Raw genomic sequence first — 138,293 nt, forward strand, 5'->3', positions numbered from 1 at the left:
AAAAAATATGGAATATGACAAATTTGCAGATGTATACACAAAGGCAACAAGACGAAATTAAAATAGACAAACGCACGCTTTCAAAGAGTCGTAGGCTAAAAAATAGCGAAGTGAATATGCTTCAATCCGAAAACAATTTAGGGATGTTTTCTGTGACGTTGTTTGTGGTTTTTATAGGGTTTGTTATTTTAACGGACATTTCTCGATTTTTATCCCATTTCTTGACGAAATATTGCAAGAAGCAAAGACTAGTCACGGCGAATGATGTCTAAGTATACCTATTTTTTTTTATCATGAACTGTTATCGTGTGCACTGTTCCCTTTAAGCAATGTACACATGCGTTTTGCAACTAGCGATCAAATTTACAGTGTTATGTACAGTAGTACAGCCTTATCAAATTTTTTTCCATGGACCTAACAACACCACCGCACAAACGAGTGACTAGAATTTCCAGAAATATAACGTCCCTAGACATTGACACTTTAAAGCACTACTGGTCAGAGAACCCTATTCCATCGTTTGAAAACAAAGATACCCACCAGCAAGCTAGCCTTTACTGTTCTTATCTAAGAAATATGCTTGATACACTTGCACCTGAGCGTAAGGTAAATTTCCCGGACAAACCTCGCGCCCCATGGTTCGAAGATGAACATCGCATAAAACGCAAAGAGCTCCGTCAATCCGAACGCAAATGGACAGCAACAAAATTGGAAGTTCACAAACGGATCCTTCTTGATACACGAGCCCAATACAACCAACAACTGGACACAGTGAGAACTAATTATCATCAAAATCGCATATTACAAGCTAACAACAGTAAGAAATTATTTGCATTAGTGGATGAAATTACGGGTGATTGGCCAATAACTTTGTTTATTTCTTTGAAAATAAGGTTTCAAAAATTAGACAACGTTTCATTGTTTCAAATAGTGATGTCATAAATTTAACTAACAATCAAGATAACTCTTTAACGGAATTCGACAGTGCAAGTGAAGAATATATAATGAAACTTTGCAAACTATGAAATCAAAATCTTGTGAACTTGACCCCATTCCAACCTCGCTCTTAAAAATGTGTATTGACTTCCTTATTCCCTGTGTGACCTCTCTTGTTAATTCATCTCTTCAGTCTGGTATTTTCCCAGATATTTTTAAAGTTGCGATAGTTCGTCCACTTCTGAAGAAATCAGGTCTCGACCCTAACGAACTATCTAATTACAGACCTGTATCGAACATTCATTTTATGAGTAAAGTTATAGAAAAAGTTGTTTTTAATCAGATAAATAAGTATTTATCTTGTTTTAACTTGTATTCAAATTTTCAGTCAGCATACAGAGAATTTCATAGTGTAGAAACGGCCTTAGTAAGAGTTTACAATGACATTTTAATTTCTATTGGGAAGGGGTGGTTTTAGTTCTTTTAGATTTGTCAGCAGCTTTCGACACGATCGATCATAATATTTTATTGTCACGTCTTAAATATCGTTTTAATATTTCTAATACTGTTTTAAATTGGTTAGAATCAAATATGAAAGGTAGAAGCCAAAAAGTATGTATAAATGGTAAATATTCAAATTCAATAGAACTTAAATATGGTGTACCCCAAGGAAGTGTTTAGGTCCAATTTTATTTACCCTATATTGCTCCCCACTAGAGGACATCATTATACACCATTGCCTAGATCTCATGCTCTATGCAGATGGCATCCAGTGGCAAATAGCATATGTAGAATAGAGCAATGTATTACTGAAATTAGGACGTAGATGATGGAGAACAAATTAGCTCTAAATGATAAAAAAAACAGAAGTTCTACACTTTCATCCTAAATTTCCAAGAAAAGAAAGCCTTAATATTATAGAGACACTTATAGTTGGTGATTCACGTGTTAATTCCTGCACAACTGTTCGTAATTTGGGTTTTAATTTCGACTCTGTTTTATCTTTGCAAAATCATATTTCTATAGTTTGTAAATCTGTATCATACTCGTTATTCCATATTGGGAGTATAAGAAAGTTTTTAAATCGAAAATGCACCGAGTCACTAGTTCACGCTTTAATCACCTCTCGTCTCGACTTCTGTAACAGCCTTCTCTATAATCTTAAGCCTAAGCACAGCACTATGGATCGTCTTCAACTTCTTCAAAACTCTGCCGCCCGTTTAGTCACTCGCACTAGATTGCATGAACATGTCACTCCTATCTTACACGAACTCCATTGGCTTCCTGTCTGTCAACGCATAAAATTCAAAATTCTCATCTTAAAGTAGCTAAGTCTCTAACCCAATATCATCCAAAATCTTCAACATTGAAAACACAAATTATTTGTCAATTTAAATCAACATTGATGCTGTGATCTTACCGGGAAAAGATGGACTTCTGATATCCAATATTTAAGACAAAATAAACATTTTGCCATTGGTACACGAATCGTGTACCATAATGCGTTTCAGTCCCAGTTCTAGCAAGAGACTCGAGGAACGAGGCTAGACATATTGCACAAAACCAAACGGCGTATGTAGACTGGAATAACCAGGCGCTAGAAATTTGCATTCGATTGAGACTGCGGGCTTATTTCGCGGAACATAACTGATTTGAAATTGGAGTAAAAACGGAAACCATTGAATGTATATCAGTTTATATACATTCATATTACAGTATAATATGAGTTGCGACCCACTTGTGTCAATTTCTAGGTCCCAAATGTTAGCGATTTAGCTCCTTTAACTTTTAAATGTCTCCACGACCAAGCACCTCTTTATATTTCAGAACAACTAAAACATGGGTTCCACAGAGGTCCACTCGTCAGGCTACGTTTGAAGGGGGAGTGGTTAGACTATACCTACCAGAGTATAACGGGTGTGACTTCTATGGATCCCGTGCTTTCTCTATTGCTGCACCCACTCTTTGTAATGACCTGCCACCCAACATTCGCACAATAGACACTTTTTAAACTTCTTTTAAAAGTGCCCTAAAGACCTTACTTTTTATAGAATATTACTCAGTAAATTTTTAACTTTTAAGTATTTTATTCAATATTGTAAATCATTTTATTTAAATCTCTTATATTGTAGTACTTTTACATACTTATTATACCTTTCTTAACTTTTGTAATGTTATTTATATGTCTTATCTTGTATATTTTTGCATTTTATTTGTATTTTACTCTGTAAAGTCCATCGAGATGTATATGTGATTGACTATAATCAATAAATTATTATTATATAGTATCCCGATTTACGTCAATACATAGATGCCCGGATACAAAGAGAAAGATGAGGCTGAACGTCCACTCCACACAATTTTAACTAGGGCATTTCGTAACTAACAAGTGGTTCAATTTGTATTTCAACAATTCGCTTGCGCGTAGGGGTCTTTGGCAGTGGGGGGGAAACCAGAGGAGGTTGGATAGGCGACCCAACTCCTTGTCACGTACAAGCTGGGAATCGAAACCACGCCACTTGACTCAATGACAGACCTTATGATGCAACGCGCACTCGTTAAACATTAGATATATCCAATAAAATATTAACCCCAAAAATATTAGTCCAGATACCAAATTTCATATATTTGAAGCAGGAATTGCGCCTTTTCGTAATTTAGTTTATCTGTCGCAGATTGTGGGGGTAGGGGTACGCTCAAAAATGGCACAATTAAGGGACCAGTTAACACCAGAGGGCATATATATATATATATATATATATATATATATATATATATATATATATATATATATATCTTTAAATGAAAGAACTACAGTGATAAAACAGTGCAGTGTTTTTCTTGGTGTAAGGATACCCCCGAAAATGGTACAAGAGAGTATTGGACATCTATGAAAATCATCTCATATGAAAGCTTGACCCTGGCAACCCAAAAGAAAGGCGTCAGTTTCGTGTGGTGTTTCTTTTAAAAATTATCCCCGGTTGTACGTGACAAGGAGTAGGGTCGCCTGTCCAACCTCGTGGGTTTTCTCTTGGTCCTCTGGTTTCCTCCCACTGCTAAAGACCCCTATGCGCAAGCGAATTATTGAAATAAAATTAAACCATATGTTAGTCCCGAAATGACCTAGTTGTGTCGAGTGGACGTTAAACGTTTTATGCTTGTTGGAAGTTGTACCTTTGTAACGGAAAATTAACTGAAAAAACTTGATATTTACCATCAAAATTTGGGACTTTCCGGTACTCCCATTTTGGTAAACTTTTGTCATGTTATTCAGTACACCCAACGCTACCTGTAACCATCCAAAACCCCTTTCTTGTCGTTTTGTAGGGATTGACCCCTTCCACAAATTGACTGGTTTAGTGTGTTACTGATATGCCGTGTTTTAAGTACTGAGTGTGTGCAATTACTACCGAATATGCCCCGTTTTACATACTACACAACAGACTTTCTACTTGTAATTAGTTTTTCATTGTATTTGTCTTTTCTTACTGTTATCTGCTTTTTGACGAATGCATATTTATTTTGTGGTTTATAATGGTTTATATAAAAATATATAGGGTTATCAATTTCTTTAAAGTACCAATGGCCTCTAATAATGATAATAATAACAATGATAATAATATTAATATAATAATAATGACTTTATTTAAAAAGGGTTGAAGATTGGGCTATATAGCCTTTCCAACATCCTGCCCTTAATCCGGCCCTGCCTGTTTTACGATCAGTAACAGACACCTTCTGCGTTTTACATTCAGTACATTCAGTGAAAAGTAATGTAAAATTGAATTAGTTGATCATATTTAATCGATTTTAATAATTGACTAGTATGCCTTTTGGTAAAACTAATTGTAATAGTATATGTTCTGAAAGTCAATAAATACCTTTCCATCAGAATTATTGTGCCGTACAGTATTCATTGTTCTGTTTCTCAGTAAGTTACAAAAAGTAAATATTTAGACGTTTGTGAATTGGCTCCACTGCACTGTGCACGTTGTCATTTTTTATTATTCTGAGCATCGACGTCTTTGAACTTAGATTTCTGTATAACAAATAAGGGCTAATTGGTTAAGATTAAAAACTACATCGATTTTGCTTCTGTGTCCAGAAAAGTAATGAAACAATTAATTATATTTTTAAGTGCAATTCGCCGAGAATCGATTAGTTTAAATAACATTGAATGCCCATGGCTTTATATAGATAAAGTTTTGTTCTAAGTACGACACATTAACAACATCAACAGTCTCCATCAACAAGCAGCAGCATTTAGTAAAATAAAAAACATACAATATCGAAACATACAATATTATTTTTAATAAATTCCTTCAATTTCTCCAAAATGTCAATGTTTACGTGTCTACTTGCAAAACACTGCGTTTTCTTTTCATTGTGATACATACCAAGAAAGGTTAGACTCTGTACAGGATCATAGCATGATTTACCGACTTTTTGGACAAATCATGAAGAACATATCTGATCATTCGTTTACATCTGTAGCTTGAGCAATCAAGTATGATCTCCTAAAGTATATTAAAATTTGCTTTCCCTCGAATTATTTAAGTAAATAAATCAAAGTGTCGCTGCTGAGGCCAAATGGTAACACTGTAAATTGAAAATATCTCATTTTATTATCCAAATAGCATGTAAACCCTAAATATTTTGCATAATGATATTTAAGATCAATTTTACACCCAGTTCCAACGAAAACATCTATTTGATACATTCATCAAACTAAAATTTTAAAACAATTTCAAGGTTATATAATTCATTTTGACTTTAATGGAGTCACCACGTTCAATCACGGTGCTAAAATTCCTGGTCAAAATGAAGGGGGCGCAATGACACGCTTTGCGTCATCGGGGGGGGGGGGGGGGGGTGTCTGACCAGGAATCAGACAACTGCGCATGTCAAACGGAAGTGACGGCTAAATAGTAAATAAAGTAAAGAACCGTCGGACGGCTTAATATCCACTGCGTTTAGTTTAACCCCGTAAAATATGCCAAAACAGTGTTTACAGAAGACTGAAACTTTAAAAAACATTTAGGGGGGTGGCACGCCTCTGAATATCAAAATGGAATATTTCGGCTTTCATCACTACAATTATAGACATAAACACTTAAAACAGTGGACACGCCAGACGAATCATTCGGCCGAATAAATTTTATTCGACTGAATGAGTGGATACACTAGGCGAATTCTCCGCCCAATTCACCAGCCGATTGCATCACCTGTCACGTCACATGATTAAACATGGCAGTGACCATGTCTTCGAACAGCATGTGACTTCTCGACATCAGTGGAAATTCGGCTAGTGTGTCCACCGCTGAACCGATGTCAAAAATATGCCATGGCTCAGATATGCTACAACTCAACCCTCGCATGTTCCGCACAGCGTAATAGTTCTCTCGCATGCTCTTATCGGGGCAGTCAATTGTTTTATGAATAGTTCGTTTCGAACAGATATCCGTTCACGGTCTGATATTACAAATTCTCAACTCCAACGGAATAATCAGTAAGCTGAAAATCGACTGTTATGTGTTATTGCTCTCTTCAATAGTAAAGATAACTCGTTTTTTCCTTTTCTTGCGCCACTTCCTGAGTCTTCCAATGTCTGTGACGAATCAATCGTAGCAAAGATCTCTGTATTAGAATTAGATTTATTCAAATGCGTTTTACCAGTTCTATCACATACGTAATTTTGGCTCACATCAACATTATCAATTAAGATGTAAACAATAAATTGTGAGGTTACTACGTACTTAACCTATTCTACTGTATAATTGAATGTGATCGATAAACAAGCTTCTGAGAGTATATTATTAAAACAATATATGACCCCACCGACCCAACAATCTTTGAAATGTTTGCATTTATAAGAGGTAGATACTGCAAATACATGAACGACAAAATTTATTGTTTTCGTAAAGATTTGGACGAAAAAAGCCATTAGAGAAATGGTATATATAGATATATGAAATGGGGTTTAATTTAAGAGACAAAAACATTGCCGCAATAATAAAAACAGAAAAGTAGTGTCAGGGGAGGGAATGAGAGAATTCAACGATTGTACCAGGCGCATTATCTACGTCATGGATATAAATCTTTTCTTTTTTTTTATCTAAATTCCAGCTTGTCACAATAAAGCTACTTAAGACCATACAAAATGGAACAGTTTGATCCCAAATCTATTCTCATCATCAATTAAATGACCATTGAAAGTTGGCGTTGGTTATCTATGTGTCTTACGATAAATAAAGTACTAATAATTATGTTGCCTTTTTCGTACACGCCAGTCCTGCTTTCTCTTCAAGTTTTTTTTTACACTCAATTGCGCCTAATTGCAAAATAATGGCAGCTGGAGGAAAAAAATGAAATGGGGTTTAACGTCCAACGTTTCTGCGCTGACTGGACCAATGAAGACGGGCTCACGCCATACAGTGTGCTATGGGGGAAATTTACAAGGACAACGGTGCTACTGTCTACTCTAATTCTAATTCTTGTCAAGGGTTTCTTTACACGTACGCATACACCAATGTGTACGTGTGACCCGGGTTTCGTTCCACCCGAACGACTAGACACTGCCCTTGTAAAGCACTCCGCCCTAAACTATCTTGCTGTTTTTGTCTTTAAGATAAAAAAACCCACAATGTACTATTTTAGAGTAATGGATATTATTTTAATCGAATTTGGCTTTGTTAGAAAGTTCTGGTTTCGATTTTCCGATTGGCTAATTATAGTTAATGTTATCGAGTGTTAATATGCTGGGCTGTAAAGATAAAAGTAATAATATGTTTGTAGAGCTCCAGAATCAAACACGATATCGACGCTGATACATTTAGAATTTTGTATATAACACTAATGTCCGGCTTTCACGTGGGCTACGAATGCTACGAATCGCCCCGAATAGTAGCAAATCGAAATTAATTGCAATTCGTAGAGATTCGGCAAGAAAATAAAAAAAATGTGGAGAATCTGGAGGTGCTACGAAGCAGTTATAGGGATAGTTTACGAAAGAGCTACGGTAATTCGTAGGTCATCGGGTGAAAAATATGCCAGATTTCAAGGTAGGGTTACGATAAATGTACGAATGAAAGAACAGTCTATACAAATTGAAGCGATTCGAATACGAATGAGTAACGGATATGCCAAATTTCTTACGAATATGCCGAATTGAGATACGAATACACCACGCTCTCCACGAATGTCGATAAGGCGACGGAAAGTTTGCGACATTTGGCACTATTCGTCAAAGAATCGAATAGGAAGCTGTTACGGATAGAACTATGAACTATACGAATGTGTCAGAACCAAATATGATTCACCCGCGAACTTCAAAAACCGTCTATGATTTATCTACGAATTGGAAAAAAGTTTTGATTCGAAACGATTCGTGGCAATCGTAGCCCACGTGAAAACCGGACATAAGATTTGAGAAAACAATCACGTCACTACACGGAGTGTCAGTCAAATACAAATATCTTATATAGCCTTAAGGAAGTTATGTTAGTATAAGATTAATTTTGACAGCATACTGTCTTAAACTCTATGTTGTCCCTTTGATACACTTATGATTACAAGTCGAAATTCAATTTGTACTCCTGGTTTACGTGACAAGGAGTAGGGTCGCCTGTCCAACCTCGTGGGTTTTCTCTGGATCCTCCAGTTTCCTCCCACTGCTAAAGACCTTTTCCTCCCACTGCTAAAGACCTCTACGCGCAAGCGAATTATTGAAAAATAAAAAAAAAATAAACCATATGTTAGTCCGAAATGACCTACTTTGTGTCGAGTGGACGTTAAAAGCCCCATCGCTCTGTCTGTAGTGAAAAGCATTCAGCCCAACGAAAATTTTGGGAGAAGTTGGAGGTGGGCAAAGAGGCCAGAATTAACATTGAAGTCAATGGGGAAATTGATGGTGGTCTGCCTCCCTTTCACAAATCCTGTTTACCTCCCCTGTTACTTCTTTTGTGAAGAAGATAATCGTCGTCCCTAAGTCATGTAAATAATGGAAAACCAACCGATAAATACAAATGTAAAAATAGATCTAAGGTAGGAAAACTAAAGTAATATTTTTTCTTTCATTTGTATACAATGTAATACTTATACATAGTGGAGCATACGATGGAATAAACTTTGTTATAAAGAATGGTATTTGCTTTAGACATTTATTGTGTATCGGTTAGTGCCCACTATTTACAACACGTGGGGATAAACATGGCTGCTGTGACTACAAAACGGAAAATTTCTCCTGTTGAAGACATTGATATAAATGTATGTTATGTTAAGATTATATTATAAAAATTTAACAGATGAGCCCAATCTTTATAGTGACCATCTCTGTCTAGCACAATACTTACTGTTCCTCTGTCATCCAGTCTATAGTTGCAAAAAAGTTTTCCTGAAGTTTTGAAAAAGTAAAAAAAAGAGAGCCTTCCCGGACTGCTCTGCTCTGGTCTTGACTTTTGTATGATGATATAAGAATGGATTGGGGATTAATGTTTCCTCCACTGTCAACATGATACGTCGGTGGTTTGAGACAAACATCTGATAAATCGTATTTTTGCGGCTACGTGTGTAACACGAAGAAGTAAAATTTGATCTGGACAGCGGCACCCGCTGACCCTTTGGGCCTTTGCCTTAGCCATATTATTAGACATTACTTAACTTGTTAGACATTACTAAAATCTTCGTCTTCCATTTCTTTGATTTCTGAATGTTCCATCAGAATGACTGGTTATATTTTCCCTTTTCGCCCTTGTCAAACATGACCTGAAAGTGTGTCTACCTACTTGGGCACTATTTCAGTAACGTACCTCTACCAGTTTCCATGATCGTAGCGACTTGAAATTTTCAGGGGGTATTCATGGGGTTAGCCATGACCTCACACCAAATTTCAGCTGAATCCGTCAATAACTTTTTATTTTACCGTAGTTTAGCTTATAACGAGAAAGTTTATCCGATTTTGACGCCATTTTGTTTGTTGGCTATTTAGACTCGAATAACAAGACAGGGTTGGGGTTAGGGCTAGCCTCGTCTACATCTTGAGACTATGACGAAATCTACAGGTCCTAGCCCTTACCCTAACCCTTATCCTAACCCACAATCCACGTATGACGTCATTCGAGCCTTAATAGTCAACAAACAAAATGGCGTCAAACTCCGATAAATTTATCTCTTATAGAAGCTAAACTACGGTAAAATAAAAAGTTATTGACCGATTCGGCTGAAATTTCATGTGAGGTCATGGCTAGTCCCCGTGAACACCCCCTGAAAATTTCAAGTCTCTGCGATCACAGGAACTGGTAGAGGTACGTTACTGAAATACATGTACATGTAGTACCCCAACTTGTTGGTGGTGCTGGACGGGAGGACTTGACAAGGACAGCTGTCTAGTCTTTCAGATGGAAAAAAAACCCCACTGAGGTCCTGTGTAAACAAAGATCCCTTGGTAGTTGGAATTTGATATAAATGTAGGTCGTGGCACCGCACATAGCCCAATGTATGGTGTATGCCAGTCATCATTTGCCCAGTAGGAGCAGAACAGTTGGACATTAAATATAAACCCAATTTCATTTCAAATGCAATATTGAACTTTATAATTTAAATATTTCTGGTTATTTTTCGACAGAATGGAGTGAATCTATTTGTGGATGAACCTCCAGATTCTGAAGATGATGATGACACAACTGACTCAGACTCTAGTGAATATTCTGGTTTAGAAGATGAACCAGACACTGAGGATGAAGGAGATGATGAAGAAGAGGATGATGAAGATGATGAAGATGAGGTACATGTTTTATGGATACACAAGTTGTTTGCACATGGTTTGAGCTTAAGTTACATGTACATATATGTAGCTCAATCTTAGTTACTTGCCTAGAATTTGCATGCCCATGCGTACTACATGTACAGTACTGTAGTTGGGTGGTGTGTCATCAATTAAGGTTATCATGGTTGTGCCCCTCCAACTCCAGTTTCCTCCCACTGCTGCAGACTACATTGCATAAGTGAATACCTGAAAAAAAGACATTAAACCCCATTTTCTCTCTATGATAAACAATTTTCACTAATTTTGACTTATTTAATTTAGGAGGAAGATGAAGAAGATGATGATGCAGAGAATGATGAAGATGGAGAGGATGAGGATGAATCAGATGTAGAAGACTCTGCTGAAGAAGCTTCAAGCCATTCCAAACCAACAAGTCAAGAAATTGTAACAGCAGGACCTGATGTTAAAGAAGGGAAGATAACTCAATTACCTGATGAATATGAATATGATTCTTCAGATGAAGAGGTAAGCTTTCATTTAAGATACTTTTATTTGCTGACAATAGATCAATATTGAGAATAATGTACAAATTTGAATGATTAAATATAACTTAGAAGTCCATTAAATGTTGGGTGTCTAACCCATTGCTCAGTTTTTGATACTGATGCTGATAAAACTGGATCATTTTTACTGTGGATTTTAAGAGAAAGAACCTGAGGCCAACTAGTTATGTGCTTGGATATCTTTAAGTGGCAGTCAGCTTATTCCTACCAGAATAGTTTTCTATTATCAAACATACATTATGCAAGAGCTAAATCTGCCTATTTCAGGTCTTTCTTTAGGCCTGAAATGTTATCTAAATTATTAATTTGACATTAATTAACCCATCCAGGCCATAATCAACTCTAGATGGCAGCGCTAGCCTGCGATCTTAGTGGATTGTAAGCCGATTTACTGCATAACTTTCCTTCTCTATTAAACGATTAAATGGATAATCGACACTATGCTGTTTATCGTACTGACTTTAGTAATGATGACCAAGGCCTATGGGAATTTGAGTCGCTTAGTTTTCGGTTCATAGTGGATCAATTTGAATGAAATTTTCAGCAAATTGCCTTTACATTATCTAGTTTTTAACTATTATAGTGAAAACTGCCAACTCGTTACCGAATCTCCCATGATGTACCTTTAATCAGTCTTAAATCATACTAATTGCTGAATATGCTTATTGATTTTTTGATTTCGGATTTGTACCTGTTTTGAGCTGCGTTATATATACTTTTTTACATAATACCTATTGTTTGCCTCTCAAGAACGTTGTTAAATATAAACAGATATTATTTTGGTAACTAACTAATTTAAGAAATGGGTATGTCAAATGTTTATTAGTTGTTTTCAGATGCAGTAAATTGTAAATGACCATGATATATTGTGTTTTTACACAGTGGAAAGATTGGACATGATTTGGTTATATGCATTGAAAACATTATTTCTACTTTAATGATTAGATTGCATATTGTCATTTATTGTAATAGGGGGGTCACGGTGGCTAAGTGGGTAAGACGCTGACTTGCTAGCCTTAAGATTGGGTGTTTGATCCCTGCATTGGCCGAGAAAGTTCATCCAGATTTTCCGGCGTGGTTCCCGCTTGTCAGTGATGCAGGACAGAGAGGGTCTGACAAGGACAGCTGTCTAGCCGTTTGGAAGGGACGAAAAACCGAGGTCCCATGTACACATTGGCGTGCACGTAAAAGATCCCTTGTCAGTTGGAATTCGATATAAGAGTAGGCCGTAGTGCTGCTGTCCGGGCAAAATTTCCCTTAGCCCAGTTCGGAGTAGAACAGTACATGTAGGAAGTTAAACCCCATTTCATTTCATTTTATATGATTTATTGTAACAGCATCTGCACTCTAACATCAGGAACGGTCGAAACGTCACTGTCGGGGCTAAATAATAACACACTGCATGAGGTATACCCGTCTTCTTTCGCCAAGTCGGTGTCGAAAAGTAGGATGTTAATCCCCAGTTGATTTCTAACATCAGGATACTGTTTAGTGGCACTATTAAATGTCTTTTTGTTTGACCTTTTGTGATTTATATTTTCAGGATATACGTAACACTGTTGGTAATATACCCATGGAATGGTACAGAGATTATCCTCATCTAGGATATGATGTGGAGGGAAAAAAATTATTGAAACCTGAAAAAGGAGATGAACTTGATGAATTCTTAGACAAAATGGAAAATCCAGATTATTGGTTTGTGGAATTGATTTCCTTCATTTGTTTATCACTTCTGAAATTTACTGTGGTTCCTCTCGTTTGTCACCAAATAACCTTATTAGTCTCAAAATAACAAAAGACTTCACAAGGACGCTCGATTGTTAGGTTGAAATGTTCTGAATTGACAGAATTGCATTCGAGTGAGAGGGAATGAAGTCCTGTCACATTTCTGTCAGTCCTGACAACTCGCGTAGTGTGAGTAAAATTATGACGTTATTTAGAGCATATATTGTGTTTCAGCAGTCACGATTGGTTGAATTTTTGTCTTATTCAGTCAGTGCATGCGTTGTAGCTCGAAATCCCACTTTTCACTTGATGTTCGCTATTCATGGGATTGAGAGATTTCAATTCCAGAACATTCAAATAGTAATCCCCATATCTTTCTTTGCGAATGTTCATGAAAAAGAGATATGAATTGTATAATAATCTTTTGTAACCTTAGTAATCTGCACCTCACACCTAATGCTAGGTTATTACTGTCGTGCGATGCATTACGATAGGATACGTTCTGATATGATCAACGCGATTGCTATGACTGACCTCAATATATGATAAGACCTGATGGGATCACCCTGTTCACTCTACGATTAAAACTACAATTCAATCGTAGCACGAACCCAGCATTAAACAAAAACTATTACATTTGTATATGTTTATTGTAGGAGGACAGTGAGTAACAAGTTAACAGGACAGAAAGTTTTACTCAGTAAAGAGGATGTTAAAATAATTCAGAATATGCAGAAGTTTAAGAATCCAGTCGGATCTGACATGTATGAGGTAAATACAGGAATATATATATTCTATGAAACAGAATATTGAAAAGACTTTCCACAATGCTGGGTAACGAAGTCAGGAATGACTTGGATTAGAATCCTGGCATGTACCAAAAAGAAACATCAGTATATTATACACAAGATGTTTGGATGGATTTAAATAAGATCCTATTGTTTACGTGTTGTGTACATAAAGAGGAAGAGTAGGCGTTGTTTGGGGGAGGGGGCCGAATGGTTAATGCATGAATGTTGGATCATAAGGTCTGTCATTGAGTCAAGTGCCAAGGTTTCCATTCCCAGCTTGTACGTCACAAGGAGTAGAGTCGCCTGTCCAACCCCGTGGGTTTTCTCCGGGTCCTCCGGTTTTCTCCCACTGCTAAAGACCCCTACGCACAAGCGAATCATTGAAATAAAATTGAACCATATGTTAGTCCTGAAATGACCTAGTTTGTGTCAAGTGGACGTTAAACCCCATTTTTCTCTCTCCATAGCATTGCCAATGTGACCATTATAAATGAAATTGCCCATATATATATATATATATATATATGTTTTAATTTAAGTTTATCATTTGTTAGTCTCAAATAGTAAATGCAGGTAGACCACACCACACATAAATAATTACACCATAAATAAAAACGACGAAAGATGTTAAACTCAATTCGATTCCTTTTCCCTTTTTTCTGGCAGCTCGCTGTAGATATTAGGTCTGTCACTTCTGTATGTGTGATTTCGATTCCACATTTATTTGGGACAAGAAGGAACACTACCTTCAATATAGTTTTTTTTTATTGAGTTCTTTAGTGTCCTGCTTATGTAGAATGGAAGAAAGACTCAATTTAAATCCTGTCTTTTTTCAAGTAGACTGTGATACCACCAGAATTAAAAGAATAATTGATGCGATAACAAATAATATATTATGAAATATGTTTGTATGATATGATATATATATCTTGTCAAGTATTCTATAAGATATCTGTGAAATCATATAGAATCATTGTTTTATTTTTTCAGCCATGGATTGATTTCTTCACCAATGAGAAAATGATACATCCTGTTTCAAATCGACCAGAAACGAAAGCTTCTTTTATTCCATCTCGTTGGGAAATGTTGAAGGTATGCCTAATATTTACGACTATTCCATTTAAAATAACCTAGGTGTGTGGAAATACGACTTTTTATGAATCAGAATATGTGTATTCACGTTAACCAGTAGAATTGTTTTCTAAAAAATTGCTTTAATTTCAAGTTTTTCTGTGTTACAATATCAGTAGTATGTGGTATAGGATAGATTCTAATGTTGCAGAGTGTCCCCAGAAATCCTGACAATTACAAACAAATATGCTTTAGTCTCATAAATTTATTTTGATATAATTTCAGAATCATCAATTGCTTTTAATAACTTTATTTATATTGTTGTAATAGGTATCTCAAATGGTACATGCTTTAAAGATGGGGTGGATGAAACCGACACCAATTAGAAAACCAGATGAAGAAGACGAGAATAATTTTTATATGTTGTGGAAAGATGATGAAGAGGTAAATATGTGACCCGCTGCTTCCAAACCAGATGCTTGTTGCACAACTTCATTTTGTACTACAGCCACAAAAGCATCAATTGTAGGCCTTCTTGTTGCTGTGAATGAGCTGAACTCAACTCCAGATGATACAACAAATTTAAAAAGAATGGCATTTTTGGAAAGCTTATTCAGTATTGTTCTGTTTATGCAATGAAACAATTGGAATTCGACCTTTCTGAATAGTCCATCTCCAAAGAATGTAGTATGAAGGATTACAGTTATGAAAAATGAGCAATTCATTTGTTTTCAAAATATTATGAAAAATGAGCAATTCATTTGTTTTCAAAATATTGATCCAAACTATTTGAAAATATTGATCCAAACTATTTGAAAATATTGATCCAAACTATTTGAAAATATTGATCCAAACTATTTGAAAATGGGACTGAATGTTTATCGCTTTTTACAGCCAGAAATTACCAGACAGTATCGTCAGTATATTCCTGCACCTAAAGTCCGACTTCCGGGTCATGCAGAATCATATAATCCACCAGAAGAATATCTACCTTCAGAAAAAACTGTAAGTTTATGTATCAGTATTCATACTCCTTAATGTGGTTATATATTTCCATTACTCTTTTCTGTCCACTTGCCTGTCTGTCATTCACATTTTGTTGGCCTGCACAATAGAGGCTATGAGAATCTTTTTGAAATGGATATAATGTTGTCTGCTCATTAAAATTTTATATTGGCTCTGTCAGTTACCTCATGAACAGTGTGACAATTGACAGGTGTCTCAATGACAGACCTTGTGATGTTAACCATTCAGCCACCAAACCCCCTTGAATGGAGGCACATTGAAAGTTTTTTTCAAAAGTTAATTCTAGTGACTGTCTATTAATTGAATATAGTAATAGGTTGACCATCACCTTTAAGTAGGACTGAAAGATCTCTCTCCTTCCTTACATTAAATAACTTTGATGCCAGACTCATCATATAATTTTAAGCCTAAAACAAGTGAGTCGCTTTGATTCCCTCGACTAATGGATATATGTAATATATTCTGCTAAAACTATCATTAGATTTATTAAGATGACTGGTTGACAAATGATGACGGAGCCACGGTGGCTCTGTGAGTAAGGTACTGGTTCTCTAAAGAGGAGGGCCTTAGTTCGATCCCGGTGTTGACTGAGAAAGTTTCCCTCCCATCGTCAGTCGTGCAAGATGGAAGGCTAGCGTCCAGTGGTTCGTATGCAAAAACAAACCAAGGATCAGTGTACATGTTGGCACATATTTAAAAGAAGCAATGAAAGTTAGAATCGAAAATAAGAGTGGCATGTAGTGCAGCTGTCTGGGCAAAATGTCCTCCATAGCACACTGTATGCCAAATACCCATCTTCATTAGACCAGTTAGTGCAAAACAGTAGGACGTTAAACCCCATTTCATTTTATTTCATGTAATAATAAATTGCTTGGTGTGTTTAGGTGGAGAGGTTAAAGAAAGAAATAGCCAGGGGAAAAACCAGAACAATTCCACAGAAGTTCTCCTCCCTCCGTCTGGTTCCTGGGTTTAAAAATTTTATCAGAGAAAGATTTGAGAGATGTCTTGATTTATACCTCTGTCCACGACAACGTAAAGTTCGAGTATGTATATATATGTTTATTTATTGTTTGACCACCTAAGAGTGTGCAAAAAAATGTTTGTGACTATACTGGTATAAACTCTATTCTATTATATATAGGTTGAAAGAAAGTCTTTCAGAAATTTTAAAAAAAATCTTTTTTAATAGATATTAGATTATATAACAGTGTTTTTTTATGCCTGAATTATCTCCCCATTGCCCATAAAATACTTCGATTTCAAAAAGTTATTTCCCTTATCATCATACATGGACCTATATGTGTTATATGCATGTATAAAACACTGAAAAAAACTCCTCTATCAAATTTATTTTACATAAGTTGAATTTGAGTAACATTCCAATTCACAGGAACCGAACTGTTAAAGTCGCTGATTGGAATTTGTATTTTTCGAACAATATCTAATCCATGGTTAAATTCACCTAAATAGATTATTTAACAACATTTTGTAGGAAAACAAAATCAAAGTAATCTCCCAGCTTGGATTCAATTGGATTAAAAGAGGCTTATCAAAATATATTACCCCAACATGGATTGGGGCCACTCTTGCTGGTTTATTTTGTCTTCAGAGGATGCCGAATGTTGTGAAATTTCCAATCTTTCATCTCTTTGTAAATACTGATATTCGAGTTTCAACTTTAATAATATTGTTGTTGGCAAAGGATTCAAAATCCCTCAAATGCTTAACCTTGGTTTTAAATTACTTTTTGATTCATTTCTCAATGACCAACATTATTTTATCTCCAAGTTTTGTAACAATCTACCACATTTGTTTTTGTAGATGAATGTGAATCCAGATGATCTGATACCAAAATTACCTAAACCACGAGATCTTCAGCCCTTCCCAACTACAGAATATCTTGTATTTAAAGGTCATAAAGGAATTATACGTACTATTTCACCCGATCCTAAAGGACAGTGGATTGCTTCAGGTTAGTATAGATTCATTTATCCTCTTTATTATTAAACAGTTATACCTTCAACTGAGTCATTTGAGTCAGCAATTCAATGATTTTTAGAGAGTGCAGTAGGGTCGACTGTCCAACCTCCTGCATCCACTCACTGCTACCGATCCCTACGTGCAAACCAATTATTGAAATAAAATCAAACCATATGTTATTCCGAAAATGACGAGTGGACGTTAAACCCCATTTCTCAGTGAGTGTTGTGCTGGCTCATGAACCAAGTGGTCCCTGGTTTGATCCATGTCTTGATCACCAAAGTATAAAATAATTTGTTAGCTATGTGAAATTAATGGTATAAGGTGTTCTAGAAACATTAAAGTTACTATTCCCCATGCACAGCACAAATCACTTACATATTTTGGACTGATACATTTGACTACCATTTCACAGGCTATCAACACTATCACCAGTAAATATTTTTTAAATATCAAATTATGTTTGAGTGAAAATATTTGTCGAAACTTGAATAAATTAAATTATTGGGGATTTTCACGTGTTAAATATTTTGAAATGATATTGAATTGTATACACTGTCAAATTATATTGGAGTGAAACTATATCTTGAAAATGAAATAAGTAGTGTTTCTTCCACTTGTTTGAATATTTAGAAATGAAAGAGATTAAAGATACGTTATGGGAGATTAGATAACGAGTTGGCAGTTTTCACTATCATAGTTAAAAACTAGATAATGTAAAGGCAATTTGCTGAAAATTTCAGTCAAATTGATCCACTATGAACTGAGAATTGAGAGATTGAAATTTCCGCCTAGCTTCGATCATCATTACTAAAGTCAGTACGATAAAAAGCATAGTCTCGATTATCCATTTATTGATTAAACCGTGAAGGGAAGTTATGCAGTAAATCGGGTCAGAATCCACTAAAGATCACAGGCTAGCGATGCCGTTGAGAGTTGATTATGGTACGGATAAGTTAATTAATGTCTAATTAATAATTTAGATAACATTTCAGGCCTAAAGAAAGACCTGCAATAGGCAGATTTAGCTCTTGCATAATGTATGTTTAACCTTGGTGTTGTTTTATTTTAGGCTGTGATGATAAAACAGTAAAGATATGGGAAGTAGCAACAGGAAGATGTATAAAGACGTTTAATGTAGAAGCTAAAGTTAAAGGAGTTGCCTGGAATCCCAACCCATCATTATCTATTATAGTTGTAGCTGTGTATGTATCATACTTACTTAAGAGTTTAAATATATTTCCTGTACTTTGTCCCATCCACTCTGGTCAGACTTAATGCAGGTGGACTACATTCAGATGGAACTGTGTGAAGTTTGGTACGTGTCTGTAGAGTAGGCAAACTTTTTCTCCCCCACATTGCCAAGTAAAGATAGAAATAAAGATATATTTTCTGTACTTAGCCCAGGTCTTCCGACAAGAACAGTGTGTCTGGTCTTTCAGGTGGCACGTCAATCAAGATTGCTGTGTAAAAATTTCCAGCATACATAAAATATACCTTGAAGATAGAAATAGGTATATGTTAGTCTTAGTATGACCACATACTGTGTTGATAGGACATTAAACTCTATTGCTTTTAATGTACTCCAGATAGACAAAAACTGCTAAAATTTTCTGACTGTTATTTTCGATCTGTGGTAACAAAAGGAACATTAGGTGTATTACTTTGTACTGTTCTTCATATTGCTTCCACTTTGTTTACTGTTTTTCAAGTTTCCCCAATAATTTTAAACCGTTCAAGTACCTGCGGAAGAGAAAATTCCCTCGAATTTTCAAGCATGGTTTCCACTTATCAGTTGGGTGCAGGACAGAGGGTGTGGCAAGGACAGTGTCTAGAAAACCCTTGTAAAAGATCCCTTGACAGTTGGTATTTAAAATAAGTGTAGCAAGTTGTTGCCGCTGTCCAGACAAAATTTCCCTCATAGCACACTTGTCTGCTGATCGCCTGTCTTATTACACTAATCACAGTAGGACATTAAACCCCATTTCATTTCATTACTCTAATCAAGTTTCATTCACATTGTTATACTGTTCTTCAATTTCCACAGAAATATCTTATTAAATGATACTATGTTATATAGATTTATGCATGTTATTATTTTATAATGGATATTTATGTTTGTGTAATTTCAGTGAAACTAGTTTAATTATAATAAATCCACAGGTTGGAGATAAACTGATCTGTTCAAAGACTGATTTACTTATAAATAGTTTTGAAGATGTTGAGTTACCCCCGGGACCAACTGGTAAGATATAAATATAAGATATGCCATGTGTATTGTATTTGGTCTCATTACAAGAAAAAATAGAAAATGTTTAAAGATATATTCCCTTCAGCATAATTAGGTCAAGAAATGATATTTCTAATGACCAGGATATATAGAATTATAGACTAAAATTGCATTAAAATTTGCAACGGATAAACCAAGGCTTAATTGTACAGATTTAAATCCCTGGTACTGTTGGTTGGTTTATAATATGACAAATATGAAAGAGTATATGTGTGAAATTGTCTGAATAACAAGTCTGTTTACACATAAACCAAGGGGGCAGCACGTCAAAGATCCACTGGCAGCTGGATATCTAAATAAGAAATAAAAAATACCAAGAGGTCCTATTTATACCTACTGAATACAAAAGATCTCTGTCGGTTGGAATTCTATTGGTACACTGGCAAAATTACACACGAAATAGGATATAAATTATTCTATGATATTCTTTCAATAATTGCAATGCTGTGTTGTTGGGACATTGGTTATGTTAACACTAATACAATGTTGTCTATGATACACAGATTTCAATTGCTCTTGTCAGTAATGATAGCAAATTTATTAATTACCATTGTAGATAAACCTAAAGTAACAGAATGGGAATTATACGAAGATGAGGAATATGAATTGGGATTCCGTTTAAAAATAAAACATCAGCGAGAAATATCACAGGTTACGTGGCATGGAAAGGGAGATTATTTTGCTTCCACCATGCCTAAAGGAGAAAGTAAATCAGTTTTAATTCATCAACTGATGAAACGTAGATCACAGGTAGGTGTTACAATCGGCACTCCCTGGGCTTGCTAAAATCCTACTGACGGGTTTTGGGGTCTTCTATTAAGATTATCATTCTTAAATCCCACTGATGTTTTGGGGGTGGTTTAGGTGTATCTTTGGTTGAGGTTGGAGGGTGGATGGGTGGGGGTAGGTGTTGATTCTTTTAAAATGCAACAAAGAAGAGTTGGGATAAGTTGAGATAGTAAACTGGTTGGGGAAATAGACACATGGCTTGATTGTAGAGATTTGAATCCCTTTTTTTCTAAACCCATGTTACTACTACTGGTCAGTTATAATGTGATCAAGATGAAAGCGTATATGTGCGAAATTGTCTGAATGGCAGGTCTGTGTAAACTTTGACAATGCAGCCACATAGTCATCGCTGTATCATTGATCTTCTCAAATTAATTATAATGAATAATGTGATAATAATAAATTAAAGTTCTGTCATTTACAAACTACTCTATTTTATTTTTTCAGAATCCATTCTCTAAACCGAAAGGTTTAGTACAGTGTGTACTATTTCATCCAATTAGACCCTTCCTGTTTGTAGCTGTAAGTAATATATATATCTCTATTATTTATCTCTTGTAACATATTAAGTTCAAAAGCTATGTTTTTTGTATGCAAGTACTACATAGGTTTAAAAGACAAACTGATCTAGATGCATAATAATTGTCTATGACATATCAGCTTATTAATGCCTCTTGAGTCTTCAATTGATTTTAATTTGAAAATTCTGGGTATGCACAACATTCATTGAGTTTATTCACTTGATTTGATATTTGTTGTTAATTTTTTTGCAATGTTGGTGTGGTTTGTCGGTTCTCCGGCACTTACTATAAGTGTATTTCAAAGAAAAATATAAATAGCATAGACTAACTCTTTCTTCATTCTGTCTCAGCAAGGCAATTGTTACTCTGTTAAATTAAACACTGACATATCGTTAGGATAGTGCAATATAAATTTTATAGCATGAAAAATTTTGTTTGTTGAAGAGAAATGGCTTCTCGAAACCGGTAAGAACATCATAGTATGTTCTGTGTCTGTACCACGGGGAAAAGATAGTCACAGAATGACTCCCAGGGCTGGATGATAGGTGTTGAAATTACATAACATCTAGGTGCAACTTATGCATCGAAAAACATAGTACCTTAATTACTATTTGTTCACATTGTATTTTTTCAGACTCAAAGATATGTTCGTATTTATAATTTAATGAAACAAAGTTTATCAAAGAAGTTGTTAAGTAATTGTCAATGGATATCAAGTATGGCTGTTCATCCTGGCGGTAAGTGTTACTATATATATCATTGTTTTAATCAAAGAAAGCTTTGAGGGGTAGCGTGGCTTTAGATCATAAGATCTGTCATTGCCTCAAGTGGCATGGTCTCGATTTTCAGCTTGTACTTGACAAGGACTAGGGCTACCTGTCCAACTGTGTTCTCCTGTTTCCCCCACTGCTAATAAAAACCCAATGAACAAGTGATTATTGAAATAAAATGGAACCTTATGTTAGTCCTGAAATGACCTAGTTTGTGTTGCATGGACGTTAAACCCTATCTCTTTCTCTCTTGAACTTGAATATAACCGTAAGGCATTTATTTCTTGTTGAAAGAGCTCATGCCATTAACACAAGTATTATAACCATTCAAACTACTATCAATAATGTATGTATTGAGTAATTAACTGATGTATATGTTGTATTACAGGTGATAATGTTATAATAGGAAGTTATGATTCTAAGTTAGCTTGGTTTGATTTAGATCTATCAACAAAACCTTATCATACCCTCAGGTAAGTTGAACGTAATCCTATAACCTAAAATTATTTATAACTTAATATTTTAACAATAAAAAGATTTTGTGCTCTTTCATAGGGATTTAAGAACATACACGATCATAGTTAAATTATTATTCAAATCGATCAATACAAATTTGAGTTATGGCCATTTGAAGTTTACATTGATAATCCCTTGTAAACTACAATATTGTGAAAGTTGCATTTCCGATTTTACACATATCTTTATATATGTCCTAAAAAAATAAAGCAATGGTAATGGAGCTATCATTTTTGTACACGCTTGCTAATTCTTTTTGTAAATGTATAGTCTGTTAATCTTAGAATGGACGAGGAATTATGTTAACGAAGTGTTGTATAGCAAGTGTTGTATAGCATGACGTTTATAAATATTTTACATTTATAGTATCTTTATATACATGTATGTCTTAAACAAATGTAGTAAAATTTTTTTGTACAAGCTAGGGGGTTTGGATGACCAAATTCTTATCGCTGGTGGGTTTGATCATAAGGTCTGTTATTGAGTTTACTGGCTTGATTTCGATTCCCCAGTTGTACGTGACAAGGAGTAGGGTCACCTGTCTAACCTCGTGGGTTTTCTCCGGGTCCTCCAACTGCTAAAGACCCGTATGCGCAAGTGAATTATTGAAATAAAATTGAACCATATGTTAGTTCTGACCTTGTTTGTGTTGAGTGGGCGTTAAACCCCACTTCTCTTTCTCTCTTTGTACAAGCTTGCTTATTCTTTGTGTAAAAATAACTCTGTTAGTCTCAAAATGAAGGAAGAATTATGTTGAGAAGATGTTGTGTAGCATTTGGCATTTATAATTATTTTGAACACATAGTATCTTGCTTATTCTTCATGTAAAACACCTCTGTTAGTTTCAGAATGCTTGAGGGGTGTTGGATTGCTGAATGGTAAGCTCATGCGCACTGTATCAGAGGATCTGTCATTGAATCAACTGGCGCGGTTTCGATTCCCCGGTTGTATGTGACAAGGAGTAGCGTTGCCTGTCCAACCCCGTGGGTTTTCTTCAGGTCCTCTGGTTTCCTCCCACTGCTAAAGACCCCAACGCGCAAACAAATTTTATTGAAATTAACTGGTGTGTGTTGAGTGGACGTTAAACCCTCTCTAAGAATGCTTGAAGAATTATGTTGACAAAGTGTTGTGTTTAGCAAAAAGTTTATGAATATTTTGTTCTTATTTCAGACATCACACCAAGGCTCTTAGATCCGTGACTTATCACAAACGTTATCCGTTATTTGCGTCGGCATCTGATGATCTGTCTGTGATTGTTTGTCATGGTATGGTCTATAGTGACTTATTACAGAATCCTCTTATAGTTCCTGTTAAAGTTTTACGGGGACATAAAGCAGCTAAAGGACTGGGTGTTCTAGACTGTCAATTCCATCCATCACAACCATGGATCTTTACTGCTGGAGCTGATGGAACAATACGCCTTTATACTTGAAGTGATTTTCTTTCAATTGTACGAAGAAAACAATTTGTTTAATATTCAGTGTGGCATCGATAATATGGATTTTACCAACTAAAAATTTTGAAACTTTTCCGATGAATAAAATCATGAGATACTTTGTTTGAAGTATGTGGAGATTTATAAGGTATGAAAAGATGGCCTATGGGAAGAATGAAGCATATATAGACTTAGTCCTTGATAACCAGTCATATTATACATCATTGACCTAAGTAATCAAGATATGATTGATATTTTCTTGGCTTCCCAACAACAGAAGTTATACATTTCGTCTAAACAATATATTGTGTTATGATTTCTGATTGTCACTGTATTTTAAGGAATGATAATTTATTCCATATCTGCAAATATTTCATTATCTGGTTGTTAAAAGCCTCCTTAATCTTGTGAACATTGCCTCAAAAGTAATCACATACACCTTTCTATCGCTTTATAAATGTTGAATTGAAATTTTGGTCAATTTACCTGTTAGTACTTGTCTGTTAATGAGAAAGAAATAAGAAAATTGATTTTGTTGCATTACCTGTATATGTTTTTATGAAGAGTTTCCGAACTAAGATATTTCTATGCAAACAGTCAGTCAGGATGCCATTGCATGTTTATATTAGTGTTGGTGGTGTTACGAATGGTTTCTGGTAATCTGCTTCAAGAAGTCCCTTACTTGGTTTCCTAATTGTCAATAACTTGTCATTTATTTGATGATAAAATACAAAATACTTCATAGTTTTCATATGACAGTACAGCAAGAATAAATATTGTGATATATCATAATAGGTAATCGACTCGTATTCTGTCCTAGTTCCAAATCAGGTGTTCAATAGCAGTTTGCACATGTCAGATTGATGTATGATGTACACATGTATGTTTTTGTCAAATTGTTGTTATATACATGTATATATATAGATAAATCACCATCCATCACCTGTAGGCATTTTATTTTTATGTCAGTAATATGTAAAATATGTAACCTGTAATACCATCTGTAATATAGAAAGCTCCAGACCAAATCTATATTTGATTATATTACTTTGACACAACTAAACATGTTGGATGGCTGAATGGTTAGCATGTACGCGCTGTATCATAAAGTCTGTCATTGAGTCAACTGGTGTGGTTTTGATTTCCTGGTTGTACCTGACAAGGAGTAGGGTCGCCTGTCCAACCTCATGGTTTTTTCTGGGTCCTCCGGTTTCCTCCCACTGCTAAATACCCCTACGCTCAAGCGAATTATGGAAATAAAATTGAACCATATGTTAGCCCCGAAATGACCTAGTTTTTGTTGAGTGGACGTTAAGTCCAATTTCTCTCTCTCTCAATTTCAGGTATTTGTTCTAGCTTCAAATGTTACATAAACTATTATTTAGACATTTATTAACAAGACAAGCCCATAATCAACTGTCTAGATATTGAATGGATTAGAATCATGTTGCCATATAATGATAAAATGGATAATTAAGGGGGTGCTCCATTGTCAAATCGGAATGTGCTGAATTGACGGAATTGCAATCACGTGTGCTAACCTTATTTACATCTCGCCGACCTTGACAAAAAATTGAGCTGGCCTTAACAAATAGATTTAGCCGTTAATGATCTGGGTGCCAATTATGACAGGATATGGATTAATAGGCACTTGATAACACCCACCTAGTTCACATCCAGGGCACCCAATTAGATCAAAATATTATTTGTAAACCGTACAGACCCCCATATGCGTGAAGGCCATGTCCCAACTCATTACAATATACTGTCTGTGACGATAATCCGGTTGCCTCCCACTGCTAAAGACCCCTACGCGCAAGCGAATTATTGAAATAAAATTTAACCATATGTTAGTCTCGAAATGACCTAGTTTGTGTCGAGTGGACGTTAAACCCCATTTCTCTCTTTATGACGATAATTAAAAGAACTTGATAGCCTTTTAAATACTTATAGTATTATAGACGAAAGGCTAAAACACATTTTTCCCGGAGGTACCCACGGTGGCTCACTAACCACGACCCTTGTGTTGGCCGAGAAAGTTCATTGGTATTTTCCGACGTGGTTCCTCCATGTCAAGGCTGTTTCGGCCAAATGTCCCTCATAGTACACTGCACGGCGTATGTCCGTCTTCATTAGCCCAGTCGGAGTATGACATTGAACGTAATTTCATTTCCTTTCCCGGAGGTCATTGATGCGGCCAATATTTTTATTCGAACAGATTAAATATCCAAACGGTTTTAAATGAAGATATTTTATTAAGTATGACGTCAAACCCCATTTCGTTTCCTTTCCAGGAGGTTATTGATGTGGAAATGAAATGGGGTTTAAAGTCCTACTGTTCTGCTCCGAACTGGGCTAATGAAGACGGGCATACGCCATACAGTGTGCTTCGGCCTACTCTTATATCGAATTCCAACTGTCAAGGGATCTTTTACGTGCACGCCAATGTGTACACGGGACCTCGGTTTTTGGTCCCATCCGAACGACTAGACAGCTGTCCTTGTCAGGCCCTCCTTCCTGCATCACTGAGGAGGGCCGGAAAATGTGGATGAACTTTCTCAGCCAATGCAGGGATCGAACACCCGACCTCCAGGCTAGCGAGGCAGCGTCTTACCCACTTAGCCACCGTGATCCACCATCGATGTGGAAGAAAAAGGAACGGAACAGATCTGAATTTTAATCGGGTTGATGGACAGAAAGAAAAGTTAAACCAGTGGCCAATATTTTTATTCAAACAGAATAAATATAAAAAAGTTTTTCTTTAAAGATATATTATTAAGTAAACTACTGTGGGTGACCAGGAAGCCGACCTCCTGGAACAGCTTCTATTTTTAAATTGTCAAATTTAGCCAATCCGTATGGACGTGTACCAAAACCCACAAAACCATTAACAATCTCATCAGGAAACCTCACAACAAACAATGTCTTGTTATTCAGATAACCAGTAGCTAGGTCATTCTGTAAAAAAAAAAAAATGTTAATGGTCCCCAGTAACACAGAATCGGTTTACCGAACTATAATTACGGACATAACGACCAACCAAAGCTTAACCTAGGCGGCTACCTCTATTCGGAATGACGCCTTAACATTCTGTATCTTAACAATAATTACAATTTTTCTAATCTGAATTAATACTTCTGGAGTTCATATGCAGTATGAAGAATTTAAGGGAAGGTCAGGAACGACTAAACTGAAAATGGATTTAACGCTCTTTCTGCATGACCAAGGAAAAGCCATGCTGAAACACCCCAAAGCGACCACACATTTACTGAGCGGGCGTAATACTCGCCGAGCCACCGTGGCTCAACACGATGATGAGCCGCAAGAAATAATGGCTATTATTTTGTAATGAAGTGTTTATCAACAGTTAGAATAATTGTCATCTAGTGTAATATCGGATGATGCGATCTGATATTGTTACCAATAATGGAAATCGTGGCCTTGGCGTAGATGTAGTGTGTGGCATTGAGTAGAATGATACCGTACCCTCATAAACTAACAATTCTTGTACTTCTTACCTTAACAGTCAGTTTCATGTTAGTAAACGTATCTTGTGATACAGGATCAATTTCCCCACCGGCAATTTTTCTTTTATGCACTAAAACATATAATGTTAAAATTCTAAAATTATTTCGACAAAACAAAATTCGACACACATCCTGCGAAAGTATAGTCAAAATAGGATTACCCTTGGACTTACTATATAAAAATAAGCAGTGAATATCGCAAAAAGTATTTTTATTTTTCCTTATCAATCCGTTTTAATCTGGCAACACTAAACGTGACACCCCTACCCACAAGAGTTTCACAGAAACGCTTGCATCTGGAGAAAAAAGGAAGCATAGACTGTGTCGGACCTTGACAGTCTGTTCTAAAGTTTAACAATTAAATAAATGCTAATCTTTATAGCCCCCCCCCCCCCACAAACACACACACCTGACTTTATATAGAAGTAATAAGGCATCTGGGGAAGAAATCAGGCAGTCTCAGGCCTGGATAATCTGTTCTAAAGATTAACAAAATCCAAAATCACCTTAAGCAGACCCAAGAAATGCAACCATAATGATTTTAAAATGAAAACTTACCGAATCCTTCGAAAACAGAAAACCGTCCTTCTTTAGGATATAAGTAGAAATACAGTCCTAGTGCCTTAGGCGCTCTACAACCTCCCAGATTAATTCTGGCACCAACATAAACACCATCTGTTGTGTTTACTCCTGACACCAATACGTCTATACTTATTGATATATCTGTCCTAAAAATTTCACAAATATGGTTATTATCTAATAGGTCTGACAGTACACCATAGATGTCACTAAATTTGAATTCATCTTCAGTTAAAGATTTTTCTTATTTTAAAAATCACGATCATCTCGACGTAATGATCATTAAGCCGGATTGAAGCATTACTACCAATAGTATCAAATCTCTCCATATCTGAATCTGTTGCCAAGACAGTATTAGGAATGATAATAGGATACTACTTACCAGTCGTAGCTGCCAACTAGATTAAGGGATGTATTAAAAGAATCTACACCACAGTTAATAACTGGTTGTGATAGAACCATCTGCTGTAGAACTTTATTACCATTATGATCAACTACTTCAAATGCGCCGGTCTGCTGAGCTAAATTATACGCATCTCCATTAATATCATAACCTGAAAAAGCAGCCAAACCTGTATATGCTTAAAAAGACTAGACCTCTTCGATCTTGGTAAAACAATTGTATACCTTTTGTAGGATGACTATAATAGGCCTATGTCTTTTTTGTAAATATTTCGTTTATAGATAAAGCCAGACATAGCAATTTTCCGATCCTCTGTCAACACCCATTAAGCCGAAATTTGAACTTAAATGAGTAAATAAGCCGACTTTTCGTCAAAAATTCAAAGCACACATATCCCACAAGACTACCCCAAATAAACAATTCAAAACTTGATTATGGCATATCAAAAGGTTTGGAGCCAAATTTTTGTTGGTTTTTGCGCGAATCCGTCAGGGTTATACTTAGGATTAAGGTGCGCTTTTGATAAGAATTATTTTAAAAAATTACAAATTGGAATAAACGCTGATAATGTACCTTCAAAGTCTTCAGTATAAGGAAGTGGGAATGATTTAGAAATTGGCGATTCTGGGTAAGACCCTTTCACTCCAGTATCAACAGTTGTTAAAGTGATGACTTCATCAACACCAACATCCAATGATACCATACCATTAACCACCTTAAAGATATTAAGACATTTGTAGGGGTTCTTTGTATTAAAATAATTTTTTAAAAAAAAACCCACATACCCAGTACAATTTATTTTATCAAATTTAAAACATGGCGATATTTTCGGCGAAAACACCACGTAATATATCCCGGCAGTTGGTTAACGGAAACGCCACTGTCCGTGCATAATTTACCCCAAAGCACACTGCATTCCGAATGCTGGTCTTCATTAGCTCAATTGGTGCAAAAACATAGCACGGTAAACTCTATTTCATATTCAGATATTTCCCACTATTGAATGCATTAAAATTACAGTTACCTGTAGTGGTGTTTCTTTTATGAAGAAAGTCGAATTTTTCAAGTAAAATCCTGGTTTACTGTGCCATACGTTTAATTGTTTGATATTTGCCTGGAAAGGAATTGGAAGGTTTAGTTCAGGACACAAACAATTATTTTCCAAAATAAGAGAGAAAGAAGTGTGTGATAGTAGCGGTAGTGGGGTGAACGTCCAATCAGCCCAGCAGTGGGATGAAACAAAAGAATCCAGAGAAACCTTATGGCTTTTACCCATCGGGCAGGAATGGTCTCATAGAGAATGCCTGTGTGTATGGTAGGATGTGGGTCCCCAAAAGATGTTAATGTTCAGGGATGGTCTCAAAGAGAATACCTGTGTGAGTTTGGTAGGCTTGGGAACCCCACAAGATGTAAAAGTTCTCCAGTAGTTAGGGGTCCTCTCTTTCCATTTGCTGGCACATTTTAGTCTAGAATTTACATTGTTTGTTGATGAATTGGTGAGACTGTCACGCGGTAAATCTGTGCATAAACTAAAGCAACAAGGTATACTACCGACCTAAGAAATAAGGAATCTGAATACGAGAGAAATGTTACTTGACAAAGGACAATATACAAGTGTCGATTGATGCCCACACCCTCCTACTTACGTATGATCCATTAAGTTGAAAACTAAAAGACTGTGGTCTAACTTGGTAACTAGGTAGACCAGGTCTGATACAGATAGAATGATCATGGGTCTGAAATATAAAATACAAGTCCGGTAAAACGCTCTAATGTTGGTGATGCAACAGGTTTAATTTCATTTAATTCCAGAAATTAGAAATATTTCAGCAGATTTCTCATATTATACTTTTGTTTACATTACTGGATGAACTGTCATTTAATCTAAGTGGGAGGGCGGGGAGGGTGGCCGAATGGTCATCGCGTGCGCGCTGCATCACAAGGTTTGTACGTGACAAGGAGTAGGGTCGCCTGTCCAACCTCGTGGGTTTTCTGCGGGTCCTCCGGTTTACTCCAACGGCAAGAGAATTATTGAAATAATATTGAACCACATGTTAGCCCCGAAATAACCTAGTTTGTGTCGAGTGGACGTTACCCGCCCCCCCCCCCCCTCTAAATATAAAATCTACACATATTTACCATAGTTTCAATGACAATAGTTAGCTGTTTTCTGTCTGGAGATGTGAGAGCTACGTAACTACCACCGTTGTCAAGCAAACCCACTCCATGATCATGATGAAGGTAGTCCCAGCCAATATCAGTAAATTGGGTTGTGTGAGCTGAAGAAAAAGGAAAAACAACCAGGTAATACTACCTTTAAATTCTGATAACGTTGTAGCAGCCCAATGCGTTGAAAATATGACAAATAAATATGACATATCAAAACAATGATTTTCTGTTGTTGTGATCCTTGAAGAAACTGTGAAATTCTCAATTTTACACATACATTAAACTAACCAGTTATCCAGATTGGTGATTTGACTTCATAATGTCCGCTCCAGGGTTCCATGGCGGTCATTAACCCCTGCTCATAGAAGGGGAGGGGAAAATAATAACTGGCTATAAGATTCCATGAGACGGTCCTAAATCAAACAAGATAAAAATGAAAATTAATCTACATTTGACATGAACGAAGCGTTTTTTTTTCTTAGGATGTATTATAACTTGTATAGAATAACTTTCTAAATGCTGAAAGAGGTACTGTTTTGGAACATATAATACTCACGCTGTCATCAAACCATTAACATAATTCTGGTTTAAAATCTACAATATAAATAATTCAATATATTGATATGCATATGAAGTATTTTACCCACCCTAACAACTGGAGTACTTAACCTAATCTAGCAAATGCAATGCTTTAGCCAACCTAGTCTAGTGTCTGAAATCTTTTAGTCTAGCATATGTATCTGAAATGTTTTAGCCACTCTAGTCTAGAAACTGACATGTTTTAGTCAATCTAGTGAAAAGTTTAAACCACCCTAGTCTAGCAACTGAAATGCTATAACCACTTTTGCATCGGGACTGTTTTACGCATTACATGACCATAACCAAGCATCTGAGCAGTTTCAGTCCCAAATAGTTTATCAACTCTATCTAGCATCTGGAATGTTTCATTCCCAATTATTTAATACACAGCCATAACCTACCATCTGACCAATTAAACAACCCTAATCTAGCAACTGAAATGCTATAACCACTCTTGCATCGGGACTGTTGTATTACATGACCATAACCAAGCATTTCAGCAGTTTCAGTCCCAAACATTTAATCAACAACTCTATCTAGCATCTGAATAGTTTCATTCCAAACCATTAAATCCACAACCATAATCTAGCATCTGAACAGTTTAAACCCACACCGCATCCTATCTCCGACTGCTACGTATGCTAAACTAGCATCTAAAGAACACTATGATCTAATTTTAATCAGATCAGCTTTATTCCACAAATAAGTCACTACTTCTGGCAGGTTTTATTCCACCTACACATCTATCCAGCATTTAGTATTCCGCATCTACTATTCTAGACCACTTAAAGCGATCTTATATACTTACCCTAGCCCAGCAGCCGCCACCAACTTCATCGTTAAAGGTACTATAATCAGCGGACGCCCACAACGTTTTGTTAGTTTTCACTGCAGAATCGGTGCTAAAGGTTCCGGGAAAATGAGCTCTGGTAGAAATTAAACAAAAGTAAAATTTACATTTCCTGAAGCATAGTGATCTGGATTGGAATTGCTTGGCCTATCTGCCACGCCATGACTCCTGGACATTTTCTGAGGAATTGAGATCTGGATTTGAATTGCCTGGCCTATCTACCACACGACTCGTGGACTAAAGCAGGACAGGAACACGCATGTCTATCTCAAGTTTGTATGCCTACGTACCTTACCCCAACATTTCCATGGAAGCAAACCTATTTAACTACAGAGCAAATAACTCACCCGATAACAGAAACTGCCTTTGCTAAATCAGGATCCTTTAAAATATCGTCTGCTATATCCCAGTGATTATCAGAACCAAGAATCATGGTGTTATTAAAACCAGCTGCATCTAACATACTACGAAAAATCTGTTAATGGACAAAGCAAAGATGAAACATCGGCTGTAGATAGGGGTAGATTAAGGGACAGACAGATTAAGGAGACCCTCCTTATTAATTCAAGCCATACAAATAAACACGTCAGAGTTACAGGCTTAAGAGCATTTTTGTGTGAAAAACGGCGATTCGATTTCAATTGAGGACTATGATTAGACAGTGGCTTTTTGGGGACCACGGTGACAAACGTTGAATTTTGACACATGTAGGATGCATGTAATCACCCGAATCTTGCATACAATGGCATAAAGGTGTGCTAGAAGGTACTTAGCTAGTATTCAATGATAAATATTCTATAAACACTGTTGCCATTCAACCATATAGCTACTAGTAACCGAAGTAATACATAGGGGGATCTTTAATTTTAGTGTTCAGTAGGAAAAAAATCCAAATGAAGATAAATATCATTTGCGATTTGTAGAAATCTAAAAAATCTGGACATACCTTGATGTAATCAATACTGTAAGGTCGTTCATTCCATAGCTATACACCATAACCAAAATTTAGAAAAATAGAAAATGGATAAACTAAATTAAATGAAATGAAATGGAGTTTAACGTCCTATACAATTCTGCTCCGACTGGGCTAATGAAGGAGGGCATACGCCATATACAGTGTGCTCTGAGGGAAATTTTACCCGGGTAGCGGTACTATGGCCTACACTTATACCGAATTCCAACTGCCAGGGGTTCTTTTATTGCACGTCAATGTAAACACGGGACCTCGGGTTTTCGTCTCATCCGAACGACTAGACAGCTGTCCTTGTCAGGGCCTCTGTCCTGCACCACTGGCAAGACGAACCACGTCGGAAAATTCCGATGCAGGGATCTAACCCACTTATCATCCTGGCTCCCAAAACATGAATAAATAATTTGTTGTTGGCCGTAAGTTTTGGTGCAAAAGTCTTTTTTATCATGCCGAATTGTATAGTCATTTGATTAATAAGTAAACTAAAACTTTACTTTGGATTCTAATTCATGATTCATATCGTTGTTACAATAACTTCATGTCCAAAATAAGCTTGAAGGTTTGTTTTCTAAATTTAAAAAATATAATACTCTGTTCTGAACTTGAAACGTACACCAATATAATCAATGTCCAGGTTATGGTACAGTTTAGCTCCTCGGATCCATTTCACCATATAAGTGGCAGTGCGTTCAGGAAATCCCCATGGTGTTCCTTGGGCATCCCGTAGCCATCCTGGATAACCCCATGGTAAACCATACAACTTGATATTGGGATTTCTCTGAAACAGAAAGTATAATAGAGTAATGTAAAGGAGAGATCGTTGATTCGTGGTGCTTGAATGACAAACCGAAATGATCAAAATATTTACCAACTTGGGGGCCACGGTGGCTAGTTGGTTAAGACGCTGGCTCGCTAGCCTGGAGGTCGGGTGTTCGATCCCTGCATTGGCCGAGAAAGTTCATCTGGATTTTCCGACGTGGTTTCCCCTTGTCAGTGGTGCAGAACGGACGGCCTGACAAGGACAGCTGTTTAGTCCTTCGGATGAGACGAAAAACCGAGTCCCGTGTATATATTGGAATGCACGTAAAAGATCCCCTGGCAGTTGGAATTCGATATAAGAGTAGGCGATAGTGCCGCTGTCGGGGCAAAATTTCCCTCATAGCACACTGTATGGCGTATGCCCGTCTTCATTTGCCCAGTATAGGAGCAGAACAGTAGGACGTTAAACCCCATTTCATTTCATTTGTTACTAAACTTCAAAATGTGATTATGACGCAAATAAAGAGAGAGAGAGAGAGAGAGAGTTTAACGTTCCACTCGACACAAACTAGGTCATTTCGGGACTAACATATGGTTTAATTTTATTTCATTAATTCGCTTGCGCGTAGGGGTCTTTAGCAGTGGGAGGAACCCGCTGGAGGACCCGGAGAAAACCCACGAGGTTGGACAGGCGACCCTACTCCTTGTCACGCAAATAAAGAGAGGATTTACTGTGCCTAAGTAATGTATAAAGAAATGACAAATAGCGCCATACATTTGGCAACTGTAGCAATAGTATGTTATGAATTATGAAACAGGATTTTCAAACCTCAATAAGTTTTAGAGAATAATTCAACATACGATATCAATCTTTTTTCTTCACCATCAAAATCCCAAACTCACCTTTTTAGCTTCGGACATCATCCACCATTCGTAACCACGGTTATAATTTTCATCCCATGGATAATGCATGTGAGATGATTCAGTTCCAACTAAAATATTACAATTGAAACATTTACACAAAAACTTTCTACTCAATCTTTGGTATTTGTCACTCGCATATCCCACCTCAGTCATCTCTTGGAACTGTTCAACGAGAGCGAGTCTTTGAAAAGAAACATATTATGGCTTTATTGAGCCAATAATAGGTTAAAGGTCTTACAAAGCTTAAAATAAAACAAACTGCTAGAATATTAAAGGGCCCAGACCGCCCTAATACTCCCCCCAATTACTACAGTGTTAAAGGGCCCAAATCGCCAAATATAAAAACGACTGTTGTAATCTTAGGTATTTTTATTAGTGCGACTTAGGCGTAGGAACTTATATGGTAGACTTTCTACCGTTTTGAATATAATTGTGGTTTTATTTACACGAGAAGAAAGTTGCTGCTTTAACGACCGTAGTCCCCAAAAAATGTTTATCTTCTGGTAAATTCAACTCAATTTCCAAATTTATTGCCCAAGTATTAACTGAAATAATTTACAAGAAACAACAACTGCGATATAAGTCACAGCACAAAGATATCTATTTTCTGGTAGCTTTTATAATACCTGAGAAGTGACACTCCCATTTTTCCCTAACAAATGTAAACCTATAATCCACAGTCGAATATGATACAATTGATACAATGTCAATTAAATAGAAGGCATAGGAATGGTAATTGCATTTTTTGTTCTATTACGAGATCCAATGAAAATTATGGTGTACATTTTTGTTGCATAATAAAGATATATGATTCGCTAATGGAATACCCACCAGTCGTGTCAGCATCGGCCCCTACTTCAACTTTCAGAATCTTTATCGAGGCACCAAAATTGGGCTGAAATCACAGATCAGTAAAGTATTTTGCCTATGATTTAGATTAAAAACCTTCACGATGGGCCAAACTGTATGTTCTGAGTCTAAAATCCAACATAACAATACCCTGTCCTTGAAACCACAACAGTTTGGATATTCAGGTTTAATGAAATAGATCAAAATAATGTAAAATATCGTAAGGCATTATCATTTTTTTCAAAATAAAAGCAATATGAATATCTTTTATAATCCTTAAGCATCTTTGTATTAACCAAGAAAAATGCCAAAATTTACTAAACCTTGAAAAGGAAATCGAGGATTTCATTTCTTTGTTGATCTGGGTAATTTCGAAGAAGTTTAGAAGTCGCCTGAAAAAAAGATGTACATAATATTCGTATTAAATAAACCATAAAACTAATCTTGCCGTATCCCATAAATAATTGTAGTAATGTTGAATTATTAGGTTTTTCAGAAACTACTTACAAGGCTCATTCTATACTCAATGCACCTCACCACAAATAAAAATAAAAAGAATCTCTGACGTATTTTGGATAGAATATATAATAGACTAATACCAATGACTAATTTTGATCTTTATTATCGAGATGTAACAATTAGATAGATAGCACAGCTGTTCAATCCACTTGACCTCTATTATCGAGATGTAACCATTAGAAAGATGCCGCAACTGTTCAATCGACTTGATATCTATTATCGCGATGTAACATTTAGAAAGGTACCGCAACTATTCAATCGACGTGATCTTTATTATGGAGATGTAACAATTAGAAAGGTGCCGCAACTGTTCAATGGATTAGACTATAACATACATTTGTAGATGTAAAGATGGCGAGGATGTTGTTGTTAAATAGGGAATTTTACGTCCGCTTCCACCGAAGTAATATCGCAAAGAATGTCTTATCCCCCCCTCTCTCTCTCTCTCTCTCGCTGTGTGTGGCTAGATTTCCCCTTTGTGCCTGGTGTTTTGCGGATATGTGAATATAAATCTATTTTCGATGGGTGTTGCTGGGTATTCTGGTTATGATGGAGATGCGGATTCTCCTTCCCGTCTCCTTTTAGTGATGATATTAGTCATGGGATAGGCTTAGTTACTGGTTTACTGTTTGGGATTGTGGGTGGTGGCTTACTTTTGGGGACTGCGTTCTTTACTGGTTGGACTGTTGGTTTAACTGGTGGGAGTGGTTTAACTTTTGTCATGGTTTTATTGTGGTCTTCTTTTTTTTGGACCTCGTAGAGGGCACCCCGTCCGGGAGTGACGAAACCTCTCGCATAGAGGATTAAGGTTGCTTTCTTTTATTTTGTTTAGTCATTCTGGGGAGAGATGGAATGGCTTAAAAAATGCTATTTCTCCATTAATATGAAATACACAACAACAACAAAACTGTTATTAAAGTTCGTATACTCGGTATATGAGGTTGGGAGGAACATACGGGTATTTGTTATCTATACACCTTATAAGGCTTATACCCCCGTCAGACCGAGGTGGCGGAAAATGATCTCAGAGCGCGTCAAGATCGCCATAAGCGTGGTAAAAGCGTGGTGTCACGAAATATATCGTGTTGTGGTCTCCATGGTTGCCAAGGTTCTGCGATCTGACCTGGAAAGCTGTGAGAACGCGACCTTTGTCAAGTTTGTAATTTTTTGGGACATTATCTCGCGTTGTGTTCAAGTTTGACGGCGTCCTTGTGCATTTTCTGGTCGCCGCACGGTCGCAGCAACGCAGCAAAGACGACAACACGGTCTGACGGGGGCATTATACCCCCCTCAGACTGGGATGGCGTCCTTACTGCGTCCTTACAGCTGTAGATCGTTAATAGCAAAAGGTTTTAAGAACGAACAATGAAACATCTTAAAATCTGATCAGTTGTTTCAATATTAGTGATATGCATATGTCTATTCTATGGAATACAATTATTGCTTATTAATGAGCGAAGTTTCGACTAGGTTTCTCTAGTCATTATCAAGCAATAATTGTATTCCATAGTATTGTGACCTGTATGTCTTAAATGTCATAATCAAAAAGCGTACTGCATGGCGCCGCTGTGTAGCCACGACGTAAGTTGTTGATTAAGTATCTAATTTATTGGGTTTTTTGGGTTTATTCATCTAGATTTAGTTTTTCTGTATAATATCCATATTCATTCTGCATTTAGGAGAGAGGTCATATAGGCCATAATATAATGTCTGTTCCTTAACCCCTTTCAATTTTAAAATAAAATATTGTCTTGAATATAATGCCAGTTTCTGTAAATAATATGACCTATATATTTCATGTGCATAGGTGCACAGATGTTCAATCACTGACATACTGATCGATAACAATGTGTATTAGCCCACTAAATCGATAATCTACCTAAATGGAAATCTAACAACAAAGGGACAACAGTTCAAATTAAGCGTCCGTCAAGAGTATTGTCATAGACCAAAACATAATAAAACCCCCCAGCAGCAGTCTTAGCGAAAACCTTGATTCAAACCCATTTATTACAATCTCCCCATCTATAGCCGAGAAGAACTGGCACAGACAGAAATTTATAAATTATTTAAACTTTCGATTTTTTGTCAGTTTTGCAGCACGCCTAGTATTTGGTAATATTTTATCTTTAAATTCTGTAATCTTTCTGTACCTGGATGTGGTGCTAATCACCCACAAGAGCGTTACATTATATCCAATTTTGATTGATTTTATAATTATGGATAATTGAAATGTAAACTGTCACGTATAACTGTCTAATTACCACAGTGCACCAAATTAATTCAAGTAAGCAGTTTTTATTTTGAAATATATCCATTATTATTTATCCAAACTTAACCATTTTGGGATATGCTAAGTAGCATAGATTTGTCATGTATTGCTTCATGTCGGTAACTTAATTACTTTTCGAGGCCCTGGTCTTTGATTGTATCATATACATTGTTGAAAATAGATGATTTATGGAGACATGCATCAGCTCTTACAACCTCCATTTTTATCTTCCTTTATTTTCATTCAATTGCAAGGACAGCTGTACGTCTAGTCCTTCGGATGAGACGAAAAACCGAGGTCCCGTGAATACATTGGAATGCACGTAAAAGATCCCTTGGCAGTTGGAATTCGATATAAGAGTAGGCGACAGTGCCGCTGCCCGGGCAAAATTTCCCTCATAGCACACTGTATGGCGTATGCCCGTCTTCATTAGCCCAGCATAAGAGCAGAACAGTAGGACGTTAAACCCCATTTCATTTCATTTCATTCAATTGAACGTTTTATCTTTACATCAATTACATGACATCTCTTCTTGCCGCTGTGGGTTTTATAAATAGTTTATTGACCGTAAACTATAGTTACCCTTTTGTCAGTATCACACCAATTTATTAAAATCGCAATAATCCACCATTTTGTTAGAGGTTTTGATGTCAAATTATTTTGGATATGACGTATAGAATATGCATATCAGTCAAATTATTTTGAATATGATGTATAGATGCATATCAGTCATTTTTGTTCACAATACTTAGGTCACCATTGACAAAAATTCTTGTTGGTTATTGTCAGTGATTAGAAGGCCCCAATTGCAGCATTTGTTTACTTAGATTAGAATAACGATCGTTACTATAAGATAGTATACATGTATTCTATATGTCAGATATTAATGCACTATCTTACCCCTTTGATTATGTTTAAATATTGATACATATTGATATTCTATTTATTTCCAAATATAGACAGCGTGTCATCTAGACAAAGCAATTTACGTTGAATATTTCCACTGCTTAATTAGTTATTCATATCATATTCTTTTTCCTTTTTGCAACGAATTTCTGCACAAGATTCATAATCTGTGGTTTTGCTTGATTGCTCATCCTTGCCTTGGAAGTCACAGTGGCTCAGGAGATCTGAGATGCAATCCCTATTGTTGATTGAGAAAGCACCTCTAGATTTTTATCGTGGTTTCCTCTTGTTCAGAGGTGCAGAGGGAGGACTTTCCTTTTCAGAAAACTGTACCACTCACATGGGGAAACCAAGCCAGAAAATCACGAGGAATATATATAAATTATATACCATTCGAAAATGAAAGCCTTTCTCTCACAGTCCAGCGTTCTCGTATTAAATTAGGGGTTGCCCGGCGTGTATCAGGCCATCCATGCATGATGACTGAGTTAAGTTCATTAAGTTCTTCAGATGTACGTTGTTGGAATTCAGCGTATATTTGATTAGAGACTGGGATATAATCCACCATATTTATGAGTATTGGTTGAATATCAGGTTCAGTTACAGGTAAATTGGCTCGGCTTAAGGTATCACCAATTGGAATTTGTTTTCCAGGTTTGTATGATACTGTTAGATTGTGTGGTTGTAGTCGTAACATCATATACACTATTCTTTAAGTGGGAATTCGAAACGTCGCCTAAATAAATCGGTAGTTGTTTTCCATAAGTATGATTTTAGTTTATTTATCATATATACCGTAATCTCATTGGTGCTGATAACAACAGGTTTGAGAATATAGCTTGACGGGGTTTGTGATCACTTTCTACTAATACAGCTTTACCAAATATATAATAATGGAATTTCTTGCAAGAGTGAACGATCGCAAGAGTCTCCTTTTTTATCTGTGCGTATCTCTTCACTGTGTCTGTTAGAGTTCTGAAAGTATAAGCGATCGGTCTTCCTCCTTGAAGTTATACTCCACCTAGTGTGTAGCTGCTGCTGCTGTCATATTTGATAGAAATAGGCTTCGAGACATCAGATTTGGCTAAAACTTGAGCACTTAAACACAGATCCTTGAGTTGTTGAGGCTTTTCTCAATATAAATCTGTATTCTTTTTTTACAATATCTCTTAAGGGAGCATCTATTTCGCTCAATCCAGGTATGAATTTTGCTAAATATTGTATCATAACCAAGGAATCGCCGGACATCCTCCTTGCTTGCTCTTAGGTATAGGCATTTCTATCAGGGCCTTAACCTTGTCTGGGTCTGGTTTAACACCATCTTTGCTAATAATATGACCAGAATACTTGACTTCAGTGTTCAGTGAGTTTATCTTCTATCTTAGCTGCCAATTAAGGCCTTGGGTTGTCGCCTTGGACTACGAACAACTTGTTGAACTGAAAGATCTATGTCAAGACTGTATATTCCTGTCTGTAGAGTCCCTGTAGTCTCTTGGGTTCAGGATATTAATCTATCTCGACTATAGTATACACTCTTTCTATAACACCAAGAGAGTAATATGTCTTTATCTGTGTGGAATACTGTGTATTCTACATTTAATGTTTTATCTTTGTTGGTAGTGTGGCACATCTTTCAACAATGACCAGTATAAGATGAACACTTTTTATTAATTGGGGTGAGTGGGGCTTTAATGTTCATTTTATAAAATGTCATATAAGGTAATATTGGCCTAGATCAACCAGTGTCAATTTGAACCTTTTGCTTTTGATAACAATAATGTGTTTCCAGCATTCGTCTGAATTAACGATACCATCATTTACTTCGGTTATTGTGTGTAGAAATTCTTCATCTTCGCTATCAGAGACCTCTACTAGTTTAACCTGATTGTGTCTCCTATAGGAATTGTTCTGCAGACCGTCGCGAAGTGACCAGTCTTGTGACAATTACCAAAGGTATTGCCTACGGCTGGACACGATTTGTGTGACGGGTGGTAACAACATTTTCCACATCTTTCAGGTTCTCTACCTTCAAAGGTCCTTTTATTTCATTTGGATTTTCTGTTTTTCTTCATAACATCTTATGTCTGATTTCTTCTTTCCTGTGTTGATAGACATAACTGACTTTGGGGGTCTTCATCTATGATGGTTTTCATGTCAGCTTTTGAGGTTTCATACAGCTGACGAATTTGAATAGCTCGAGCTAAAGTCAATTCTGCAGCACTGACTACAAGTACAAGACATTTCTCACAAATGGCTGGCCAGGAACGCAGAACAATACCATCCAGTAACTGGCGATCTGGATCAACGTAGCCACATTCTGCCACAAGAAAACGTAGTTCTGTGACGAAATTATTAAATTCCTCTTCATCTAGTTTCCTTCTTTTGTTAAAAAGGGCCAAAGCCCTGATTTCATTTCGTTTCGGTTCTGCATATATGTTACAGACACCGTAAAGGGTGTCATTTTCTGCCGGACCATCTTCTGTGGCAGGAGCCCAGGTTAAAGTATTGTAAATTTCTCTATCTTTATCCTTTATCACCGTAGTAAGTCATAAGGTAGTTTATTCTTTCTAGCTTTGACTTCGATGCTAACGGACCCTTGAACGTGAAATCACAGTGTTTCCTGAAACGTTTCCACCCATTTCTTAGGTCTTTGGCCTTCCAGTGCATAGCAGGAGTGTTGGTTTGTATGTTGTTTTCTGCCATTTTTGTATTGTGTATATATATTTTCTAAACTACACAGAAAGTTCAGCAAGACGTCAATTTTCACACCTAATTCGTGTTAGGGTTAGTGAAAGTAGAGTATCACCGAAGCACTTGACTTTCGCTAGCTACCTTATTTTAAGGTTCGTGGCCAGGTTTTAGGTCAATTGTTCTGAAACTGTGCAGAAATGTGTGGACTCTTCTTCAAACATCAGGAAGGACCACTTCTGACACCATGTAACGTTATATGTTATAAATACGAAGTAAACCGGAAGCTGTATAATACTGATATGTGATTGGATAACAGTGGGGTCAGTAATAAACACAGGGGTACCAGACAAGATATATTACACCACTAACAAGAAGAAACTACGCAGGAAAAGCCGTGCAAACTTTCTAGTCCAAAGCCTGGATCGAACCCTGACCGCTAGTCTAGCGAACCAACTTCTACCCACTGAGCCACAGCAGTTTCACGAACTACATTGTTAATGGGATTGAGAGTCAATGCCTCTAAAGGAAGTATAAAGATGGGTCTGACAGGCTACTTATTTAGGGCTACTTACAGTTCCACTTATACCACCAATTCCATCGAACCGTCTACCATAACCAAGATTATCATCAACAGAATAGACCCGGACATCACGTTGTTCTAAAGTTAGAGTTGAACTGGAGACGATGTACAATAAAAGCAAGCCGAATCCAATGTAACAATTGAGAAACATTGCCGTCGATTAGTTCCAGGGTGTCAACAACTGCAATAATTTGAACTTTTAGATTCATTAATAGATTTAAAGCATATAAATCGCAAGATAAGATAAAGTAGATGGAAATAGCCAAGATCACATGTCTTATCAAATAATTCGTGCTAAATCAGCACAAATCTGTTGACAAAATTTCGAATGGCACGTTATACTGATAAATCTTCAAAATTCCTTGTTTATAATGGATCCCCCGAACCTATTATTATCCACACTTTGACCACAACAAATATCAGCCTTGTGTAACAATTGAATCAATGTACGTATCTTCGTTGGACGCATCCAATTAAAAATTTGAAAGATATACACTGTAGTATTTGTAGAATTTCGGTGAGACAAAAAGGCTATTAATCAAGCTGTATTTTTGAAAGTTTCACATTGGTGGGTTGGGTTGGCTCATCGCTGGCAGAATGATTTAACGCGTCGGCATTTATAGATCATACAGCCCTGTCATTGAGTCCCATGGCGTGGAAATGAAATGGGGTTTAACGTCCTACTTTTCTGCTCCGACTGGGCTATTGAAGACGGGCATGAGCCATACAGTGTGCTATGAGGGAAATTTTGCCCGGACAGCGGCGCTACGGCCTACTTTGATATCGAATTCGAACTGCTAAGGGATCTTTTACATGCACGCCAATGTATACACGGGAGCTCGGTTTTTCGTCAGGCCTTCCATCCGGCATCATTGACAAGGGGAAACCAAAACAGGGATCGAACCCGCGACCGCCAGGGTAGCGAGCCAGCGTCTTACTCACTTAGCCACCGTGGTTCCTCTCGTGGCGTGGTGTCGATTTCCTGCTTGTACGTGACAAGGCGTAGAGTCGACTGTCCAACCTCGTGGTTTTCTACGCATCGTCCGTTATTATTGAATGCGCAATATTGAAATGAAATTTAACCATGTGGTAGTCCCGAAATGACCTAGTTTGTTTCAAGTGGGCGTTATTCCCCCCCCTCTCTCTCTCTCTCTCTCTCTCTCTCTCTCTCTCTCTCTCTCTCTCAGAAATTGTAACTGCCATAACATGACGAAAATGAAAGCGGTAACCGATATTCTATATATAAAAGTCAAAAAGACTAAATGATATTTGTATCCAGGAATATACCCAGCCACTTGTTCCTATACCCTGTCATGTGTATGTCACCTGCCTATACTAATAACTTAGTTAAGTGATAATTTGGTTAAGTATATTATAGAAGTTAGTAGAAAAAGGATAATACAGGGGCCAAAGGCAACTTGCAAGTCACTGGCGACATTTAAATACAAAAGTACATGAAATATTAGTTTAAGTCTACCGAAAAGTACTTGAATGTATTCTAAAAAAAGGGGTAGACACGCTTTGCTTCGAGTTCACTAAACTGATAACGGGCGGGTCTACCGACGAATAAAAAAACAATATATATAAAGTAGGTAAATTCATGGGTTATACCAAATAAAAAAAAACTGGAGTAAATTTTCTCGGAATTCCCGGTCACAATTTCGCTGACATCTTACTTATATTCATTTATTAATGTACATAAACATATCTATATCTACACAATGCGCCTATGTAATCCTTACTCACAAACATGCGTATAAAGCAGTAAGCTATATAAATAGATCTATTCAACATTACTTATGTATTGAAATTGGTGACATAGCAAGGATGTAAAAGGATTTTATTGGCTAACAACTATGACATAAATAATCCAACGAAACAAAAGTAGAGTTTTGTTTCTCCCTTGTATACATTGATGATTATTACGTTGTGGGTTTATTTGCATTTCTTTATGACACGTGTCATAATTTAATATATTGGCTACTAAACGAAAAGTAGAGCTTTGTCTTTTTCACGGTATATTTATATCAGGTGACCCAGAAACAAACGTGTACTCAATTTAAAGTAGAATAATTAAAAAGCGTTATACCTATATCATTAACATTTCACATAATGTACCGTATGTGTCTTTAACAACTTCATTCTAAGTGTCAGTTCAACAGCTCATCTTTTTTAAAAAAAAAGAATCCCAAAATCAAGTTTTGCCGGGCTGAGATTCCACATCACACTTAATGATATACCTAAAATGTGAAATGTTTTCTTTTTCTTGTAAAATATTTATTCACCGAACTTGAATACAATATCATATATATAAATTAGGATGTATTGATATATACATTAATATACAATATTGTGAAATGCTTAAAAAGGGTTGAAAAGTTGAAATAAAAACTTTCTTTTTAATGTTAATGTGAAATGTTAATAATATAGGTGAAATGAAATGAAATGGGGTTTAACGTCCCTCTGTTCTGCTCCTATACTGGGCTAATGAAGACGGGCATACGCCATACAGTGTGCTATGAGGGAAATTTTGCCCGGGCAGCGGCACTATCGTCTACCCTTATATCTAATTCCAACTGCCAAGGGATCTTTTCTGTGCATTCCAATGTATACACGGACCTCGGTTTTTTGTGTCATCCGAAGGACTAGACAGCTGTCCTTGTCAGGCCCTCCGTTCTGCATCACTGACAAGGGGAAACCACGTCGGAAAATCCTGATGAACTTTCTCGGCCAATGACGGGACCGAACACCCGACCTCCAGGCTAGCGAGCCAGCGTCTTAACCACCTAGCCACCGTGGCTCCCATAATGTAGGTATAATACTTTTTGAATTATACCACTTTATAAATAGCATACTTTTTTTCTGGGTTACCTTATATATTATACACGTGATATAATTTACCCCAAAATAATAAAGGTCTGAAGGAATTTTTAGACTTCTAAATACGTCATTTCATACTAGGCCTACTTATCCAAGAAGCATTTCAAAAGAACTGTGATACTATTTTTGAATACTCGATCATATGAGTCGAACTTTAGGACGTTAAACCCCATTTCATTTCATTTCTGTTCAGAAACCACACTGATACAAAACAGAAGTAGACAGAACATGACATCACAAGAAAGCTAAAAATCTTTGTAGAATATATCGGCGAAATATTTCAGAAAGTAATTGGTCTTTCTATGGGTATCAACTGTTACCCCCTCCTATTTGCTCATTTAATTCTATATGCGTACACGTTTTCCCTAACTAATGGCAACATTAGTGATTTATTTAGTTACCTTTCTGATGGGTTTGTGATCAAAGAACTATCGATAATGAGAATATGTCGATCTCCTTTGATCTATTATTCAAAATGGTGGAAAACCAGAAAGTTCAATGATAAAAGGGATAATGTGACTGTTCAGTCTTTAATTGACCTTTGATATGTATCAATATACCCCAGGCTTCTCAAGTCCCCGAATTTGACGTATATATTGCTTAAAGATTCGATATATCCAACCCTTACATAAGTATGACTTCTTGGCAAGAGGCATAATCTTAACAACAAAACCACCGGGACACCATCTATATATATATATTCAATTTAATGGTCTCCACCCAGAGATCACAGAGATATATAATATGTATGTGACTCTACTATCATTATAGTATTTTTCATATACACTTATTTTGTTTGTAGTTTAATTAATAGGCCGTTCAGGTATTTCGCTATTGGGTATTATTTTCATACTTTCCCATTTAAAAAAGTTCCCTTTCTATTTATTCGATTTTGACTACCTTTTTGTGGATCATCAACGTATTTTATTACGCACATTATTTATATTTGTTACAAACAAGCTTATGTGGACTTTTTTTTGTAATTTTACCTGCCTGAACGCGACCGTGCCTGATATATATAGTTCGTATAGTTTCAACATGTATCCTTTTCTTATACAAACTCCACACTCATTAAAATAATTATACAATTAAAATTATAAACCTGATAAACTTCAGTTAATAAGACATGGATAGCCGCACAAAGATTTTAAGATGATTTAATTAAATTAATGTTTTAATTGATTTTAGCGTCAATAAGGTCATGCATGATGTTTTTAAACATGTTAAAACATACGGATATTTTACTGTCGTTACTATGTTTGCGATAAGACACCGAAGAATGAAAACGTGATGTATATTATAATTACAATTATAAAATGAAATGAAATGAGGTTTAACGTCCTACTGTTCTGCTCCTATACTGGGCTAATAAAGCGGACATACTCCATACAGTGTGCTATGAGGGACATTTTCCCCGGGCAGGGGCACCATGCAGGCCTACTCTTATATCGAATATACACGCCAATTTATAAACAGGACCTCGGTTTTTCGTTCCATTCGAACGACTAGACAGCTGTCGTTGTCAGGCACTCCGCCCTGCACCACTTACAAGGGGACACCACGTCGGAAAATCCCAATGAACTTTCTCGGCAAATTCAGCGACCGAACACCCGAGCCAGGGTCTTACACACTTAGCCACAGTATTTACAAACATGTGGAACGGAAATTTCACCGATATATGTTGCTCGCTATTCCATTTTGAAGTTTCTGTTCTGTTTGTTTTGATGGTTCCCGTTTGTCTGAAAACCTTTGAACTATCAGACCAGAAGAACAAAAATGGCAGTGCCAATTCCACAGATTAAATGTAATAGTTCTGTGTGTGAACTCAAATGAACTACACTCCATCACCAGACAAAACAAAACTACATTGTTGATCAAAGTCACCGGTAGTGCCATAGACTTATTAAAATTACAATTCTGTCTCGTTCGTTCCTTTCACGTTTTTATTATATCCCAGTTCATTTCTGCAACATTTAAACATTTTCATGATCTAAGAGATGAAAAAGAAAGCAAATGATTTTTCGCGCCACTGAGAACAAATCTGATAGATTATCAATCCGATTGGAAAACAAAAACACAGCCATTGTCAAAATACAATGACATGAAATGGATTTTTAAGCCTTTCTCTTCTACACCAAGGCTATAATGAAGATGGGCATATCCACCATGCAGTGTGCTATGAGGGAGAGAGAGAGAGAGAGAGAGAGAGAGAAAGAGAGGGGAGAGAGATGGGGTTTAACGTCCACTCGACACAAACTAGGTCATTTCGGGACTAATATATGGTTTAATTTTATTTCAATAATTCGCTTACGGGTAGGGGTCTTTAGCAGTGTGGGGGGGGGGAACCAACGAGGTTGGGCAGGCGACCCAACTCCTTGTCACGTACAACCGGGGACTCGAAACCACGCCAGTTGACTCAATGACAGACCTTATGATACAGCGCGCACATGCTAACCATTCGGCCATCCAACCCCCCGCGTGCTATGTGTAACATTTTGTCTTGGACATCGGCATTTCTGTCTATTCTGCATCGAATGCCAAGGGGTCTTTAACCTGCACGTCGGTTTTCGTGAAATCCGAATGGGTAGGCGTTTTTTTCTTTCGTTTGTTTTGAGCACATTACTTCCGTCATTTTGTTCAGTTTATTTTATTTATGACGTGTGCAAGGCTGGGGGCGAGGTGAATGAGTGTTTCAGAATTATCGCACAATTCTTCAAATAACAATTGATTCAGAGATTAACTATACGTATATAGATATTTTACTTGAAGTAAACATCAGTACAAAAACGTCCTTCAGATATCTATAGTACTCTAACGATAAATTATTAAATCCTTGCGAGAATAAAAATATATTTAAGAAGCTTTGCTTATAGACATACATTAGGGTGACCCACCATAAATTAATATCTCCAAATATCTCCACAATTACGCCACAATATTTATATATATGCCAAGCCTCAAATCAGTTTCACACAATTATAGTCACTAAATAAACGATCATGTTGTACTTAATAAGCTATGGCCATTAATCATCTATAAATAATACATTAATTGTTAATGCACTATCAAAGAAAACCTATTACAGATCGCGCCCCGCGGTGTAATAAAGAAATCCACAATTTATTACATGGAATATAGAAAATTAAAATAACACCAAGAGAAATAATTTGCGGGAGGAAAATGACCTAGATTTTATATTTAGCGTCAGAGAGAGAGAGAGAGAGAGTTAGAGAGAGAGAGAAAGAGGGAGAGACACACACACACACAAACTAAGTCATTTCGGGACTAACATACGGTTCAATTTTATTTCAATAATTCGCTTGCGCATAGGGGACTTTAGCTGTAAGAGAAAACAATAGTATCCGGATAAAGCTCACTCCTTGTCACGCACAACCGGGGAATCGAAACCACACCACTTGACTCCATGACAGACCCTATGATATAACGATCTCAGATGTTAATCTCCATATATAATTCGTGGCTGGGTGGTTAAGACGCTGGCTCGCTAGCCTGGAGGTCGGGTGTTCGATCCCTGCATTGGCCGAGAAAGTTCATCCCGATTTTCCGACGTGGTTTCCCCTTGTCAGTGGTGCAGAACGGAGGGCCTGACAAGGACAGCTGTCTAGTCCGAGTGTATACATTGGAATGCACGTAAAAGATCCCTTGGCAGTTGGAATTCGATATAAGAGTAGGCGAGAGTGCCGCTGCCTGGGCAAAATGTCCTCATAGCACACTGTATGGCGTATGCCCGTCTTCATTAGCCCAGTATAGGAGCAGAACAGTAGGACGTTAAACCTTATTTCATTTCATTTCATATACAAATCACCTCTTTGTCAAAATTGAAAGCGTGGGAAAACACTCGACGAAATTATATTTGTTCCTGAACACCATGGTCACCAAGTTACCCATTGTTCTATAACCCTATACATGATTGACGTATTTTTTTTAGGTATTTTTCTTGCTAATAATAAATTTACATTTAGATATGATCTTGCCAAAAAAATAAGTCATGTTCTCTACATCAAAGTAACAATAAATACACCCCGCCGTTCATTGATTCAATATCTTTATATGGTATTAAAATAGGTAAAGTAATTCTGAGGGACAGCTATAATCATAAAAGACAGCTTTACCAGGGATAGGTACTCATTGTAAGTTATTGTTTGTAGATATCCATAGATATTAGGAATATTTGCAGGCGGCAAAGAACAATAAGCGTTTCAGATTTAATGATCACGAGTACAAATGGGTAACAGGATCTTTTTTCGGATTGTTTATGCATAATTGATCAGCCTTATATTATCACCCCTTGTTTGTATCTGTTCTAAATTCTATTGACTGAATATCGATAGGTATATGATAGTTTCAATATATATAACACAAGGTACAATTTTATGGATACACAATTACCGAATTTATTACTATCAAATCAAGTGCTTGATAAAGACGAGAGGTTTCTTCGTCGAAACGTCGCATAGTAATAAACCCAGTAATTGTCTATCTATAAAAATTTACCTTGTGTTGTTAATATGTCTAATTACTAAATGTCTATCATGCCTTTATCGATAAGATCATGGTAATACCAATAATCCATACGGGAATGGGACGCAACAAGTAAATTCCAGTCCATAGAATTGTGACCTGTATATTCTAATCGGGTTGCCGTGTTAGACACATATACACTGTAAAAGACATTAATATTTAATAGGCGCGTAAAACTGAAAGAAAACAAAATATGTTGTCTTTTAGTTACTTTGATTCGAAAATAATGGATGTTTCCTCGAGGTTAATTCGGGCATACAGTTTAAATTGGAGATATATCTTAATTAAAAGTATGGTATTTTGTAGGATCTAGAAAGTCCCCCAAACTTAATACATAGACTAAAAATGATTTGTTAGTTGACAAGTTTGACAATAAAACATTTCGTCTGAGACAGGAAGCCATGGCATCTTAGTGACGATGATTCTGGTTCATTAACCAGGATGTCCCATGTTCGATCCCAACGGAGGACCTGACAAGGAGAAGCATAGAATTGTTTGGACAGGAACAAAATCAAACTCTACCCGGCTTGCGGATAAAAGAACCAACTTGATCCGGAAATGACACCAGTAGGTGCAGAAAAGGGAGAGAGAGAGAGGGAAAGAGAAATGCGATTTAACCTTCACTCGACACAAACTAGGTCATTTCGGGACAAACTTTTGGTACAATTTTATTTCAATAATTTGCTTGCGGGTAGGGGTCTTTAGCAGTAGGATAAAACCCATGAGGTTGGACAGGCGACCATACCCCTTGCCACGTACAAGTTAAGAATCGAAACCACGCCACTTGACTCTATGACAGACCTTCTGATCCACTCGGCTCACCATTCGGCTACCCATCCGTGCAGAATGTATTACTTACTAGGAGGACCACCCAGATTCCTACCTGCATGTCGTTTTTAAGGAAAACAAAGCCTCTTTTCACTATCTCGAAATGGCCAGTTATTAGATCACGTGTACGACGGGATATTAACCAAGGCACACGGAGAGAGGTTTGGACAGCCATTCCCCAATACCATTCAGATATCATGAAAAACAAATATTGTTTAAAAAAAAAAGATCTCAAAAGATTTCCTTTAGTTAAATACCAGCAAAAGAGAATCATCTTTGTTGATTTAGTCACTAATTAATGGACATTTATGATATTTTACCTACCGCGGAAAAATGAATGATTCGAAGTACTCAATAACGTACTGACTATAAGAGTCAGCAAGTCTAGTATTGATTGAGTAAACCCAGACCACACTAGTAAAACATGACATGTCTGGAACCCTGGTGACCACAGAAAGCACTATTGATACACGCTAAGAGATTAGAGAAACTGAGTGAGTAAGGAGAGGACTGACAATATGTCGTGCAATCGAAGGGTTCAGCAAACTGGGCCCAGTGTTTATGTCTTTAACGTAAGGCTGTCAGAGGGCTGGTGCCATGGGCATTATCCAAAGCTACCACGTTGTCTAGAGTACTCCGTGACTGTCATTCTAGGTACTGTTCCTTGATTTCTTTTCCGGTTTGAATTTGGTCTGTGAATGATCTCCCACTTTGAAATCCAGGCAGCTTCTCTCTACATTGTTCATCAATCGCAAATTTGATCTTCTCCAGAATAACCCGTGGTCGTGATAGAAACTGAGTTCATTTTTGGGCATCTTTCCAATGCACCCCAAGTTCCGCATCTTTCGTCTGCTACACAGCTTGGCAGAGGTCAAGCAATATGGCGCCAGGACCCCGTGGAATTTTGTAGGAATTATCTGGACCTTGTGCTACTAATGTCTTCTTTGGTTGCTGCTCGAATTTCAGTATTGACGTTCTCTTCGACACAGCAAAGAAATGAAAACATTCTGAAATTACAAAAAAAACTCGTGATGTTAGACAGGCAATCCCACTCCTTCGCAATCTTCAACTGAATCGGTGGCAGTCCCAAGATAAGGGACATTAGATCACTAGCTACAAATAGTCATAAAAGAATCTGTCGACAGTAGTTTTTGACTGGATAAATTAAACCAGATGTTTTAGTTATAACACATGATATACACTCCAATACACATAACGCGCAGTGTTTCTAAACTCTGACAACTATTAGTTATAACACATGATATACACACCAATACACATAACGAGCAGTGTTTCTAAAGTTGACAATCATTAGTTATGCCACGTGATATACACTTAATACCCATAACGATACCCATAACGCACAGTGGTTCTAGACTTTGACAATCATTAGCTTTTACATACGATACATAACGATACACATAACATACGATACATAACGATACACATAACATACGATACATAACGATACCCATAACGCACAGTGGTTCTAGACTCTGACAAGCATTAGCTTTAACATACGATACATAACGATACACATCATAACATACGATACATAACGATACACATAACATACGATACATAACAATGCACATAACGCACAGTGGCTTTAGACTCTGACAATCATTAGTTCTTTTTTGTAAATCCATTTGTTTTTTTACTGAAGCCTGTATCATAACAGGCCCGGGACTTTACAGCGCAGTGGACGTTTACGGCTGGCTCCCGGATGCATTCACTTGATTTGATATTTGTTTATTTTTTGCAATGTCTATTTTTTGTCTTGTTGGCAGGTTTATCTTGTAGACTTTTGTTTGTTTTGCGTGTAGTGCGGTCCTTCTGCACTTTACTATACGATACTATACACATGACATACCATACATAACGATGCACATAACGCACAGTGGTTCTAGACTCAGACAATCATTAGATATAACATATGATACATAACGATACGCATAACACACAGTGGTTCGAAACTCTGACAATCATTAGATATAATTTATACGATACATAACGATACACATAACAATGTGATTCTGCCACTTTTGTTAAATAATAGAACAGTCCAACAGAAATACAAGATAAATCATTTATTGATACTTTTAATAAAAATAAATATATTTGTACTCTTTATGACAAAGCCACATGTGATATATACACGTTTTACTGCCAACGTCCAAAAGGCGGAGGGTGTGACTTCAAATTTACTTCTCCTTAAAGATTTGAAGGAGATTGGCAAAAGAATGTGCAAATTACTATTTTAATTTATTAAATCTGCGATTGGATTTACTTTTATTTTATACAAAATTTTAATTTTAATAATTACAATAAATTCTTACGTCATGAATTTTCCAGTGCCAAAAATATACCACCTGACTAATGGAATCTATGTGGTGGTGCAATCATTTGTAATCATTTTGAAAATAGACGTGGGTTTATATTACAAATAAATCAGATCAAAAAGGTTCCATGGGAAAACCCTTTCCGTACTATATATTGAACACCTAGGATTAACTGCGGGTCATACAGGACTAGACAGTCATTAGCTGTTGGAGGAAAGACTATCAGTATTAAATCCAACGCCAACTATGAGTTGTGATAATAGCGATCCGGTAAGCAACGTTTCAGATATTATGCCATTTATTGCTAGTCACATAATCGGCAACACCCGGAGAAATGAAACAGTTGTCTTAGGGCTTTATCCGACCTTAATATTTGCGAAATGTCTTGTCATGTGGTCATGTATATTTTGGCCTTTATGCTTTTTGTTCAGAGTACTTTTAGTGAAGTGTAAACTCGACTTTTACTCTGAATTGATGTAAGGTTAAAGTCACAGATTGCTTGGCTGTGACCCAGCAACAATTACTAGCTACTTTAGCTTTGAATTCATAAAGTTGTCCGTTTTAGAAGCCAAATCATAGACTAGATTTGTTGGGCTAAATAATTCCATGATACTGAAATATATACTAGTGATTTTGTATCGTCAAGCACTGCCGTGTATAATTTCTATTTGTAAAATGCTCTATGGTCATCACTTCTTTATTGGGAGTGTGGTGTTTTGTACTCTGCATGTTAAAAGAGCCAATGCAAGGAGCTTAATCATTCTGAAGAACTTGGGTGAACAAGACAAGGGTGATCTTTAACATGGTCTACTATGTTTTACGTGGTGTACAAAGAGTATGTAACAATACGAGTTCAATATTCGTTAATTTGTTGTTTCATATGCCTATTTCTTTTTGATTCTTTTCTATTGAAATATTTGTTTTTTTATTTCCTTATGATTTTAGTGTTGTTGCGACAGTTGTCTGTGTTTTCCTGGTTATGGCAATAGTATTGTCACCTTGGAGTCTGGCAAAACATTCATAGAAGACGTAAAGGTGGGTGACTTAGCCAAGGTGGTATTGGACGATGGAAGTTTTGGTTATTCAGAAGTTTGGACCTTGGGTCACCACAATCCAGATACAGAGACCAACTTTATCCAGATCGAGACAGAGAACAGACGTTTAAATATTAGCCCTCGACATTTTTTGGTGGTGAATCGGAACCACGAAAGGTTAGATGTAATGGCTAAAGACGTAAAGGTAAGTCCCAATGTGAATTACATGATAAATCTTTAATCATTGAAAGGATGGATTTTCCGTTCGTTTAAAATATCCAGCTGTCCGCATTCGTCCTGCACCGCAGCCAGTAAACTATCTCAATTATTGATAATACTATTACGCTCCACTGCGCCATTTTAGCGCTACAGGAATCACTACATTTCTTATAAAATTTATTTTGTGTTTTTGTTGTAGGTTGAAGATGAGTTAATTGTTTATGACCAACTACTGTACAAGGATGCCGCTGGAACTGAAGAAGTGGTCGACATTGAAGTCATTGAAGGAAAGGGCGTTTTTGCGCCTTTCACCAAACAAGGTCGTCTTATTGTAAATGGTGTATTGGTGTCATGCTATGCTGAGGTTAATCCTTCGCTTGCTCACGCGGCTTTGGCGCCACTCAGAGCTATGTACGATGTTACACCAACTGCTGTCATGGATAGGGTTATGACTCATAACGCAAACGGGGTTCCATATGTGTTTGAAAGAACGTTTAATGTTGTAAAAACTGTTGTTACCGAGTAGCCACTGGGATTATTTTATTTTACCAATAATAGAGATACATTAAGGATTCATGTATGAATATATTTATTCATTCTTATTAGGTGAATATTATTTAATTCTTTTTTATACGCTGGTCCGTCCGTTAGAATTATGTTATTTCCTTTTATACGCCCACATTTTTATGTTTGAATATATCTATTCATTCTTATCAAGTGAATATTGTTTAATTCTTTTTATAAGCTGATCCGTCCGTTAGAATTATTTTATTTTTTAGTTTGTATTGAAGATTTTATTGTTAAAGAATTTTGCAGTTTTTCTAAAATTAAAATGATTCTTTGTTATAAATTTATTTGTTTATTGTTAATACCCCCACCGTATAAATATTATACTGAGCGATGATTCTTGTTCTCTAATTGAAAAGGACGTCACGGTGCCTAAGTGGGTAATACACTGGCTCGCTGGGTGTTTGATCCCTGCATTGACCGAGCAAGTTCATCCAGATTCTTCCTTATCAGTGATGCAGGATGGGAGGACCTGACAAGGACAGCTGTCGTTCGGATGGGATGAAAAACAGTTGGAAGTCGATATAAGAGTGGGCCGTAGTGTCGCTGCCATGGCAAAATTTCCCTCATGGCATATGCCCGTCTTCATTAGCCCAGTTCGGAACAGTAGAACGTTAAACCTCATTTCATTTCATTTCTAATTGAAAACCTGTTGAGGTCAGAAGACGGGTTATCTTAAAAGCGATTACCCGTTGATAAAATAGTGTTTTAATTTAAAAAAAAAACCAATGCCAAATTGTGCAGCCCTAATGTTACTTGAAACCATAGTGGCTCTCTGAATATTGTGCTGCCTCTTTAACCCGGGGTTCTCTGGTTCGATCCTGGTGTTGGCGGAATGGTTACTCGGGATTTTGTGGGTTGGTTTCCCCCTGGTCAGAAATTAAAAAAAGGAACAATGTCTAGTCATTCGGACGGGCCGAAAAACCGAGGTACCATATACACATTATCGTTTGCGTAAAAGAATCCCCACGCCTCTGCTTGGTTAAAATTCCCTAATGTCACAAAAAGTCATCTGTGATTCAATGGAATAGTCATCTGAAATTCAGCCAAATAGTCATCTCAGATTCGGCCAAATAGCAATCCGGGATTTAGTCAAATATTCATCTGGGATTCAGTCAAATAATCATCTGTGATTCAGTCAAATAGTCATCTGTGATTCGGTCACTTAGTCATCTGGGATTCAATGAAATAGTCATCTCAGATTCAGCCAAATAGTCATCTCAGATTCAACCAAATAGTTGAGTGCGAGTTTCATGAGTTTGGCAGTGGGGGAATACCCATAGAAAACCCACAAGGATAGACAGGCGAACTCGTTATGTACAAGGGTGGGATTGAAATCATACAGCTCGACTAAATGACAGGTTTAGATATAAGTTCTGTTCGGTAAAAATTTTTTAGGGCGGGGGTGGGGGGATCTCGTGCTTTATCGCACGTGCTTGAAATCATAATGTCTGCCATTGAGTAAAGTGGCGTGGTTTCGATCCCCGCCCGTACGTGACAAGGACTAGGGTCACCTGTCCGTCCGTCCTCCGATTTCGTCCCATTGCTAAAAACCTAGATATAAGCGAATTGTTGAAATAAACTTTAACCATGTGTTAGTCCCGAAATGACCTAGTGTGTGTGGCGTGGACGTTACCTCCGCCCTATCTCTCTCTCTCTCTCTCTCTCTCTCTCATCTTACTTTGACAAAGACTGTTACTTTAATGGACGTATATTCATGCTCTCTTTCTCTCGGTTTACTGCGGGAATTCCATATAAGTTCTTTTCGAGTCAAATACATTTTCCTCTTCCTTGAATTATATTCAAATTTGTAAGAATTGTTTGGGAGGGGGTGGGGTCTAGAGGTATAATGCATGTGCATGAAATCGTAAGGTCTGTCATTGAGTCAAGTTGCGTGGTTTCAATTCCCTGCCTGTACGTAACATGGTGTAGGATCGCATGTCAAACCTTAAGGGTTTTCTCCGGGCCCTCGGGTTTTCCCACTGCTAAAGCCCTGTAACACCCAGTGAAACAATTCATACACTGAATGGTATCATATTACAAACCTTTATGGAAGTAATATTTGAAAAAAAAACCAATTCATTCTTACAAAGTTTAAGCCCCCGTCACACACAACTAGTCCTCACTACGTTCTGGAAAATGTTGGCAAACGGGCTCAAAATGTGTGCGAGCGGAGTGGACGTAGTGAACGTACTGGCAACTGTTTACGATCTGTTTAATAACTCTGTGGACGATCAGGTTCTCTAGAACTTTGAACCTGCAATTAAACGGAATTGCCATACTACGAACGGAATTACATTGTACTTCTATCCTACTAGGGACGTGTTACAATGGTAGCGCATCAATAAACAGTACTTTCTTTATTTAATTTTATTTCGTGGGTTTTGTCTTATTGTATATAATATATCTTTACTAGTATTGAACTTGAAGGGTTGTGTTACTTATTCATTTGATAGAGAATAAAACCATGGCTATTTAGACTTTTTTTGCATAATTTAAAAACCTGTAATTTATACTTAATCAATTTTTAATGTTACTGCATGCAATTATAAAACCTTTCATATTTGAATTTATTTTTAGTGTGTTGATTGATTTATTTCTATAATTTAATATGGCGGGAGTTCAATGGAGCCATCTTTTTAGCTATGAATGGTTGTACATCTGGGCACCAGACTTGCTTCCATAACCATCAACGTCTACTATCTGCATGAATTTTGTAATCTGCATCTACCAAGACCATTAACACTGTTGAGCAGAAGCCTTTGTAGTTGTGGTACATGGTTCCAGTCTTGGGTGGCTTTCTGGACTATATGTTTCCAATCCTGGGTACCACAGGAATACGGGACATTTCAGCGCACTGCGAACTCTCAAGCAGCTCCGTTCCATGTGTCTTTGACAACGGAGCAGAGCAGATGATGACATCACTTTTGAGTTCCATTACCAAGGCATCACGGACTTCTTTCACCAACAAGCATATTGTGTTTCTTACTACCCGGAAATTATATCGAAATGAGAATCTCCTGTTGTGAGATGACGCAGTGTGATGGTTTAGCTTCATCTTGGTTCCAGATAGTCGGTGTCTCGTGGTGATACGTTTTCAAGACGTTGATCAAACATGGGAGGGGTGATTCGCAAGACGTTGAAGAAGTACTCTTGATTATCCAAACGGAGCCCCTCCATCTGCAGATAACAATGTGCCACAGCTTTTTTCAGCCAGTATCTCACACAACTGTTTCTTGGCTTTCCCCTTATTTTCGCTTGTTCTACCATTGCACTGTAATCTTGCTTGCAACAGAAGATGCATGAACCCAGTGGAGCTACAAATGGCCCCGGTCGTTCTGTTATTTGATGCTGGAACAGGCCACATTGTTACACGTCCTTAGTAGGGTCGAAGTATGGCAATTCCGTTCATAGTACGGCAATTACGGCGACAATTCCGTTGGTAGTCGCTCCATCTAATCGGAGAAAGGGGAAAATTGTGAACAGACTCAAAGTTCTAGAGCATCTTCCCGTCCATGAATTTCATAAGCAGATCATAAACAGTTGCTACTACGTTTAATAACGTTAGTTTCAGCCGGTTTGGCAATTGTTTCCAGAATGTAGTGAGGACTAGTTTTGTGTGATGGGAGCTTAAAGACGTTCGCGTGAGTTATTAAAATAAAAATTAACCAAGTGTTAATAACCATTTGTGTCGAGTGGCGATTAAAATTTGTAAGTTTTGTTTTAGATATTAAGATATTCATCCGTAAAGGTTTGTAATATGATAACATTTATGTAAAAATTTCTTTAATGGGCATCCCCTATTTTAATTCTTCTTGGTCGGATTCTAAAATAGATACAGCCTCTTGTGTTATACCTGTATTTATTGATTATAACAATGTCACATCTGTTACTCGAACAGCCTCGAAAGTGGAAAAACCAATTTTACGTGTGATTAATGTAATTTTAATGGTTGGATTATTTATTTGTAACCATTTAAAGAATAGGCGCGGATTTGTAAATTGAATCTGAGCAAAACGGTTCAGTACTATATATTAAACAGCGAAGAGTAACCGCGGGACATAAAGCGCAAGACAGTCTTTTACATAGGAGGAAAGAATATCAGAGTTAAACCAAACAGCAACCATGACTACTGATAACAGCAATCCGGTAAGCAAAATTTCGAATATTTCAAATATTATTAGTGGAGTTTGTAATTAAAAATAATTATACTTTAAAAACAGGAAGTCATCGTAGAGTTTTCACTTTATTTATTGCTAGTCACATAATCGGCAACACCCGAAGAAAAACACCTGTGTCAATACCCGTCAGAAAAATTTACTTATTGTCTTCTTGTGAGGTCATTGGCCATTATACTATTTGTTCAGAGTACCATGAGTGAAGCTTTAAACTCGACTTTTACTCTGAAATGATCCAAGGTCAAAGTCACAAATTGCTTGACTGCGAACCAGGAACAATTACTAGATACTAGCTGTGAATTCATAAAGTTGGTCCGTTTTGAAAGCAATATCATAGACTAGATTTATTAGCCTAAAAATTACATGATGCTAGAATTTGACTGGTATAGTGTTGAATTATTTATGCAGAAAGTATTCATTAGTTTAGAATTTATACTAGTGACTTTGGATCGCCAGACACTGTCGTGTATAATTTCTATTTTTAGAAAACCTTATGCCCACTGCTTCTTTATTCGTGTTAGGTATGGGTGTTTGTACTTTGCATGTTAACTGCGGAACCTGATAAACAAGACAATTTTGTTTTGCAATATTGTCTATGGGTAACAATTGTAGTTCAATATTGTCAACTTAATGTTTTACCAGATTTATCCATAATACCCCCTTCAGACTGGGTCGGAAACGCCAGATATCGTGCTGTGGTCTTCATGGTCGTGAATGATCGCTGAGTCACGGCGTTTGTTTTAAGCATGTTCAAAACAATCGCCAAGGTTCTGCGATCTAACCTGGAAAGTTGTGGGTGGCGTTCTTACTGCGCTGCAGCGACCGTACGGCGACCAGAAAATGCACAAGGTCGCCGGCAAACGTGAACATAACGTGCGAAAATGTCCCAAAATATTACAAAATATTTTCAGGGCAGATCGCAGAACCTTGGCGTTTGTTTTGAACATGCTCAAAACAAACGCCCTGACTGGCGATCATTTGCAACCATCGAGACGACAGCGCGATATCTGGCGTTTCCACCACGCTTTTACCACGCTTATGGCGATCTTGACGCGCTCTGGGACCATTTTCCGTCGCCGTAGCAGCGCAGTAAAGGCGCCACCCCGGCCTGACGGGGGTATTATAACGCGACTTTTTTCAAGTTTGTAATTTTTTGGGACATTTTCTCGCGTTGTGTTTACGTTTTCCGGCGATTTTGTGTATTTTCTAGTCGCTGTATGGCTCCAACAGCGCAGTAAGGACGCGACCGGTCTGACGGGGGCATAAGGCATGTTTTTTTTTTCCATCTTAAAAATGAAGCTCGTATATTTCTTCTTCACTCCTGTCTATTGAAATATATGTTTGTTTATGTCTTTATGATTTTAGAATTGGTGTGACAATTGTCTGTGTTTTCCTGGTTATGGCAATAGTATTGTTACCTTGGATTCTGGCAAGAAATACATAGAAGATGTAAAAGTGGGCGATTCGGCCAAGGTGGTGTTGGACGATGGAAGTTTTGGTTATTCAGTTGTTTGGGCCTTGGCTCACTACGATCCGGCTACAGAGACCTACTTCATTCAAATAGATTTAGAGAACAGACGGCTTAATATTAGCCCAAGACATTACCTGGTTGTGAATCGGAACGGCAAAAGGGTGGATGTAATGGCCAAAGATGTTAAGGTAAGTTCCATTGTGAATTACGTTATAAATCCTTTACTATGGGAAAAATGGAGCGTTAGTTTTTTTAAAGATCCAGCTGTCCACATTCGTCCTAAACCATAACCAGTATTGTTGATATTTTAAAGATGTTTGCCAGTACCGTTGCTACGATAATAAACGATCTACCCACATCTTCAAACAGTTATAACTTCGCTCAGAATAAAGTAATTTAAATGAAATTTTCTGTATATTCAGTTTTGATTATCTATTTTTGAACTATTAAAGCAAGAATGGCATTATTATATAACGCATCTTTAAATGAGGAACTACACATTTCTTATAGGATCAGAACACAGTAGGGCGTTGAATCCCATTCCCTTTCATTTCATTTCTTATAAATATTTATTTTATGTTCTTGTTGTAGGTTGGAGATGAGTTAATAGTTTATGACGAGCTACTATACAAAGATGCTGCAGGAACTGAAAAAAGTGGTCGACATTGAACTCGTTGATGGAAAGGGCGTTTTTGCGCCTTTCACCAAACAAGGTCGTCTTATTGTAAATGGCGTATTGGTGTCATGCTATGCTGAGGTTAATCCTTCCCTTGCTCACACAGCCTTGGCTCCACTCAGAGCTATGTACGATGTTACACCAACTGCTGTCATGGATACGGTTATGACCCATAACGCAAACGGTGTTCCGCATGTGTTTAACACAACGTTTAATGTTGTAAAATCTCTTGTTACCGAGTAGCGACTAGGATTATTATATAGCGCTGCATTATGTCCAATGCAATGGTCATTTCTAAGCGCTGTTCAGCCACATTGTATATTAAGTGGAAAGTATCTCTAGAGTATTTTTATGATCACATTTTATACGCTTAGAATTATTTTATTTCTTTTTAGTTTGTATATAAGATTCTATTGTTAAAGAATTTTGAGGTTTTTCTTAAATTAAAGTTTATAGTCTGAATGGTTCTTTGCTAATATCCTCCAACCGCACCCCACCTTATCAATATCATCATGAACAATGAGTGTTGTTCTCTAATTGAAGACCTGTTGAGTTCAGGTAAGTCCCAAATTTAACCGGGTACCTGTTAATAAAAGTATGTTTAAATCTACAATATAAAATGACAAAATGTGTAGAAACAGCCCTAATGTTATTTGAAACCGCAGTGGCCCCATAAGTAACTCGGAGATCCAGGGTTCGATCCTGGTGTTGTCAGAGAAGGTTCCTCAGGATTTTCCAGTGTGTTTTTCCCTGGTCAGTAGAGCATGAAAAGGAACAGTGTCTAGTCGGTCGGATGAGACGAGAACCCGAGGTCCCATATATACATTGAGGTTCACGTCTGGGTAAATTGATCTAATGTCACAAATTGTCATCTGGGATTCAATCAAAGATTCAGCCAAATAGTCATCTGGGATTTAGCCAGATAGTCATCTGGGATCCAGTCTAAGATTCAGCCAGAAAGTCATCTGGAAATCAGCCAAATAGTCATCTGGGATTCGGTCTAAGATTCAGCTGAATAGTCATCTGAGATTCATCCAAACAACCATTTTATACCCTGGGATTCGGTCATCTGGGATTCGGTCTAAGATTCAGCTGAATAGTCATCTGAGATTCATCCAAACAACCATTTTATACCCTGGGATTCGGTCATCTGGGATTCGGTCTAAGATTCAGCTGAATAGTCATCTGAGATTCATCCAAACAACCATTTTATACCCTGGGATTCGGTCATCTGGGATTCGGTCTAAGATTCAGCTGAATAGTCATCTGAGATTCATCCAAACAACCATTTTATACCCTGGGATTCGGTCATCTGGGATTCGGTCTAAGATTCAGCTGAATAGTCATCTGAGATTCATCCAAACAACCATTTTATACCCTGGGATTCGGTCATCTGGGATTCGGTCTAAGATTCAGCTGAATAGTCATCTGAGATTCATCCAAACAACCATTTTATACCCTGGGATTCGGTCATCTGGGATTCGGTCTAAGATTCAGCTGAATAGTCATCTGAGATTCATCCAAACAACCATTTTATACCCTGGGATTCGGTCATCTGGGATTCGGTCTAAGGTTCAGCTGACTAGTAATCTGAGATTCATCCAAACAGTCATTTTATATCCTTTGATCTGATGACTTAACACCAACAGTTATAACTCTACTTCAACACAACATGAACACCATCACCTACCATGGTCGTTTATTGCCAATTGGTGTGATCGAGAGGGAATGGGTTTTAACACCCACATCCACTAGGTCATTTTGGGACTAACATATGGCACAACTTCTCTTTTCAAACATTAGCTGGCGTTCATAGGTCCTTAGCGGTGGGGCGGTGAGTTGAGTTAGAATACCCGGAAAAAAACCCACGAGGTTAGGCAGGCGGCCTCGTCACGTAGAAGGGGGTGATCAAAATCACACAGCTCGACTAAATGACAGCGTTTAGCCCCCCCCCCCCCTCCAACACCCGTAGTAAAATAATATAAGTTCTTTTCTATTCGAATATACCTTTCGTGTCCTTTAATTACATTTGAACTTGTAAGAATTGTTTTTGTTTTCAATATTAAGATATTACTTCCATACTAGCATTCAGTTTATAATCCTATTTTTTATATTACTATTATTTCAATTACATAGTCAGGTTCTAAAATAGATATTACGCCTTAGATTATATTCTAATCATATCAATGTCACATCAATGTTATTACCATGAAAGCTACTTGAACAGCCACGCAATTGGGAAAACCAATGTTACGTGTGAATTTTCATTGGTTGTAGGACACCAGACACATTCCTACCTAGTTGCACTCGACGGCCAGGCGTGAAAACCCCTGATAAAGCCCACTAAAGCAGTACTTTTTTATTATTATTTATTGCCGTTGTCTTTAACATTTTTTATAGTCAGCAAATATCGCACTTTATCTGTGGCTATGTCTTGGACCAAATATTCAAGCGAAACACCACCGAAAAGAAGGGAAACACAATTTCGTAATTACTAGTAATTCTTGATTGATATACTTAGCATTCTTGCACGTGTTCCACAATTTCTTGAGATATTTCAGAAAAAGCATGAGACTGAAATGCAACCCTACTCCGGGTTAGGTAAAATCCCAGTGCTAAACCCCGAATCAAATCGGGGTCATTGCAGTCCTAACGCAACGTTTTTGATCCAATAGTAATTATAATTAAAAGTAAGGGTCGGAGGTAAACTGCCAAATCTGAGTCCAACATAGCCGCCGCATAGTAATGAGTCTATTTTCAACATGGGGTTAGGGTTAGGATTATAATAATTATATACGGTGGCCTTGTTGGTGTCAACCTGGGTCCTAATTGCCTCTTACCAAAACCTCTAAACTGACAAAACATCGGGTCGAAGGAGTGGGTAGGGAGGAAGTAATTATTATTTTTCTAAACGAGGCTTTAGGCGATCTATTCGCACCAGCCTAAATTGTTTATATTTCATTCCAAATTACAATCCGTTTAAACTTACATGTCTTTGTATTCAATCTATAACACGTTATATACACTTCAATACACATAACGTAAGTGCTTCCAAACCCTGACAATTATTAGTTATAACACGTGATATATAGATCAATGCAAATAACGTATAGTGATTTTAGACTATGGCAACCGATGAGTGCAATATCACAGACAGCAAGATCAACCAAGCATATTGAATTTCAAAATGTAAATGACTGACAGTCTATCAATCATTCGGGAGATCAGACAGCCAATTAAAACACTGCAAAGATTTACTATCTTGACTCAGGAATATGGAAAACTGGAACAGGGACATAATCAATTAAACTACCTGAAGTCGTACTTTACCTATGACTCAGAATAATTTGGGGAAAAAGCACAACGAAATACATTTAAGGTAACGTTGATTCCCTAATAATTTTTCAACGCCATGCCTTACCTAAAGATATACACGGTACACCATATACGACCAGACTGAGCAGTGGATTGGTTCTAATATCAAACCTAATAGGTGACACCAACGCAAATGAACACCTTATCGTAAACCGTTCATATACTTAACATTAGAGCCATAAAATTGTATATATATCGTATATATGATTATATAGACTTGATAGGATCACCACGATTATCTCGCGATTAAAACCACGATTTCAATCGTAGCGCGAATCTTGATATTGGGAACCTAGCATTAAAATGTTTATACAGTATTATCCTAACCGCATCGAATTCAAATGAACAATTTAAATATAGGTATCGTAAGTTCAATGTACTTGTCGTACAAGATGTGAAGGGATTTGGCACGGTTGGATTTACTATTATTGTATACTAAATTCATTACAATAAATTCTTACGTCATGCATTTTCCAGTAAAAATATACCATGTGACAAATGAAATCTATGTGGTGGTGCAATTCTATGTAGATAGGCGTGGTTTTATATTACCAATCAATCAAATCAAATAGGTTGAATGGGAAAACCCTTTCAGTAGAATATATATTGAACAGCCAGAAGTAACTTCAGGACATAGCGCTAGACGGTCATTTAAGTTGAAGGAAAGAATATCAGTGTTAAACCCAACAGCAAATATGAGTTCTGACAACAGCAATGGGGTAAGCGAAATTTAAAATATTTCAAATGTTATTAGTGGAGTGTGCAATTAAATATAATTTTATTTTAAAAACGGGTAGTCATTGTATAGTTTCCATGTCATTTATTGCTAGTCACATAATCGGCAACACGCGAAGAAAAGAAACGTGTCTTAGGACTATATCCGTCGGAAATATTTGCAAGCCGTTGTCTCATGCGGTCATATATATATATATATATATATATATATTGGACTTTTTGCTATGATTGTGTTCAGAGTACCATGACTGTAAACGCGACCTTTACTCTAAAATGATGTAAGGTTATTGTCACAGATTGCTTGGCTGTGACCCAGCAACAATTACTAGCTTATAGCTTTTAATTCATAAAGTTGGTCCGTTTTAAAAGCCAAATTATAGACTGGGTTTGTTTGACTAAATAACTAGATGATATTAGAATTTGACGCATGTAATGTTGAGTTATTGATGTAGAAAGTACCCATTCGTTTATAAGTAGTGACGTTGAATCGCCAGGCACTGTCGTGTATATTTTCTATTTTTAGAACACCTTATGCCCACTGCTTCTTTGTTCATGTTAGGAGTGTGGTGTTTTGTACTGTTCATTATTAATAGCACCCAAGGAACTTAAACATTCTGAAGACCTTGGGTGAACTTGACAAGAGTGTTCTGTAATATTGTCTATGTTTTACAGGTTGTACAAAGAGTCTGTAGCAATAATACTTCAATATTGTCAACTTATTATTTTACCAGATTTTTCCATAGGGCATATTTGTTTTTTCCCATCCACAACATGTAGCTCGCCTATTTAAATTTCTTCTTCACTCCTGTCTATTGAAATATATGTTTGTTTATTTCTTTATGATTATAGAATTGTTGTGACAACTGTCCATGTTTTCCTGGTTATGGCAATAGTATTGTCACCTTAGAATCGGGAAAAACTTACATAGAAGACGTAAAAGTGGGTGATTTAGCCAAGGTGGTGTTGGACGATGGAAGTTTTGATTATTCAGAAGTTTGGACCTTGGCTCACCACAATCCAGCTACAGAAACCAACTTTATCCAGATCGAGACAGAGAACAGACGGCTAAATATTAGCCCTCGACATTTTTTGGTAGTGAATCGGAACGACGAGAGAATAGATTTAATGGCGAAAGATGTTAAGGTAAGTTAAAATGTGAATTACACTATAAATCTTTAATCATTGAACAGATGGATTGTCTGTTCGTTTAATAGATCCATCTGTCGCATTGGTCCTAAACCACAGTCAGTAAACGATCTGAAATATTGTTGGTACTTGAAAGGTGTTTGAAAACAGTGTTGCTACGATAATAAACAGTCAACCTCGCTGAGAATAATTAATTTGAATGAAATTTTCAATATATTCAGTTTTCATTATCTATTGTTGAACTATTATAGCAAGAACGGCATTATTATATAATGCATCGTTAACGAGAGACTACATATTTCTTATCAATATTTGTTTATTTTGTGTTTTTGTTGTAGGTTGGAGATGAGTTAATCGTTTATGACGAGCTACTATACAAAGATGCTGCCGGAACTGAAAAAGTGGTCGACATTGAAGTCATTGAAGGAAAGGGCGTTTTTGCGCCTTTCACCAAACAAGGTCGACTGATTGTAAATGGTGTATTGGTGTCATGCTATGCTGAGGTTAATCCTTCCCTTGCTCACACGGCTTTGGCGCCACTCAGAGCTATGTACGATGTTACACCAACTGCTGTCATGGATACGTTAATGACCCATAACGCAAACGGTGTTCCGCATGTGTTTAACACAACGTTTAATGTTGTAAAATCTTTTGTTACCGAGTAGCGACTAGGACTATTAAATTTTCTCAAATGATAAAGACACATTAAGGATTAATGCATAATTAAAATTATTCATTCCTATTCAGTGAATATTATTTTATTCTTTTTTATAAGCTGATCCGTCCGTTAGAATTATATTTATTTTCATTTAGTTTGTATATAAGATATTATTGTTAATCTTTTGCGGTTTTTCTTAAAATAAAGTTTATAGTCTGAATGATTTTTTGTTATAAATTTATTTGTGTATTGTTAATATCCCCCAACCACACCCATACTAGCAATATTATCATGAGCGATGAGCATTGTTCTCTAATTGAAAACCTGTTGAGTTCAGAAGTCAGGGGCTATCTTGAAGGAGAAGTTTCAGATTTCACCGGGTTCACGTTGAAAAAAAGTGTGTTTAAATCTACAACACAAATTCCAAAATGTGCAGAAACAGCCCTAATGTTACTTGAAACCGCAGTGACCCAATGAATAATGCACTGGCTCGCTAACTCGGACATCCCGTGTTCAATCCTGTGGTTGACAGAGAAGGTCGTCAGTAGTTCAGGAAAGAGGGCCTGGCAAGGTACAACGCCTAGTCGTTCGAATGGGACGAAAACCAGAGGTTCCATTTAGACATTGGTGTCCGCGTAATAGAACAGGCCGTAGTGCCGCTGCCTAGATAACGTGCCGTAATGTCACAAATAGTGATCATCTGGGATTCAGTCAAATAGTCATCTGGGATTTAGTCTCAGATTCAGCCAAATAGTCATCTGGGAATCAGCCAGATAGTCATCTGGGAATCAGCCAGATAGTCATCTGGGATTCAGAATAAGATTCAGCCAAATAATTATCTGGTATTCAGCCAAATAATCATCTTTGAAACAGCCAAATAGTCATCTGGGATTCAGAATAAGATTCAGCCAAATAGTCATCTGGGATTTAGCCAAATAGTCATAATTATGGGATTCAGTCTAAGATTCAGCCAAATGGTCATCTGGGATTCCGTCTAGGATTTAACCAAATAATCAGCTGGGATTCATCAAAACAGTTATTTAATAACCTTTGATCCGATGACAAAACACAAACAGTTATAGCTGTACTTCCAAACAAACCCGAACACCATACCCTAACCTGTCTATAATTGTCAATTGGTGTGATCGAGAGGGAATGGGTTTTAACACCCACGCCCAATAGGTCATTTCGGGACTAACATATGGTACAATGTTTTTTTTTCTCGAAAATTAGCTGGCGTTCATGAATCTTTAGCATTGGGGTGGTGAGTTGAATTAGAATACTCGGAGAAAACTCACGAGGTTAGGCAGGCGATCTCGTCACGTACAAGGTAGGGATCGAAATCACACAGCTCGACTCAATGAACCCCCATCCCCACCACCATCTGCACCCGTAGTAAAATAATATAAGTTCTTTTCTATTCGAATATATCTTTCATGTCCTTTAACTACATTCGAAGCATTGTCTCTTTTTTAAATATTAAAATATTACTTCCATAAAGTATTGTAATATGATAACATTCACTGTAGGGGTTGCTTTACTGGGAATCCCATTTTTTAATATTATTATTCTTTCAACTGCATGGTCAGGTTCTAAAATAGATATTACGCCTTAGATTATATTCTAATCATATCAATGTCACATCAATGTTATTACCATGAAAGCTGCTCGAACAGCTACGCAATTGGGAAAACCAATGTTACGCGTGAATTTTCATTGGTTATAGGACACCAGACACATTAGTTATACATGACATAACATTCCTACCTAGTTGCACTCGACGGCCAGGCGTGAAAAAACCCCTGATAAAGCCCACTGAATCAGTACTTAGTTTCTCTATTTATTGCCCCTGTCTTTTACGTTGTCAAAAAATATTGCACTTTAGCTGTGGCTATGTCTTGGACCAAATTTTCAAGCGAAACACCCCCGAAATGAAGGGGCAGCACAATTTCGTGACTACTTGTAATTCTTGATTACAGTAGTTAGCATTCTTGCACGTCTCGCACAATTTCTTGAGATATTGTAGAAAAGGCATGAGATGGGGACATTGCAGCCCTAACTCAAAAGTAACGGTCGGATGTAAATTGGACTCAAATTGAATCAAACATGGCCGCCGCATACTAATGAGTCTATTTTCAACACGGGGTTAGGATTATAATAATTATATACGGCGGCCATGTTTGACTCAACTTAGGTCCAAATTACCTCTAACCAATAGTAACCGAAGATTAAAATTGACGAAAAATCAGGTCGAACGAGCGGGTAGGGAGGTGTTAATCATTATTTTCCTAAACGGGGCTTTAGGCAACATATTCGCACCAGCCGTAATATTTTTATATTTCATTCCAAATTACAACCCGTTTAAACTTGCATGCCTTTGTATTCAATTCAATAATTATTCATATTCATGGGCATAATGCTAAAATAGGGAATGTCAATGGTAGGTTCTTAGAAGTGTTCAAATAGGGAATGCCAAAGTGGAATTTTCCATTATCCTAAGTGTGTTGCACAAATGGTGTTACTTAAATAGAAAACATAATGTGTGTTTGTGAAATTCCACTGAATTGATATCGCAGACCTTGAGAAAGCAAAATAGATAGCATGTCTAATCATAGGTATGACATGAATCAATTTAATTTAGATCCTACCAAACACGGTCACAGATTTAACAATACAATTTTCAGAAATTGTGAATACCAAATGTAGGCGTGATTGACACCTGACGAATTAACAACGGCTGATGTAATCTGTGTAAAGTAGACACAAAAATAATACATGAATCATACAATTTAATAGCTATTTTTTGGCAAATATTCAAGACGTTTTAAAGCTTGATTCCTTGGAGAATCGTGACTTGATCACTTAATCTGATATGTGCGTTTGTGTTGTTTGTAGTGGGTGTAAATTGTGTCATGTCCGTAGGTTTGTCTTGTGTATTTCTCTGCGTGTGGTGGGGAACCCTTTCCTTGCTATATAGATACTCTACCTGCTTAATAATGTATCTAAACTACCAAGATACATGATTGCAATTGACAACGCCAATTGTGATTTTCATGTTTACCATGTCCGCTCTTCTCAGACGGAGACCATATTTTCCCAAATTACAACTGTTTAAATCCCAACACATTCAGGAGGAAATAGTCATCGATATTTTATGACCTAATTTGTCATGATTAAATGATGTTTTAATTAGAATTGATATATGTGATAGCAGCCATATTTAAAAATATTAGATGCGAAAGATGGAAATTGTTGATTTTGTATCAAAAATACAGGATTTACAACATGAAATAACATAGGTTGTCAGTTATATATTAGGTTAACCTACATTCTATTGTCGATATTAAAAGGCGAACGGCATAATTTAAAGACTAATGCAAGGTATCGATAGGATTGTCCCTATTGAGTCCACGATCTGGTCCGTGAAGACACGTTCGGGTACGTTTCGATACGATCAACACGATTGCTACCAATGACCTCATTATTTGAAACGACCTGATACGATCACCACGACCACTCCACGATTAAATCACGATTTTAATCGCAACACGAATCGTGATAGTGGGAACCTGGCATGTATTCTCTCTGATGTATTCTCGACTGTATTCAGATGGTCACCATGGTTACTGGTTGACAGCTGAGACATCAACAGAACGATTGTTAATCATTTATTACCGGTTTAATACGCATTATAGGTCTATGATAATATTTTTCGTGGTCGTTAGAAAGTAGATATACGTTTTGGGACTCTACAGTCTGGCCCCAGTAACGCCAAAGGAATACAACTTTAAAGTATATCTTGTTCAGACAAATTGGGAATACCAGCTACGCATGTTACTTATGGTCAACGCGTGGTATTAAAATAAAAAAACCCAACAAAATTTGAAAGGGTAAATATTCTGTCTTAAACTCAGTACATACAGTGTAACTTATATAAATTTGTTTATAGAAAATGTATCGGTTAGATCTAGAATACGTATGTTTGCAAATATATCAATACAAAAACTTTGATAAGTACTTTCCAAGTGGGAATGGAGTGGAAACCACTTCACTTGACTCAATGGCAGGTCCTTTGTTCTAATGCACACACGTTAAACAATTCGGCCCACGTAAAATGCTATAATTAGCAAATGGTTATTATGGTCAGAATGTTCGAGAATGTGATTGAATTACAGATAAGATAAAACTTCTAAGGGTGTTTTTAAACTAGTATCAAATTTGCCCTCGTATAAATATCTGATAATATAGAGGGTTGGGTATGGGCTTGTCATGTGAATAAATTATGTAAAATAAAATAAAGACCCGAAACAGACAGAATTTGCTCATCCTTAAATGTTGGTGTATCTAAAGTACCATTCACTGTTTAAGATTAATATATATACACATATTATTTCAGTAATTGAATAAATTATCTCTAATAACATGCAATATTATATTCACTACCTACTTGAATGCCCAAATAAATCTGCCAACAGATTAAAATTGATTCATTTTAATCTGGTTTGGGTAATAAAAAATGTCTCTAATGTACAGGTAAATGGTCCTACACATTTCCTCGTTTTTGCCGCAAGGGTCCTATCCTATTCGTAGCAACCCAAATACCAATGTGGCACCATGGACACTTCTGTTCAGACTTCACGCTGACTACACGTCGGTTTTAATATTGACCTAAACACCAGCCACATATACTATCAGTGAACGTGGCTATTGTAAACTATAACTTCACTCTAGTCCCATGGTATCTGAAATGATGTCTATATATATATATCTATAGATATACAGGTTCAATTACTCACAATAATAATAATTGTTCAGATACCCTTACTGGCGGGGGAGCAGGTGCTACCTCCGAAGAATTTACATAATGTCTAGGCTAAAATGAGCGCGCACCTTTGTTCAAAATTAGAATAGGCCCAAGAATTCGAGTTTATATTATGACTGTCAAGGTAAAAGTATAACAACAACCAATCGACCAGTGAGTCGCGAATAATTAGATGCCAAAGATTCTTTCTAAAGCCCAGATTATCTTACTTGGAGCAATGAGTTTCCGAAGCTTAGTTCCATGCAGAAACACACAGAAAGACGTCACCTAACATTAACACATTAATGTCACAGTCAGATATATCAGAAGAACTCGAAATTGGGTCATTTATCAGTATGACCCGATTCAACATGGCCCATGATTGGTCGATGCTTCATAGCATATACCTATTTATAATTATGATTCGCACCAGAAGAAGGGTCTTGTGTCTGCAAATCGGTCGACATAGAATGTGTTTGTACAGTATTACCATACCTGTATACCAAATCCAATGTGCAACTTCAACATAGACATTGTAAGCCCAAACAAACTGGACGTAAAGGATGTGAATAAGTTTGTGAAACGCTTGTTTAAAATAAGTCAAAATAAATACTGTTTAATAAGCCAGATCTTGGATTTACGACAATTTTACATAAAATGAATCACAATGAATGCGCAAGTCTTACGTCATTTGTTTTGTTTTAGAAATATATCAGTAAGTGGTATCTATCTTGGGAACATGTCCTGGGATGTTTAACTTAGTATCAAAGGATCTAATGATAACGCTGACTTGATTTGACTTCTTTATTTCAATAATGTAGGAACAAACATTAAAAATTATTACTGTTAATTCTAACAACCAATCCAGCACGTAGGAACATAACATATCATAACAGATTGTAGTCATTATCGCCATCGTACTTATTCACGTCTGTTTCCATTATCACGTGCCCATCTGTCTTGTACAGCGGTCTCTTGATAAGCTTGTCTATCAGTAATCTTGTCTGAGTTATGTTTCTACTTGAGATCATATATAATGGTCAAGGTGTTATCAAGAACCTTATTATTAGTATTTAACAGACATTCACAAATTATAATACATATAATAATGTCTAACTAACTAACTAACTTAATTATTAGATGTGTGTTACACCTGTCAATACCGTAGTCTTAATTAAAGATGTGTCTTTATATTTATCATAATCTGAAATCAGCTGATCATTATATACGGAGTTACTTGTCATAAATCAAACAGATGAAAGGAAGTTTAGTGGAAAGCAATTTTCAGGGAATGTATATATAAAGAAGGCGAAGAAGAACTGCAGGACTTGTCTGTGATATCACTTCGGTGGGAACTGGCGTTGAATAAAGCTGTTTCACACAGGAACTGCGGGACACATCTGTACTCACTTGCAGGATAGTATATTTGTGCCACGTCGTATAGCAGCCATGAGTAATATAGATGATAGTAACTCGGTAAGTGAAATTTCACAAGTTATTTGGAATGAATGAATGGAATGTGGTTTAATGGTACGTCAGCGGCAATCGGGATACATTGTGACAAACATAGTCTGACCTATACGAGACACATTAAATATAAATAATCGCAATCATAATATTATATAAAAAAAACCCCAAATATCATAGAGTAGTAAAGTAAATAGAGATTAAAAACAAATTACACAATACGTTTAAAAGATTTAAAAATGTTAAAGCGAGAATTTCATATTTTCTGAGAAAGTCAAAACATAATTATTTCTATGTCTTTTGCTCAATCGGTTGTCAACACACTATTATACGATCATAGGTATCATTCTCAAACTTAAAAAGTATTCACCCCTGCAATAATAACACAATTACCTCGTTTGTTTTTTTTATCCCCCCATGGAATAGCTATCTTCAAAAGGTTGGATTTGTAGTTGAAAATGATATTTTTGCCAATTTCTCAGCTGGCAATAGTGAATTATAGGATTAATAGGATTATTCTTTAACATGGTAGGACTGTTTATAGATACCATCTATTTTAAGGCTTTATTTTAATACATTTTAAAAATATAAATTGAAAATTTGCAATTGCAACTTTAACGAAGCACTGTTATTGCAGTGTAGACACGCCCAAGAACGTTTGTCAACCCGGTTATGTGCTCTACCAGAATATGAGAACGAGAGGGAGTGAGGGAGGGTTTAACGTCCACGCCACACAAATTACGTCATGTCTACATTTTTATTTTAAGAATTCGCTTGCGCGTAGGGGTCTATAGCAGCCGGAGGAAACCGAAGGTCCCGTAGAAAACCCACGAGGCTGTACAGGCGACCCTACTCCTTGTCGCATACAACCGGGGAATCGAAACCTGCACACCAGTTGACTCAATGACACAGCTTATGATACTACGCGCACGCGCTAACCGCTAGGCCATCCACCCCCTTCCCCAATATTTATATTATGAAGTAGACCTGTAACAATAATAGTTTATCAGACCCGTTGTTGAGACCTTTTTTTTGTACGATCCATAAAATATAAATTTCCTTAGCTTTTTTGTAGTGACTATTTCTTCCTCATGCCTTTCTTTCAGAACAATAACTTGATGACAGAACGACAATTATGTATGTTTCCCTGTCTGGCTATATGTGTACACACCTGTGATTGTTTTCCATAGTTTGTATTGTGTTTGTATTGTACTCATTCACCTATGGACAATTGGATTATATATGTAACACATGGCTATTACGATAATAAAAAGTTAAAATTTAGTAACATGTTCTTTTTATAACAAAACAATAATTTGCTGGGAATTCCATTTGTAAAACTATTTTGATGTAATTTGCTTTCCGTCTCATTTCATATCTGTGAACAACTGTTGCTAATTATGAAAACCAATCTTTGACGTGAATTCCTATTATGTTTGGACGAAACCACCAATTCAGTTATATTTATAGGAATAGTCTGTCGATCATTTGATGGATTCATAAAAAACCCCACCAAATCAATATCTATAACCTCTCAATATATTATATTTCAACGGAGGAATGGAAGTGGGTTTCAAAACAATTAGGCATTTCTTGATTCTAATAGTTTCTTGCACCTTTCTAGGTAGATGGTGCAGATTTCTTGCACCTTTCTCGGTAGATGGGGCTGATTTCTTGCGCCTATCCCGGTAGATGGAACAGATTTCTTGAGAAAACTCATAAAGAGAGACGGACAACCCTACGCTTTGCTAGGTACAATCTCAAAGCTGAAAACTCAAATAGGTACCAAGCCAGCCGCAACGTTTCAGACGAATAGTAATTATAAGTAATTATGAGTAACCAAAGATTAAATTAAGGACATTATTATTTATTTCTCAGTGAGATTTTGCCGACACTATTAACATAAGCCATAAAATATTTCAGTTATTTATAATGAGGTTGGTGCACCATGGGGCATGTTAGTATAAAAAAACCCAAAACTTATGCGTAATTTTAAAATCGTCATATTTATCTTAAACATTTGTGTCATTTTACGTTTTACTGATAGACATTAATGATCATCATAATACTGTTCTTAGAAAACGTGGGGAATAATATATTATTGGTTATAATGCAGGGGATTCTTAGAAGACGTGTGACATAAATGGTCATAATTAATATGCAAGCCTTTATAATAGTGAATTCTCAGAAGACGTCTGAAAACGGGAATGCCAATAGGTTAAGTATGGAAATCCCAACGACCTCTTCGTACATATTGATAATGTAATAGATATATCCCCATTTAAACACGTATGTTATTGTATCTTTCACAAGTGCGAAATAGATATTAATAGTTATGATTCATACGCAGGAGGTTACATATGGTTGGTTCCTAGAAGGCGTACGTGACATACTATGGTCATAATTAAAATGGTAGGTTTTAATGGTAGGTTCTGAATACTAATTGGTTAAGTGGAAATTTCCACAACCACTTGTGCAAATTAATACAATAACGTTACTCAGATTAGATTAGACTATAGCAACATTACAATAAAATATGTTAAAAATAGGAATTACCTATTGCACAGGTGGCAAGGGAAAGTTTAATCACCTGGAAATGTTTATGTATGTTTTTGTTGTTTGGTCTAAGATTGTGAAAAACTAAAATACGATAATAAATAAATCATAAAAGAGTTATACAGAATTGGATAGGTGTCTTAGAAATCTATGTGGATTACATTTGAAAATGTCTACAGATTAACCTGCATTTTATTGTCATTTCAAAATTACCAATTTTTATGACGAGAAACATTTTCTTCAAGCGGTGTCTTGTTGTGTGACACAAAAAAGATGATGAAACTTTATTCAAGGGATTCTGCTTTCATATGTCAAGATGACACGATAACCATGCATACCATCTGCCTTGCCACTTTGTAACAAAACAAAAGACAGCATATTCAAAACATGTATACGAACATGACATGTATCTTAAAAATAAATTGGGAATACCAACTACCTATACTGCTGTGGGTATTCCAAGGACAAAATGCAATAGATTACAATCACATGCTAAAGGTCGTCTTTAGTGCTTTAGGAATAAAATCATTTTAGCCATGTCATGCATTATACGCAAACAAAGGTTCCCCATTCCTTATTGCTTCTGATAATTTCTGAACGTCTCAATAAACTGAGCTGAATCTATAAAACGAGGCAAAAAGGTACATTCTCTTTGTTTTTATATTTTATATGCAAACCTCAACCATCTGTTACCAAAACATACCTGGTACATTCCGTGACTTGTTCTTGAACCGATTTTTATTTTTATCTTATTATTCAAGAGTTTGATATAATGGTTCCCCCAAACTTATAAGTATTATTCTATTACGTTACGGGGGGGGGGGGTGGATGGCCGAATGGTTAGCACGTGTGCGCTGTATCATAAGGTCTGTCATTGAGTCAAGTGGCGTGGTTTCGAGTCCCCGATTGTACATGGCAAGGAGTAGGGTCGCTTGTCCAACCTCGTGGGTATTCTCCAGGTCTTCCAATTTCCCCACACTGCTAAAGACCCCTACGCGCAAGCAAATTATTGAAATAAAATTGAACCATATGTTAGTTCCAAAATGACCTAATTTGTGTCGAGTGGACGTTTAATCCATTTCTCTATCTCCCTGACAAGGACAGCTGTCTAGTCAATCGGATGAGACGAAAAACCGAGGTCCCGTTTATACATTAGAATACACGTAAAAGATCCCTTGGCAGTTGGAATTCGATATAAGAGAAGGCGATAGTGCCGCTGCCTGGGCAAAATGTCCCTCATAGCACACTGTATGGCGTATGCCCGTCTTCATTAGCCCAGCATAGGATCAGAACAGTAGGACGTTAAACCCCATTTCATTTATTTGTACAGGCTTGCTTATTCTTTGTGTAAAATTTAAACTAGACATGCTTTGTTTTTACGTTTTCGAGCTAATCTCCAGCATTAATTTTTTTAAAATAAATACTAGGTAAAGTGTTGACGAACTATGCTATCTTTAGATTTCCGGGAAACACGATGTGTGAAAAGAACCTTATTCAGATAAACGGGTTTTTCAACTAGTCCCTATAAATTTAGGGACAAATTGAGCGAGAATCATTTCGGCCGCAAGACAAGAAGAAAGAAAGATACCTGTTCGACAAATTGAGCGAGAATCATTTGGGCAGCTAGACAATAAGAAAGAAAGATACCTGTTATTCACAAGTTATAACGAAGATGCCTGATAATTCTTTTGTAAGTTGATCAAATTTTAATTAGTTCAAAATTTATTGTCTGAAATCAAATTTTGTAATCAATTTTAAGAATTCAGTAACATCTTGATTCGTTTTGATTCATCTGGCGTGTACGGAGTTTTTATATTAATATGTCGTTAGTGGAACACAGAATCAACAGTTTCTCAATACGTGATGTAAGCAAATAAAACACCAAACTATATATATTAAATGAACACCTTTATGTCTTGCAAAACTCACGCTATGCTTCAATTCGAGGTTCTCTAATCAAACTGGATTATGAATAGAATTTAATATGTTTCCAGGGCGGAAGTGGCTGTTGTTTCGCTGGAAACAGCAATAGTTATGTCCAGAAAAGGCGGGGTCGAGTTTATATCGAGAGTCTAAAAGTGGGAGATGAAGTGCTAGTTATCTTCGGAGACGGACAATTGGGATACTCGGAGGTGTGGTGTATGGCTCACGAAGATGGTGACAAAGAAACGCAATTCGTCGAATTGCGAACAGCAACACGTGAAATACACATAAGCCCACGACATTTCATAGCCGTGATGAAAGATGATTTGGAACTGGACATGGTTATGGCCAACAAGATAAAGGTCAGTAGAATTTGGCTATCAAAATGACTTTTTTTTTAAACTTTAAGAACATTAAAAAGAATTTTCGTAAACTTTTAAAACGTTAAGGAAGACTTTTTTAAAATTTAGAATTCAAAACAAGGGCTTTCGTAAACTTTCGTACATTAAAAAGGAACCCATAGTCTCGTCGAAAGTGAATGTGAAATGAATTTAATTCTTAATGATTCCCGAAACGAGTCTATATTGTTTCATCTGGTATGTCTGGAAGGTCTGTAGAAAAGAAATACAATAATCCGAAATATGATCAAAACTGTGCCGTTGTTTTAGCCCTGACTTTTCGTATATGTTGACATTACCATATTATATATATTTGTTACAGATTGGTGATTATCTGGTTTCATGTGACGTTGATGTTGATGCTGATAGCGAAGGAACTATTACCAAAGAACCAGTGGTGAGCATCGAAACGATACAAGGCAAGGGAATATATAATCCCTTTACCAAAGAAGGGACACTTTTGGTTAACGGCATCTTGGCAAGTTGCTACGCAGAGGTCAAACCAAGCCTTGCCCATAATGCTTTGGCACCATTTAGGGCTATGTATAGCGTGACCCCAAAAGTGGTCATGGATGCCATCATGACCCCTAATGAGAGTGGAATTCCACACGTGCTCGATGCGGCATTCAATGTATTAGAACCGGTTGTTGCTGAGCATTAAACTGTCTTGATTAGAATTGCATGTTTATCCTAGACATTTTGATGCTTAAGAATTAATACTATTTTTATTAAATATAACCATGTAATTAGCTTTTATATAGGTTTAGTTTTAAATTTGATGCTTAATTATGTAATATAAAATCTGTGTAAATTATATAAGACTATACATGCAATTTATTTTAAAAATTACAATAACAAATAAATAAATGTGATAAAAATTACAGTCATAGGTTGTGGTGTTTGGGGTTGGAGGGCTGGGGTGTATCGGGGATTGGCATAAGGTTCATGTGGTATTGTAAGTATCAGCCATATCCAAACCTTTTAAAAGATTAAACACTTTACATATAAATGTACTATTTACTTAATGTAGTATTCAAAATGTTGAATTATAAATCCTTTTCTGTTAATTAACACTACATGGGACCAACCTCATAGCGCATACATCTAAAATCTATGTCCTAATGACTTAAAAGAGAATTATCGTGACTTGTTGAATGTCGAATATCAGTAATCAGCCTTTCTTTTTGTGTCTCTCCTCTCGGCTAAACCAGTAAACATATTATTATAGGTTACATGTCTAAGATAGTTTCTTGAATTAAGAACTGTTATGTTTGTTTATGAATTGATTATAAAATGTCAAGTATTAATGTTCAGTCGTATTTCAATTTATGGTTTCCAATGAATGTAAACAGTCTAATTTATGATGATTTAAAAACCTTGTAGTATTTTATTTATTTTATTTGTAGAACATTAATACCCATATACCATTCCTATGTACTTTTCAGTTTTATATCCCTTGATTTCTAACTTAATTCCGTGATTTTTTATTTGCTTTAAAAATAAAAATAAAATTGATGTTTTGATTTTGATGATATTTCTTTACGACCAAATAAGATGTTTAAATTATCCGAGAATTATGACAAACTTTAGATTTATATTTTTCAAATAAAATTTCTAAAGAATATATACATTTATTCCAAACAAATTTCTCAATTGATTTCAACACTTATTTTTTATAAACAGAATGAGAAAATGCCACTTTGGAGCCCACGTGAACGCTTGCTGTTTCATTTGTTTAGAGGGAATGCTGCTGATTCCTTGGGGTTTAAAGTCGTCGTTTCTGAACCGATAACGCTAACGCAGGCCTACTATTATTTAGATTTACATCCGCAATGGACCTTTAACGTGCTGACAAAGGCATACATAACACCTCATCCCATGTCTTGCACCTTTCTCGGTAGATGGGTCCGATTTCTTTCACCTTTCTCAGTAGATTGGGCAGATTTCTTGAGAAGCCTCATAAAGTGAGACAGACAACCCTACCTACTCTTTGTTAGGTACAATCTCAGAGCTGAAACATCAATGATATGGTTACCAGTCAGCCGCAAAGTTTTAAACAAATAATGGTTATAAAAGAGATTAAACTAAGATTAAATTTACCAAAACTCGACCGAACTAGTTTTAGGAGGAGATCATTATGTTTTTCTCAATGAAATTTAGGCGACATAATCGCGACGCTATTACAATTAACCATAAAATATTTCAGTTATACAGAATGAGGTTGGTGCAGCTTGGGGTATGTTAGTAAAAATAACCCCCAAAACTTATGCATAATATTAAAGTCATAATCCTTTAGTGGCATTTAGCAATCGGGAAACACATTAACAGAACACAGTTTTATGGGATACGACCACTAGTTTTATTCTAAAAGCAGGACGTTCCGACAAGTGTCCTCTTATCGTTATCAAGCACAATGACATTTAATAAACTTGAGGTCAATAAATATGAAATATTACACACTCTTATATATTTATCTTCAAGTATACTAATCTGACGAACACACTTAATTGCCACATCCCCATATTGACGTTGAACATAATCTTTGTCATTGTGCTTGTTGTTATATTGCATGACTTGTTGATTTCTATGATAATTTCGATTACATATTATAATCAAGAACCCATTTAAACATGTTTGTCATTGTACTTTTCACAAATATACATTAATGATCATAACTACATTGTTTTTAGAAGAAGTGTGGAATATATCTTAAAGGTTATAATTGAAATGCCAGAGATTACAAATGGTCGGTTCCTAGAATGGCCATAATTAAAATGCAAGCCTTTATAATGGTGCGTTCTCAGAAGACGTCTGAAAAAGGGTATGTCAATTGGTTAAGTGCCATTTCAACGACCACCCCTGTATATTAATTATACAACAGGTTGTTTGACCTATAACACCATTTAAACACGTTGTTATTGTATTTTAATAGTCATAATTCATACGCAGTAGATTACAAATGGTTGGTTCCTAGAAGGGGTGTGACATAATTATGGCCATAATGCATGCCGTTATAATGCAAGGTTCTGAAAAAGGGATTAACAATTGGTTAAGTGGAAATTTCCACGACCACCCGTACAAATTATATAATGCAATAGATTATTTTCGACAAAATACCGTATAACAAAAGGTGTATTGTTGAGGAACTATTTTTTAAAAATAAATACTAGGTAAAGTGTTGACGAACTATGCTATCTTTAGATTTCCGGGAAACCCGATGTGTGAAAAGAACCTTCTTCAGATAAACGGGTTTTTCAACTAGTCCCTATAAATTTAGGGACAAATTGAGCGAGAATCATTTCGGCCGCAAGACAAGAAGAAAGAAAGATACCTGTTCGACAAATTGAGCGAGAATCATTTGGGCAGCTAGACAATAAGAAAGAAAGATACCTGTTATTCACAAGTTATAACGAAGATGCCTGATAATTCTTATGTAAGTTGATCAAATTTTAATTAGTTCAAAATTTATTGTCTGAAATCAAATTTTGTAATCAATTTTAAGAATTCAGTAACATCTTGATTCGTTTTGATTCATCTGGCGTGTACGGAGTTTTTAGATTAATATGTCGTTAGTGGAACACAGAATCAACAGTTTCTCAATACGTGATGTAAGTAAATAAAACACTAAACTATATATATTAAATGAACACCTTTATGTCTTGCAAAACTCACGCTATGCTTCAATTCGAGGTTCTCTAATCAAACTGGATTATGAATAGAATTTAATATGTTTCCAGGGCGACAGAGGTGGCTTTTGTTTCGCTGGAAACAGCAATAGTTATGTCCAGAAAAGGCGGGGTCGAGTTTATATCGAGAGTCTAAAAGTGGGAGATGAAGTGTTAGTTATCTTCGGGAACGGAAAGATAGGGTACTCGGAGGTTTGGTGTATGGCCCACGCAGATGCTGACAAAGAAACAGAATTCGTGGAAATACGAACACCCACGAGAGAAATACACATAAGCCCACGACATTTCATAGCCGTGATGAAAGATGATTTGGAACTGGACATGGTTATGGCCAACAAGATAAAGGTCAGTAGAATTTGGCTATCAAAATGACTTTTTTTTTAAACTTTAAGAACATTAAAAAGAATTTCCGTAAACTTTTAAAATTTTAAGGAAGACTTCTTTTTTAAATTTTTAAAACATTAAAAAGAAGCCCATAGTCTCATCGAAATATAATGCAAAATGAATTTAATTCTTAATGATTCCCGAAACGAGTTTATCTGGTTTATCTGGAAGGTCTGTAGAAAAGATTTTCGGTATATGTTGACATTGCCCTGTTATATATATTTGTTACAGATTGGCGATTATCTGGTTGTCTGTGACGTTGATGTTGATGCTAATAGCGATGGAACTATTACCAAAGAACCAGTGGTGAGCATCGAAACGATACAAGGCAAGGGAATATATAATCCCTTTACCAAAGAAGGGACACTTTTGGTTAACGGCATCTTGGCAAGTTGCTACGCAGAGGTCAAACCAAGCCTTGCCCATAACGCTTTGGCACCATTTAGGGCTATGTATAGCGTGGCCCCAAAAGTGGTCATGGATACCATCATGACCCCTAATGAGGGTGGAATTCCACACGTGCTCGATGCAGCATTCAGTGTACTAGAACCTGTTGTTGCTGAGCACTAAACTGTCTTGATCAGAATTGCATATTTATTCTACATATTTGGTTGGTTACGAATTAATACTACATTTATTAAATATAACCATGTAATTAGCTTTTATATAGGTTTAGTTTTAAATTCGATGCTTAATTATATAATATAAAATCTGTGTAAATTCTATAACACTAGATATTCAATAACAGTAATATGAAAAAAATGATATATATTTTTGGGTAACATTGTCATTGGTTTGGGGATGGGCAGGGGTGGGGGTGGGGTGGTGGTGCGGTCAATCGGGGATTGGAATAAGGTTCATGTGGTATTGTAAGTATCAGCCATATCCAAACCTTTTAAAAGATTAAACACTTTACATATAAATGTACTATTTACTTAATGTAGTATTCAAAATGTTCAATTAGAAATCTTTTTCTGTTAATTAACACTGCATAGGACCAACCTCATAGCGCAAACAACTATAATTTATGTCCCAATGACTTAAAAGAGAATTATCGTGACTTGTTGAATGTCGAACTATTATGTTCGTTTATGAATTGATTATGTTCAATCGTATTTATATTTTTGGTTTTCAATGAATGTAAACAGTCTTAATTGCTGATGATTTAAAACTTTGTAGTATTTTATTTATTTTATTTGTAGAACATTAACACCCATATACCATTCTTATGTACTTTCCCGTTTTATATCGTAACTTGATTTGCAACCTAATTTCGTGATTTTTTTATTTGCTTTAAAAATAAATATGAAATCAAAATTGATATTTTGTTTTTGATGCTATTTCTTTACCACCAAATAAGATGTTTAAGTTATCTGAGAATTATGACAAACTTTAGATTTATATTTTTCAAATAATATGTCTAAATAATATATACATTTATTCCAAACAAATTTCTCAGTTGATTTCAACACTTATTTTTATAAACAGAAAGAGAAAATGCCACTTTGGAGCCCACATGAAGGCTTGCTGTTTCATTTGTTCAGAGGGGATGTTGGTGATTGCTTGGGGTTTAAAGTCGTCTTTTCCGCACCAACAAGGCTAAGAAGACAGTCACACGACATGAAATGAGGGCATTTTGCTGGGGCGCCGGCGTCAAGGCCTAGTATTATTTCGATTTACATCCACCTGGTGAACTCTAACGTTCTGCCAACCTCTTTTTTTTTTTTTATCCCATCTGAAAGATATGTCAAATTTTGATGAACTCTCTCGGTCAGTGATAGAACGCTGTACCCACTGGTTTGTGAGCCAGCGCCACACTCACTGAGCCACTATAGCCCCATTTGAACAACTACACTTGGGTAAAATGACCCACTGAATTATCGGTGTGGCATATGATTTTATTTAAAAAAGAAATAAGAGAGGGTTTTAAAAGGAGGATACCTTGATTTTTTAAAGACAAACATACAGTTATGTTGGTGTGTGTATATTTTGGTTTAAACAGTATTTTATTCAGAAGAAGATTAGTTTTTACAATTTATCATTTAAGAGAATATAAGTGAATAGGATGCAGTAACAAGCAAAACTGCTTATATGCAACTGTTTCCATAAGCAGTTTTGTTTGTTACTGCATCCTATTCACTTATATGTGTATATTTTGACCTGGCAGCGTCATATCGCCTTATCCTGCATAAAATCCCTACTTTCTATGGTTATTTTATAATTTGTACAAGGGTAGACATCGGGTTTTTTGCCTAATCCGAACAACAAGAGCGCACCTCCACCTGTAATTAGGTCATACATTGCAATCTCAGAGAATTTAAATTATTTCTAATCGAAAATGGATCTTGCGTGTAATCCAAAGCGAACCAAATCAAAGACTGGACGAAATTATCACAAACATTGAAAACATCATTATGACGAGGACAAGTGGTTAAGGGAGAGAGAGAGAGATAGAGAGAGAGAGAGGGGGGGGGGTAACGTCCACTTAACACAAACTAGGTCATTTCGGGACCAACATATGGTTTAATTTTATTTCAATAATTCGCTTGCGCGTAGGGGTCTTTAGCAGTGGGAGGAAACCGGAGGACCCGGAGACCCACGAGGTTGGACAGGTGGTTAAGGACTTCCAACCTGTTTCTCGTAATAGTGATGGTAAAAAATTTGGATTTGCAATAGAGGAGGTATTCACAAACAAATATTCATAAAGTGTATTGTATGACAAATCCTGTAAGCGATGATTATATAGCCAGAACCTCGACAGAATATATCTTTAATGTGAAAACTGATCCCTTCCACCTGAACGTCGACAAATAAAGGCTTCACCATGAAATATATGCCTCATAATATCATTGTTAGCGCTAGCTTAGACATGTTCTATGTAACTCGGTCGTGTGCACAACCAAACGGTTATTCCAAAATTCAAATCTGTATTTTTCCACGAGTATGTCTTTCCCAGAAAGCAATGTAATTTAAATGAACGAGTCAAGGTCGTTTCTGGTTTAAAACACAGTCCAATCAATATGTCCTTAGCCTACGCAATGATATAAATACGCTGATTAAAGCAACACTCCCTGTTAAATCAAACCCTCTAAAACCTGATATTTAATCTGCGAAAACCTTAGAATTGGACATCAAATATACACAAAAGCACCGCACAAATACATTAGTCTTCTGAGAAATGATATTAGGTGTTCTACAAACATATCCTGACTCGTGCACAATTTATTATAGCTATGTACATAGAGGATATTTGGAAGATAATATTAGGAGCCACCTGTTGCAATATTATTACTGTATAGAAAGGGATAATCATAACGAAATAAATCTGCCTATAAGGAGGTATATTCCCGAAGCAATGGTCCAATAAATCTCTCTCTGGCCATTGCTGGATTGGCTTCTGATACATGAGCTTTTGAGCCCTGTTTTAAGCGTTATGCTTTTGTAACGCAGTAAGCTATTGGTTGTTAATCAGACCATTGACCAGTCATAATTTGGAACATAAATTTGTTTTCGTTAAAGCAGTGTTTAGTGGGATTAGGTATGATCAAACGAAACACTGCGATGAGTATGATAAGGAGGTAAATTAATGACCTCCATGATATGGTCATAAAGTCCCACTTTCCAGAATATGCGTATCGTACGGTATGTTTGTGGAGTTATCTGGAATGTCCCTGTTTCGTTAGGGTTAGGGTTAGGATTAGAGTTAGGGTTTTGCAAACTGACTCTATAACAAAAGACCCGTGTTGACCTTTATATCCCCAGGATGGAGGTCATAAATATACCGAACGGTAAAAATAGATCGCCGTTTAACTTTTTATATGCCAATTTATTTCGTTATTATTATCCCCTTCTGCAATAATACTATTGGACCGGGTGAAAATAACTCATTGAATAGATGCTGATCGTGGAGGTAAAAGAGGTCCTTGGGTTCATATTGAAAGATGGTAGTTGAAGGTAACTCTTAAACAGATCAATGCACAATTTTCGAAGGAACAAACATGCCAAATTTAATGCCGATCGTACTAGAAGAACATCAAGATAAGTAGCGCTTCGAGACAAGTTTCAGTTCTCAGAAAGAAGTTTGTTTATAAAGTGCTCACTAAAGACAGTTATTTGGAGAGACGTTTGCTTTAATATCTCACAATAAAAAGTGACACGAAATCTGTTTAGTTAGCTTTCCACGAAACCTGTATTTCGATGACGTTTTAGAAAGTATTCATATTCCGGGCATATCAATTATCCAGACTGAGCCAGATATTACCAGAAAAATCTACTGTAGACCAATACCAGGCCTGACTCCATTTGCGTCAAACCTTCAAACAGAGAATTAATCCTGTTCTTGGATTTGATTTTACGATAGCTCATAACGATGCCTCACCGGGAAGATGTAAGTATTATTTATTTAGAATCATTTTTGCATGTGGTTCTATGTTATTGGTGTAGGTAATTGTTAAATCCAAGATGCGAAAACCTTGCGGGACGATATTGATTAAAAATCAAACCTTGATCGATAATTGGTACACAAGAACGTAGCGGTAGGGAGTGAATGGTTTAATGCGTGCACGTAGATCATAAGGTCTGTTATTGAGTCAAGTGGCGTGGTTTAGATTCACGACTGTCGGTCTAACATCGTGGGTTTCCCCCGGGTCCGCCAGTTTCTCCTGCAGCTTAAGACACTTACGCGCATGCGAAGTATTGAAATAAAATTGAATCATATGTCAGTCCCGAAATGACCTAGTATGCGTCGAGTGAACGTTAAACAGGTCAAATTAAGACTAGATCTTCTTGGAAGGACTTAACAGTCACAAATTACCATAGATTGGTAGTGATTCATGCAGAACTGAATTATGTATACAGGATGGATCTAACTATTAATTTAGATGTATTACAAGCACTTGATATCACTTCTTGTTTATTTGGCTTAGACTTTTTTATTTTGTGCCTTTACTCATAATACCAGAACCAGCCTAAGATAATAATTTGTTATAAATTTAGAGATCTTCTGACGATTATCCGTGCTTTCCTGGTTACGGAAATAGTATTGTCACCTTAGAATCGGGAAGAACTTACATAGAAGACGTGAAAGTGGGTGATTTGGCCAAGGTGGTGTTGGACAATGGAAGTTTTGGTTATTCAGAAGTTTGGACCTTGGCTCACCACAATCCAGCTACAGAAACCAACTTTATCCAGATCGAGACAGAGAACAGACGGCTAAATATTAGCCCTCGACATTTTTTGGTAGTGAATCGGAACAACAAAACATTAGATTTAATGGCGAAAGACGTACAGGTAAGTCACAATGTGAATTACATGATAATTATTGAAAAGGTGCATTGTTCATTCATTTAAAACCTCTAACTGTGGGAGGGGAGGACTCGAGTTATTTCGAGTTATACTTATAGTGGAAATTCACATTTCTTTTAGATATTTATGTTGTTGTTCTGTTGTAGGTTGGAGATGAGTTAATCGTTTATGACGAACTGCTATACAAAGATGTCGCCGGAAGTGAAAAAGTGGTCGACATTGAAGTCATTGAAGGAAAGGGCGTTTTTGCGCCTTTCACCAAACAAGGTCGACTGATTGTAAATGGTGTATTAGTGTCATGCTATGCTGAGGTTAATCCTTCCCTTGCTCACACGGCCTTGGCTCCACTCAGAGCTATGTACGATGTTACACCAACTGCTGTCATGGATACGGTTATGACCCATAACGCAAACGGCGTTCCACACGTGTTTGAAAAAACGTTTAATGTTGTAAAAACTGTTGTTACCGAGTAGAGACTGGGATTATTGTACTTAACAAATAATACATATACATTAAGAATTCATATGTGGATATTCATTCTTATCAAGTAAATATTATTTTATTCCTCTTTATACGCTGGTCCGACCCTTAGAATTATTTTATTTCTTTGTAGTTTGTATTTAAGATTTTATTGCTAAAGAATTTTGCAGTTTTTCTTAAATTAAAGTTTATTGTCTGAAAGATTCTTTCTTGTAAATTTATTTGTTTATTGTTAATATCCCCCAACCGCACCCCACCTTATCAATATTATCATGAGCAATGATTGTTGTTCTCTAATTGAAATCTGTTGAGGTCAGAATTCGCCGGGTACCCGTTGATAAAAGTGTGTTTAAATCTACAAAACAATGCCTAAATGTGCAGACACAGCCCTAATGTTACTTGAAACCACAATAACCCCATGAGTAATGCGCTGGTTCGCTAACCCTGGCGTCGGCCGAGAAGAGCTATGTACGATCTTACACCAGCTGCTGTCATATGGATACGTTCATGACCCATAACGCAAACGGTGTTCCACATGTCGTGTTTAACACAACGCTTTAATGTTGTAAAATCCCTTGTTACTGAATAGAGACTCGGGTTATCTTAATCTCTTAAAAAGAAATATGCATAATTTATCTTTAAGCCATCAAATGTTACGAATCCGATTTAGGTGATAACTTTTCCTATAGTGGTGTTTTGAAACGTAGTGACCAAATTCAAGAGATGTATGTCTATACAACTGTTTGTATGTAAAGGGCGAATAACTATTCTTTGGGGAACCTTAAAATAGATGAAATGGTTAGTCCATTCTACGTTGCTTTTCTTTAAATTATTATTTTGTCGTTTTTGAGTCAGCTATTTTTAATTACTTCCGCATTGTCTTCTGGGATATGTCTATCTTTGTTTATTACAAATTGCGCCGGAAACCATTATGTCCATATAGTACCCGACTAGTGTACTGATTGTGTCTTAAATATTGGATATTAGGATCCCATATTTTCATTGTAACATAACAACATCAATATTGATTGAAAGGGACCAAAATTGAATGCAATCCTTTGTTAATTTCCCTAAAATTGAATTTAGTACTCACAACTGACCATAGTATATTTTAAAAACATGGTTTAAAATAAACTAAATGTCTCAGTTGAGATGCGGGGCTTACCGTCCACTCTACACAAACTAGGTCATTTCGGAATTATCACATATTTAAAGTGGATGAGGATGGTGATGGGGCTAAGTCGGTTGGTGTCTTCAATATGTAAAATGGGGCCGAAATGAAATGAAATGGAGTTTAACGTCCTACTGTTCTGCTCCTAACCCGGGCTAATGAAGACGGAAAATGGGGTCGCATTTGTGCTTTGTCTCATGGTGGGTAAGAGTATTTGCCTATTCTGCATTAAACTAAGATAAAAATTAGTGGTGGGGACAGTCCATGCGCGGGCGACTATTGGTAAAGAGGGGGGGGGGGTCCTCCCACGAAATTTTTTGAAAACTAGACGCTCTGAAACGCACTCTGTGGGTATTTTCAGCATCATTTTCTGGCAAACAATTCTATTCCCTGAGGCAGCAAATGATACGAAATCTAATCTAAAGACAAATCTTCAAGCCACCGTTCACGATTTATTCTCTCATGTGCACTACAAGAACTAGAAATATTTACACTACTGTCGTGTTCGAAGACTACGTAAAGTCTTTGAGCAAAATGTGTATTCAGTTGGATACACAAATGTACAGGCCTACAAATCTTTTAATTTATATAAACTAAAACAAGCCACACACACAGCTAAACATATCAATATATTCAATCCCAAGTCAAATAAATGTAACATTTTACTGTATTATTCATTGGTGATTAAAAATCCGATTGCAAAGGTGAATTTTCCTACGTTAATATTCAAAAATGGTGACCACATTGAAATAATAACTTTTTGCTTTTTTTAAAGTTAAATCTAAGTGTTTATATTGTTCCCATAGCTATTTTAATGATTCACATGGTACCAGTTGTATTATATTATCTATTTTGAATGTGATAGTGGTGATGTTATGTTAGAAATTGCGTGTTTGGAATTTTATAATTTGCATGATTTATCATCCAATATACCAGATAAAAACAAAATCTCAGTTATTCCTCAACCCTTTAATACCCAGCGTATCAGATATGCACACCTACATGATATACATATTATTATATTCCCTATTGAATATTTTAATTATTTACTGTTATAATATGAATTATCACTTATTCCCTGTTAAATAAAACTCGGTTACCGGGTGCAGCTGTACAACTTCAAGGACCCTGGCCTCAAGTGCCTGGGACCAACTCTACACTTTCTGAACTGTCAATAATGTGGTGGACACACTAACCGAAAGATTCGGTCGAATCGTTCGGCCGAATCAATCGGCGTCGAAATTCGCCTAGTGTGTCCACTGTCATTCGGCCGAATGATTCGCCCGAATCAAACAGGTTTGATATATTCGGCCGAATTATATTCGCCTGGTGTGTCCGCTTCGCCGAAGCATTCGGCCGAATATAGAATTCATTAGCCAATCACCACTCATATCGAGAAGTCAAGTGGTAGATTGAAGACATAGACGCCGCCATGTTTAATCATGTGACGTGAAAGGTGATGCAATCGACAGGTTGAACCGAGCGAAGCATTCAGCTAGTGTGTCCACCCATTCGGCCGAATAAAATTCGGCACCGATTGATTCGGCCGAACGATTCGGCCGATCGATTCGGCTAATGTTTCCACTGCTTAAAAGCTCTGGAATGATTTCAGTTTCAAAAAATAAACAGTAAGCAAAACATCGAAAATAAGTGGTGGGAACACAGTATATCATGTCCCCACCACTAAAAATATTGGTGTGGACGCGTCCCGGTGTCCCCACCAGGATCTGCGCCCATGAGTATACGTGGATAAACTTTAATTTTTAGGTACCATCAAAGCGATAAGACAGATTAACAAATCCCGAGTTTGTTCTTTGCCCACTTCAAGATTTGAATAAGTAAGTCTATACACGTGATTCATCTCTGATCGTTGTGCAATCGTAATATTTGAGCTGGTTAACCCTATAGTCCAAGGTCGGTATAAGTCAAATTCAGAAATAGGTCGTTTGCCATGAGAAGTAAACCAAAAGTGATCAAATGGCTTTTAAAAAATAACAATAAAAACCGATAGAGGTTACTATGAACAATGAAGAAAATACCAGAGCATCCCTATCCTGTCAACAACAAGGTTTGATATCATCATGAAACAAAAAGGTTGATATAATAATTTGATATACATTGATACAAGAAATTGATAGCCTCTTGTTAAAGTTATATACAACTACCAGTCTAGACATGTGATTTATCATCGGGCAAATCCATTTCTGTGAAGGCCAACTACCAGGCGGGTTTTCCTGTGCTGAATTTAAATCTGTATTTTTCCACAGACAATATTTCTCAGAAGTGTTTTCATTGAATGAGGGCAGGTCGTGACGGCTTAAATGTATTCAGCAGAATGAAAACGTCCATTAAAGCAACAGTCCCCGTCAAAGTAAAATGAGCAACTGGAATGGTAGGGTGACCAACCATAAATAAATATCTCCAAATATCTCGACAATAATTATATCACAATATTTATATATATATATATACCAAGCCTAAAATCAGTTTCACACAATTATAGTCACTAAATAAACGATCATGTTATACTTAATAAGCTATGACCATGTAACAATCTATAAATAATGCACCGAAAGATGGTTACGAGTGTCGGCCATAACATCCGAGCCATTGTGAGTAAAAAATCGGTTACGTGCCCTTGTTTTTAAATTAGTCTCGCTTAACCAGTCTACCGACCATTCTTCGTCTGATTGGCAGGCCGGGATAACCAATACTACTTTTTTACGAAACATAACAGAAAACTGGAACAAGAAAATGATTTTATAAACACGCACGTTAGGCAACTCAACAATTGTTTTAAGAACCCCGTAAAAGTAAAATGAAACTACTGTTAATAACATGTTCTTGCCTAACGAAATTGTTTCAGAGATATTATTTGTACTAAACCAAAAGATGCACATTCGCCGTGTCGAGTCCAACTTTCTGTAGAGAAAGGGGGGAGGAGGGGGTAGTGGTAATGGGGTTTAACCTCCACTTGGACTAACATATTGTGCATTTTTCATTATTATTTTCAACCCCCATAGTTAGGCAGGCGTCCCTACTCATTGTCATGTACAAACAGGGAATCGACGCCACATCACTTGATTTAATGACAGACCTTTTGATCTGACAATCAAGCGATGAAGAATACGTCACACGTCATCATTTATGTAGGTCATTGGACCATTATTACTAGTATCACTTTTAAGAAGACACCGAATGCTGAGTACAAGTAATATCGAACGCTAGCGTTGATATCATTAGATTTTATCAAACATTTTTGGTATTAAAGTTCAAGATTTAAAAGAGACAGTGTTTACAAACAAGGCAACTAACGGTCGGTGGGATGTTCGCTTTAATATCACGCCATGCCAGCGTCACATGCGCGACGAGAGATGGCTATTTTTGGTTTTCCTGGAAATATTCATAGTTGTACACGTTTATTCTGATGACGTGTCAGGGTTTTTTGGATTAGAAAGTCCTAGAATGTGACGCAACATCATTTGAGCGGGAATACCCGCTGCTGTTTAGATAAATTAGAGCCAAGCGGGACCTCATTTCATTGTGGGCCAAGTTAATCACACCGTTCACATCAAGCAAGGAAGCAAGAGACTAGCAAATAAAGATGCCGGATAATTCATCATATAGGGTAAGTACTGTTTAGTTAGAATCATGTTTGATGTTTTAAATTGAGTGTTAAGGAAATTGGTGTAGACGGGATATGATTAAACTACACAGATTAAAACAAACAAAAAACTACCCGAAAAGCGAGAGCAAAAAAAGACCCCAAAAAAAAAAATAAAATCCCAATAAAAAACAAAAGTAGAAAACAGGTTCGACATCCTGACAATGACAAAGAAAAAATAACTGATGTGGGAGGTTTGTCCAAAAGAAGATTCATGTAAAAGGCGGTGGGTAATTGTTCCCTGGACTTATTCTACAAGCCAAATACATATCCCCACCCTCCCCCACATCGTATTTTAGGTTATTGTAACGTCAATTAAGTAAAATGTTATTTTTTTAATTATGTATTCACACCCTTTTCGTACAAATGCACAAATTAGGGAGCTGGGGTGTACATAGGCTACACCTGTTACCTCTATCCCATTCCGATATCCTGAAACAAATTTTATTCATAAAAAATACCTTATTGTTCACCACAAATTTTAAGAAAAAGCGTTGCTTAATATTTCAGGCATTTTTGAGAACCACTTAACCATTATAGATTTAGTTTTTGAAACCAAATTATGAGAATAATTCTTGAAGTTATGTGATTTTATGAAAACCTTACATTATGAATTTCGAGTTCATGTTTTACAACGTTTTATTACTGAATTTAAATTTAGATTTATAGTAAAGGTTTAAAAGCAACTGGTCCTCACCCGCTTCTCATCTTGTTGGTGGTCTCCTTCTTCTTCGAGGCGACGCCATCCGATAAAAGCCTAAGGCCCTCAATTTTTGATATGACGTCACAATTCCAAGATAGCTGTGATGACGTCGTACTCAGTCTCGGTTAATAGTACAGTGGTACTTGTTTAATTAAATTTAGATTGCTTGATAAATAATATGATGCATTTTTTTTTCTCAGAGTGACCCCTTCTGCTTTTCTAGCAACACCTATGTTAAGAAAAGAGAAGGAAGGGTGTATATTGACACTCTCAAAGAAGGTGATGAAGTTTTGGTCATACACGAGGATGGGACGTTAGGGTATAGCGAAATATGGTGCCTTGCCCATAAAAACCCGGACAAGGAAACGACGTTTCTTGAAATCAGAAGTGAAAGTAGACAACTTCAGATCACCCCTAGACATTTTATTGTTTTAGGAAAGGGTGATGGAACTGATATGGTAATGGCCAATCAAGTTAAGGTAAGACTTTTTGTTAATATCTTACTGTTGTTTGCATTTAAATTTATGACAAAATCCAGTGTCTGTTTAGTTTTGCTTTTTGAAATTTTGGTTAGTAATCTTTTTCATTTTTGCAAATTGGCAGTAACTTAGATAATAGTTATTTTCTTCATTTGTCTAACTGAGATTTAAAATTAAGATTGTTATTTTTCAGGTTGGCGACCTGTTGGTTGTTTGTGATGAGGAAGGAAATATTGGTAGAGAACCAGTTCTTTCGATCGAAGAAATTGATGGTAAGGGGATTTATAACCCCTTCACCAAGGAAGGAACTTTATTAGTGAATGGAATTATGGCGAGTTGTTATGCCGAATTTAAACCCTCAATAGCACACACAGTGTTGGCCCCTTTTAGGGCAATCTATGACATGACCCCTAAAGTTGTCATGGATGGCATAATGACCCCTAATGCTGATGGGGTTCCAGTAGTGTTGGACACAGCATTATTGTGCACTAAAAGCTTCAGTAGTTGATCAGTAAACCCACTAGAGTTACTTCCCTTGAATAGCAGAAGACATGTCGACATACCTAGTACATAAGTACATAATAAGTGTTGAAATGTTGTATAACATTATTCATTTTATCAATTTAGCAGAGTTATAGTAAATTCATATCCATTAAAATATGCATAATATTATATTTCGTTTTCAAATATTGTGAATTCGACTATTTATCGGGCTTTTTTTCAAATGAAATAATTTTGATGGACTTTTCACATTTACGATATGGTAATGATGTGTTCAAGGTACATGGCCCATGTTTTGCATAATTAATAATCAATTTGTTAATTAAGTTTTGGGGGTTTATAAATAATCAATTTGTTAAAATGACTACACTTCTTGGATTTGAGCTGAAACAAAATCCGTTTAATTAATTTGAGTACCTGACTCCGAGTTCACAAAGCATTCTCAGACTTAAGTTAAGAATTTACTCAAAATTGTTCGCTTTATATTAACTAATAAAACCATTTGTTGTTTTAACTCGGGACCAGATTGGATTCCTCTGTCAATCGTTTAAGACAAAACCGAAAGTAAAATAGTAAATGATTTAGATATTGTCTTATCACTATAATCACCCAATGTATTTAATGTATTCTGAGCTAAATCAAAGGCGTTTAGCTTCTTTAAACAGACAAGGACGGATGACCTGGCAAGGACAGCGTCTATTCGTTCGGGTGGGACGAAAAGCCGAGGCCCTGTGTTGACGTTTGTGTGCACGTAAAAGAACCCTTGGCAGTTGTAATTCGAATTAATAGTAGACTGTTACACCGCTGTCCGGACAAAATTTCCCTCAAAGCGCACTGTAGGTATGTTTATCTGCATCAGTACAGTCGGTGCACAAAACTAGGACGTCTACGGATTAAAGCAATTTTGAGATTCAACGTTCCGCGGTTTAGCCCCATCTAAGCACTAAAGAATACAAACTGTCACAGGGAAACAGAGAGAGGGAGAATGGGGGCTGGGGGAGAAAGGGTATTACCTTTAGCAGTGGCAGGAAACCCGAGGACACGGAGAAGACCCACAAGAGGGAGAGAGGCGAATGGGTTTTAACGTCCACTCGACACAAACCAGGTCCTTTGGGGTACTATACAGTGGGTGGAAACCGGATGTGCCGCAGAAAACCCACGAGGGGCCGTGCATCTTTCTTGTTGCGTGTAAGTGTAGGACCGAAACCACGCCATTTGACTCAATGGCTGACCTTATGATCTTAAGCGCCCCCCCCCCTAATACCCCGATAGTGCCGTGTATCTATATTTAGTATTGATGGGTGTATGCATGAGACATGCCATGCTTTACGTTTTCTGGAACAAGAATCTAGAAATCTAAAAATAAGCCACGCCCTCACATTAGTTTATTGACATTCGTGTGTATGTTAAAACGATGACTACTGGATCCTTGACGATACACTTCTATGTTTTGGGTATCACAAGTCGTGACATCTGCCCTTTGAGTAATGTCCGCGAGGATCGGCACAGATAATATTTCGGGAAGCTATGCCCCGTTCCCCCAAGGAGTCATGGATGTCTTTAAAAAAAATGCGAACTAAGTAAACAAAGCAAAAAATAATTTTGTTTTCACAAAGCAAAAAATAATTTTGTTTTCACAAGGAAGTGAGCCGCGTTGGCTCAGGTAGTACGGCGTTGACTCGCTCGCTGCCTGGAGGTCCAATGATCGATCCTGGTGGTTACCGAGACATTTCATCCGGATTTTCAGTCGTGCCCCCCACCCCCCTGGTAGCGACAGGTACAATCGATGTGCCCTCGGTTGTCACGGTGTACATGTACATGAAAGAGACATTGAAGTTTCGAATTTAGTTTTTGCCTCACATTACCAAAGCACCCTAGTCACAACTTTACCGAGACCGATTGCTGCGTAATGACTTGATTATTTATGTATGATTTATCAACATTTTCCTTGTAGTTAAGATAAAATAGAGTTATGCCCCCTTTTACGTTTTTATCAGAAAAGATTCCTGGGTGTTGAAGATATGAGTAAATCTTACTACACAAAACCTATGAGAGAGAGAGAGAGAAATGGGGTTTAACGTCCACTCGACACAAACTAGGTCATTTTGTGACTAACATATGGTTCATTTTATTTCAATAAGTCGCTTGCGCGTAGGGGTCTTTAGCAGTGGGAGGAAACCGGAGGGCCCGGAGAAAACCCACGAGGTTGGATAGGGGACCCTACTCCTTGTCACGTACAACCGGGGAATCGAAACCCCGCCAGTTGACTCAATGACAGACCGTATGATACAGCCCACGCATGCTAACCATTCGGCCATCTAACACCCCCCCCCCCCCCGTTCCCCACCCCCGCGAAACCAATGAAAACCGAATTAAGTAAATAACAGATAAGGACCAATCGAGCTATCCCTTGAGTTTGGCATATTTTTCAGAACTTAAGTACAAAGATCTGCGCCAACTAAGGATTGTTTGTCGGCCATATCCCATCTTGACGATTAATCTCTGGTAAATACAACCAGTTGACAGATAATTAAACACCGGCACACATTTTAATCGAAACCCCGCCAGTTGACTCAATGACAGACCGTATGATACAGCGCACGCATGCTAACCATTCGGCCATCTAACACCCCCCCCCCCGTTCCCCACCCCCGCGAAACCAATGAAAACCGAATTAAGTAAATAACAGATAAGGACCAATCGAGCTATCCCTTGAGTTTGGCATATTTTTCAGAACTTAAGTACAAAGATCTGCGCCCACTAAGGATTGTTTGTCGGCCATATCCCATCTTGACGATTAATCTCTGGTAAATACAACCAGTTGAGAGATAATTAAACACCGGCACACATTTTAAGGGAGACTTTTAGGGTAATCCCTTGATGGAGGCCATCATCATTATGACCATGGTCCATCCAAGCAGTTGGTAGCTTTCTAGAATATGAAAATTGCAGAGATAGTACCTCATATGTATTGAATAGATTAATTTAAACTAGAACTCAGAAATCTAGAGCAAAATAACATAATGAGTTAGCTTGGAAGCTACTGTTTCCCACGACAGTGTTTAGAAAGTTTCATTTATAAATGTATCTGCTTCGACAGCAACAAAATGATGGAAAGGAACGACGGAAAGCAAGAGACCGTTTGGGTTATACTTTGATGGCGTTTTAAATAATTTTCCTTTAAGTAATTAGGGAGAGCCAATTGTTTAGTTAATATGAACTTATACATCATACACTAGACATTTTGTTCGCATTCTGCTTCTTTTTGACATTTTTTCTTTCTTTTAGGAAATTACAAGAAACAGTGTCAAGGTGAATTTTAGTTTAGCGCACATAAAGTAGATAAATTTGGCGATTAGTTTGAAATTTCATCTACACGTTCGCCATAGATACTTTATTTCAGTGAGTGCCGTCAAGAGGTAGCAGACCATTTTCTCCCTAGCATTTTATAATGAGTTTATCCGATTGCACTGTGAATGTCGATTTGAACTGTTTTCTAACGACGAAGTGCCCCAACTATTGATTGTTCGTATTGCCTCTTTACCGTAATGATGCATTATGGAAGAAATAGAAAAAGAGCAATCTGATTAAAATACAGATTTTTTTTTTTTGGTTTCGTTTTTTTTTTTACTTTCGATGGCCTCTACTGCATGCAGATCTGACCAGTTGTAGTGGGAGGTCGAGTCAGGGGTCATACGAGCAGCTTTGGACGCTATGACGTCAGACATTTGATTAACCGATCAGCGTTGATGTTCCTAGTAGGATACCAACAGTTCCGTGCATCGCTCGCCAAGAAATCGCTGCAACAGACCGTTTCATTGGCTAATCCCTCACAACAACTAGAATGTCGGTTATATAACAAGATCCTAGTGTAGTAAAGAAAAGTAAAACGAAATTTTGAACTATAAAAAACGAAACGAAATAGGATCTGTGTTTTAATCACATCTGATAATGAGTTGACAGCTCTCGCTATAATAGTTCAAAAATAGATAATAAATAGGGAATACCTTGAAAATGAAGTCACTTTACTTCATTGAGAGCCATGTTAGGGTTGTTTTGAGAACAGTGAAGTCTCGATTGTCATTGCTACCGTTGTTACGATTGTAAACAAAGTCTCGATTATCCAATTGTTTTTATTTAAAACCGAAGATTTAGCTCTTGCATAATGCATGTTTTACTTACGTTTAAAATGGTACGCATCTCATAAAAAATACGAAGAAATCACATTTGAACTACATGTACACGTTTCACAAGGGCGACGTGGAGCGTGGAAACATTTACAGAAGTTGCGGGATCCCCCCCCCCCACTCAGCTACATAAAAATAATGTAAAACAATACTTTTTATAAGAAAATTGTCACCACGGGATGGGGGTGGGCATTCATAGCGTGAGATATACATGTAGACATTTGTGATCGCAATTAATGCTTTGCATTAATGAAATTGAATCACAATGAAATCGTATTAATTCATAATGAAAATTGACGCCATACGGGGTGTTGCATTTCTCTGTTTAAAAAGCTCGGTGTGTATGTATATACGCCAAAATGACGACAGAGACCATGTATTTCTCAAAAAATTTCAAGATACATTATCTCAGAAACCTGGCAACCCCCCTCCTGCAAAAATTCCTGGGTCCGCCCCGGTAAAGAACTGCCAGTGTAGACATTACCTTATACTAATATAGTCTTCGCGTAGCGAAACCGACGGAAGGGTGGTTATTAGCTGAGACCCTTTATGTATCGGTCTAGTAGTATGGTACCAAGCCAGGATTATATGTTTAAAGCAGATTGTTTACAATTCTAGGATAGATTTGAACGTTACTAAAGGCAACTCCAAGGTGGTACCATCAATCTAATAATAAACGCATGACTAAGTATAAGTTAATTAATTCCAGACATATAACCACCCAATCTTTATGACGGTAAACTAGGATTATGAATCTGTCATTCTTAGATCATAATGGAGGCCTAAAAGGTTATTCCTGAACTAACATAATGGTATATGTGTCTTACAATAATGCACTTGTTCAACCTATTTCATTAAAACCGTTCATTAAAAAAATCAAAAATTCCGATCATAACATACATCTTTATAAAAACCTTAGTCACTCATGCAAGAGGACATTATTAGGGATGGTGCTCATTAGTAAGGTTATCTGGAACGCCAATTCGTCACACTTGATCGCCAGTTATATATTATTCAGCCAATACTTAAATATAATTAATGAATCGTATATACCATGTAGTTAAATACAATCCTAAGGAATTCATATTTATGGGTAAAAACTATGGTTAATAACTATGTGTTTATAAACACAAAAACATAATATGGAATACAATTACTTTTTTTAATTTTAGGTTTCCACTGTTTCCGACAGGGTTGCCCCTATTGTGTCCACAATGTGGTACGTGCAGATACGTACGGATACGTTTCGATACGAACAACACGATTACTATGACAGACCTCAATATACGATAAGACCCGATAAGATCACCACGATTACTCCACGATTAAAACGATTTGCTGGGTAGTTAACAAGAGATTGGAATACAATGACGTTCACACTCTACCGGTTGCTATAGTCAGAGGTTGTACGACAACATTAGAGACTTTTGGCAATCGGAATTTTCCCATCCGTATCACGTATCCGTATCGTATACGTGATACGTTGCGTCAGTGTAGTTTTAGGGTTTTGGCAGATTTTCGCGTCGCTGAGCAGAGGTTAGTTCTATTACAGCATCACCACCAGTAGTAGTCAAGTGCCTAGCCTACAATTTCCCGGAGGGAGTGAAGCCACTCGACAGCCGCTGGGCTATTAAAACATTTTCAATGTCGAATCTTATTAAAAATCTTCGACTTCGACTCGACCGGAATTTAAGGTTTCACTAATGTATCATTTCAGAAAGTTCATACCCCGTTACCATAGAATAAAATCCTTTACAGATTTGTAAGGTCTCGCCTCCCTAAATTTAGCACGTAGATCAACCAGCATGCAGACAGACGGTAAAAATATGAAAATTCCGAGGAAAAGCCATCAAAAATAATGATTAAATTCCAGTCGTTATTACGGTTAAAATCACATCAAATATACACCTTCGTGTTCCAGGATACACATAGATTCATAAAAGCGCTATGATAGGCCTACAACATTTCAGCGTCTAAAAGTAACAAAAAAGACGGTAAAAAGACGACGATGTTATACGGACATTATCCGTATGAAAGCTGTTCGATACGTGCTGCCGTATCCGTGTGCCGTATCACGTATGAGACATACACACGTATCTATTTTTCGCGTGTAATTCGCGTACGTGACGCGGCATACGGACACGACAACACGTATCAAACAGCTTTCACTCGGAAATGGTCCGTATAAAGTCGTCCTCGTTTTACCATCTTTTTTTCCTACTTTTAGACGCTGAAATGTTGTGTCATAGCGGTTTTTTTTATGAATCTATGTATATCCTAGACCACGAAGGTATATATTTAATGTGGTTTTAAACATAGACTGAATTTTAATCATTGAAAAAGAGCGCCCCAATGGTAAAACTCGGAACTCATATACATACGCGTCGCGAAAACTCTAAAACTACATTGACGCAATGTATTACGTGATACGGGTGGACGAATTCCGTTTGCTAATGTATCTACCTCGCTATAACGTACACACCTATGTTGATCTGTGCAGGAAGAATTAAATATTATCACAAAACTACATTTATATACATAATATTACGTGATACGGGTGGACGAATTCCGTTTGCTAATGTATCTACCTCGCTATAACGTACACACCTATGTTGATCTGTGCAGGAAGAATTAAATATTATCACAAAACTACATTTATATACATAATATATGAAAACAAATATCACAGACTATCGATTAAAATTTAAAGCAAGTACCATTTTAAGATGGATATGTGAGTTATGACCAATGCGAGAGCGACACAAAACAACCCCACCTCGGCCATTAATTCTATAGGAGTTTGACCAGTCTCCTAAGAGAGGGGCTTAATGCGATGGAGTTTATTTGTGTCTGCGAGGCCCATCAAACATTGACAGCGACCGTCTATGTTTGTATTAATGGAGGATTCAAAATCATGAGAAATGTTGAATTCATCTAAAACAGAATTGGCAACTAAGTCTGCCTCAATGTTTACTGGGGAGCTGGCAGAGGACAATCTTCGTTCTGATCAGTTCATATGATTGGGTAATCGACCGGTTTAGTATCAATTGTTTGTAGGGAAGGCAAAGAATCAGAAAGCAGAAAGCACTATGCTTTAATGCTTGGGGGGTTGGATGGCCGAATGGTTAGCACGTCCGTGCTGTATCATAAGGCCTGTCATTGAGTCAACTGGCGTGGTTTCGAATCCCCGGTTGTACGTGACAAGGAGTAGGGTCGCCTGTCCAACCTCGTGGGTTTTCTCCGGGTCCTCCGGTTACCTCCCACTGCTAAAGACCCCTACGAGCAAGCGAATTAGTGAAAAAAATTAAAAACCATATGTTAGTCCCGAAATGACGTAGTTTGTGTCGAGTGGACGTTAAATACCATTTCTCTCTCTCTCTCTCTCTCTCTCTCGCTTTAATGCTCGCGAAGAGTTACTTCCAATAAAAGTATGACAAATTTAGTATGTATGGAAAGTAGAGACTAGAAAAGTACTGGATTCCTGATAAACACCAATGGGGCGCCCACCGAACGAAAATGCTAGGGTGTCCGTAACTAACAGCCTGTCTGCGCCAGTGACGTAAGGAACTCTTATGTGTTGATCTTTATAACTGACGTTTGTCTGAACATTGTGAGACTTAAACGTCCAGTAGACCTTGACATTAAACGGTGGATATCGAAGTTGTCAGAGAATAATTTCAGAATTTACGTAGGTTTCGTTATTTATGATAAATGAACAGCGACTAACGACAAAGACCAGCAAACAAACAAGAAGGCTTAAAATAAAATCTTGCAGTATAGGGTAGTTTTCATGAGATTACAATATGTTGAGAGGGATCTGAAGCGAACTTTGGATAGATAAATTAGCTTTCGAATATGTGTTTAGTCCAAATATATCATCAAATCAAACAGTTTATACGCAGGGGAAGGGCAGGGGCGTCGTTAACCCTTGTGCGTATACAATGGGTATTCCGGGACCCCGCGACCATATCCTTAACGTTTGTGAGGAACTGGTTCATAATTGTCTAGCGAGAATTTTAAACATTGTCAGCTACTTAATGTCGAGTATAATGCTGCAAATAGAACGGAAGTGAGGCAGTGGCAAGGAACTGCAAGTATTACATTATCGGAAACAAGGGGTCTTATGCCCCCCTTCCCTTTCCTTTCAACATTTTGCTGGTTACAAGTGTCTAATCTGTTCTGCGCTCGGTGCTAGCTTTGTATTTGGAATCTTTCCTCACTGATGATATTGTGTTGGTCACTCTAGTAATCTAGATCTGAAATCAAATCTAGATACTCTACCAACCTCATCAAAATCAAAAGAAGATTATTTGGAAATGACAATTACATTATTGTTAGATTTGTATGGTTTCAAAAATACTCTCTAATTCATATCGTCACTGTTAAATACCTCAAATACTTTTGTACTCTGATTGATTATTATTCATTCTTTATAAGAAGCTGTAGTTTGATTGTATTTGAATAAAATTATGCATCCAAAAACCAATTTATGTCTGGGGTCTTAGATTACCACTTGTTGCCGACAATGATTTTCGTGCGACGTTTTCGCACAGGGAGTAATGGGATAGACATATTCGATACCAAAGTTTCATAAAATACTAATTAAATTATTTGTAGTGTGGTTCTCCTGCATTTGCTAATACAGACCATTGGAATCACATGGAGAGAAGCAAAGAAAGTAGTTTTGGGATGGGAACTGCAGGAACTAAATAACTGGTTAGTTGTTGAAGGAAGGGCCGAGAGGATGGTGGCATAATACTGGGTTTATAAAGATGTATGCTCTTGGTGAGGTCAGAGCACTACCTGCGTAATAAAATAGCCCCTTCATTCCAAGCAAATCATAAGGTGGCTAAAGGAAAGATAACTGTTTCACAGTTATACAAGTTTTATACTTCATATCTCACGGTTTTTACATTTTGATTCCAATGACAGCCTGTAAGACTATTGCTAGAATTTTGGCTCTTTACATTAATGATAAAATTATATTGTATTAATTAATATCTTTGGCTAATTATTAGATTCACACATGGTATAGAAGTCACATTGTCTAATACGAGTGAATGAGTGACAGAGTGTTATATAAAAAAGAGTTATGATTTGGTAAACATTCAATTATAGGTTGATAACAGATATCTTGTGTGAAATTTCTACTGTAAGTTTCCACTATCCATATAAGGGTGGGTTTCGACCCAATCTCGTATTTGAACAATTAGATCATTGAACGTCCAAACCTAAAGCTACAAGACTATAAAAATCATATCTTTGGGCATTCGTCAGACAGTAGCTTGATTCTGAAAGGGAAAAATGTAGCAATTTCTATCCGCAGACTTGGCCCAGCGAGTCTGGCTGGATAGGGTTTGAGAGAATCACTTTATTATTGAATTATGCTTGTATAATATGTAACCAGATATGATATGATATAAAACGGTAGAAACCGTAACTTTCATTGTGTTTGTTAATCATACGATATTTGGGCTGACAACGTGGAATGTCAAAGTGGCATTTAAAGATATGTCCTAACCAGTTAAAGAATTAAAAATACAACCAGGGCTGTTCCAAATTATGTAGCAGAATAAAGTATGCGACACACGTTGGATGTGGGGAGTCTTCGCGTGTATTTTCCACATCTAGCCAGCGACTGCATAGTGCGGCATAGTGTTACAAGCCTTATTTATACTGTCTGTGATTTGTCCTTCGAGAACAGATTACACCGGAAGTGTTCTAGGAATCAAGTCCAGCAATTGTTATAATCTTTACGAATTTCTTGTCTGTAACGATTTACAAATTAAAATTATATATGCGTGAAGAAATTATTAATACGCCCCGTTAAAAAAATTAATCACCTTTACTTCTTCAGTCAGATATATATCAAATCATAAGCTAGCTAGCATATACACTTTTATCCATAAATGAAATAATAGAATGCCATTAGAGTGGTTTATAAATAATGGTATGTAAAAAAACACAAATTTATGTAAATTTTAAAAGATGTAGCTGGAAATTACTTCATTTAAACTAAGCATCGATCTCAAATTTTCACATCTAAGCTCCTCCCATCCAATGCATGCATATCGATATACTGTTGTTTAATACAGGTAGAAAATCATTTTATAACCAGTGCGCACATAACCTTAGACATGTTACAACAAATTGTCAATATTAGTTTTGAAAACATCAATTTGTCAGTCAAGCGAGGGTGTCGCTGAATATTTACAATACCCTTATGCCATCACAGATAAACAATTTTCTCCAGTGTTAAAAACCATTATCGGTGCAAGTAAACTGACGTGTGGACTTGCTTGCGCAGAAGATTCTTCTTGCATTGCATTTTCGTTTGATGAAACCCGAAGTGAGTGTAGGCTCTATGACACAGAGATTGGGGATAATTATCTGCTTCCAGATTACCTGGGTATAGACATATACAGTCATCAAGGTAAGTAACGATGCGAATTATAATAATAATAGTATTCATCGCTGTTTTAACTTCGACTCAACACAATACGTGTCTAAAGTGGTTGTCAAAGGAACGCTCCCGATTAACACAGAATATCAATTAGCGACACGAAGGTGATTTGAGAAATTCCGTCACTTGATCACTGTCCTTTCAACCTGTTCTTGCACAATCCAAGCGTGATAAACGGGGCATTTCGTCCTAAACCCGGATTGATCAGAAACGTAGAGCGTAAACACCTTTTTATTTTATTTCAATTTCTTCCCAATCCACCCAAAGCATTTCGCCCACCCATAACTATCATCATAGTTTACTGTTCACATTTTAGAGAATGTTTTAATGCCATTATAGAAAGAATGCTTTAATATTATTATCTAAAGAATGCTTTAATATCATTATCTAAAGAATACTATAATACCATTCTCTAAGAAATGATATAATACCATTCACTAAAGAATGCTACAATACTATTCTCTAAGAAATACTATAATACCAATGACCAAGGAATGCTACAATACCATTCTCTCGGGAATACTATCATACCAATCACCAAGGAACGCTTTAATACCATTCTAAAGAATGCCCCAAGACCATCCTAAAGAATGCCTCAATACCATTCTACAGAATGCTTTAATACCATTTCAAAATTCGTGCAGCAGTGACGGGTTCTCTAAATTGAACATATTCATACTCGATCACATAGATATTTTGAGCTGACAGAAGTGAGGTACAAATGGTTTACAATTAGACGTAGTTCTTGCACATGCACATGTCCCCAAATTTCAATCAACTATCTCAAAGTTTAAATAAAACATAAAAATCTGGAAAGCAGCAGGAATACATTTGATTCAAACAAGACCTTCAAAGGAATATAGTAGACTGAGTGCCGCAACGTTTGCCTGAAGAACTTTGTAGTCAAAGGTCATTTTGTTATTTGAGTAGAAATTCCGAATGTCCCTGTTACTGAGGTATAGGGCTTTTTTGTGGCCGAACTGGTAGACATCTACATAAAAATCTAGAAAGCAGCAGGAATACATTTGATTCAAACAAGACCTTCAAAGAAATACAGTAGACTGAGTGCCGCAACGTTTGTCTGAAGAACTTTGTAGTCAAAGGTCATTTTGTTATTTGAGTAGAAATTCCGAATTTCCCTGTTACTGAGGTATAGGGCTTTTTTGCGGGCGAACTGGTAGACATCTACAAACTGAGAAAAAAGAACCAGTAATTTGCATTAAGAGCTCTCTATATTATACGGCAATATGTTGGTTTCAAAAATAATTAATTGAATCGTAAGATTTCTCTGGATTTGACCATTCTGTATCGTAGGATGTGGTCAGCTGCCATCTGTATCAAATGCCTTTCCAACAGTGAATGAAAGTTCCAATAGATACCCCGTCGGTAAAAGAATTGGCTATTCGTGTATAGAAGGAGCCTACATGATTGGTAAGGGGGAATCTCGGTGTCTGTCAAATGGTACATGGTCAGACGTCAGCTGTGTATTTGGTAAGTACAATTTATTGAATGTTATGCTTAATGCCCCGTCAGACCGGGGTCGCGTCCTTACTTCGCTGATGCGACCGTACGGCGACCAGAAACGTGAACACAACGCTAGAAAAAGTAAAAAAAAAATTAATTTGAAAAAAAAAGCCGTGTTCTCACAACTTTCTAGGTAGGATCGCAGAACCTTAGTGTTTGTCTTAAACATGCTTAAAGACTCAATACCACTCTTGTTGTAACTGAATAAAGTTGTACTATTTTACAATATTCCAATTAATTGATGATACAAATTTCATCTTAACACACCTAATTTAAAAAATTGGAAAAATTCAACTAAATGATTTGAAAAGCCTGACGTAAAGCTTTTCAAATGTGACTTGGATTTAAAAATATATTTGAACCCTCTGGACAAGTAAAATAGGATTTAATGGTTAATTTACACAACAGGTAGGGCACTAACACATCTAGTACTTAGAATAAGGCTATTTTTTTTATTTTCTGGAGCTGTCAAGCCAGCAAGAGTGTTATTGTCCCTTTAAAACAAACGCCGTGACTCGGCGATCATTTGCGACCAGGGAGACCACAGCATGATATCTGGCGTTTCCACCAAGCTTGTACCACACTTATGGCGACCAATTTCCGTCGCCGTAGCAGCACAGTAAGGGCGCCACCCAGGTCGGACGGGGGTATAATGGATCTATTGCGTCCTTAAAACCGAAATCCTTGAATTATGCCATGGGAAATGTTCTTTTTAGCCAAAAATGCAAATGGCACAACGGGGTTGATTATTTTGTAGCGAAAGATTGTTTCTAGGTTCTCTGGAGAAAGCATGTTTCTATGTTAGCTCTAGGAAACCAACCGGTTGATCATATTTTAACATAACTCCATAACAACCAAATTTCCAATTGGTGGAGTATTTAGAGATTAAATTGACAATTAATGCGTTATTGTGGATGCTAGTAATTAATGCTAGGTTCCCACTATCAAGATTCGCGCTACGATTAAAATCGTGGTTTGAATGGTGGAGTAATCGTGGTGATCCGATCAGGTCTTATCATATATTGTTGTCAATCGTAGTAATTAGGTTGATCGTGTCGAAACGTCTCCGAACGGCACGTACCAGATCGTGGACTCAGTAGGGACAATCCGATGTTAACGCATTGCACGAAAGAAAGAGAAAGCGATGGGGTATAACGTCGACTCGACACAAACTAGGTCATTTCGGGACTAACATATGGTTCAATTGTATTTCAATAATTCGCTTGCGCGTAGGGGTTCCTTAGCAGTGGAATGAAACCGGAAGACCAAAGAAACCCCAGAAGATTGGAACCTTTTGGCCATCCAACCACCCACACGTAATAAAGATGCAATATATAATTATGGGATCTGAAAACAATCCAGCGCTGATATACATTCGTCTTCCGTAAGAAATCATTTACATAAATATGAATATATTGTTAATATAATAATCATAAATTATATAATATGTTAGTTTCAAAATGACTGTATATTGTGCCGATGAGACATTGAGCTCCCCCCGTTTATTTTTCAGTAAAAACCGGCCACGAAGCCGTTATTTTATTACAGCATATTGTGCCGACGAGACATTGAGCCCGCTCGGTTTTTTTTCAGTAAAATCCTGCCACGAAGCCGGTATTTTATTATTGCAAATTGTGCCGACGACACATTGAGCCCGCTCCGTTTTATTTTCAGTAAAAACCTGCCACGAAGCCGATATTTTATTACTAGACACATCAGGCCCTATTAAAATAAAACCAATTGGGAGTGAAGACGTTGTAACCGTTTCGTGTGAGAGAAAACAAAATGATGTTTACACAGTTATAGGTAAGCACAGTTATGAATTATATCAAATATTTATGATCATGAAATTCTTCTTCCACAAAAGCCAATCATGTAGAAGAAAATAATTCCCAATGAAAATTGTAACCAACAAAAAACAACAAATACAATAAAATCCCTGTAGTATACTTCATATTTTAAAGAAATTGCAACACTGATTTCAACTACACACCACCACATCTGGTCACAAAAGGGGTGTAGGTTTTTCTCAATTTGCTTCGTGTCCCATCTATACTTATGATCCGTTAATTAACTGCATATGGAATGCAATTAACATAACAACTTTGCCAAGCAGAAACTTATAATGAACCATAGAAAGGTATATGGATTAAAGTTATACTATAGTACAAATCTATCGGCACAGGGGGATCACGGTGGCTAAGTGGGTAAGGCGCTGGCTCGCTAGCCTGGAGGTCGGGTGTTCGATCCCTGCATTGGCCGAGAAAGTTCATCCCGATTTTCCGGCGTGGTTCTCCCTTGTCAGTGATGCAGGACGGAGGGTCTGACAAGGACAGCTGTCTAGTCGTTCGGATGGGACGAAAAACCGAGGTCCCGTGTACTCATTGGCGTGCACGTAAAAGATCCCTTGACAGTTGGAATTTGATATAAGAGTAGGTCGTAGTGCCGCTGTCCGGGCAAAATTTCCCTCATAGCACACTGTATGGCGTATGCCCGTCTTCATTAGCCCAGTTCGGAGCAAAACAGTAGGACGTTAAACCCCATTTCATTTCATTTCATTTCTATCGGCACAGTTCTTACTAAGAACTTCTTAGTTCATATTACTTTAGTCAAGTATACATTGCTCATTATTATATATCTATTTAATAGTCACTTTTTAATTTAAGTATTTCCACGTGTATGTGTGAAGTGTCTTGCTTGCAGATTGTCTTCCAGGCCACTATTAATTGGCCCAACTGGGACACTTGAATACACCCAAATTTCAGTTTATGATCGTATGGATGATATTCAGCATTCTGCGACCCCCGATGCGTTTCAACCAAATTTTGTATAACTGGTTTGTGCGCGCGTACCTCGACGAGGCTTATTTTAATAGTTTCTCCTCATTCACCTGTTTGAAGAATACTACCAATATGATAATACAATCCAAATCTGGAAAATCCTCAGAGACAAGACCCAGTGTGACAATTTGTGACTTTCATTTAATTTAATAAAATTGGACAATTTCTACAGGTCACGACCTTGCAAACAGAACACATATCAATGGTCCGGAGGATTCTTTCAGTTACGTTTTACCCATTGAATACACAATACCACTAGATCTAGCCATTGGTGTAGTCAACGTCTCGTCAGAATGTGAGCAGTTTATCAAATTTGAATGTTTCGAGGTTGGCGCCCAGTATAACTCCTTTAGAACCCGTACAGGAGAACAGGCAGATTATTTTGCTGGTGGAGTGAAGGGACGAGGCGATAATAATTGCGCCTGTCACATCAACAATACGTGTATAAACCAAGGCGTATGTAACTGTAGATTAAATACACCAGAATGGTATGCAGACACAGGATATAACCGATATAAAGAAGATCTACCAATCACGGCGTTTCTAGCTGGAGACACAGGTGAGATACAATAGGCATATTCTACTGACAAGGAAGAGATGCCGAAGTCCCATGTACACATTGGCGTGCACATAAAAGAACCCTTGGCCAATATTGACCGGGCAGCGGCGTTATGGCCTATACTCTTAAATCGAATTCCAACTGCCAATGCATCTTTTACGTGCACGTCAATGTGTACACGGGACATTCGTTTTTCGTCTCATCCGAACGACTATACGTTGTCCCTTGCCAGGCCCCCTATCCTTCACCACTGATAAGGGGGAACCACGCCGGAAAATTTCAATCAACTCTCTCGGCCAACGCAGGGATGGAACACGGGACCTCCAGGTTAGCGAGCCAACGTCTTACTCATCACCTAGCCTCCTACACATTGACCTTCCTGTCTAACACTGAAGTTCATAATAATAATAATAATAATAATAATAAATTTCGTCGGGGTCGGTGCTTTACTCTGCCCGTCCGTTATTCCATTTATGGCCTGACAGTACTTTCCTTCGACGGCACGGAAATCTGTTATTCCGTTATTCCCATCGCCTCTTGACTTAATACGAATAAAGATCTAGAATCAATAAAACACATCCTTTTGTTACATTAAATTGATGTGCTGCTAAGTGTAAACTGTGAACCGTGACCCTGCTGCTAAGTGTAAATAGTTACATTTAACCGTGAACCTGCTGCTAAGTGTTAATAGTGTAACTTTTACGGTTATTGTCATTACAGTGCATATCATATATACTTTACTGAATATTATTTATGTTCTTTAAACAGTGACTATATACTTTACTAAATATACTATTCAAAAAAAGTAGGGGATATTTGATTTTGGGGGCATAATACTAAAATATGCAAATGGCTACGAAAAAAGTCACTATAGAACCTAACAGAAGAAACATTTCCAGTTACATGTGACGCCCAAACGCACCAATAGCTACCGCATGGAATGCAGGTGATGCTTGGGATCATCATGGGGGTCCAACCCAAGATTTGCACGACTCTGACTTTGAATGTTACAGTCATTGTGGCATTGAATTCCAGGGTGGAAACATCAGTTTAATTGTTTTAGTGACCAGAAAACAAATTTTGATATGCGTCGGCTTTCCCAAAATGAAAGGTTACGTGCCCTTGGCATGCTACAGATCGGCACAACACAGGCGGTTGTGGCGCGGACGATGAATGTTTCTCAGTCTGTCATAAGCCGGCTATGGTCCAGATACCGTGATACACAATCTGTACAGGACAGACCACGCTCAGGTCGACAACTCAAGCCCAGGATCGATTTATCCGTACCTTGGCCTTGAGAAATCGTGTCATCACAGCAAATCAGATCAGCGCTCGTCTTCAAACAGACACTGGTGTGAGAGTGAGTGGCCAGACGATTCGGAATCGACTGCATAGGGGTCACCTTCGCGCCCGACGTCCTCGCGTGATCCCTTGTTTGAGAGATCATCACATTCAGGCAAGACGTCGTTGGTGTAGGGATCGTCAACACTGGGATAATCGACGCTGGAGCAATGTGATGTTTTCAGATGAGTCAAGGTTCACTGTTGATTTTTTGGACAGACATAGGAGGGTGTGGCGTCGTCGAAACGAGCGCTTCCAAGACGTTAACGTCATCAGACATGATCGATTTGGGGGTGGTTCTGTTATGGTGTGGGGAGGCATCACTGTTGCTGGAAGAACGGCTTTACATGTTGTTGCAGGGCGTGTTACAGGCCAGTACTACCGGGACAACATCTTGGCAGTCCATGTTGTGCCGTTCGCACGACGTCATGACCGCCGTTTCATCTTCCAGGATGACAACGCAAGATGTCACAGGGCCAGGATCGTTACAGGTTACCTCCAACAACAGAACATCACCACATTACCTTGGCCAGCACTGAGTCCCGACCTCTCCCCCATCGAGCATGTCTGGGACATGCTTGGACAGAGGTTACGTCAACGTCAACAACGTCCTGCCAATGTCCAAGAACTTGCTGCTGCGTTGCAACAGGAATGGGACAATCTGGACCAAAATGACCTTAGACGTCTCATTAGGAGTATGCCACGTCGGATCAATGCCTGTTTGGCAAACAGAGGAGGATTTACCCGTTACTGACTTGGTTGTGATGCTGTGGTAACTTTGCTGTTTGACCCCGGGTATCATTTTACCCTTATAATGGTCAGTCTGTGCCTTACTTAGTCTAACGATCATTTGGAATAAATCGATGAATGTGAACTTCATTTCATTTTGTCATTTGTTTCTTCGTCAGTTTCATTAGGTGACTTTAATAACACTTAAAAATCAAATATCCCCTATATTATTTATATTTTAAACAGGGCATCGTGGAGAAGAGGCTTACATAACTATCGGAAGTTTAAAATGTAAAGGAGAGTCATAATATGAAGAGCTAGAATATATCAATTACACTGCTTAGTTGTGATTAACCTGATAATTAACTCGATAATGGTGTGATAGGGCAATACACGTGTATCTGTTTGATATGATCGTCTGAAAGAAATTGTAACGTTTACTTTATTAACGGTAGAGTAGAGATAATAATAACGAAATAAATAAGGAGGTAAACGGCAAGCCGTTTTTACCGTCCATAGGGACATGAAGGCCAACACGGGGCTTTTGTTATAGAGCCAGTTAACAAGACCCTAACCCCCACTCTAGCCGCGTGGGGGGGGGAATGGTTATCACGTGCGCGCTGTATCATAAGGCCTGTCATTGAGTCAACTGGTGTGGTTTCGAATTCCCGGTTGTACGTGACAAGGCCTAGGGTCGCCTGTCCAACCTCGTGTTTTTCCTGGTCGTCTGGTTTTCTCCCACTGCTAAGGACCCCTACGCGCAAGCGAATTATTGAAATAAAAAAAAATAAACCATATGTTAGTCCCGAAATGACCTAGTTTGTGTCAAGTGGACGTTAAACCCCTTTTCTCTCTCTCCCACAGTGAAACATAGCTACACTACACATACGGAAGCTTTAAATCCAGGGACCGTCGAGATAGCTCCACAAAACGAACAAAAATATTTCAAGATATTATGGATAACCGATAAGAACATTCTGGAAAGTGGGCCTATATGATGGAGGCCATAAATTTACCGAACGTTTATCGCCGTTTTATTTCGTTATTATTACCCCCTCATCATAACGTTTATCTATTTCGTTATTATTACCATATGAAATTATTTCGATATATCAATTACAGTCATAAACTTGGACTGTTACTTGCACTGCATTGTATCTATAAATAGAATTCAGTTATATTAGTATTTATTTGTTTGTAATACCACTAAACAATTCACCAAAATAAGATTTTTACAAGCGATAACACCATGATACTTACTTTCAAACTAATTAACCTTCATTATTAATAATATGCAGCTATCATGGTACTCTTCATTTATCAAATGTATTCTCAAACAATACAACAAATACTATTAAATAAAATGAAATGGGGTTTAACGTCTTACTTGTGCACACCAGTCTGTCACTCGGCAAACCTCAACAGATTCCAGTACCCTACATCTAATCTCGGCTGTATGACAAAGTCCGCCATTAGAACTACTTTCAAGTTCCCGGATTACAATGGCGTTGTCCATGACGACCAATGACGTCATTGATGACGACGTATTTGAAAAATGTTTTATCTTACAAAATTTTCAAAGTTTGAAGCTGTTTTTCTTTCAAGTTTATCTGATTTTCTTTAGACAAGGACAAATTTGCACTGAAAATTCTACACACTCTTCGAACGACGCAATTTTGAGAACTTCTTTCTAAACGCGGGCAAGTTTCCCTTATAAGTAAACCGGTGCCGCATCGCAAATGTATAGGCGTAGGTACATATCACTTACTGTCATACAGCCGAGGCTAGATGTAGGGTACCGGAATCTGCCGAGGTTTGCCGAGTGACCAGTCTGTATAATGAAGATGGCTTTATACCGTGCAGTGTCCGAAGAGGACAATGTTGCCCGCTTCGTTAAACAGCGATCTTTGTCGCATTTAATACAGAAAACGCTGGAAAATCGTATTGTTCTAAATCTAAATTTATATATCTATAAAACATCACAACAATATAATTTCGCTTTACAGTGTAACATTTATCTTATAAGCACATAAAGCACTTAAGCATTCGCTCCGATGTGTTTCTTTCTGAGTTCCGTAATGATGTCTGCCTTAGCACAAAACAAAATATTCTGGTTCATTTTAAAGTCATACCATATTCAAAAGATGGCTGGTTGTTCTAGCCAATGGTCAGGACGATGGAGTCTTCTATCATCCCTGCATTATGAAAGATGTCTTTAAAGTGGAACCAACGTTTCCTAATTCTATTTTGGGCAATTAATTGCAGTAATTAGTTTACGTCATTAACATATTTATCATTGTATCGGCTAATCTGTTTCGTCGGCCGGTGGTCTGCGACCTAACGTTGCCTAATGCAGACACAAGGTGCTCGCTATTCAAAGACATTGCTAAAGACGAATCAATTGGTGACTAATTGGTCGTTCAAGACATTCCATGGTTAATGGTTAATTACGGATTTATGCCGTTAGTTCACAAATGAAGCCCGGGTTGTAATCACAGTCAACAGAGTACCATTGAAAGACTCCAGATGAATCTGCTGCCAAACCCCCACATGACTCTTGCATAACAGGCTCTAAGGGTGCCCAGTCTGTATAGGTTGTAGCGTCTGCCATCCGTCCATCGGTAAGTTCGAAATGGTCCGCCGCATAAATGTACCAGACACCAATGTAATATGTCACAGCTGAAAAGACATTACAGAAATGATATGAAAAGACGTCAGTGGGGTATTGTTGAAAAGTGCTTCGTCGCGAAAAATAAAATAAAGGCATATCATTATTTCGTCCCAAATTCATCTAGCTGGGTGGTTAGGTCTGTAATTGAAATAGGGTTTAATGTGTTACTTGCCTGCACCGATAGGTACACAGACACCCCCTGCATCATTAATAAGGGAAAACCACACGGGGAAACTTTCTCGATTAACAAATAATGACTTAGAAATATGCCTTAGTCCAAACATGACGTAACTTGGTGTTGTCGATTACATTCATCTTAACATCATATGGTTCCAGTCGGCTCGCTTTTGCGCAATAAAGAGCATAGAGTGGCTGCAGAAGGCCGGCGATGGAAAATGCACCACCATATGTCCTTTGACAACGTAATTATCAAATAATCTTTTTAACTAGTTATCAAGGGAGCGTAGATTACCTACAACACCACCAACGCATTCAAAATAATTTGAAAACGTATTCAAGGAAGTTTTTTTCTGATTGCCAATATCAGGGATTTATTGATTTTAATGCTCATCTATTATTATTTTCTGTCAATTAAGGTTGGGTTAAAATTAATGTCTTATGCTAATAATTAAGTTCGGGTAGTTCGCCGAAACATCCATCTCAACTAGTGACTTTGAGAAGAATGGCCAGATTTCAATTTATTTATAATTTTAAAGAGGTATGAAGGTGTAGGGCTAATTGTAAGTCCCCAAGGAAAGAAATGATAGATTGTGGTTGACAATCCGGAGAAATGAAATACCCTGTTACCTATATCAAGATAGGGGGTGATTTTGTCCTGCTTTTCCCGAGTATCTAAGACTATCAAATCAGCACCGTCCGTCTGGCAGAAATACCGAGCATTCACCCAGGTAAAATCCAAACCATTGGGATGAAAACAAACTCCATCGTTATATATGTAGTCGCTTGTACAGTAGGTTGGTCTAGCCACTACCTTATCTATAAAATATAAGAGAAATAAATATAAGGCATATTTTGGAGACATTTGTGGTCGCAATTGGTTAAACATGTAGGGTACAAGTTACTCCCTCAAGGTAAGTTTCATTTTTATCATACAGTAAAAAAAAACAAATCTTATTTTAGCAATTGCTGAATTGTGTTAATTAGAATGACTGAAATGTAGTTTTATGGCACGTCAGTTCAAACCGGGCTATATTGCTCAGCTACATAATTTTTTTTATAAATCAACACCTTTTATTAGAAAAGTTTCTCGGCCGTGTGCTTTATCCTTTATCGTCAGATGTAGGACAGGATGGGCACTCAAAGCACGAGACAATGATATACACATTATGTGATATCACAATTAATGCTTTGCATTCATGAAATTGAATGACAGTGTCATTGTATTAATTCATAATAAAAATTGACGTCAAACGAGGTGTTAAATTTCTCTGTTTAAAAAGCTCAATGTGTATGTATACACGCCAAAATGACGATAGAGACCATGTGGGGGAGGGGGAGATACATTGTCTCAGGAACCTGGCAAACCCCCTCCTGCAAAAATTCCTGGATCCGCCCCTGAAATTGTGTTAAAGTGAGTGTCGCTCTCACGCAATGATATCCATATTCGACATTATAAACACGAATTAAAATTTACTATTCATTTTAATGCTGTTGTTATCTTACCCTGAAACTATTGGCTAATAATATCCTCTACTTAAAAGGGCATTAGGTAAAGTTAGATAAATAACTGACAATTCTCGCTATAATTGTTAAAAAAATAGATAATGAAAACAGAATATGCTGAAAAGTTCAGTCAAATTGATTCACTCTGAACCGAGATATTAGAGAATTAATTTTAGGCTAGCCTCGAATGTTATCACCAACTTTGGCGCAATAATAAACCAAGTCTCGATTATCCAGTTCTACGTTTACTTATCCAACACAAAATGTATTCAAATGCACTAAATATCGCATCCTAGCGTTGGCATCGAGAGTAGATTATGGCTGGGTAAGTTAATTAATGTCTAATTAATAAATTAGATGACATTTCAGGCCCCCAGAAAGACCGGCAAAGGGCATATTTAGCTCTTGCATAATGTATGTTTAAGACACAATGAACAGCTTCAAATCAGTTCCCAAATTGGGTTTCTGTGTGGTCTTAAGTGCCATTTGTAATGAGAATATTTTAGTGTTTTAACTCATATCCACTGGGCTATGATGCATTCCAGAACTGGCCCTTATTGCGTTTCGTTAATGATTTTTCAACTTGATGATCCCTTATGATCTATAAATGGTTTTACCTCTGGCAGGTGAGACATAATAACGAAGATCAACCCTGGAAGAAGGTGTACCATGATCATAGATTTCATCATACAAAAAACATTGGTGATTCAAAACATCGTAGGAAAATGAAAAACAATCCGAACGCTCGCTACAAAATTTCGCACATTTTACTCTTCCAGCCTTTAAAACTTGTATCTCATTGGCAAAAATCTTGCCATCCAATTCTGGAACTCTACTCCAAACAATCGCACCACACTCAAGAAACGTAAATATCAGAAATCCAATTACGACGAACGAAGACATTTTATAAAATGAGATGCCGAGTTCTCCAACTAGTTTTAAGACCAGTATAAAAGAAAAGTTGTACGGACGTAAACGCCTGTAGGGGTCAATATATTGAAACTAAATTAGCGTATAGATTTTTAATGTGACTAAGAGAAATGGATTCAAAAGAAATATCAATCTGTAATGTATTTGCGTTCAAGGTCTAAACACGGGTCCACCAAACTGAACGATAGTTAACGAGCCTTAGGAATATTTACATCGACTTGTATTTATAATAATCAGTCGTGTAACCCAGTTAATAGACATCAATATTGTTATTTGGTTCGACCGTCAAAGGTACCGTTATATCAAGTAGTATCATATCATATAGATCAAATGAACATCAAACCTAAAAAATAAAATTAATGGGTCCATTGTTAAAGGCATTTCAAATTTAATTTTTAAAAAAGACCTTTTAGCATCAAATAGCCTTGGCAAACGTTTTCGAAATTTCTGCTATTTTGGAAACATCCGATTTAAAAATGTGCTGAAGCTGAATCGTGTGATATGACCTCTGTCCTATAGCGCGGTCAGTGCAGTTGTGCTAATTATTACACAAGTGTTTTGATTGCATTTTGTTTTGTAAGTTGATTAGTCTTGAATGAACGTTGAGTCATTTTATATGGCTTTTTAAAATGTATATCAACTCATAGATTTCGTCATACATAAAGCATTGGTAGTTAAATATGTCGTTGGAAAATGAAAGACAATCCGAAATAACGTTACAAAATTTCGCACATTTTACTCTTCCAGCCCTTAAAATCATGCCATCCAATTCTGGAACTCTCAAACAATCGCACCACACTCGAGAAACATAAATATCAGAAAGCCATTTACGAGGAACGAAGACATTTTATAAAATGAGATGTCGAGTTCACCAACTAGTTTTAAGACCAGTATCAAAGAAACGTTGTACGGAAGTAAACGCCTGTAGGGGTTCTATATATTGAAACTAAATTAGCGTATAGATTTTTAATGTGACTAAGAGAACGGGATTCAAAAACGATATGTCATTCTGCAATGTATACTAAGCAGCAAAAGAAACGTCGGGTTGGTATGCTACTCTCAATAGACGCATTGCATAAAACTTGCCAAATGTTTTATTGTATACTTGTAACCACATCTCCAATAAAGGCTCCTTCCCAAACACAGAATTGAACCCATGACAAGTTCTCAAAAACGCAACTTGACTTCTTAGATCGTCCGAACATTGACCTGGAAATGATTGGCAACGGCGTGGGCAGTGTGGCCAGCGTCGAGTCTTCCAGGCACTTGGTTCCTCTGAGCTGTCGTGAGTCATGGCATGCTGCTGACGTTGTAGTGTGAATGATTCAACCAGGTATGGGGGTGCATTTTATAGGGCTGGTCCCGGTGAACAGCTCGTGCAGCATGAGTTACATGAAAATCATGGAGAACACGGACCATCTACAGGTTTCAGCAACGCTTTCGGGCCACCAACACCACGGATGATCGCCACCAAACTGGTAGACCAAGGGTTACCACAAGGCGACAAGACCGCCATGTTGTGCGACTTCACGTGCAGAATCCCTTCACACAGGCATCTGAGACAGCACGTCAGACAGTGGGAACACACGGAAGACCCATCAGTACCGATACAGTGTGTCGACGTCTTACCAGAGGGAACATCCATTTCCGTAGACCTTACCGTGGCCCGATCCCCACCCCTCGCCATCGATCTGAACGTCTACAGTTTGCCCAACAAAACCAGAACAGACGACACAGGCAATGGAGAATTGTTCTGTTCACAGATGAATGTCGGTATTGCGTATCAACGGCAGATGGCTGGACCAGAATATGGCATCGACGTAACCAGCGATATTCTGACCAATGTGTCATGGAACGAGACGCATGGGGAGGTCCAAGCAAAATGGTTTGGGATGGTATCGGCCTGAACCAGAGAGTGGGTCCTTTTGGTGTTCTTGGCCCAGGGAGAGGCATCACAGCAGTGCGCTACATTGATCAAGCTCTCAGACCCCACGTCATACAGCATTTCGCACGTCTTTGAAACAACGTTTTATACCATTTTATTAGTGAAACAAAGGTGTGCCCTAGATGTAATTCTACAGACAGACGAAGATAATTACCATTATGTTTTCATATGTCCAGCCTACTCTGCCCAAAGAACAATTCTCCAAAATAATTTACACCACCTCAAACAAAATGTTACAATTAACATAATCTTATATGGCAACCCCGACCTTTCAGATGATACCAATTTTAACATATTTAACATAGTGCAAAAATACATTAAAGATAGCAAGAGATTTTAACACTTTAACATTTAATATTTTATTTACAATATTCAATACTTTTTATCTTATATAAATTTCATAATCTAAAATGAAAATGTAATACCCTACGATTACACTCCAAGAAATGTATATATGTTTGTAACTCACTGTCTATATATATGTCCACCATTGTCTATTGTAAACATAAGATATAAATGTTTTATATGTATGGAGAGAACTATATATGCCTTTGCCTGTTGTTCAATCCAGTTCAGTTTTTTGAATATATTGTTTAAACTAACGTTTTCCAGCATGACAACGCGCGTGCCCACACCGCCAGAGTTACCCATGACTTTCTACAGCAGAACGGTGTCAACGTTATGCACTGACCAGCCCTTAGTCTGGACTTAAACCCGATTGAACATCTTTGGGATGAAATTCAGAGGAAACTTAATAACGTCGTACCAAGACCAAACACAGCCGATGGATTGCGCCAAGTGTTTCTGAAAGTGTGTATCCAGGTACCAATGGCGTTCATCAATCGTCTGGTCCAGACGCTGCGCTGCTATTATTGACACTCGCGATGGACACACCAGATACTGATGTATAGACTGTGTATAGGATCTAAACCTTCTCTTAATGTCTTGGAATTTTGATGAATTAATCACTAATGTGTTAACATACAGTTCACAAAAAATTGCTTTTATCCATCTAGTAAGATCGTTTTCTAGAATGATTTGGTTAAAGTGCCTCTCTGATTTTTAAATCGTACTGACGTTTTCTTTGCTGTTTAGTATATTTGCTTTCTAGGTCTGAATACGGGTTCATCAAACTCAAACATAGTAAATGAGCCTTAGGAATGTTTACATCGGCGTGTACTAATAATAATCAATCTAGTAACCCAGTTAATAGCCATCAATATTGTTTGGACCGTCAAGGATACCGTTATATCAAGTAGTATCATATAATTTAGATGAAATGAACACCCAACCTAAAAAGTTGAATTATATCATTTAATGGGTGCATTGTTAAACACATTTCAAATTTGACATTTTAGCATCAGAAACATCCGAAACGTGCTGAAGCTGAATCATGTGGTATGCCGTCAAACCTACGGCGCAGTCCATGCAGTTTTGCTAACTGTTCATTACTGATATTATTAAAGTTACTTTTAAGGGACATTAAATCTTGGGAATGAAAGTTTAGATTGTACAAGAGTTTTGATTGCCTTTTTTGTCAGTTGATTAGTGTTGAATGAACGCCGAGTCAATTTATATGGCTTACTAAAATGTAGATCAACTAGTGTCTCATCGATAAATCGAGTCGATGTGCGGATAGATCAATTTCTTACTTCTGTATATTTGTTTGTATCAAGCTTTGAAGAGCTAAAAATACATTTATCGGGCTGGGTACATCAACTTTTATTGCCTCTCTTTGTCGGATATTCTAGGGCTTTTGCACATTTTTATCGATTTTGCCTTACATTTTCGGAAATATCATCAGAAAAGGTCCTTACAATTTGTTTGCTTGCGAAATTATGCGTTTTATCACAGTCCAGTATGTGTATGCTCTCCACAACAATTAATTTGACCGCACATAGTAAAACCAAACGAGACGTGGTTTTGAACAGATAAATGTGAAGTGCTAAACTCCTTGCTGATATAAGGGTTAGTTTACATTTTCTACCAGGCCCCGAGTTCACAAGGCATTCTCAGACTTAAGTTAAGAATTTACTCAACTTTCAATCACTGTTTATGAGAAATATCTTTTATCCAGTAACAGAAAACTTTGCACATAGTTTCTTATTGGTGTATTTGATACATTAAAACAACAAAAGATTTATAAACGGTTATATTTTAGTTAAAATAAGGCGAACAATTTTGAGTAAAATCTTAACTTAACGTCTGAGAATGCTTTGTGAACTCGGAACCAGGTGTTGATGAATATTTAGGATTTTAGACAGTATGTGGTAAAGGGGTAGAGTTTTCCTTCTAGGTAATTGTGATATATGTTAGGTTTACTATTGATTAAATATTAAGATAATCGGAATGTGTATACATTAATATCGGTCAGATAATGGCAAGTGTAAATACAATAATATGAATGTTTTCGGGTCGATGGCATAACCTTCTATGATGTATCTTGGTAGTCGGTTGCCTCCCATTGCCAAAGGCCCCAGGCCGAATATTATCGAATTGCAATATACCACGTTTACCAATTATTAGTAGTCTTACTCCGAATTCATTTTAGAGTTGCCTCCCTTATTGCCCAGTTTGCTTATATTATTATTTAATCAAGCTCGCGCAATTGATTTGGATAGTGTCTATTTGTTTTCTACGAAATATAGATCTGTATATACCCATTAAATGTTAAGCGTTAATTTAAAGATATTTATTTTGACAGCAGTTGTCACAAACTATTTAATGGTAGCAGCAGTAAATAAGCCACGAAAAATAGAATATTTTTATCCTTACTACCGTTTAGATTCTTGTTCAAAATATTGACCCTCCCCCACCCCACCAATGAATTAATATAATTTTCAGAAATATAGCGTTGTTCTATATAATTAATTGTATTTTCAAACAATGCAGAGTAAATTTGTATCCTCCTACATTTAAGAAATAATGTCGAACCAAGAAACGTGCGATACATCTATACATGATTGCACCTAAATAAGTAGACATATTGACTCAGAACTTCCGATTTTAAGAGATCCTCTGGTAATCCCCCTGACCAAACTTAAAGTTTTCTGCAACCTGGACCCTTCCCTGCTAGCATTCCTGGACACACCCTTGAAATATATATTTTATGTAAATAATATACACCCATTAACTTGATTACATTTGTGTATTTTATTTAATACACATCCATTTACTTGATATGACATTTATGCATTTTATTTAATTTTATTATAGATCAATGAAATATCGTGAAATGAGGAAAAATTTGCCCGGACAGCTGCGTCACCTCCAACTATTCGCCAGATTCCGACTGTACGGGTTCTTTCATGTGCACGTCAAAATGCACTCGGGAAATCAGATGAACTTTCCATTTGAGCGACTTGACACCATGCCTTGTCACGACGACCATCCTGCATCGATGAAAAGAGGACTCCGAGAGACATTCTCGATCAAGAGCGCCCCTCCTCCAATCCCCCACGTTCCGTCCCGGTAGACTTGTCACTGAGACGAATACTCATCTCGTCCGCATATCACACAAATTCTCGTGGCTATATGTACTCTAGGGTAGAATAGATTTGGACCACTGTGTACCATGTTTAACAGAAAGAGCTATCCTTTCGAGCCGTCTACTGAATAAGATGCAGATGATTCTGCGTGGATGATTAATACATGACTTATTCACTTTAAAGGAAACGTCTGATCTACATCTGTAGGAGTCTAGCTCCACTAAAATATTCCATTTTGAGCGTACATATAACAACCACAGCCTTTGTAGTGTATGGCGCCATGTACCTGTGAATAACAGTTTCCTTGTTCAAACAGCTACTATTAGCTTCAAACTTTGGGATATTCCGTTCCGGATGTTTTCATTATATGGTTATTGGTTATAAGTAAGCATTTATTTACAATCATTTTATTTCACGAAGAGGATTTGGATTGTCACTATTTTAATTTTACACAAATAAAACATGGATTGTCACTACATTTATGCTGTTAGTTCACAAATGAAGCCCTGGTTGTAACTACAATCCAAAGAGTACCATTGAAAGACTTCAGATGAATCTGCTGCCAAACCTCCACATGAATCTGCGCCAATTGGTTCTGACGGTGCCCAGTTAGTATAGGTTGCATCATCTGCTGTCCGTCCATCGGCGAATTCGAAACCATTGGCTGCGTAGATATACCAGATACCAGTGTAGTACTTTACAGCTGAAAATACATTAAAGAAAATCTCTTGGCTCGTGTTAAAAACTACTAATCCGACTACCGATCCCCATGTCAATGTTGCAGGGCGTGGGGGGGGGGGGGGGTGACAAGGCAGCTGTCTAGTCGTCCGGATGGTATGAAAAACTGAGGTCCGGCGGACACATTAGAGTGCACGTAAAATTTGATATATTAGATGGGGACTGTAGCGCCCCTGGGCAAATTCTCCCTCATAACATAATACTATGTATGGCTTATGCCCGTCTTCAATAGTCAAGTCAGAGCAGAACAGTAGGACGTTAAACCCCATTTCATTTTATTTTATTTCCTAATTCCGTCAATAACACCAGCGGTTATCAGGCAAGATACGCCCACATTTTACAAGAGAGAACAAGGTAAAATAAAGCGTACAATGCGCGAATATCGAAAGGGACAGAGATCTTTGGGATATAACTGATGTAGTTGATGAACCTGCAACTGTCTTCAAATAAGGTCGGGCAATTAAAAACAAACTCAGATCACAAGGCCATTAAACATGTCTCCTGTTTAAATGTATCATAAATGGTTGGAGTTTAGACGATGAAAACAAACATATGTAAATGAGGTATCAGCTTGTCCTCATTATTCGAGAATACAAATGCTGTACGATATCAGATCTATATTTCGTTTCGACAAAGCAGGGAACTATTAAAATGGGTCCGTCCGTCCGTCCGTCTGGCTGCCCGTCACACTTTTAGGGACACAATAACTCTCCTTCTAATTGGGCGTGAATGTTCAAACTTGGTGTAGATGTTTATTGATTGGTGATTGATTGATGCTTTGGGACACGATAACTTTAATTCTAATTAGGAGAGAGAGAGAGAGAGAGAGAGAGAGAGAGAGAGAGAAATGGGGTTTATTTAACGTACACTCGACACAAACTAGGTCATTTCGGGACTAACATATGGTTTAATTTTATTTCAATAATTCGCTTGCGCGTAGGGGTCTTTAGCAGTGGGAGGAAACCGGGGGACCCGGAGAAAACCCACGAGGTTGGACAGGCGACCCTACTCCTTGTCACGTACAACCGGGGATTCGAAACCACGCCAGTCGACTCAATGCTACAGCACGCATGTGCTAACCATTCGGCCACCCAACTCCCCTAATTAGGTGAGAGCAATGCAACTTGGTGTATACTTTCGTTATATCAAAAACTTTACTAAGTTTGATAATGGTCATTTTCTGTACAGAGTAAGTAGATCGATAAGCGATTTTGATTTAAGTTGAGAGTGACGAAACTTGGTGTATAGTTTCATTATATCAATACCTTGACTAAGGTTGATAATGAGCATTTTCATCTTTGAGTAAGCATGGCGAAAAGCAATTTAATTGGTCGAGACTTTGGAGTTCGAGAACTTTGATTCTAATTGAGTGAGAGTGGCGAAACATCCTGTATAGCTTCATTACATCAATACCTTGACTACGTCTGATGATGAGCATTTTCTGCTTAGGCTCAGTAGAGACTTCAATCCAATTGGTCGAGACTTTGGAACATATGAAGTCTCCTTGAGGTAGAATGTTTAAACCTGGTGTAGGTGTTTATTAGGCGGATGCCTTGAAAGAGTTCGATATTGACTGTTTCTGGTAAGACTAAACAGAGATAAGCAATTTGACGGGTTAATACTTCGAAATACGATACTTTTGGTTCTAATTGGGTGAGCGTGATGAGTATAGCTTCATTATATCAATACCATATATGACCACGATCGATGGTGAGACTTTGGAGCATAACAATTCTGCTTTTAATTGGGGTAGAATATTTAAACTTGGTGTAGATGTTCGTTAAGTGAATGTCATGACTGAGTTCAATGATTAACATTTTCCGCTAAAGCTAAGCCGAGATAAGCAATTTCATTGATCAATGCTTTGGGGCAAGATAAGATTGATTCTGTTTGATGGCGAATGATGCAACTTTATTTATAGTTTCACCACCAAGGTACTTCAAAGCATTGACTGAGTTCGATCGTGAACATTTTCTGCTTAGACAACGTATAGATATTCAGTTTGATTGTTCGATACTTTTCAAAACGATAAATGTGCAATTAATTAATACGTGTCATCTATTTACTTTGGGATTTCGGCCAGGGACACCAGCCTCACTGCTGGCTTGTTTCCTTACTATGATCTCCACAATTTTGAACTACAAAAAACGACATGAAATAGGATCCGTGTTTTAATCAGATTGGCATAATTTAAAACCCCGCGAGTTTCTGTGCCGGAGACAGAAAAAATCTGTCTGAGAAATGAAGTAAACTATTACCTGCATCAAGATAAGGGGTGATTTTGTCTTCTTTGTCTTGAGAATCTAAGACTACTAAATCAGCTTCCACCGCTTGGCAGTAAGATCGTGCGTATACCCAGGATATATCCTCCTCAATATAGAGTTGAAAACAAAGTCCATCGTTATATATGAAGTCGCTTGTACAGTAGGCTGGTCTATCGACAGTCTTATCTATAAAATATTAAAAAAAAAAAGATATATTGAAAATTTTTGGAGCAGTTTTGACCATTATTACCCCAGGAGTCGTGCTCGTTGATCTATAATATCCACATGAAAACAACATATTTTACTATTTTGACCAAAACCAATGATTGAAATTGAACATGTTATGACACGGCATCGTGTAGCAAAGTGATACATTAAATATATGATTACAAAAAAGGCACACGCAGCCATCTTGCGGGTCACGAAACTTTGTCTACATTGGTATTGGAAGATAGGATTTTAATGCAGTGTCGGGTCATTCAGGATCAAGTGGTGTCATTAACATTAGGGTATTGATTACTTTTTCTTTCGTTTAATGATTAGTTAACCTGGTTATCCCTTGTGATCTGTTATTGTTATAAAATGATTTTACCCCTGGCAGGTGAGACATAATAACGAAGATCAACCCTGGAAGAAGGTGTACCATCATCATAGATTTCATCATACATAAAACATTGGTGATTATTAGATTCGTAGGAAAATGAAAAACAATCCGAACGCTCGCTACAAAATTTCGCACATTTTACTCTTCCAACCTTTAAAACTTGCATCTCGTTGGCAAAAATCATGCCATCCAGTTCAGGAACTCTATTCCAAAGAATCGCACCACAGTCCACAAGCATGGATGCAACCAATCCAAATAAAATGTCAGAATACATTTTATAAAATGATATCTTTAATTCATTAATAACTAGTTTCTTTACTAGTTGAACAGAATCGTCAAGCAGAAGCGATCTCCATGCAGTCAATTTCAAGTATAACTGAATTAACACATATACTTTTGATTTTAAAGGGAAAAAAAGAAAAACAAATAGCATCCGAGAATGTATTTGTTCACGTTCTAAACACGTTTCCATCAAACTTTATCGGCTACTTTAGTAATAATCAATCACGTAGCTAAGTTTTTATAAATAACCATCAATATTTTTTTTTCGTTGGATTGTCAAGGAGATCGTTAGTTATGTTATACATATTGATTTAAATTCTATCTCAATGCTGTATCGCGGTCATAAGGTTTTGGGCGGATTCGCACAACACCGAATATCGATAGTGTTCGTCCGATCACATCGTAACAATGCTTCCCAGCAAATTTGAAGAAAAATCCATTAAACACTAAAACATCTATCGCGTTCACACAGTCTTTGGAAAAGGAAAAGAGGGTGACTCCGTACTGGAAAGTCGCAGAACGTTGAATATTTGAAAACATTCCGTTAAAAACTGTAGCCTCTGCATGATATTCAGAAAAGGGAGATAACTCCATAGCACCAACTATCATCCACTTTCTACAAAATTTGAAACGAATCTGTAGAAAACCGTTCGACAAGGGTAGTTGGGGCTCTGGACGGATAAGAATCTTCACCATGACCACGATGCTTAACACCAAACGTGAAAAGAAACTGTCGGAAACCGTAGACTCTAGCGCGGCCACACTGTTTTTGGAAAAGGGGTTTAACTCTGGTACGACAGATCGTAGTTTGAAAGACATTTCAACAGAAACCAAGATCTTTGAGATATAAAAATATTATTTTAAGTGTCATCAAAATTCACAGACAGTCGGCGATGAATATCACTACTTATTCAATTGTTCTTATTGTATTACAGAACGTGAAAAATATATATCCAGATATAAACATACAAGAACTAATGCTGTTAAATATAATAAACTTTTTAATTCAAGCAACCAATCAATAACTATAAAATTATGTATGTTCTTAAAGATAATACTTAACAAATTTATGTCCATTGATTATGTCCATTGATTAGGGTATCTTGTAAATATGTAAATAATCTATCACTCATATGTCATGAATTTGATCTGAGTTGTAAATAAATTTCTGTTCTGTTCATTAGATTTAAATGTGATATTTATTTATCATGTTTAGACATTAAGTAAGATATTTTCAGCATGGTTAGGGGGCCACGGTGGCTAAGTGGGTAAGACGTTGGCTCGCTAGCCTGAAGATCAGGTGCTCGATCTCTGCATTGGCCGAGAAACTTCATCCGAATTTTCCGGCGTGCCCCCCCCCCCTCGTCAGTGATGCAGGACGGAGGGCCTGACAAGGACAGCTGTCTAGTCGTTCGGGTTGGACGAAAAAACATTGGTGTGCACGTAAAATATCCCTTGACAGTTGGAATTCGATATAAGAGTAGGCCGTAGTGACGCTGCCTTGGCAAAATTTCCATCAAAGCACACTGTATGGCGTATGCTCCTCTTCATTAGCCCAGTTCGGAGCAAAACTGTAGGACGTTAAACTCCATTTCATTTCAGCATGGTTAAATATAACAACCTTCAATATCAGCTACAGGGAAACTGGGACTTGGAAGTCTACCGAATTTTCATCACTCCGCATAGACCCAGAAGTTTTGTAATTAGGTCATTACCTCCATGTATCATATTTATAATTCAGAATATAATGTAGTGACAGTAGGATCAATTGACAACAAAATTATCCTTATCTACAAAACGTGGCATTAAACTTTAAATTTGAAAGTACGATGGTACGATATTTTATTTCACTGTTATCGACTTCTTTAACTATTTTCAATTAGAAGAGGCCCATGTTGACGTCGACGTAAGGGGGTCAGTCAATAAACTCGTATTTTGTCTGCAGTGTTCCATTCTCGTTAATAATAGAACATCTGAGTGCTTATCCATGTCGTGTTGAAATGGGAGAACGCAGGATCGGAGACGGTCCTGCACATATGACGTCATATGAAGATTGTGGGTCAGGCTTAGGCCTTGTCCACGGATAGGGTTAGCTATAGTCCTGTTTACATCTTGAGACTTTGAAAAGTCTGCAAGTCCTAACCCTTACCCTAACACACATGTGACGTCATATGTGCTAAAACGTGAAGGGCCATCTCCGATCTAGCGTTCTCCGTTGTAATGACTCCAACATATGAAATGGACAAAGTGGGGGTTAAAATTATTATTTTTTCATATTCATAAGTTGCCTCTGCATTTCATATTTCTCTACAGTCTACGCCGAGTTCTCAATCACTGCAACACCATGCTTTTTTCACATATAAAGTACGGATTTGAACTACATGTTACTGCGTACCAATAGAATACCCCAGTACCATCAGCTCCCAAGGCTCCACAGCTATCCTCGTCGTTCTGTATAATAGCTTGTTGGTCGTTTGCCCAGTTGGTATAGGTGTAATCGCCCCCACTTCGTCCATTCACATCTTCAAACAAGTTTGATCCACGGACATCATGTATACCAAAGTAATACTTATTTGCTGAAAAAAATAAATATGCATTGGAATGTGTTGAATATACCTCGCTTAAACATGCATTATGCAAGAGCTAAATCTGCCTATTGCAGGTCTTTCTTTAGGACTGAAATATTATCTAAATTATTAATTAGACATTAATTAACTTATCCAGACCATAATCAACTCTCAATAGCTACGCTAGCCTTCGATGTTTATTGGATTAGGTTCCGATTTGCTGTTCGACTTCCCTTCATAATTAAATCAAAAAACGGATAATCGAGAGTATGTTTTTATCCTACCGATTTTAGTAATGATCGAGGTCAGCCCCAATATTCAATCGCTTAAATCTTGGTCCGGAGTGGATCAATTTGACTGAAATATTCAACAAATTCCGTTTACATTATCTAGTTTTGAACTATTATAGTGAAGTATTGGGACTGGGCACGGTGTATCCTGTTTATTTTCAGCTTTCTGAGATTTCTTAATGGCATGATCCTTATCCTTTCGAATAAACTATTTGGATGACAATATTTTATCCGAAACATGTTCCATGTTTTATCAATAGGGTCAAATAGTTTCGAATTATAGAGAGAGAGAAATGGGGTGTAAACCGGGGAGGAAACCGGGGGACTCTGAAAAACCCACGAGGTTAGACAGGCGACAAAACTCCTTGTCAGGTCGAGTTGACTCAATGACAGGCCTTATGATACAGCACGCACGGTTTCGAATTATGAAATTGTTTGTTGTTAAAAGGGTTTATTCGCGGTCTGGAATAGACTTCATAAACATCGATTAAAAACATATCGAATCTACCATGAAAAATAAATTTGATATTTGATACTTCAAGGGAAATTTGTTGACAGTCTACAAATTGTAACGTAACTGCCATTATATATTACAATTGCACGATGATGAATTAACGAGCTTGCAACGCGTGAATACTGCACGCGCTGAGGTAATCACGTCAAAGTTGGTGGTTGACATCCATCCGTTTAACTTTATCTTAGTGTAGTTACAGTGGTTTGAAAATGTTCTGCCCAAGCAGGGATGGCGAGGTATTTATCAGACACTGTCCATTTTGGTTCAGTTATAATTTTCGCGTCTGAAGGTATAATAATCACAAGGGATACCCCGGTTGTGACAACAGCAATCACAGCGCGAATGGAGTTCAGAATAAGCACATGCTGGAAAACATGCATAAGCAGGGATACCGAGGTATTTAGCGGACACTCTCAATTTTGATTCAGTTCTAATTTTCACGTTTAGTTTCCTCGTTGAAGGTATAACAATCACAAGGGACATACGGTTTGTGACAACAGCAACCATGAATGGAGTTACATGCTGGGAAACTTGCATGAGCAAGAAAACAAGAAAGAAGGATGGAGACGTACCAGTGTCTAGAACTTGAGTCACTATATTATGTTTTTCTTGGCTGTCAATAGTTATTAAATCACTAGTTACAGCACTTAAATGGGCGGTTTCGGCTTGACAAATAGCTTGTGAACTCCGCCATGAAGTATCACTCTTAAAACTCGGAAGCAAATACCAGACCTGTGGTTGTAATAGGTTGGGGTGCAGAACGTTGGTCTAACTTCTGTTTTCACTGAAAATAATTACAAAGTAACAACAACACTATAAAAGCCGCATTGATATACATTTCAAAGTCGTGTTTTTTATGAAATGAAATGGGGTTTAACGTCCTACTGTTCTGCTCCGAACTGGGCTAATGAAAACGGGCATACGCCATACAGTGTGCTATGTGGGAAATTTTGTCCGGACAGCATAACGGCACAAAGGCCTACTCTTATATCGAATTCCAAATGTCAAGGGATCTTTTTCGTCCACGCCAGTGTGTACATTGTACTAGACAGCTGTCTTTGCCAGGCCCTCTGTCCTGCATCACCGACAAGGGGAAACCACGAAGGAAAATCTGGATGAACTTTCTCGGCCAATGCAGGGATCGAACACCCGATCTCCAGGCTAGCGAGCCAGCGTCTTACCCACTTAACCACTGTGATCCCCGTTTTTTTTATGAAGGAAGTGCACAAACTTTATTTATATAGATATCCATCGATCATAAAGGGTAATATTCACTTCAATTGCAAATTATCAATTAACGTGAGAAATCTTTATATTTTTTCCTTAACAAACACTGACGGTTTATCGTTCACCCACTTAAGATAACATACTCAAGTTTCCTGAAGACTGGATAGATGACAGATTTCCCTTTTTAAACATACGTACATTATGCAAGAGCTAAATCTGCCAATTGCATGTCTTTCTTTAGGCATTAAATGTTATATAAACTATTAATTAGACATTAATTAACTTATCCAAACCATAATCAGCTCTTGATGTCATCTTATGTGTCGAGTTTTCATTGGATTTGAATCCGATCTGTTGCTCAACGCGCAATGGTGATTCAATCCAAAAATGGATAATCGAGACTATGATTTTTTATCGTACCGATTTTAGTAATGATGATCGAGGCTAAGCTTAAAATTCAAAAGCTAATATCACTGTTCAGACTGGAGCAATTTGACTGAAATTTTCAACATATTCTATTTGCGTTATCTATTTTTTGAAAATTATAACGAGAACAGTCAACTCTTTACCTAACCTCCCATAATGCATCTTTAAATAATTATTATTATTAGTTTATCAATTACTACTAATTAGTACAGCAAACTATTGTTTTTGTTGGGATTAATATTATTAATATTTTTAAGATCTCTAGGACAAAGTACATTTTCTACACAATGAACACCAATAGCACCAGAACGGAATTCAGATCTAGAGTTCAATGACATCATAGACAAAGTTTTGACATCAAAGGAAACTTTTACTTTTCAAACAATTTCTATGCGGTTTTTACAAGTTGGTAGAAGTTCTATTTAAAAATCGCAAGTATTGCCTGATACAATGTGTTACCTACAACCCATGTATATGACCTATTTTTAAGCTCAAAATGAAATACAGGGAAATTTTTAAACGTGACTTTTTTATTTTTCAAGATACTAACCTGGGACTATCAGAATCCGTTACAAATTTGTAAATTAAGCCACAAATATCAGTAAAAAAATCCAATTATCTCCCTTTTAAAAATGGGACAGATATTCAACTTCTTTAAATTTTTATATTGATTTTAAAATTTTTTTTTAATAGTCATCTATCAACTTTTTAAAGTTATCCCATCAAGTTAAACCTCACCGAAAGTGCCACCATTTTGAACAGTTTAATCAGAACTGTTATTCGATTTTCAATATCTTTATATTTTTAGAAACCATTCACAATATATCACCTAGAATTTTTGTAAAGTGACGTCAAAAATATATTTTTTTTAGAATGTGCAAAACTTTGAACTCGGGTGTAATGTTGATGACAAATTTTTGTAAAATGACGTCAAAACTATATTTTGTTAGAAAGTGCAAAACTTTGAACTCGGGTGTAATGTTGATGCCAAACGACTTGGGGGTGGGGGGACATTGGTGCTTATCTGGAAAGTTTGATAGCAATCGGTGTATAAAGAAAGGATCTGTGCAACTGTGAGAGAGAGTATGGTAAGGTACCTTTAATGTCAAAAGCTAGTTGTCATAAGCCAAAAGAAATAATATCTGTGTTTACCGTTGCTTAACTTTTTTTTAACCAAATGGGTTTGTAAACAAAGGTTATGACAACTTTTAAAAATAACGGGAAATTGGCTTGGTGAAAATCGGAAATCAATCTTTAAAATATATCTCCCCAGACAATTGTTATCAAAATTTAATTGGCTTGTAAACAGGAAATTATGCCCGTATGAAATGTTTTTCGTTTTAACATAGCGACCTTTTAGCAGATTTTAAGAATTCATGGTAATGGGAAATTGTGCTTGATTAATAATGTTTCTTGTTATAACTGAGCGTGTTTTGGACAAAGTTTAAAAATTCTTTTTTTCGTTAGGTTTTGTGAAACCAGAATTTAAGAGGTTAACTTTATCTCATAAGATGTATTGCCAATTATTATTATTGTTATTATTAAACATTTATATAGCGCTAGTTTCACCAACTGTGTTCAGATGCGCCTCAATAGGTATGGTAAACGGACAATAAGTAATGACAAATACATTCTTAAAAATGGATCTCGCTTTAATCAAGTTAGGTGACAAACATGACTTCTAAAATAAGATTTTCTTTATAGCTTCGGGCATGTCCTCGTGACTACAAAGTTTTGAGAGGGATTTAAAGCAAATGTTTGATAGATTAATTAGTTTGAATATGTTTTTAGTCAAAATAGATCGTCAAATCACACAATTTGTACGCGGGAAGATAAATGTGATTTGATAAATGTGCATCTGTTTTAATGTGCAACTCAGTAGGTATTTGTGACAACTTAAAAGGTGATAGTAAAATTGTATTAAAATTTGAATTTACTTTACCTCTTTCAGCTGATACGTAATACTGTATGATCGCGGTAGACGAAGATGTGCCGGTTGCATAAATATCGTCATACAGGGAACAGTTTCGATGAAAGCTTGTACACGAAAATGAAAGGCAACCAGAGCGCATCGAGCAGGTTTTAGCACAGGCAACTCGGCTTGTCCACGAACTATGGATGGCATTGGAAACAATTATTCCTTCCATATCCGGAACCCGAGTCCAGCGAATAGCCGTACACAAGTCAATATGATTGAGAATGTCTACTAATATAACCAAATACATTGCTGTTAAATCTTTGATTGTGGATCTTCAGTACTTTTTTCGTTTACGAGTGATAACCGCGAAGAGCTCGCATTTATATAAAGTCCCTAAATGGAAAAAGGCCCCCACATGCAAATAAAATGTAATGGAAACTGAATCAGAATCGAACTTGAAACCAAATCCAGTGAAAGTAAAATAAGAAAGAATCCATAACAGTGTTTTGTGGTTGCACAGATCCATAACATAAACTGATCGGTCATCAAATGCAGAATGTACGCACGATTGTCTAGAATGGTATTTATGTAACGTAATTAAAACTCTAAATGGACAGGGTACATCGACGTTTTGGAAATAATATATCAAATAATCACAATCTAGGAACTGAATTATTTTGGTAAGAATATAAATAGAGCCATAGGGAATTCTCCTATATTGTTATAGAAACAGTTAAAATGGCACTTAAGACCACAGAGAACCCCAATTTGGGAACTGATTTGAAAATGTTCATCGTGTCTTAAACATACATTATTCAAGAGCTAAATCTGCCTATTGCAGGTTTTTTGTCCTGGTTTCAACTCTCTAGAGCATGGATTTAAACTTCCGCGAGATTTAAAAATTTAACGATAAAATGCACAGTTTCGGTTGTCAAGTACCGTTGCCACGATAATGAACGAGTTGCGCTACATCTTCAAACAGTCATAATTTCGCCCATAATAAAGTAATTTAAATGAAATTTCAGTATATTCGTTTTTCATTACCTTTTTTATACTATTATATTAGGAACCTCCAGCTCTTTATCTAAATTTTAAGAAATGAAAGTATAGTTGGTTTGGTTATGTCTATGATAGACAACTAGACAAACATGTTTTCTTAAAGGAACCCTCGTATATAAGGGGGTCATGTACAACGATTTGTCAATACAGAACATAATTTGTATTAGTAGATCCATTATTTACTAGAATCGAGCACCAAGTAGAAAGTTAAGATTAAGCAATTCAGTTTTTACGGCCTCTTGAGTTTTTGTGCACCCTCTCATGAGAATATTCTACACAGGCCAAAACTTCTCTGTACTTCGGAAAGAGAACCACCTCTGAACGATCTAAATAATGGGTTTTGTCCTCATGCACAATAAGTGGTCACCATCCCACCCTACAATCCGACACCAAAAAGCCACGCCCATTGAAATCGTCTGAAGATATCAAATTATTCCAAAACTTTATCCGTGCTAAGTTAATGTACGCAAAATGATTTTCTTAGCAATTTCTTAAGAATACAGAATCAAATACCCATGGTAGATGATCCCATGGCTTCGATTCAATGTAAATCGGATTAAAATGAGAGAGATTTTAACGATCCGCCATACGACGTTCATATACTTTAATTGCCTTAATTAAAGATACATTATGTAAGATTTAGATAAAGAGCTAGTCATTCTTGTTATAATAGTTCGAAAATAGATAATGTAAAATGAATAATTTGAAAATTTCATTCAAATTACCCTATTGCGAGCGAAGATAGCCTTTGAAGGTTTAGCAAGAAATGAAATGAAATGAAATGGGGTTTAACGTCCTACTGTTTTGCTCCGAACTGGGCTAATGAAGACGGGCATACGCCATACAGTGTGCTATGAGGGTAATTTTGCCCGGACAGCGGCACTACGGCCTACTCTTATATCGAATTCCAACTGTCAAGGGATCTTTTACGTGCACGCCAATGTGTACACGGGACCTCGGTTTTTCGTCTCATCCGAATGACTAGACAGCTGTCCTTGTCAGGCCCTCCGTCCTGCATCACTGACAAGGGGAAACCACGCCAGAAAATCTGGATGAACTTTCTCGGTCAATGCAGGGATCGAACACCCGACCTCCAGGCTAGCGAGCCAGCGCCTTACCCTCTTAGCCACCGTGATCTTCAGGTTTGGCAAGACGTGTGCAATAATATCAACCACCGTACTGGTTGTTCGAAGCTAAGTTTTTCTCCTCCATTTTTAGCTTAAATTAAAATATGGCTGAACTGTTTTAATCTATTTAATATCGGATAAATCCGATGCCATCGAGATTTGATTATGGCCTGGATAAGTAAATTAATGTCTTATTAATAATTTATATAACATTTCAAGCCTAAAGAAAGACCTGCAATAGACAGAATTAGCTCTTGCATAATGTATGTTTAATACTGTTTAGAAGGATCTATTGAACAATATCCCTTTCAGCATCGATTTGGGTAATTTAAAAACTTTAAACAATTTTAAAGATATTCTCTCCACATAACCTATAACAATTCAGATACTATTAAATGTAGTCATTTGCAGGCGCGGATTTAAGGGAGGCCCCCCTCCCCCAAAGGAAACACTTAGCGCCCCCAAGGTTCACAAGAAATAATAAAAAAAATAATGTATAATGCCTATCTATCTTAGTCAGTTAAAATGATTTTTTCCCCCAAGATAAAATATCTTTGGCTCCTAAACCTATCTGATTTATGCTGTGGTATTAACGTAAGCCTTTATTAAGAAATAATAATAATTTTATAATATATATTAAAATATAATTTCGAATAGACCTATAACAGTTTTCAATAAACACATATGAGATTATTGATTTATCGTTTAACACACCAAACCATATGAGTAAATACTTTGCATATGGCATGTATAGTATTATAGGCCTTATTCTAATACCAAGAAATTGTCTATTTTAAGCGTTGATATTTTTTTATAGATAAGAGAGCTTTTCTTTCCGTGACATAAGATATTAAGTGTTTTTTATTTATTATTATTGTATTTGTTTTTGTTCTGTCTGTTAATGATTTGAAAATGGTATAATTTTTACTTGAATCATATGGTAATATATTAAACGACAACAAAGGGTTTGGTTTACTGGGGTTTTTGGCGGGCTTTTTTCTTGGAGTTCTAATTTTGGGCCTCAGCAAATTGGTAATATATTAAACGACAACAAAGGGTTTGGTTTACTGGGGTTTTTGGCGGGCTTTTTTCTTGGAGTTCTAATTTTGGGCCTCAGCAAATTGTATAAATTGCCTTAACGGGTGGAACATGGCTGTATTTCCCATGTGAAAAGAAATCGAATGAGAATTATTTTTGTGGATGATTGTATAGTAAAAATATGTGACCTGGGACATTGGCCGTATTAACATTATTCCAAATATATCTATATTTCGCAATAGATCGAACAACGTAACCGTAATCAGTGTTTGTTAATTTCGTGATTTTAAGTTAGCAGAGATTGACAGCTGTCCTAAGTTGAAACTGATTTTAGTTAAAATTGTCCCTAAAATAGTTTTTGTGAAACGCCACTATTTTAAGTTAAAAGATAATTGTTTAAATATTATTCTAGTGGATTTTATCTAAAATGCTTAAAATCGTTTTGTGAAACCCTGTCTATTTTAAGTTAGGATGAAATTTTAGTTTAAGACGATTTTAAGGAGATTAAATTTTTATGAAACGGGGCCCAGTGTTCAAGTTTTTTTTACATTCATTGTAGAGGTGTATTGTGGATGGCTCTCTAGTTTTGGCACCACCCCCTATTCCCAGCTTCTAGATCCGCTACTGGTCATTTGCAATGTACAAAGCGTGTCTCTTAAGAAATATGAATCCCAACGGAAACACTGCAGCCAAACCGTGTTCGAAAACTATTTTAGAGAATAGATTTAGCAACCCATCTAACGTGTTCTTAGCGTGATATCTGATGGGAAAAAACGAGCTATTACAAATATTTACTGTAAAGATTGTAATCTTAGTATTATCATCAATTAATCATGATACCATCCACACGAGTTCTAGTTAATGCTACAGGTACCTTGGTTGATCAATAACAGCTGAATATTTGATTTTCTCTTCTTGGTATATGAGACAACGTTCTTGTTTTTTGACAACAAAATAG

At 37.0% G+C, this 138,293-nt stretch overlaps 3 protein-coding genes and 5 long non-coding RNA genes across 9 annotated transcripts; 6 read left to right on the forward strand and 2 right to left on the reverse strand.

Annotated features, from left to right (window-relative positions):
- Window positions 1-9,115: 9,115 nt before the first annotated feature.
- Window positions 9,116-25,204, forward strand: LOC126815715 (ribosome biogenesis protein bop1). The gene is made up of 17 exons (XM_050541598.2): window positions 9,116-9,201; window positions 10,559-10,717; window positions 11,021-11,224; window positions 12,806-12,957; window positions 13,644-13,758; window positions 14,769-14,870; window positions 15,180-15,293; window positions 15,744-15,854; window positions 16,760-16,918; window positions 17,697-17,847; window positions 18,928-19,060; window positions 19,988-20,100; window positions 20,702-20,895; window positions 21,382-21,456; window positions 22,090-22,192; window positions 22,614-22,698; window positions 23,912-25,204. The coding sequence occupies exons 1-17, from the start codon at window positions 9,145-9,147 to the stop codon at window positions 24,171-24,173; spliced, it is 2,289 nt and encodes a 762-aa protein (XP_050397555.2). The 5' UTR covers window positions 9,116-9,144; the 3' UTR covers window positions 24,174-25,204.
- Window positions 25,205-28,244: 3,040 nt separating this feature from the next.
- On the reverse strand, window positions 28,245-32,754 carry LOC126815104 (galactocerebrosidase). Its single transcript, XM_050540642.1, has 10 exons — window positions 32,631-32,754; window positions 32,242-32,359; window positions 31,411-31,448; window positions 31,143-31,267; window positions 30,825-30,964; window positions 30,332-30,421; window positions 29,710-29,799; window positions 29,259-29,400; window positions 28,665-28,836; window positions 28,245-28,431 (listed from the first exon to the last, which is right to left on the reverse strand). The coding sequence occupies exons 1-10, from the start codon at window positions 32,744-32,746 to the stop codon at window positions 28,245-28,247; spliced, it is 1,218 nt and encodes a 405-aa protein (XP_050396599.1). The 5' UTR covers window positions 32,747-32,754.
- A 1,115-nt stretch (window positions 32,755-33,869) lies between these two features.
- On the reverse strand, window positions 33,870-42,895 carry LOC126814992 (uncharacterized). The gene is made up of 5 exons (XR_007677824.1): window positions 42,746-42,895; window positions 36,109-36,177; window positions 35,768-35,831; window positions 34,916-35,004; window positions 33,870-34,031 (listed from the first exon to the last, which is right to left on the reverse strand). It is a non-coding gene; the product is annotated as an uncharacterized LOC126814992 (long non-coding RNA).
- A 10,590-nt stretch (window positions 42,896-53,485) lies between these two features.
- On the forward strand, window positions 53,486-54,936 carry LOC130012243 (uncharacterized). The gene is made up of 3 exons (XR_008787628.1): window positions 53,486-53,615; window positions 54,291-54,584; window positions 54,798-54,936. It is a non-coding gene; the product is annotated as an uncharacterized LOC130012243 (long non-coding RNA).
- Window positions 54,937-59,076: 4,140 nt separating this feature from the next.
- Window positions 59,077-67,224, forward strand: LOC126816785 (uncharacterized). 2 transcript variants are annotated; one of them, XR_008787732.1, is made up of 6 exons: window positions 59,081-59,314; window positions 60,709-61,002; window positions 61,406-64,869; window positions 65,343-65,584; window positions 66,450-66,743; window positions 67,085-67,224. It is a non-coding gene; the product is annotated as an uncharacterized LOC126816785 (long non-coding RNA). The 2 variants fall into 2 exon arrangements; XR_008787731.1 differs by having other exon boundaries at window positions 59,077-59,314; window positions 61,406-65,584.
- Window positions 67,225-77,688: 10,464 nt separating this feature from the next.
- Window positions 77,689-88,608, forward strand: LOC126815103 (uncharacterized). Its single transcript, XM_056099327.1, has 6 exons — window positions 77,689-77,918; window positions 78,223-78,513; window positions 78,872-79,203; window positions 80,764-80,785; window positions 87,615-87,908; window positions 88,070-88,608. The coding sequence occupies exons 1-6, from the start codon at window positions 77,901-77,903 to the stop codon at window positions 88,394-88,396; spliced, it is 1,284 nt and encodes a 427-aa protein (XP_055955302.1). The 5' UTR covers window positions 77,689-77,900; the 3' UTR covers window positions 88,397-88,608.
- Window positions 81,356-83,940, forward strand: LOC130012309 (uncharacterized). The gene is made up of 4 exons (XR_008787733.1): window positions 81,356-81,370; window positions 81,751-81,982; window positions 82,287-82,580; window positions 82,851-83,940. It is a non-coding gene; the product is annotated as an uncharacterized LOC130012309 (long non-coding RNA).
- Window positions 88,609-105,937: 17,329 nt separating the features above from the next.
- LOC126816784 (uncharacterized) lies at window positions 105,938-114,612 on the forward strand. Its single transcript, XR_007678591.2, has 4 exons — window positions 105,938-107,062; window positions 108,770-108,901; window positions 110,108-110,494; window positions 112,811-114,612. It is a non-coding gene; the product is annotated as an uncharacterized LOC126816784 (long non-coding RNA).
- Window positions 114,613-138,293: the final 23,681 nt, after the last annotated feature.

Source organism: Patella vulgata, chromosome 3 (genome assembly GCF_932274485.2).
Source record: "Patella vulgata chromosome 3, xgPatVulg1.2, whole genome shotgun sequence".
NCBI lineage: Eukaryota > Metazoa > Mollusca > Gastropoda > Patellidae > Patella > Patella vulgata.

What these genes read in the sequence shown, in the direction of transcription:
- LOC126815104 (XM_050540642.1), bottom strand. Translation starts at nt 32,746, where the DNA reads ATGTTAGATGCAGCTGGTTTTAATAACACCATGATTCTTGGTTCTGAT. An exon ending in GTTAATGGTTTGATGACAGC is followed by an intron (nt 31,268 to 31,410) that starts GTGAGTATTATA and finishes TGTTTGATTTAG; the next exon opens with GACCGTCTCATGGAATCTTA. An exon ending in TTCAACTTAATGGATCATAC is followed by an intron (nt 29,800 to 30,331) that starts GTAAGTAGGAGG and finishes ATTCCTTTCCAG; the next exon opens with GCAAATATCAAACAATTAAA.
- LOC126815715 (XM_050541598.2), top strand. Translation starts at nt 9,145, where the DNA reads ATGGCTGCTGTGACTACAAAACGGAAAATTTCTCCTGTTGAAGACATT. An exon ending in ATGAAGATGATGAAGATGAG is followed by an intron (nt 10,718 to 11,020) that starts GTACATGTTTTA and finishes TATTTAATTTAG; the next exon opens with GAGGAAGATGAAGAAGATGA. An exon ending in GACCCTTCCTGTTTGTAGCT is followed by an intron (nt 21,457 to 22,089) that starts GTAAGTAATATA and finishes GTATTTTTTCAG; the next exon opens with ACTCAAAGATATGTTCGTAT.
- LOC126815103 (XM_056099327.1), top strand. An exon ending in TTAGAACCGGTTGTTGCTGA is followed by an intron (nt 79,204 to 80,763) that starts GCATTAAACTGT and finishes TCAGTTATACAG; the next exon opens with AATGAGGTTGGTGCAGCTTG. An exon ending in TGAGGTTGGTGCAGCTTGGG is followed by an intron (nt 80,786 to 87,614) that starts GTATGTTAGTAA and finishes TTATAAATTTAG; the next exon opens with AGATCTTCTGACGATTATCC.